Here is a 112,603-nt window from a genome sequence, read left to right on the forward strand (position 1 = left end):
TACTCTACCAACTTCTCTTTTAAATAAAGTTAACGATATTGGGATATCTCAGAGGTTTTGAGCAGCAACAGAAGAAGAGTTGGTTTTTATGCCCTGCTTTTCTCAAAATGGCTTACAACCAGTGGCGTACCTAGGCAAACTGGAGCCCTGGGCAAAACCTGAGTTTGGCGGCCACCCTCCCCCACCATGACCAAACAATGATTTTTTTTTTTGCACCAGGTCATCTCAAAGTCACCATCACATTATAGAACATGCCCCAACTCACAAAACTGAACACAGCAATGGGCCATGCCACACAGCAGAAATATTTTTTTTTGAAAACATTTTCTTCCTGGAGGGCCCAAATAAGGGAAAAAATTTCCAGCGCAACTCGTCTGTCCAATGGGCTACTCAGATTTTTCTTTGGTAAAGGAGGCCTACTGATTCCTCCAATTCTTAAAGTGTTTCCAGAGTAAAGTGCTGGCGCCAAGTACTGTACGGAGCAGAAATCTGGGGTTGGGACATGCACCATACAGTAGGAAAACTGGAAACAGTCCAAAATATCTTTCTGAGAAAGATTTTGGCCCTACCACACCCTCCACCCCCGCCCCGTTGCTTCGAATGGAAGTAGGACTACCCTCCATCAGGACTAGAATCCCGTAATAAGAATGCTTCTGTACTATAAAACCCTGGCAACTCTAAAGCCCAACCAATTAGTAAATCTGAGTTACAGACACATGATGAGAACAAATAGATTGGAAGGACCAAATTTCTCCCATACTAGCTCTCTATGAAATTCCTGACCTGGAAACTATTCATATATGGGACGTCAGCAAAAGAGTGGTGACTGGCTCTATAGTAAAGATGCTCTACAAGACAACCAACTTGCTGCCATCCAGAAATACTCCCCATGGTTCTCTAGGTGTTAAAAAGGAGCAAATGTTACATGCACAATATCTATCAAATCTCAAGGAAGCAAACCTAAGAAAATCATTCACTTCCCTGAGATATCAGACGTTTAAATCAGAACATTTACTGGGGAGATTTGCTAAAATACCAAGAGAGCTACAAGTATGTAGATGTAGCTTAAATCAGTGTGAGGACATAATACACTACACACTTCATTGTCCATTTTGTTATTCTGCTATCGGTAACAAATATATCAATGATATCGTGTCAGCCCTGACAGGCCAGGAGGAGGAGAAAGTTTGCTTTCTGAGGGCTGTTGTGTAGCGTGCGGTTACATCCAAAGTAGCAATATTTATGTTTCTAGCAGCAAAAATCAGAGAAAGTTCAACTGATGTTCAAACCACAAAAGTTAAGTTGTAATAAAGGTGGTTAAAGATTCCTAAAATTATAATCCTGTTTTAACTAAATTTATGATATTCCGTTTAATGTTATATAACTGCATTGCTTCTGTACTCTAATGCTTGAAAAACTCTCATAACATGTTTTATACTTTTGTAATCTGAGGGGAGGAGGGCTTTGGCTGATGTACCTTTGTATGTGTAAATGGCCTAAGGCTAATAAACACTGATTTGATTGATTGAAAACATTTTCAAAATGCTTTCAAAATGTTTTATTACTGCTATGAAAACATTTTATGGTGTTGTATCCAGTCCCCCCAATTAGGCTCCCTAGTTTAAACAAGTGATGCTGGAATCCACCCCCAAACAGCATCATTTTCAATGGTGTTTAAACTAGGGAGCCCAGGTTCTCCTTTTAAATCCACCTTAAAGGGAGAATCTGGGGTCCCCAGTTTAAACAAAATTGAAAGTGATGCTGTTTTGGGGTGGATTCTCCCCCACCCTGAAACATCATCACTTTCAATGTTTACACTGGGGACCTCAGATTCTCCCTTTAAATCCATGGCAAAGGGGGTGGATTTAATAATAATAATAATAATAATAATAATAATAATAACCTTTATTAGGCATTGAGCAGTGGCGTAGGAGGTTAAGAGCTCGTGTATCTAATCTGGAGGAACCGGGTTTGATTCCCAGCTCCGCCGCCTGAGCTGTAGAGGCTTATCTGGGGAATTCAGATAAGAGGTTAAGAGCTCGTGTATCTGGAGGAACTGGCTTTGCCGCCTGAGCTGTGGAGGCTTATCTGGGGAATTCAGATTAGTCTGTACACTCCCACACACGCCAGCTGGGTGACCTTGGGCTAGTCACAGCTTCTCAGAGCTCTCTCAGTCCCACCTACCTCACAGGGTGTTTGTTGTGAGGGGGGAAGGGCAAGGTGATTGTAAGCCCCTTTGAGTTGGAGAAAAGATACTGCCTACATGCATACCTGAGTGCTGAGCACCATCAAGTTCAAGAGACTTACAGCAACCCACAAGGGGCTTCTAAGAAGAGAGGCACAGAGGTGGTTTGTCATTGCCTTCCTCTGTAGACTCTTGTTTGGTGGACGCCCATCCAAGTACCCATTGTGATTCAGAGGTGTCAAGTTGCTTTGAAGTGCATCCTGGGATCCTGTCAGCCTTTTGTTTTCCCGGGGAAGCGAGCCATAAGAAGAGGTCAGAGAGAGCAGAGATACATTTTTGCAGAGAGATAACCATTTGCCTTCCTGTCAGGGAGGGGCCAGAGGGCAAGATGGATGGCAACTGTAAAACATGATCTGGATATTGATTGTGAATTAGCTCCTCCTTGGGAGCCTTAGATCACTTGCTCACACTAAATATGTGCAGGAGAAGGGCTGTAGTAATTGGGAAACTCTGTCCTTTGTACTTGCTCAGAAGCAGCCTTCATTGGTGTTCCCCAAGTCACTGTTAATGTGGGAGGCTGGATTTACAACTTGGAATGGTGACACAAAGAGATGGAACAAATTTTGCAGGGACACAAACATAAAACACGCATGTAAAGAACTCCTAGGCTGAGGGCAGGTTCATGACAACTTCCAAGATCTGATGAAATTGGGCTGTCCCCCACTGCTTTTGCTTCCCTCCTTCCTGCTTCACATATCAGCAGCACTGCACCTGTAGGGCTCTTCCGGTGGGGTCAAAGGACATGTATGCTCTGGAGACATTGGTATGGATGTGGGATCTCTTCAGGAAGGAGTACAACACTGAGAATAACCCTCCCCCTGCCACCTCTCAGGCCTCAGCGAAAGGAGCTGCCTGCTGAGCACACAGATTCTATACTTGACAAAAGTGGCTGTTCTGGGGACAGAGTTCCAACGCTCCTTTACAACCTTGTAAGGATTACTAAAAAACCAAACGGAATAAAAAGAGACATACAGATTATTGAGGGCAACATTGCAAATATCTGGAATTGAGAGCAAACATGCCTAACCCTGGCAGTACACAATTCTTTGGAGATTCAAGGAGAGGGGCCCAGTATTCCGGGCAGGGGCCACCTGCATGAGCTGTCCCTGTTCAGTGGCCCCTAGATGGCCCTTTCCAGCTGCATGGACTGGGGACAGGACAGAGTTGTAAATGCGAGGCACACACGGATGTGCCTTTTGGCAGTTGAGGCTGCATCCAAGCCGTTAAACCAGGCACTTGGGAATTCAGGAAGTCTCTTTTTGCCAGTTTGGGCCAAGGGCTGCATCCCAAATGCCTCCCTGCCAGTCTCTTCCTCCTATTAATCCAACCGACCCTAGGCAGACTGTCAGTATCTTCTGGGCATCCCAGTATGCACTGGCTAACTTCAGAGGGAACATATAGCAAAATGAATTAAAGCACTCCTTCTATTTATTTACACATTTCTCCCCAGTGGTGGCCGAAGGCTGCTTACCAGAGTGGTCTGTTGTAAGGGTCTGTTACTCCAGTCATCAAATGAGACTCAAGAAGGTTTCAAGAGCTTTATTGGAACTGTGTCAGCCCAAGGCTCAGACAGCCGAAACTAAAGTTTGGCTCTCTGGCCTCAGTATATACTCGTAAGTTACAGAAAGATTCAACCCATAATCGCATTCCCATAATATCAGCCAGAGGCGAATCTAGACAAACTGAAGCCTGGGGACAAAACCTGAGCTGGCGCCCCCCCACCCCCCGTATGGACGGCCACCCTCCCCCACCATGACCAAACAATGCTTTTTTGCACCAGCTTACAAAACACGTCCCACCCCCAGCAAAACATACATGGCTCTCGCCCCACCAACTCTCTTTCCTAATTTTGTTCTCACACCAACCCTATGAGGTAGGTTGTTAGCCTGAGAAACAACTCCAAGCCAGTGCAAGTGGGTATTAAGCATGTAAATCTCTCACAAAACACCCCCAGCAAAACATTTACCAAACAAAGGTCAGCATCAGCTCTCACAAATCACTCACCACCCCTAGCAAAACATACATGGTCAATGCCAAGATTGAGATTTGCCCGCGCAAACCCCTATAGTTAAAGCAGAGTGCACCCCCCCCCCCATCGTGGGAATGCATGCCCAAAAGAACTGCAAATGAGATAACAGTGAAGACAGCCAGGCATTGACCTTGAGCAGCACCTGGTACAATATAGCATCACACAGAAGACAGAGAAAAGTCAGTTAGAAATGCAATTAACCCATTCCACCACCCTCAGCATCCAGAAAGCAGCAAAAGCAAATCCCGAAATAAATGTAAAGATGCCGGTTGAGTTCGCCCTTCTGATTGCCGTCCGGCCTTGACAATTCCTTCGGCCGGGCGAGAAGCCAGATTCTGCTATAGTAACCTTGCTAGTGGCCTTATCGTAGATGTTTGAAACTAGCATTCCGTTCCCATGAGAATGAGACTGGGTGGTAAGGGGGGGGGGGGGAACGTTTATAACCTGTAGTTTAGGCGGGAGCAGGCAGTCTTGCCATCCCGTGTATGTGTGCTTTCTGAAGTGTCTGAATAAACGGACTTTGAACCAATGCCTTTTATTTCTGCTTCTTTCGGAATTCCTTACATTATGGCAAGACTCCTTTTTTTCATCTAAACCATTGTGTTGGATTATAGTGGATCCTTGGTGTTCCCCAACATGCAAGGATTGAATGCTCCAGACTATGTGGAAGGATCGATAGCCCCCAAAGAGGGTTTCGAGCCTTCCCTTCCAAGGAATCAGAAGGAACTGGGGGAAGAATAAGCTTTCATTGGTAACTCTCTCCAAACCCCGACTCGAAATGCAGGAGCTTGGCTTTCCTCCAATTGGATGAGCAGCGAGTGACTTACAGTCATGTGAGGTTTATGAAGGACAGGTGGCGCGTTGTCTATGGATCGGGCCCCTGTCGATACCAATTTAATCTCTACCCGGCATCGTATGGATTACAAACCACCCGATGCAACCTGTTCCTGAGGAGCTGCGGTTGTCAGCTATACATGGCGATACTCAGGAGTCCGCTCCGAAAAGTTCCTGGACGAATAGCGATGACATTCCCGTAGAACAACAGTGGCACAGTACTGGAAGCGTCCCAAGATATTACCCACAGCACCCACATCCGCACCTCCGTTAGATGTGGGATCCAAGATTAGTCGAGGCTATACAAGGCCCGACTTCACGTTCCCAAGGCCGGGAGCAGCTGATTTAGGTGTGGAGCTTCGCAGAGCGGAAGGTGGGGCCCCTCCTGATGTGGAACTCGACCCTTATCCCGATCCAGAACCGCAGCCAACGAGGGAGCGCTGGGAAGACCAGTTGGCAGCGAAGAAGATGCCAAAGAGGAGGGCTTAGAATGAAGCGGTAAGGCTTGGGAACAGGAGGCGGGAATGCTTGCAAAGAAGAGCGTGAACATAGCGTAAAGAGGTCCAGAGCTGAACTGGATGCGTGAGAAAGAAGTTTTACGTCAACAATTCATACAAGGATCTTACCTGTTCGCGGCAAAGTCCTGGAGCATTCCAAACTTGACACAGCGCCAGAGGCGACAGTGTTAAGGCTATCCCAAACACAAACCGAGCTGGCTCTAACCCTACAGCGCGCCGAGAGAGAAAAAGTTAGAGCGTGAGAGGGTGGCTTTACATAATCACCAAAGAGCGCGCAGCGCGCGCAAAGAAAGGGAACTGAAAGCTGAACTGGAGCGGGAATTGCGGAGGCAACAAGCTACATTGGCCAGGGCCCCCGTCCGGGTCAAAAATCTTCCCAAAGCGCGCAGCTGTTCTTCCTCCCCTCGATTGAAGCGTGGAGCCGAGGATAGCCAGTACCCGGTGGGCCAACAACCAGTACCGCCAGCCACCTCCGTTCCAACCACCCCCTCCATTGCCTCAAGGTCGAAAGCCTCAATATACCAGCCGCCCGAAACAGATGCCTAGAGCTGCAGGGAGGGGTTTCTACAGAATCCCCCCCTCTAGCCAGCTTTGATGGGACAGCATCGAAACTCCCTTATTTCATCTTGCAACTGGATGCCCATATGCAAGAGTTCATTGACTTATAAGCTCTGAGCGGGGAGAAAGTCACGGAATGTTAAGGTCAGTGCTAGATGGGGTAGCTGCTGAATGGTTCCATTGACTCTTTATGAACTTCAAGCTGGCGACGCACCGCCGCGGTGCCGTGACTTATACTTGCTAGCGCTAAACCTTCGTTTCCAAAGATCCGGATGCTGAAAATAGCGCCAATACAAATGGTAAAAACCATCCAACAAGGCAACTGTCGTTCTTTTCGCCGAATTTGCTCGAAAATTTCGATGCGGTGGCCAGTAAACTTCCTCCTGACTGGCCTGAAGCGCGCCGAAATGTGAATATTTCTTTGAGGCAATGGATGTAAAGCTTCGCGAAACAGTGCTCCTTTTTCGGATCCCACGGGCCGTTGCCGAGTGGATCGGGGTAGTTGCGCTGAGTAGCCGCCCGTCTTGCCCGTGCCAGCGCGGGTGGTAGCACTTCGCCCAAAAACTTCAACCACACCGGCGCCTTCCAGTAAAGTAAACCAAGCCCCTATTTTGCAACTGTTTCCCGCGTCGGAACGCCGCCGCCGCCTTGGATTATTAACCTTTACTGCGGCGGGAGGACCTGGTCACCTTGCTGCAAACTGCCCTAAGAAGCAAAAATCTCGGCGCTCCGGCTCCGCGCACCTCCACTGCCAAGCCCCGGCGCCGTCGGGGCAGCCGCCTGGTGGAACAACTAAAGCAGCTTTCGAAGAGGATTTAGAGGAGGGATGACAGCTGTCTGCCTTGCTCGCTAACTAGCGCCGGTGGGAGTTGGACCGGCTCCAGATGCGGTGAGTGAAGGCGAGTGCTCCCGTTACTGTTATTCTGACATCTTTGGCCAACCCCTCTAAGCGTCTTGGCGCATTTTAGCTTCCGCGCTCGTGGGCCTAGGGCTGTTCCCACTGCCTCATGAGGCCCTGGGTGGCTGAAGAGCTTGGTTTAGGCAGGGTTCCTTTACTTAAACCTATTCCCTTTACTCAAATGGATGGCGATCCGTTGGGAGCTGAAGGTCCGGCTGAGTTTAAGACCCAACCAGTGTTTCTCCGCTGCGCGTGAACATTAGGAAAAAATTAAGCTTTTATACTTGCTCCGGTAGCCAAGCACTCCATTGTGTTAGGCATGCCATGGTTGCTCACACATGAACCAACCATCGTAATATTGGAAGAAGCGCATCCTCCATTTCACTGACCCCCCTTGTGGGGACCATATGAACAGTGGGGAAAACCCGGTAATTGATGAAAAACCAATGAACAACGATGCCTTGAATGTGCTTTCAACTCCTAGCCCTACAGAAATACCACACGCATATCAGGACTTGTCCAAGAGTATTTGAGGAGCAGGAGTGTGATCGAATTACCCCATAGGGACACTGATTGCAAAATCCTCCTGCAGCCGGGGAGCCCAGCTGCCCAAGGGTAGAATCTACCGAATGAGCCCTGCTGTGAGGGGAGAAAGAGCTCCGTGCCTTCCTAGATAAGAACCTGGCTCCATGGGCGGGTTCATGCGGCGAAACTACTAAGCACTCTCATGCAGCCCCAGTCCTTTTTGTAAAGAAAAAAGAGCCCCGGCTCCTTGCGACTTTAATACGGACTATCGGTGGTTTTAAATGCTGTTTCAGTCTCTCAAACAAGTACCCTTTACCCTTAATAAAAGGGACCTTTTTAGATGCTTTTGGGTAAAGAGGCCGGATCTTCACCTAAACTGGATTTGAGGGAGGCTTATTATAGGGTCCGTATTGCAGAGGGTTATGAACATCTGACAGCATTCAATACAAGAAGTTTGGTCAATATGAATATTTAATAATGCCATTCAGGATTAGCTGGGGCCCCAGGGGCTTTCATGGCCCTTATCAATGAGGTTCTGCAAGACCCTACTGTATAAGGGAGCGGTGGTGTACTTGGATGGCCGATGTTAATCTACTCACAGAATATTGAAGAGCATGAAAAACTGGTTGAGGTATTGCCGCGTCTACTAGATAACTCCCTCTTTGTCAAATTATCAAAGTGCTTGTTTTCATCGCTCCTCCGCATAGAGCTATTTGGGCTATCGGATCTCAATCCGACGGCTTGGAGATGGATCCAGCCAAAGTTGCCGCGGTGGTTGATTGGCCAGCTCCCACCAACAGAAGGGAATTACAGTCATTTCTAGGTTTTGCTAATTTCTATTGTGATTTCATTCCTCAATTCGCTGAACTTGCCTTACCACTTACAGACCTATTACGCACCAAAGGCAAGGACTCCCAGGCGTCTAAGCCTGGAGCCCCCCTTCTATGGTCCCCCGCATGTCAGTCTTCATTTCAACAGCTCAAAACGGCTTTCACCACCGAGCCGATTTTGAAACACCCGGATCCTGACCTCCTTTCATCGTTCATGTGGATGCTTCGGACAAAGCGTTGGGCGCTGCCCTCTTGCAGAAAAATAAAAATGACAAACTGGTGCCGTGTGTGTAAGGAATTCCATAGACGCAGAAATAAAAGGCTTTGGGAGTAAAAGTCCATTTATTAAGACATCTTAGAAAGCTCAAGTACACGCAGTGGCAGGAATGACACTTCCCGCCAGAAGCACAGGTTATAATGCCATTCACCCCATCCCCCTTCCTGCGCTTCCCATATGGGAACCCGGGAGGACTTCATCTCCAGCGCAAGAAAGATAAAGTCTCCGCCCGATGCATCCTGGCTCCATCGCCCGGGCTGTAGGAATGCACTCAAAGGTTACTTCACCATCAACACCATTGAATCCTTTACACTCTGCCTCCCCTAAAGAAGACCCCTTCCCCCCCCAGGTTTATGCGGAAAGGCGGATTGGAAAGCAGAAATAAAGGGTGGGGAGGCTTCAATGTTTTCGGAATAAACCCATTGATTATACCCAGAGGAATATCCCACCTAAGAGACTAAATATTGCAAGCCGGTTCGCGATTAAAGCGAGAGTCCAGGATAAGCGTCAATTTCGTGAGTGCTTGTGGCCATCAATAATAGTCGGAGGGGCCCTCTCCACGTCGAATTAGGTGCCAGGCATCGTAAGCCGGGGAGGCCTCCTTGAGCAAGCTGGAAATGGAAGACAGGATGGATGTTACTAAGAGAGTTAGGCAAATCTAAAAGCGGGCAGTGACATCATTAATCACTTTAGTAATCTGGAAAAGGTCCCATGCAAATCTCTTGCCAAGTTTGGAAAATTTATGCACGTCTCACAGAGATTTTTTTTGTAGATAAATACACCCAGTGAGCCCACACGCCAGAGGGGAAATCTGGAGCGGTGTTTATCCGCTTGCAGCCGGTTTTTGGGAGTCCTTCTTTTGCTTGCTGTAAAGGCGGTCTGGACCGACTTCCATCCCTCGGCTAGGGATGAAATCCATTGTTGAAAATTCTGGGGGGGTCCAAAGCTGCTGCTGCGGGTAGTTGTGGCAACCTTGGCGGGAAGGAAGCGACCAGACACAATTTCAAAGGGGTTTTCTTTGTACTACTATGAACGCGTGATTGTTGTGGGCGTACTCCGCAAGCGGAATAAGCTTCGCACTCAATTGTCTTGGTGGTAGTTGGTGTAACAACGTAAATACTGCTCTAGGGTTCTGTTCGTTCTCTCCGTCTACCGCCGTCACTTTTGAGCGTGGTAGGGCGGCGGCGACGGCCGGAGCGGCTCCCAACAACCCCAAAAAGCGCTTTCCAGAACTTTGAAGGATGAATTGGGGGCCGCTGGGTCGGAGCACCACCTTAACGGGGCGGAATGGAGAGCCGGTAAACATGTTGAATAAACAGCCGTGCTTAACTTAGTGAGCCGGAGGGATGGAAGCACATGGAATAAAATGGGCTTGCTGTTAGGAGAATAAGTCTACCACCACCCATAAAACTGCGTGTTGCCATGACTTTTCGGGCAAATCTGTAGTAATGAAATCCATGGAGATGACTTCCCAAAGGCTGATGGAAGCTACGGAGAGGTTTCAACAGTCCATGGGGCTTTCCCGGGATGGTTTTGGCTTCTGCACAAACCGAGGCAGCGCTTTAATGTAAGCCTCAATGTCTTTGCGCATTAGCGGCGCCACCAGAAACTGCCGGGCGGGCTAAAGAATGCAGAGTTTTCAAAAGCCAAAATGTCCAGCCGAGCGAACGTGCATCGTGGCAAGCTTCAAGAACTTGCTATGGCGGAGGGGGGAGGCATCGTACCAACATTCCCCCCTCCGCCAAACTCCCATTCTCCAAACGCAATTGGGAGGTCCCCTTCAGCAGCTGGAGGCTCATGCAGCCCCGCCTCCTCCAATTCCGCGGGGAAAGGAGAGACGAGACTGAGGAACGGGGGGTGGAGGGAGGCGGACGTTGTTGAGGATCCGGGTGACAGCCAACCCCAACTGGGAGGGGGGGAAAAGAACAGTGCGTGGAATGTCTTTCCGCCAAGGCAGCTCCACCCTCCCCGGGTAGGCGCGAGAGCGCGTCAGCCAGTTTGTTGGTTTTCCCAGGGAAAAAAATGGACTGTAAAAGAGAAGCGAGAAAATGAAATCGGCTCCAACGAAGTTGTTTTCGGCGGACATCTTGAGGGGGTGGAAAAGAGCTGCCAGGTTTTTATGATCGACCAAACTTGAAAAGGGTGCTGTAGCTCCCTCTCTCCAGCCAGTGGCGCCAAGTGGAGAGTGCTGCTTTGATGGCCGCCCAGAGTCTCCCTTGTCTCCCACAGTCCAGTTGAGTTCGGCACCAGAGAATTTTTTAGACAAATAAAGCACACGGAGACCAGTCTACCATCTTTATTTTTTCTGCAACAGGGCTGCCCCGAGTGCTTTGTCCGAAGAGCGTCCACGTGAACCACAAAAGCGGGAGATCTCTGGGTCAGGGAGTGCTTTTAGGATAGGTTCGGTTAAGTAAACGCCAGATTTTAATAGTTTGAAAGGCCTTTGTTTGACATTCCTCAGACCAGAAAAGGGGGGCCCCGGGCTTGGCGGACAGTGAATCTTTACCCTTAGTGCGTGCAGAGGTCTGTGAGAGGGAGAGTCAGTTCAGCCAAATTGGGGTATAATAAAATCACGATAGAAATTAGCAAAACCAAGAAACGACTGGAGTTCTTTCGCGGTTGGTGAGGGGCAGGCCATTGGAGGACTCTCGCGTCCAATTTTATAGCAGGATCCATTTTAAGCCCTCGGGCGGCAGATCCCGGGTAGCCCAAATAGTCAATACCGGAGGTCTGATGAAAAGCAGCATTTTGGAGAGTTTGGCAAAGAGAGGAGTTGCTCAAGCAAAGCGTTTCAATACCTCTCGGACCAATATTTCATGCTCTTCTATAGTTTCGCGAGTAAATTAAAAGCGTCATCTAAATATAGCAACAACTCCCTTGTACGGTAAAATCATGGAGAACTTCGTTGATAAGGGCCGTGAAAGCTCCGGGGGGCCCCACTTAACCCGAATGGCATTATTAAATATTCAAACTGTCCAAACTTTGTATTAAACGCATGATCAGGTGTTCATATCCTTCAGCAATTCTGACTCTGTAGTAAGCTTCTCTCAGAGTCTAATAATTTAGTAAAAATGCGTCGCTTTGCCGAAAGTGCATCTAAAAAGGTCCTTGATCAAAGGCAAAAGAGATATTTATTGGACAGGGAGACCGCATTGAGACCTCGATAATCTGTTGCAAAGCCGTAGAAGACCCATCTTTCTTTTTTTGACAAAACAAAAGCGGGGGGGCAGCGTGTGTGTTTGGTAGCCACGCCAGTTATGAAACCGCTGAGCAAGGTTCTTGTCTAAGAAAAGCACGAAGTTCCTTCTCCTCCATTGCAGGACTCATGCGGTAAGATTCTACCCTTGGGCAGTTCAGCCCTGGTTGTATGGACAATTTTACAGTCGAAGTGTCTCTGTGGGGTGGCATAGCCTTTGATCGCATTCCTGCTCCTGAAGAACTCTGGCTAGATCCTGATATGCAGGTGGGATGTCAATAGAATAAAGGGAGCAATCACTGAGGAAGCCAGAGAGGGGTGTGTCAGGGAAGACGTTGGGTTTTCTTCCCAATTCATGTGTTCACCGCTTAGGGAGTGGGTCAGTGAATTCTAGGATCGCTTTCTAACTTTCCAAATGAATTTTTTGGTTCATGTAACAATAACCAAAGGCATGCCCAAAACTATGGAGTGTTTGGCCATTACTGGCAAGCCAAAATGAAATCCAATCTTTCTCCCAATGGTCGGCGCAACGTGAGGAGAAGCCGAGCTGTGTGTTTTGAATTGGGCGGTCCGCCGTTTCCGAGGGGGCTGCCGCGTCCATTTGGGTGAATGGTATGGAAGCTTAGCCAGGGAATTCGGTCCAGACCTAGCTCTCCCTCTGCCACCTGGGGCCGCATTAAGCAGTGGGAGGCAGCCGGAATCCACACAGGGCCGGAGGCTATAATCTTGCGAGAGTGTGTTTAAGCGGGGTTGGCCAGAAATGCTTGAACAGTAATGGGAGCGCTGCCTTCACTCACACCCGGCGTCAGGAGTCGGGCCCATGTCCATGTGGGGGGCTGAAGAAAGACAGACAGCTGCTTCCCCTCCTCTGGGTGCGCCTTAGGTCACCGCTTTTAGAGCGAAAGCCAGTGGGGAGGCGGCCGACTGACCTACCTGCGTGGGTGGTATTGGCAGACGGAGTATGCTGAATGCCAGACTGGAGCGGTTGGTTTTGCTTCTTGGGACAGTTGGCGGCTAGGATGACCCTGGCCCTCGCGGTAAAGACACAACCCAAGTCGGCGACGGCGTTCAGAAGGTGGTTTCGGTAGGAAGGCGGCTGGAAGCTTGACTTGGTGGACACAGTAGTGGTTTTCGGTGGGCGGCCTCCTTTGACGAAGCGTATTCCCAAGCGAGACGCCACTCTGAGACCCCAACTGGATCCAATCTGGGTAATGAATTACGAGGAGGAACCCGAGATTACAAAACACCGTGCTTCACGCATTAGCTTGCTATCCCACAGCATCCGGAGAAGTATTGGCATTTCATGCGTTCAGGCCACTCAGGAGGAAGTCGAGCAGCCGCCGCATCGCAAATTCACTGGGACAAATTCTGGCAAAACGGGCGGTTTGCCTTGCTGGATGGTTTTGATAGTGCGGATAGCTTCATTCTCGGCGCCCTGGATCTTGGAAAGCCGCCGGGCTCTCAAAGCTTGGAGGAATCGCGGGCACTGTCGCGAGAGTCCCTCATCCGCCGCAAATCCAAAACAGTCACGAACCAGTCGGCTGCCAGCCCCATCTAGGACTGAGCCCGATGTCCCGTATTTTTTCGCGTTCAGAACCGGTTATAGATCATCATAGTCTTCCAAGTGGGCATTGAGTTGCAAGATGAAGTAGGGAAGTTTGGAAGCGGTCCCATCAAAACGGGCTGGTATCGGGGGCCGAAAAGTAGCCCGTTCGACGGCTCTTGGCGCCTCGCTGGGGAAGGTGGACTTGCGCTTGGCTGAGCAAGGTTGGGCAGGCAGCTGTTGCACGAGGGCTGAGATCGGGCGCTGGCCGGTGCAGCTGGCGCTTTAGCGGAGTGGCAGGACCCAGATGCGGTGGCCCCTGGCACCGGCATGATCAGTAACAGCATAGGTTCCAACTTGCGGGCCCTGGTCTGCTGCCTCCTTAGTTCCCTCTCCAAAGCAGCCAGCTCCCTCTCCTTGCTGAGAGTCAATGCATCTTGAGATGCGCATGCAAAGCAGCTTTTCTCGCCCTAATTTAAGCAGTTAAGGGTCCGGTTTAAGGGCTTCAGTGAGTTCACTTTGCGTGCGCAGAAGCGCCTGAAGCGGCTTTAGGCGTTGCCGTTGTAAAATCCAGTCTGAGACTGTTCCAGGACTTTATCATGGACTGGACAGATTCTGGGCATATTATTGCCGTTGGAAGCGCTGCTCTTTGTAACGGGGTCCAACTTCTCGAGCCTGGACTTCTTTCGCGTTGCTGTTCCCGGTCCCTCTGCAGGGTTTTGGCGCTCTTGCTGCGTAACTGTGCCCGTTCCTTCCTCCCATAGCTACTTAAGCGCTTCACGAGGTTTCCATGCAGCTTGGGCATCTCGGTCGCCCTACTTCACATACATCCCAGTCTTCTCTCGATGGGAGAGGGAAACCCGGTCCGGCTGGGAATGCAGGCTTTCTTCAGACTCTTCGTCCATCCAGGAAGGCGAAAGCCCCTCGAAGGAGACTTACCGTGAGCCCGCCCGTAGGCCACCGGTGGCTCCTCGAGGAGGCACTCCTCAGGATCGCGATGCAGCCCGGACCCGGGGATGGGGGGGGGGAGTCCGATTGGGGAACGCGTGCACGGGATACCCCTCCCAATTCCAGGTTGAGTCCGGTGTCGCTTTGGGCCGGGCCCCGCAGTGCTGTTATTACCCACGGTGTGTAGTTCCTTGGGAGCATCACTCAAAATACTGAGAGTCCAGGAATCGATTCAATGGACTCCTGGGTTGCCGCAAGATGAAAGGTGGTCAAAGCCCAGTCTCCTCCCATGCGACAGGTTGCATCTGAGGGTTTGTAATCCACCTAAAACGGGTAGAAATCCGATCCACAGGCGCTCGATCCATGGACAGCGCCCCAAGCGCACTCATGGAAGTCCCCATCGTCGTCGTAAAATCCCGTCCCTCGTTCCAACTGTGGCGGAGTAAAAGGAAGACTTCTCGTAAGCTGATACGCAGGGACGCAGAAAGAGCCACCAGCGAGGCCCGTTCAAGCCCTGCTCGGTCTCCTCCAGATCCAGAAGGGAAAGGTCGAGACCCTCTTTGGGAGCTACCGCGACAGCTTCGCCAGTAACATTCAACCTCTCCATGCGCCAAGACAAGAGGTCCACTGCACAAGAATAACATAGATGAATTAGGTTTCCTGCCACAATGTAAAGGAATTCCTATAGACGGCATGAAATAAAAGGGCTTTGGGAGTAAAAAAGTCCAGCTTTATTAAGACATCTTTAGAAAGCTCAAGTACCGCGCGAGTGGCAGGAATGACACTTCCCCGCCATGAAGCGCACAGGTTATAATGCCATTCACCCCATCCCCTTCCTGCTTCCATGGGAGACGGAGACTTCATCTCCCGCGCAAAGATAAAGTCTCCGCCGATGCAATCTGGCCCATCGCCGGGCTGTGGGAGATGCACTCAAAGGTTACACTTCACCATCAACACCATTGAATCCTTTACAGTGTGCTTACTTATCAAAAAAGTTTTCAGGTCTCAAACTGAATTGGACAGTAGGGGATAAAGAGACTGCAGCCATCAAAGCAGCACTGAGCACTTGGCGCCATTGGTTGGAAGGTGCCAAACACCCATTTCAGGTCTGGTCCGATCACAAAAATCTGGCAGCCCTTCCACCCCCCTCAAAATGTCCGCGAAACAGTTACATTGGGCGGATTTCTTCTCCAGATTCTCCTTCACAGTTCATTTTTTCCCTGGTAAAAGCAACAAACTGGCTGATGCGCCTGTCACCGTCTCCCAGGGGAAGGGGAGGCTTCGCTACGGAGCTATCCCACGCACTCCATTCTCACCCCCCCTCCCAATTGGGGTTGGCTGTCACCCGCCTCCCAGGTCTCCGCTTCTCTGCCCTCCAGCCGTTCAGGACATCACATCTCCCCTTCCTGCAACAATTCATGGAGGCGGGGCTCCAAGATCTGCCAGCAGAGGAATTTGACTCACAGCTACGTTTAGAGGATGGTGTTTGGAAAAGGGGGGGTGTGCTGAATGCGTTCCGGCCTCAGCACTTCGCGGAAGCAGAGTTCCTCCGCTGACGTGTCATGATGCTCGTCAGGCAGGACACTTTGGGTTCCCTAAAGACTTTACATTTGTGCACGTCGTCAGTTTTGGTGGGGGCTCAATGCGCAAAGACATTGGTAGACTTATATCAAGGGGTGTTCGGGTCTGTTAGCTGGAAGCCAAATCAATACCCGGAAGAAGCCCCAAGGACTGTTGCAACCCCTCCCGTTGCTGTATCTCGACCCTGGCAGAGTCATCTCCCAATGGATTTCATCACAGACCTGCCGGAAAGCCATGGTAACACCATGTTTTATGGGTGGTGGTGGGATCTTTTTTCTCCAAGCGAGGCACATTTCATTCCTTGCACTACCATCCCATCCATCCCAAATTGGCCCGGTTGTTTATTCAACATATCTACGTCTGCATTCCTCTCCTGACAAGGTGGTATCCGACCGCGGGCCCCAATTCATTTCTAAGTTTTGGAAGGCGTTCCTGGAGTTGTTGGGGAGCAACCCGGTGCCGCCTCTACCACGTTCAAAGTGACGGTCAGTCGGAAAGGACCAACAGAACGCTAGAACAATATTTATGTTGTTACACCAACTATCATCAGGACAATTGGTGCGAGTTGCTCCCTTTTGCAGAGTATGCTTATAATAATGCAATTCATAGCAGCACCAAGAAAACCCCGTTCGAAATTGTCTCTGGTCGGTCCTTTCCCCCCCTGCCCCAACTACCTACGGAAGCATTGCAACCTCCGGAATTCAATCAATGGATTTCTTCCCTAGCGGAGGGCTGGAAAACGGTACAGTCTTCCCTAGTACAAGCCCAAGAATCGCAAAAAACGCAGGCGGACAAACATCGCTCAGAGTTTCCCTTACGTGTTGGGGCATGGGTTTATTTATCGACCAAAAATCTTAGAGATGTACACAAGTACTCCAAACTTGGCAAGAAATTCGTGGGGCCCTTTCGGATTACAAAAGTGATTAATGATGTTACTGCCCGTTTAGAACTGCCTAACTCTTTAAGTAACATTCATCCCGTCTTTCATTCCAGCTTGCTCAAGGAGGCTCCCGCTTCCGATGTCTGGCACGGCCCTCCGGAGACACCCCCACCGGTTATAATTGATGGCCATAAGCATTACGAAATCGACGCTATCCTGGACTCCCGTTTTTCCCACAAACGTCTGCAGTATTTGGTTTCTTGGGTTGGGTATTCATCCGGCCATAATCAATGGATTTATGCTGAGAACATCGACGCCCCGTCATTAATTGATGCTTTTCATAAAGCCTTCCCTCATAAGCCGGGAGGGAAAGGGGGGGGCATTCTTAGGGGAAGCAGAGTGTAAAGATGCCGGTTGAGTTCGCCCTTCTGATTGCCGTCCGGCCTTGACAGAATTCCTTCGGCCGGGCGAGAAGCCAGATTCTGCTATAGTAACCTTGCTAGTGGCCTTATCGTAGATGTTTGAAACTAGCATTCCGTTCCCATGAGAATGAGACTGGGTGGTAAGGGGGGGGGGACGTTTATAACCTGTAGTTTAGGCGGGAGCGGGCAGTCTTGCCATCCCATGTATGTGTGCTTTCTGAAGTGTCTGAATAAACGGATTTTGAACCAATGCCTTTTATTTCTGCTTCTTTCGGAATTCCTTACAATAAACAGGCCTCCCGACATTCCACTCCCTCTAGGGCCCTCCCCCCGGCTTGCTTGGGCAGCATCGATGAAAAGCTCTAACGAGGCGGGGGGCTTTAACATTTTCAGCAAAGATCCATTCATTCTGCCCAGGTAAACAACCTTTTCAAGAGACCAAATACTGCAAGCGGTTCCGATAGATGCGAGAATCAAGAATGTCAGAAAGTTCATAATGTCTAGTCCCATTAATCAGAACCGGAGGAGGAACCATCATATTGGGATGCGAGACACCGGGTGAGCTCATCTTCAGTAAGCTGCAATGAAACACAGGGTGTATTTTATGCAATGCATTAGGCAGATCCAGCTCAGCAGTCACCTTATTGATCACCCTGACAATCTTAAAGGGCCCTATATGCTTGGCACTTAGTTTTGAGGGCCTATGTATGCCCCGAAGGTTTTTTGTGGAGAGGTACACCATATCTACTACCACTAGAGGGAAGTCACGTCTGTGTTTATCAGCCTGTCGCTTGTAGGAGTCTCTAGCTTCTTGAAGTGCTTTTACAATCTGGGGCCATTGCTCAGCAACGGACTGCATCCAGTCCTTAAGTTCAGGTGCAGGAGCATCCCCCAAAGGAAGCATGGGCAAAGGAGGTGCTGAATGGCCATGAACCACCTCAAAAGGAGTCTTGCCTGTGCTGCTATGTACAGAGTTATTGTAGGCATATTCCGCATAGGGCAGGAGGTCAACCCAATCATCCTGCTGATAGTTCACATAACACCTTAGATACTGTTCCAAAGTCTGTTGAGATCTCTCACTATCTCCATCGGATGGGGGTGAAATGCTGAAGACACCCCATGTTCAATGCCCAACAACTTCATGAATGCCCTCCAAAAGCGGGAGACAAACTGGGCCCCCCTGTCCATGATTATTTTCTTGGGAGCAGAATGCAATCTATAAATATGCAGCATAAACAGTTCAGCCAGTTTCTGGGCAGTGGGAATGGAAGCACATGGAATAAAATGAGCCTGCTTAGAGAATAGATCAACCACAGTCCAAATCACCGTTTTGCCATGACTCAAAGGCAAGTCCGTAATAAAGTCCATTGAGATCACCTGCCAGGGCTCATTGGGCAAAGTAATATCCTGTAATGATCCATGGGGCTTTCCTGGAATTGTTTTCACCATAGCACAAACAGAGCATCCTTTAATATAAACCACAATGTCCCTACACATAGTCTTCCACCAAAACTGCCTGCGAAGCAAATGTAGTGTTTTCACAAAACCAAAATGACCGGCCGACTTGGAATCATGCCCCTGGTAGATTTGAGAACGCAACTGGAGCGGCACATACAGCAGCGAGCCACGGCACCAAACTCTGTCACGCAAGTTTAAATCATCACCGCCCTCAGGGACTGAGGATTTTCCAGCCTCCAAGAAGGCGGAGAGGAGGTGGCTGGGAGGAGCAACAGATGGCGGGGAATCTGCCTTTGCCTGCGATTGGGTAACAGCCAAGCTCAAGTGGGAGGGGGAGAGAATAGTGCAGGAGAATGAAGAATCCATCTTGCGCTCCTCCCCCTCTGGCAAGCAGGAAAGGGCGTCAGCCAAATGGTTGGTTTTGCCCGGGAAAAAATGCACTGTAAAACGAAAGCACGTGAAAAATTCTGCCCAATGCAGTTGTTTGGTGGAAAGCCGGCCTGGGGAGCAGAGAACAGCCAGATTTTTATGATCAGTCCAGACCTCGAAGGGGTGCTCCACTCCCTCTAAAAAATGCCTCCACACAGTAAGAGCAACTTTGATAGCACAGGTTTCCTTATCACCAACAGTCCAATTCAATGCCACACCCGAGAACTTGCGGGAGAGGTAAGCGCAGGGGTGAAGATGCCCATCCGCCCCCCACTGGAGCAAGGCAGCCCCCAGAGCTTTGTCCGAAGCATCAACATGGGCAACAAAAAGCAAAGAGGGGTTGGGGTGGGCAAGAACAGGTTCAGAGGTGAAAGCGGCCTTCAGGGAATCAAAAACAGCCTGGCAAGCGGGGCCCCAGGGTAGAGGAGCTCCAGGGTGGGAGGCCGCTGCGCCCCCCCCCCTTTCGTGCGCAGCAGGTCCGTCAGAGGGAGCGCCAGAGAGGAGAAGTGAGGAATGAAATCCCGGTAGAAATTAGCAAAACCTAGAAAGGACTGGAGTTGTTTGCAAGTTCTAGGAGGAGCCCAAGCCATAACATCAGCCACCTTGGCTGGGTCCATTTCCAAACCAGCAGCAGAGATGCGGTAGCCCAGAAAATCCAACTGAGGCTTATGAAAAGCACATTTAGAGAGCTTTACATACAGGGAATTTGCTAACAACTGGGACAAGACCTCATGAACAAGGGCAATGTGAGACTGTTCATCTTTGGAATAAATCAGGACATCATCCAAATAAACAACAACGCCTTTAAACAACAAATCATCCAAAATTCCATTCATTAGGCTTTGAAACACTGTGAGGCCAAACGGCATAATTAAATATTCATATTGTCCATAACGAGTATTAAAGGCAGTCAAATGTTCATGGCCCTCAGCCATCCGCACTCGGTAATAAGCCTCGCGTAAGTCCAACTTCATAAAAATGCGACCGGAACCAAGATTGGCAAGTAAATCCTTTATAAGGGGCAACGGGTACTTGTTAGAGGCAGAAACCACGTTGAGACCTCTGTAATCAGTGCAAAGCTGTAAAGAACCCTTCTTCTTCTTTACAAACGGTACCGGGGCTGCTAAACTGCTCCGCGCCCTCCAGATGAACCCACGCACCAAATTCTTATCCAAGAATGCCCGCAGTTCAGCATCCTCAGCAGGGCTCATGGGGTAAAGTCGTCCCTTCAGCAGCTTACAGAGCACAGAATCTGGGGAATTTTTTTGGGTGACTGTGAGGGGCGCAGTTTTAGAGTTATTGTCACCAAAATTTCAGGGTATCATACTAGTACTTTCCTTATGATACTCTCCAAATTTGGTGACGTTTGGTTCAGGGGTCCAAAGTTATGGACCTTCAAAAGTGTAGCCCCCATCTCCTGTTAGCTCCCATTGGAAATGATGGGGGATTGGGGCACCCCTTTTGAGGATCAATAACTTCCCCCCTGAACCAACCTTCATCAAACTTGGGGAGAATCATCAGGACAGTCTCCGGATGATATTCTGAAAGTTTGGTGCTGCTAGCTTTAAAAATGCACCCCCTGCAGGCCAAAACGTGTAAAAACATCAAAAAAATAAAAAATAAAACTGACCCGAATTTTTTGGATTTACCCAAATTTTCGGGCGTATCTGAATTGGCTATGATTTGGATTCGGGCATACAAATCATTTTATGCCCCAAAACATCCAAATCCGAATTTTACTGAATTTTTTTGATATCGACCAACTTTAGTAATGGGGGACTGCCATCCATTTGATCAAACTGAATAGTCTCCGTTAATAAAACAGGCCGCAGACCAAGGGCTTCCACTGAGCGGGGGTGTATTAAACAATGAGAGCAGCCGGTGTCAACTAGGGCTTGAACCATTAATTTTGGGCACCCAGGCCCGTTAGTCAGAACAAGGGGCAGAATGATGGCATCACTCACCTGTTCCGGTTTGGGAGGCTCCCAGGGGATCGGCTGCTCCCCTCCATCAGCATGGGGATCCGCTGCACGGGCACCCCCTTTCGGCGGCAGCTTTAACGACTTGGCTGGTTTGGCCACCGGGGTGGAAGTAGCTGGGGTTGAAGTGCTTTTGGCAGGGCAAGATGCAGCGATGTGGCCCTCCCCGCCGCAATGCAGGCAAAGATTTTAGGCAGCGGCGGTGGGGGGCGTTTTCTTCCAGTGAGATCCGGCGCTTGGAAGAAGCAGGGCGCACAGGCCTGGAACTCAGGGTGCCTCCCTGATGCGGCTGGGCAAGTGGGGATCGACCGGCTGGAGGCATTGCAAAACAAAGAATCTTGGGCAAATTTCTTGGGGTGCCAGTCAGGGGTGTATTTTTAAATCTAGTGACACCAAAATTTCAGGGTATCACCTGTTAACTATTGTTATGATACCACCCAAGTTTGGTGAAGTTACGTTCAGGGGGGCCAGAGTTATGGACCCTCAAATGGGTAGCCCCCATCTCCTGTTAGCTCCCTTTGGAACCATTGGGGGATGGGGCACCCCCTTTAGGGGTCCATAACTTTGGCCCCCCCTGAACAAAATCTCACCAAACCTGGTTCGTATCATCAGGACAGTCTTCGGATGACAGACTAATTTTGGTACTGCTAGCTTTAAAAATGCGCCCCGTGCAGGTCAAAAAACACCAAAAATACCCCAAAAGTAGGAATACCTTGCATTTGGATTTGTTCATATTTGGGCAGGACATATTCGGACAATTTTTGTCCGAATTTTTGTCCGAATATGCCCAATTTCGGACAATTTGGTGAAGTTAGGTTCTGGGGGGCCAGAGTTATGGACTCTCAAACGGGTAGTCCCCATCTCCTGTTAGCTCCCATTGGAAACATTGGGGGATGGGGCACCCCCTTTAGGGGTCCATAACTTTGGACCGCTTGAACCTAACCTCATCAAATTTGGGTGGTAAACAGGGGCTTTCTCTTTTTTCTCCTTGTCCTGGGGCTGCTGATTGGTGGAGGCTGCTGAGGCTGCTGATTGGTGGGGCTGCTGAGAGGTGGGGCTTCTCAAATTTTAAAATCTTTTCAGTTAGTCTCTGGAACCAGCAGAGAAGAGTAGCAGTGGAGAAAAAGAGTGGGCCAGAAAGGGCTGAGTGAACTCTGGTTTTTCTTTTCAGCGGGCTTTTCTCAAAGCCACATCTCTTAAACAGTGTATTTTAAACAGGGGTTTTCTCTTTTTTTCCTCCTTGTCCTGGGGCTGCTGATTGGTGGGGCTGCTGAGAGGTGGGGCTTCTCAAATTTTTAAATCTTTTCAGGTGTTTTACTAAATAAGAACGTATTTTAAGGGATAGTAGAAGGTACAGAAACCTTAAGGAGGCACTAATTAAAATCAGTATTTGAATATCTAAACAAAATTAGATATGAAGGCAGGAAGCCAACGGGGGGGGGGGCTTTCCAGTGTTTTGCACTGAGTGTCACATGTATGACTATCTGCCACTAGGACAGAAGTCGTGGTTGTGCCCTCTGCAATGAGCTCTTGGCACTCAAGGAACGTGTGCGTTCTCTTGAAGCCAAGGTGGCAGGCCTGGAGAAGCTGAGAGAGGCAGAGAGGGCAACAAACGAGGCTTTCAGGGACCTAACAGCCGGGTCCCACTCCCAAGGTGTGGAGAATGAGAGTCTGGGTGAATGGAGGTGTCTGGGTGAATGGAGAGTCTGGGTGAATGGAGAGTCTGGGTGAATGGAGAATGAGAGTCTGGGTGACGGAGGGTGCCAGTCTGAGGTGGTGGAAGATGCTCCCTTAGATGGGACCCCTTCCTTAGCTGGTGGTCAGATATCCTCTCGCACTGAGGATACCCCTCGGTGAGGTGGGGGGCTCCTTGTAGTGGGTGATTCGATCATTAGGAATATAGAGAGTTGGGTTTGTGAGAGGCGTGTTGACCACATGGTGACTTGCCTGCCTGGTGTGAAGGTTGTGGATGTCACGCTTTGTCTAGATAGGCTGTTAGACAGTGCTGGGGTGGAATCAGCAGTTGTGGTCCACTTTGGTACCAATGACATTGGGAAATATAGCCGGGAGGTTCTGGAAGCTAAATTTAGGCTGCTAGGAAACAGGTTAAAATCCAGGACCCCCAAGGTGGCATTCTCCGAAATGCTACCTGTTCCACGCGCAGGGCGAGCTAGGCAAGCGGAGATACAGGGTCTCAATGCATGGATGAGAAGGTGGTGTAAGGCAGAGGGTTTCAGATTTCTCAGAACCTTTTGGGACAAGGCAGGCCTGTACAAAAGAGACGGGCTTCATCTTAACCAAAGAGGAACCAGGCTGCTGGCGCTCAACATTAAAAAGGTGGCAGAACAGCTTTTAAACTGATCCTTGGGGGAAAGCCGACAGGAGCTGAGGTGACTTCGGTTCGGAATACAGTATCTATGGGGATGCAGACAGAGAGGGAGGTTTTTCTAAATGAACCACATACAAGCGAGGAACATAGCAATGTGATAAGTGATAGTGTCTACAAAAGGTTGGAGGGCAAAACACATAAATCCCAGGTTAGGGACAGAGACAGAGTATAAAGGTGTCTCTAAGCTAATAGTAGAAGCCTTCGACTTAAAATGGGGGAGCTGGAGTACAGAGTTTTGAAGGAGGACTTTGATATAGTGGGCATCACAGAGACATGGTGGAATGAGGAGAACTAGTGGGATGGTGTTATCCCAGGTTACAGGCTCTACAGGAAGGATAGGACAGGGCATATTGGGGGTGGGGTTGCCCTCTACGTCAAAGAGAGCATAGTGTCACATAAAATAGACAATGCAGGGGGAGCTGATTCCTCTACAGAAGCACTATGGATATCAATACCAGGGGTGAAGCATAGTTTAACATTAGGAGTATATTATCGTCCCCCTGACCAAAGCGCACAAGAGGATTCTGAGATGGAAAAAGAAATTAGAGAGGCCAACAAAAGCAAAAATGTAGTGGCAATGGGCAATTTTAACTATCCCCACATAAACTGGAAAAATGCATGTTCAGGTCATAGTAAGGAGAGAGCATTCCTGGATATGCTAAATGACTGTGGCTTAGAGCAGATGGTTGTGGAACCAACCAGGGGAGAGGTGATCCTAGATCTAATTCTATGTGGGATCCAGGACCTGGTGTGGGAAGTCAGTGTTGTTGAGCCGTAGGGAACAGCAACCACAATGCTGTCAGATTCAGTATCTCTGCATGCGAACAAGTGACAACTACTAATGTAGTTACATTTGCCTACAGAAAGGGAAATTTCTCAAAGATGAGGGGGATAGTGCGCCGGAAGCTAAAAGGGAAAATCAAGAGAGTCACAACTGTCCAAGATGCTTGGAGGTTATTTAAAAACACAGTAATAAAAGCTCAGCTGGAATGTGTTCCGCAGGTTAGGAAAAGCAGCACCCAGTCCAAAAGAGAGCCATTATGGTTAACAAGGGAGGTTGAGGAAATTATCAGAAAAAAGAAGATGTCTTTTAGAAAATGGAAGTCCAACTTGACTGATGAAGAATACCAGAGGGAACACAAATGGTGGCAAAAGAGAAGCAAGTTAGCTGTAAGGGAGGCAAAAAAGGGTTATGAGGAACGCATGGCTGCGAACATCAAGACCAGCAACAAACAGTTCTTCAAGTACATCAAAAGTAGGAAGCCAGCTAGGGAAGCAGTAGGCCCATTAGATGATAAAGGAACAAAAGGTGTGCTAAAAGATGATAGGGAGATTGCAGAGAAGCTAAATGAATTCTTTGCATCTGTCTTCACCCAAGAGGAGGTGAGTGGGCTAAGAAATGGCAAAAAATCCAAACTTCACATACATGCTACAGGGGTCAGCGCTATCAGTCACAGACCAGGAAAGGGATTTGGGTGTCTTAGTTGATAGTTCCATGGGAATGTCAACTCAATGCATGGCAGCTGTGAAAAAGGCAAACTCTATGCTGGGGATCATTAGGAAAGGAGTTGATAATCAAACTGCAAAGATTGTTATGCCCTTATATAAAGCAGTGGTGCGACCACACTTGGAGTACTGTGTTCAGTTCTGGTCGCCACATCTGAAAAAGGATATCGAAGAGATAGAAAAAGTGCAGAGAAGGGCAATAAGGATGATTGAGGGATTGGAGCACCTTCCTTATGAGGAGAGGCTGCAGCGTTTGGGACTCTTTAGTTTGGAGAGGAGACGTCTGAGGGGGGATATGATTAAAGTCTATAAAATTATGCATGAGGTAGAAAATGTTGACAGAGAGAAATTTTTCTCCCTTTCTCACAATACTAGAACCAGGGGGCATTCATTGAAAATGCTGGGGGGAAGAATTAGGACTAATAAAAGGAACCACTTCTTCACGCGACACGTGATTGGTGTTTGGAATATGCTGCCACAGGAGGTGGTGATGGCCACGAACCTGGATAGCTTTAAAAAGGGCTTGTACAGATTTATGGAGGAGAAGTTGATCTATGGCTACCAATCTTGATCCTCCTTGATCTCAGATTGCAATTGGGAGCAGCAGCAGCCGCAGAAGGCCATTGCTTTCACATCCTGCATGTGAGCTCCAAAGGCACCTGGTGGGGCACTGCGAATAGCAGAGTGCTGGACTAGATGCTCTGGTCTGATCCAGCAGGATGGACTCTTGTTCTTATGTTCTTATGTACTCTTCCATCTCCATGGGGCTTGTTCAGAGAAACTTCCCCCTGGACCATGCTGTGGCTGAACACTCTTTGGTTTCAGGTTACATCCAGGAATGTGCTGAGAGCTCTCCTGTGGATTATTTTTGGTACCGGCAGACATTGAACATTACCTCTTCCATTGACGATTCTGGAACAGTCCAGTGGTGGCTGCTCTTGTGCTTGCTGTGTGCCTGGGCAGTGCTGTACGTGTGCACAATCAGAGGCATTGAAACAACAGGAAAGGTACTCATTTTCGGGGGGGGGGATGGGGTAGGCCTGCTCCTCATGTTTTCTTTCTGGACTTTTGGAACAGCTCCTGCAAAGTGCTCAGCGCCAGTGTGGCTGGTGGGGTCTGGCTCTGTTTGCTCATGGTGGCACCAACTAGAGCTAGCAATTCTGAGTCAGGAAATTCCTATGGATTTGGGAGTTTGAGTAGGGGAGGATCTCAGTGGAATGTAATGTCCCTCTTCGTAGGTCATGGATTCCAGACCTTTTACCATTTTGGCTGCCCTCCTCTGGACATGTTCTGGCTGGTCCTTCTTAACTGTGGTGCCCAGAACTGAACAGAGTAGTCTAGGGGAGGTCCAGGGGCCGATTTGTCACATGTCCCCGGGCGCATTCTATCCTGTCACAGTCATAATACCAAAAAATCCCTTTTTATTGTTTTTAAAATCTTTCAAGTCTGAGCTCATTGTGAGCTTGGGCTTTTCTGACTTTCTCCTTACATGCCTTGGATATTTGTTTGAATTCCCCTTTTCCATTTCTTGTAAATGTCCATTTTATATCTCAGCTCACTTGAGTGTTCTTTAGAATTCCATCCTGGTTTCTTTAGACACCTCCCATTTTTCCTCCTCATTGGAACTGTTTGAAATTGTGCCTTCAAGGTCTCACTTTTTAGAAACTCCCATCCAACGTGTACTCCCTTCTCTTTTAGTATTTAGTGCCCCCCCCCCCCCCCATGGCCTTTACATCAGTGCCTTTGCCATCTGGGGTTTGCTGATCTTCCCCCTGAAAGAGGGTTTGGAAATGGATCTGTCGGACGCCATTGCGTGTTAGTTTTAATCTTTCTACTAGTTTTTATTTTACTGCTGCTTTTAATGGTTTTAGTTATTTTACTTGTATACGTGCATTTTTATCTGTATATGTGCATTGTATTGTACACCGCCCAGAGCCCTACGGGGATGGGGCGGTATAATAAATCGAAAATAAATAAATAAATAAATAAATATTCTTAACCATGGGACCACACCCAGTAGTTTCTTAAGCTTACTGAAATTAGCTATCTTAAAATCTACAATGTGTGTCCGACTAGACTTGGCATCCCCTTTCCATTGTATAACGAAGTCCAGGAGAACGTGGTCACTCCCACCTAAGGATCCTACCACTTCCACCCTGTTAATCAGGTTATCATTATTGGTTAGGAGCAGATCTAAAATAGCCAATCCCCTTGTAGCCTCATCCACCTACTGGACCATGAAATTGTGTGCAAGGCAAGTGAGGAAATTGTTGTCTTGGCAGAGTGACTCCCAGCAAATATCAGGATGACTGAATTACTACTACTTCTTTCCTTTCTGAAAGTTGGGTCATCTGCTCCAGGAAGGCATCATCCAACTCTTCAGTCTGGCTTGGGTGTCTGTAATAGACCCCCCACAATGAGAGCACTGGTTTTCCCCGCTCCCTTAATTTTTGCCCAGGTGCTCTCAACCTGGTTCCCAGGATTTAAGTCGTGGACCTGCTCACAGGATTAAGAGGAAGGGATAACAGTGGACTTGACAAGCCTTCCCAGACTCTCTGGGACATCATGGATTTTTGCCCCAGGGAGATAGCACACCTCTCGATACATCTTGTCAGGCCTGCAAATTGCTGCTTCTTAGCATGGAGTCCCCGACTACCACCACCACACCTCTCCTCTGGGGTTTGTAGGTGACATTTCATAGAATCATAGAGTTGGAAGAGACCACAAGGGCCATCAAGTCCAATCCCCTGCCATGCAGGAAAACACAATCAAAGCACTCCCAACACATGTTCATCCAGCCTCTGTTTAAAATCTCCAAAGAAGGAGAGTCCACCACACTCCGAGGCAGTGAATTCCACTGTCGAACAGCCCTGACAGCCACTGCTCTATCACCAGCCCCCCCGAACAGCCCTGACAGCCACTGTCGAACAGCCCTGACAGCCAGAGAAACACGCTTGCTCCCTCTTCGACATGGCTTGCACCCTCTGTCACTTGTGCATTCTCTGAGAGCTGAGTCTGTTCCTTATCCTCATGTGGAGTTTTGGGAAGCTGAGTAGTATAAAAGCAGGTCCTAACCCCTCCAGCAGTGCCCTAGTCTGCAATATGAGAATGACCTAGCTTAGGGGGGCATTTGTGAAAATTACTGGAGATATGTGAATACTCCAAAGCACTGGCCAAAAACTGACTCGTCCCATGCATTATGTGCTAATTGGTTTAAGAGAGCAGTCCTTTGGAAAGTTACTGCAATTTAGTTCCATTGGTGTGATTTGGGGTTAGACTAGGACTGCATAGAATGACAGAGACAAAAGAGGTGGGCCTCTTCCTTGAGGAGCTTGCAACCCAGGAGCGGAATTGCATCCCTTCTGAGCCCTCTGACTTCAGTGCATGCAGAAGACTGCTTGGGATGGCCCTGCAATGTCTACAAAGGGCGAGGGGGGAAAGGACAAGAGAAGTGAGGTTAAGAGGAGGTGACTATGCTGATTGTGGTTGTTCAGTTGCATACATTCTTCCTCCAGGCTGTCTACATAACATCCACCCTCCCGTACGTCGTGCTCACCATTTTCCTGATCCGTGGCCTGACACTGAAAGGATCAGTCAGTGGGATTGTGTACCTGTTTACACCTAATGTAAGCTGGATTCTTTTGTCTTTTACTGGAACCGTTAACAGAATGTTTGTGATATTCATAAACAGAGGAAAGTTTCTGGCAGTTTCTTTCTGTTCTAGGTATGATATTCAGAACCAGATCTACAGCTGGATTTGAGTCCAGTAGCACTTTGGAGGCCAACAAGAGATTTTGAGAGTCAAAGTTCTCTTCATCAGATACAGCAAAGGAAACGTCTCTTGAAAGCGCCGACCCCCAAAATCTATTAGTCTCTAAGGTGCTTCTGGACTCAGATCCAGCTGCTCTATGACAGACTGGCGGGGCTGCCTTTTGAAAGTGCAGCCAGATCTGTGATATTCATAACCAGAGGGAAGATTCCTGTCCTCTTTATGCTATTTCTCTTCTGGCAACCAGTAAGCCTTTGACAAAGAAAGTGTTTCTGGAAAGTGTTTCTGGAGCTGATTTTATGCCCACGTATCCCTTGGCCTTGACTGCCTGCCCAGACTGTGCCTGTCTTACCCCACTGGCTGTCTATGTGAGGCTTTCTTGACTATACAGATAGGACAGACCCAGGGGGATGCAATCCTATATTAGGCTGTTTCCCATTGTGATGGAAAGTTCTACAAAGTCACAGCTGACTTATGGCAATCCCTCATGGGGTTTTCAAGGCAAGAAGAGTTGGGTTTTATACCTTGCTTTTATATACCTTCAAGGAGCCTCAAAGTGGCTGACGATCGCCTTCCCTTCCCCTTCCCACAACAGACACCCTGTGAGATAGGAGGGGTTGAGAGAGATCTGGGAGAACTGTGACTAGCTCAAGAGTAGGCTCCACGTAGAACAGTGGAGGGAATGGAACCCGGTTCTCCAGATTGGAATCCACCACACTGCAGCACACGGGCTCAGAAGAGGTGCCTTGCCATCACTTGCCTTTTAGTAGCAGCCCTGGACTTCTTTGGCGGTCTCCCCTCCAAGCACTGACCAGGGCTGACTCTGCTTAGCTTGTGAGATCTGCCAAGGTCAGGCTAGCCTGACCCAGCTCGGCCCAGAGCACTTCCTCCTTCACTATAAATCAGGCATTAGGATGGTAATGCCTGTGGACTACCAAGTTTTCAGCATACCTGGCCAGGCACGATGGTTTCCACCCACTATAGCATTTCCTGTTTTTATTTATTTCTGCCAACCCTGCCCCCAAGCAGATTAGACAGAAATCAATAGAGTTCCCAAATCAAAATGGGAGACAAGAAGCTTGTCATACTCGGCTATTTTTGTCTACACACTCATTCCCATAAATTTGCAGGCAAACCTTGTCCTGGACTTCAGATCTGTCTCTTTGATAGCAGGCCCATTGTTCTTGGGAAGTAAATGCTGCTTTTTTTGGTTTGTTTTTGAACCTCTGTGTACAGAAAGCTTTCTGGTGCACCAGCAATTTAAGCAGTCACTGCATTCCAGTTGCTTAAGTGAACAGCTTGCATATTCAGAGTTGCAGTTTCCGTTATGATTTGTTTCTGGGCACTTTCACACATGCAGAATAATGCACTTTCAATCCACTTTGCAGTTACTGTGCAGCTATTCTGCATAGTAAAATCCACTTGCAAACAATTGTTAAAGTGCATTGAAAGTGGATTGAAATTGCATTATTCTGCATGTGCAAAAGTGCCCTCTGTTAACCTGTGAAGTTACCTAAGTTAACAATTCCATCCCTCCTTTTATTCAGGTTACTGAACTGGGTAACCCGGTCACTTGGCTAGATGCTGGCGCTCAAGTATTCTATTCATTCTCTCTCGCCTTTGGTGGCCTCATCTCATTCTCAAGTTATAATTCAATTCAGTAAGTTTCTGTAATGAATTCTATTTTAGTCCATCATTTTACATTTTGTGATATTAAATGTCTTGCACATGAGGGTCCATAAACAAAATTACATATCCAATTAGAGTGTCTTAATGGTTCTTCACCAAAAGAGATCTACAGGGGTCTAATGAAATTTCATTCCAGGTTAAGCTTTTGTGAACTAGAACCTGAAAGAAGGGAGTTTCTTTAAGGCAGCATAAGACCTTCTGTAAAAGATTAGCATGACCGCTTCCCTCTGGAATTACTATCTTGAGTAAAAGGAAATATGAAGAGCAAAACAAAGTAGCTAAAAGCAGAGGTCTTGAGGAGGAGGAGGAGTTGGTTTGTATGCCCCCCTTTTTGTGTACTGTAAGGAGTCTCAAAGCAGCTTACAATTGCCTTCCCTTCCCTTCCCCACAGCAGACTCCTTGTGAGGCAGGTGGGCCTGAGACAGTTCTGAAAGAACCAGGACTGGCCCAAGGTCACCCAGGAGACTTCATGAGGAGGGGTGGGGAAACAAACCCAGTTCACCATTTCACCCTACTGGTGTCAGAATCCCAAAAACTGAAACAAACTAATGTATAAGAACAGAAGTTTATTGAGTATTGAGGATCTTCTCTGGTCATGCCAGAACTGAGGTTGCACCCCCCCTCCTCATAAAGCGCGCCCAAAAGGAACTGTGAAAGAGATAACAGTTGAGACGGCCAGGCACTGACCTTGAGCAGCACCTGGTACAGTATAACATCATAAAGAAGACAGTTGAAAGTCAGTTAGAAATGCAATTAACCCATTCCTCTACCCCCAGCATGCAGAAAGCAGCAATAGCAAAATCCCCATAGTAACAGGCCTCCTGACACCTGGCCCTCTTGACTACCCATAAAGCTATTTTGTGGGGAGAGATGAGACCTTTAAGGATGAGAGCTTTTCCTGATCTTGGTCTTCAACACTGGGTGGCACATACTAGACACATTGCTCGTGCTAGCCAGAACTTTTCAAAACCTTGATGTACCACTGTACACATGTTCTCATGCAAATTTTGATTGGGAATAAAGTTTTAAGATATAAAAGTTGAAATCTTTGGAATTAACCTGTTTTGGTATTTCAATTTGCAGCAATAATTGTGAGAAGGATGCTGTGATTATCTCAATGATCAATGGCTTTACCTCCATCTATTCTGCCACTGTCATATACTCAATCATTGGGTTCAGAGCAACAGAGAGATACGACGACTGCTTTAGCCAGTAGGTTGCTTTTCTACTTTATACATTTGTGGTAATTGTTATTTTTTCATCACGAATGTAGTCCCCCCCCCCCCCCCCCCCACCTGCACCTCTCTGGATTCATGGAATCCTCTCTCTGCTCTAAGAGATGACCTCTGCTGTCTGAGTTGGCAATGGCAGCCGTTCCTTTTCTTATCTGGGGAAGCAGGGAGTGTCTTGTGGTGTCCAACCCCATTCAGACAATAACTCGCTTGATGGGTTCAAGGATGTTATTGAAGTCATGAGAGTAACAGTGAAAGACAGTTCTGGCAAAAGGGCGCCAAAACTGTTGATAATATGTTGTAGCAAATACCTCCCCCCCATGTGAACCAAGACAGTAGCAAGAGTCCAGTCTGAGAGCTCGTCCCAGCCACAGAGCTCCAAGGCCAGAGAAACAGATAAGCACCTGCAAAAGCAAAAGCTCTCCCCAATAGTTCCCCCACCCAGCAAATGGCATCCTGACATTTCTGCCTCCCCTAGGGCCCTCCCCACGGTTTGCTTGGACAGGCATGATGAAAAGCTTTGATGTCGGGGGGGGGGGGGGCCCTCTGATGTCATCGGCATTCACCCACTCATTATGTCCAGGTTAAATACCCTTTCCAGGACACCAGATATTGCAAGTGGTTACGATAGATTCAAAAGTCCAGTACATCCTGAAGCTCAAAATGCTTGGCACCATCAATCAGAACTGGAGGTGGTAGAGATGGTGCCGGATGCCAGGCATTGGGGGAGGCGGCTTTCTTGAGCAGGCTGCAATGGAAAACAGGATGGATTTTGCGCAAAGCTTTAAGCAGGTCAAGCTGAGCAGTCACCTCATTAATCATACGAGTGACCCTAAAAGGGCCAATGTATTTATGTCCCAACTTGGTGAACTTATGTATGTCTCTGAGATTTTTTGTAGACAGGTAGATCATAACTCCCACCGCTAGGGCGAGGGGGCAGCAATGCTTGCCAGTGTAAGGAATTCCATAGAAGCAGAAATAAAAGGCTTTTTGGTGTAAAAGACCGTTTATTCAGACATCCTAGAAAGCTCACGTACACGACGTGGCAGGAATAAAGTCTCCCGCCAGAAGCACAGGTTATAACTCTGTCCATCCCATCCCCCCTCTCGGTTTCTCATGGGAACGGAGTTCTCATCTCTCTCGAAGAGATAAGGCCTCCATCAGAGTCTCCGCCGCAGATGCTGGCCCATCGCCCGGGTTATGGAATTCAGTCAAGGCCAGGCGGCTGTTCTGAACATCAACACCATTGAATCCTTTACAGCCAGCCTGTTTCTTTTGAGAATCCTTAGTTTTCTAGAGTGCTCGAATAATGGGATCCCAGCCATCTATATGCTGGATCCACTCCTGCAGTTCAGGAGGGTTGACAGTGATCTCACTGTGGGGGTCTATTACAGACCCCCAAGCCAGACTGAAGAATTGGATGAAGCCTTCCTGGAACAGATGACCAAGATTTCAGAAAGGAAAGAAGTAGTAGTAATGGGAGATTTCAATTATCCTGATATTTGTTGGGACTCTGCCAAGACTATCAGGTCCTACACATTTCTCACTTGCCTTGGAGACAATTTCATGGTCCAGAAGGTGGAAGAAGCAACAAGGGGATCAGCTATTTTAGATCATCTTCTAACCAATAATGATGACCTGATTAGTGGAGTGGATCCTTAGGTGGGAGTGTGTAATATTATTTTATTACAGTCAAAGACCAAAACAAAAACGTATACAGTTATTAAAATGTTCAAAGGTGGGAGTGATCATGTTCTCCTGGAGTTTGTTATATAGTGGAACTAAGTGCAGTGAGACACACCTCCTAGACTTGAAGGAAGCAGACTTCAGTAAGCTTAAAAATCTACTGGGTGTGATCCCATGATTAAAAATACTAAAAGAGAAGGGAGCGCATGATGGCTGGGAATTTCTTAAAAGTGAGATCTTGAAGGCACAATTTCAAACAGTTCCAATGAGGAAGAAAAATGGGAGGTGTCTAAGGAAACCAGGATGAATGTTTAAAGAACTTTCAACTGAGCTAAGATTAACAGAAATATACGAGAAATGGAAAGGGGGGGGGGTCACCAAAGAGGAATTCAAACAAATAACCAGGAAGTGTAGGGAGAAAGTCAGAAAAGCTAAAGTTCACAATGAGCTCAGGCTTGCCAGAGAGGTTAAAAACAACAACAAAGGCTTTGGGGGGGGGGGGGGTATGTGTCATGATGGTTCCATGGGGGGGGGATTGCTTTCGCTTTTGCAGGTGCAGTATTATCACTTCTAGCTGTAGCCTTGGAGTTCTGCGGCTGGACAGAGACTCCAGGCTGGACAATGCAAACTGTCTGCTTCTCATGTGGGGGTGGGGAACTTACACTCATATTATCCAGAGTTTGGCGCGGTTTTCGCCAGAACTCTCTTCTTATGTTCCCGACATGTCTTCAATAAAAGCCTTGAACCAATCAAGTGAATTATTGTCTGAACGGGGAATCTGACATTAAGAGAGTTCTGCTTTATGCATGTTGCCAACTTTATACTTCAATCACTGGCTGACATTGTGAACATCTTATCGGTGATTATTTTTCATGGAAAGGGGCCCCAATCATTCCCTTCATTGGGGATGGAGCAAACTCGTCCCTTACAAGGGGGGATGTCCCTTGCGGTCTCTTCCAACTCTATGATTCTATGATAACGAATAAAACAGGAGGCCTGCATGTGAGCATTCTTGTGACTTGTCTCTTTCCCTTTTGCAGAAATATCCTCACTCTGACAAATGCATTTGATCTTCCAGAAGGAAACATAACTGAAGGAAATTTTGAAACCATGCAAGCTTTATATAACCGGACAGATCCAGAAACCTTTGCAACCCTTAAATTTCAGACTTGTGACCTGGACACATTTTTATCTGATGTAAGGCAATAATGCAGAAGAAACACCTAGCAGAATTATGTGGGTTGGATCCTATGGAGGCTGATCTCTCCACCAGCACACTCCTGGGGCCCTCTGGAAAAGACAGTGCTGGGGGCTGAGGGGACTCTTCCACACAACATGCTTCATGGCTTGTGGATCTGCAATAAGGAGTGGGAACTGGGCAAAACCACCCCTTGCTTCTGTGCTAGGAGAGAGTTTGCTCTGCTCACAATCTAAGACCAACGAAATAAATGAAATCAGTGATCCTAAACAGATGTAATTCTGCATATGGGTGTGCTGCAAGATTGTTCTGCTAATGCAATGGGGGGTTGACTGGTTGTCCCTTCTTACTGTGGCTCCCCCTTCAGCATTGCTTTGGGGGGATCACAGGGGGCTGCAGGGGGAAGAGAAGGACAGGAAAGATCCATTACTGAGTTGCTAGAGAGAAGAGCTGTGGGGATGATCAGGGGCCTGGAAACCAAGTTCGGTCTGCCAAAAGAGATCACGATTGCTCTCTTGGTGGATTGTATTTGATGGGCTGTCACTTAGAGGAGGAAAAGGAGCTGTTTCAGTTGGCAGCAGAGGACAGGACTCAATCATGGGTATCAATCATGGGTAGAAAGGGACCAGCTGGACATTAGGAAAACAGTTCACAGTTCAGCGGTAGAGTCGACTGCCGAGGGAATTGGCAAGCTTCAAGCCGCCGCGGCTGGACAAACGTTTGTCAGGGATGCTTTTGGCTGGTCCTGCATTGAGCAGGGGGTTCAACCAGACCGCTTGCGTGGCCCCGCCCAACTCCTTGATTCTGTGGTTCTATTAACTTCTTCTGCTCACTCATGTTGGAGCCACCACTGTAACATCCAGATGTCAAAGACAAGCCACCGTTCTGTTTGCAGTGAGAATGAGCCCAGCAGCTCTTGGGCCGGGTGCACTTCCTTCCTCGGTGGTTGATGTGCTTGCTTAGCAAATGTCCAGAATTCTGAACAAAAAATCAACAACTGAACTGAAAAATTAAATAACGAATAGCTATTAGTTGCCAGATTGGGAACTCCGTTGTCTTCTGCTATGAATAGGATTAACTAAAACCCAGAGGGAAATTCCACGTGAAAAAAGGGGTCTCACTACATTGCAGATCCTTGATGTTTGTTGGTGAACAACCCGGGGAAGTCCTGTCAGAGGTGTCAGGAGGTTTTGTGCCTCCCAGCTGCTTGCTGGCCCTTTCCTGCTCGTGACCACAGTGTGTGAGAAGAAATGGCTTCAGCCGCTCTGCCCTGTGTTGTTTGCAGGTCCTCAGATTGCCCCATGGAGTCACTATTGGCTCCTTTGCAAAATCACATTACTTGTGTGACTACACATAATTTTTGTATCGGAGCCTACAGAACAGGGGTGTCAAACGTGGCCCAGGGGCTGCATCTTGAGAAGGCTTATCAGGCCCGTGAGCCAGTTGCGGCAACACCCCTCCGGGCAAGCCTGTTGTGGGCTGGCCAATCCAGACACCCGCCCCACCCCACTCTCAATCTGTCCCAGCAAGCCACTCCTCCCCCATACCCCTCAGTGCTGGTCTGAGCTGGCAAGCCTGCTGAGGGCTCCCCAGCTGAGGCAGTTGCCCCTCCAACCGTGTGCCAACCATCTCCCGCGGGGCCAATCTGGGCTGACAAGTCTACTGGGGGCTCATGAGCTGCAGCTAGTGGTGTAGTGCTCACAGGGCGATGTGTGCATGTGCACACCCCGGGTACACCCTGGTGCAGAGGCATGGTGGGGGCGTTCTGGGGTGTTCTGGGGCAGGGGGGTGGGGCCATGATGGGGCACAGGGCGCTTGTGCACCCTGGCTGCAGTTTCCCCTTGCTCTCCCCCTGGCTGCAGCAGCCACTCCCCCACCCAGATACCAATCTGGACTAGCGAGCCTGCTGTGGACTTGGCAGCCAGTGCACCAACCACTGCCCTCAGTGGCCTTGCCATGTCAGACAGCCTCTTCCCCCAGACTCTCACCATGCTTACAAGTCTATTCAAGAGGCCGAGCATCTGACTAGGTAACTGATTCCTCGGCCTGAAGGCCACTATCTCATAGGTCCCATGGCAGAGACAGCCAGCCTAAAGGATGATGACATGACCTCAATTCTCTTGGGAGGAAGGAAATATATCTTTGAAGGCTTGTATTTCAGGTTCACACATGAAGTTGTTTTTCTTTTTTGCCATTTAAGAGATTCATGTATGTGATCTATGGTTAAGAGATGCAGCTTCGATTCCTCCCTCTCTCTCTCTCTCTTGTGCAAAGCTGAAAGCTTTCCCTCCCAGTCTTAACCAAATGTATGCGTTATATTGCCTCATTGACTGAAGAACTTGGCCATCTTTGGTCTAATTGGAGGTCCTACAGATCAGTGCCTGGGTGCGGTAGGGGAACGAGTACATTTCAAAATGATCAATACTTTGTACCTGTTATTATTACACCAGTTGTTGTCTTCTGCAGGGTGTCGAAGGAACTGGCTTGGCGTTTATTGTCTTCACGGAAGCCATCACCAAAATGCCTGTCTCGCCTCTGTGGTCCATCCTCTTCTTCATCATGCTGTTCTGCTTAGGTTTATCGTCCATGTTTGGAAACATGGAAGGTGTTCTTGTGCCCCTGCAAGATCTCGAAATAATACCTAAAAAATGGCCCAAGGAACTGATTACAGGTCAGTGAAATGGTGCCGTGAAGTTAGAATGTTTGGTCAGGATAGAAATAGAGCACCAAATTCTATTAACTAGTATTAAAATGATATTAATTTATGAGTTGGATCCAATCAACTTTTCCAACAGTAAAAGCAGGATTTTTAAAAAGGAATACAAAAATGGAATAATAATATACAAACACATGAAAGATGGGTCTGCATTAATTATCAATAATACTGAAGGTATTTAAAAGAACAATTTAGGATAAGAATAATATTTCGATATAAAAGTTAGCAGACTTTCCCTAGAGTCTCATAATTACTTGATTTAGCCAGTCTAGTAAGAAAAAAACTATTTTCCTTTTCTTTCTTTGAAAAAAGTGTAATAATCCTCCAGTGTATTAAAAAATCATGCTGCAGATCCAGTAAATAAAGGAAAAATACATAAAGCCCCCAAAAAGAGAGCATCCAGAAAAAGTGAAAGTAGAAGACTAGAGGACAGAGGGGTGAAAAAACAGAAAGGCAAAAAATAGCATGCAATGAGACTGGCGGGAAAGCCTCCGCTGAGCTGCTCTGTCTTGGACTTCTGCATGCCCGTCACGCCCAGAGAATGTGCGGTGTTTGGCCTGTTGCCAGCATTGCTGATCAGGTGGTTTCTGCTTTACATTTTATCGAAAATAACATAATCATAATGTGCTCTTTGTTTCTAGGTCTGATTTGTACAGGGTCTTTTTTGATTGCCATTATTTTTGTGCTGAGGTCAGGAAACTATTGGCTTGCTTTGTTTGATAATTTTGCTGGATCCATCCCTTTACTGATAATCGCTTTCTGTGAGATGTTTTCCGTTGTCTACATATATGGGATAGACAGGTAAGAAACTGAAATTGTGTACAAGTTGGAGGCATTTGTGTCTTAATTAATGCGTGTTGTGGTACACACAAGAAAAATCAGAGGTGGGCTGACAACAGCCAAGCTGCCCCTGGGGCTTACACAGAATGGCCGGGGCTTGGCTATGCTTGCTCTGAGTCACAAGGGGCCCCACGCAGCTGGTTCATGGAGCACAAACTGTCTTCTGATGATTCTTGATTTAGATATTTTTAATTTAGCTTACATATATGGTGGTGATGGAGCTAGTGTGCATTTTGCAATTGCAGAAAACCACTAGTTTGGTTAAGTACCAAAACAAGAAGGGTTTTTACACAGAAATGAATAAAGGGCTCTATTGGTAACTTAAGATGGAAGAGTGTGTACATTTGTGAAAAGTTTTACTTCCACTGTAAAAGGGATGGTGTAGTTTGCCCAGGGCAGATACAGCAGCCATTCCAAAATTCATTGAATTGGATCCGAAAGTGTTTTTCTGCTTCCAGAAGCAAGGGAACGTGCCTCTTCCACTGATGAAAATGCCTCTTCTGTTGAAAGAGCCTTCTGTCAGTGGAAGGTTGTGCTGTAAGAGCAACATAATCTTTGGTTCAAATCAAGTCTGAAAAATATTGTATGATTCTGCACAGCATGTGGTTATTGCAGATTGCCAGAAGCCGTGCCCTTTACAAAGTATTCCATTGTGTAATTTATTGTGTAAGTTTCTTCCATTGTGTAATTTACTGTATAAGAATTTAGTCCTATTTTGCATTTTTATGTATCTTGTTCAAGTTGCTCTTTGCAATGAACTGTTGTAATTAGGGCGCTGTATTTTAACGGGGATTAGTACTAAAATGTACAGAATTTATTTATTTAGTTAATTGTATCTATGTATTTGTGTTGTGCACCACCCTGAGCTCTCCGGGGGAGGGCGGTATACAAGTTTTAATAATAATAATAATAATAATAATAATAATAATAATAATAATAATAATAATAATAATAATAATAATAATAATAATAATAATAATAATAATAATAATAAAACTGCACAGCCAATTTCTGGAGAAAATCAAAGACAAGGTGGAACATGAAAAGACCTGGCTGTGGTTTACCACTGGAACTCTGAAAAAGGAAACTGAATCCCTAATTTTAGCCACCCAAGAGCAAGCCATTAGAACAAATTCGATCAAGGCCAAAATTGAAAAATCCTCAGATGATGCAAAATGCAGATTGTGCAAAGAAGCTGATGAAACTGTAGATCATGTCCTCAGCTGCTGCAAAAAGATTGCCCAGACTGAGTACAGAGACACAAGTCAGTGGCCAAGATGATGCATTGGAATTTATGCAAGAATTACAACAAAAGAACAGGTAAGAACTGGTGGGAACATTGTCCAGAGAAAGTAATGGAAAATGAGAAGGTCAAGATCCTGTGGGACTTGCGAATCCAAATGAACAAAGTGTTGAAACACAATACACCAGACATCACCATGATCGAGGACAAGAAAGTGAGCATCATTGACATAGCAGTCCCCGGTAACAGCAGGGTCATTGAAAAAGAACACGAGAAGGTCACTAGATACCGCGATTTGAAAATCGAGCTTCAGCGTCTATGGCACAAACCAGCTGAGGTCGCCCCAGTGGTAATCGGCAGCTGTGAAATCTACAACAACAACAACAACAACAACAACAACAACAACAACAATTGATTGACAATTGAAACAACATCCATCAAACAAAGTAATCAGCTCATGTACAATACGGCACTAGTGGTCAGGAGAGAACTGGGCATTGAAATACCCAAACCCAGGATAAATCAACCATCAAAACCAAAGTGAAAAATTAGACTGAAACAGAAGATCAGAAAACTAAGATCATATGCCAGTAACCTGAAAAATATGAAAGAACAAAGATTAAAGAATGGCAAGATCATGAAATAATTAATTAGAAGGTACTGGCTAGACACTAGAACAATTGAAGAAGCACTGGAGATCCCCAAACAACAAATAACAGCCACAGCGAGAAAAATTGAAAGATATGAAGCAAGAAACATCCAGTACAGACAAAATCAGCAATTTCGTTCAGACCAAAGGCATTTCTACCAAAGCCTCAACACAAAGATCAATGTTGGAAGCAAAAAACCAGAGAAAAATGCAACACTTCAGTTTTGGAAAGATCTGTGGGAAAACGAGAAAGATTACAACAGGAAGGTGCAGTGGATAAAAGATTTTGAGAAAGATGTTGGCCAAAAACAAATGCAAGACCTGGAAATAACAACTGATATGATAACAAATCGAAGCAAGAAAGTGAAAAACTGGACGGCACCAGGACATGATCAATTGCATGGCTTCTGGCTCAAAAGCTAACTAGTTTGTACCCGGCAATGGCCAAGCAGTTCAATGAAGCCATGCAAAATGGTGAAATCGATGAATGGCTAACAACTGGGAAGACATACTTGATTCAGAAAGATCCAGCCAAAGGAGCAACACCTGGAAACTACAGGCCAATAACATGTTTATCCACGATGCTCAAACTGCTCACTGGCATAATAGCAGATGACATCATGGACTACTTGGAAGCAAATAGCATCCTGCCAGTGGAGCAAAAAGGGAACAAAAGAAGGAGCAGGGGTACAAAAGATCAACTCCTGATAGATAAAATGATAATGGAGAACTGCAAGAATTGAAGAACGAATTTGCATATGGTCTGGATTGATTACAAGAAGGCATTTGACTCACTGCCCCATTGTTGGATCATGAAATGCTTGGAAACAATTGGCATCAGCAAAAACATTTGAGTATTCACTGAAAAAGCGATGAGACAGTGGACAACTGAACGGATAGTCGGAAATGAAAACTTTGGAACAGTCGACATTAATCGAGGAATTTCCCAAGGTGATTCATTATCACCTTTACTGTTTATCATTGCCATGATCCCACTAACAGTAATTTTAAAGAAAACAAAGTTGGGCTATCAAATGGCCAAAGACTCAGAAAAAATCTCACATTTGCTGTACATGGATGATTCGAAGCTGTATGGGAAATCAGACACAGAAATCCAGTCACTAGTAAACACAGTCCGAATATTCAGCACAGACATTTCGATGGAGTTTGGCCTGGAAAAGGGCGCTACTGCGGCAATAAAGAGGAGCAAGATCACCGAGAGTGATGGGATTGAAATGGCTGATGGCCAACTCATCAAGTGAAACCAAGAGGCAGCTTATAAATACCTAGAAGTTTTAAGGAGGTGCTGTAAATGGGATTCCCAGAATTGTCCTGGCAAATTCCAGAACCTTTTAGGGATGGGGACTGAGAAGGGAGAAGTTTAGGGGGGATGGAATGGCACTTCTGGGTGATGCTATAGCCTGCCTGGTTTCTGTGGGCCATAGAGACTTGTAGAAATTCCTAGAGTGTTGCTGTGAGGAAACCTTTTTTCTCCAGCTTCTAAATTCCATGGGAATGAGAAATTGGGGCTGAGAATGTATACTCCCCGCTCTGGTCATATAAATGGGAGGTTTAGCTGCAAGGCCTTTTTTAAAAAGGGGATTTTACTGGACTTTTAATGGCGGGGTTTATTGTAATTAGTAAGTTTTGAATTTGGGTTTGTAAGCCATCTTGAGCCATACAGTAAAGGCAGGATATGTATATGCACAAAACATAGCCATCAAAATGTGACACACACACACACACACACACACACACACACACACACACACACACACACACACACACACACACACACACACACACACACGCTTTGGGAGCTGAGTGCAGAATTATTTGTAGAACTGACTAATTGTGTTGGCTCGGATGTAGAATCATAGAGTCGTAAATCATCTCATCATAAAGTTGGAAGGGGCCACACAGGCCATCTAATCCATTTCCCTTCTCAATGTAGAATCAGCCTAGAGCATCCCAAACAAGTTTTTGTCCAGCTGCTGCTGAAAGACTGCCAGTGTGGGGGAGCTCACCACCTCCCTAGGCAGCCGATTCCACTACTGCACAACTGTTGCCGTAAAAAGTAAAATATTCAGTTGGAACCATAATTTAAACCCAATATTATGAGTCATTTCCTCTGTTGCCAACAGGAACAGCTCCTCACCCTCCTCTTAAGTGTCAGCCTTTCAAATACTTCAAGACAGCAATCTTGCCCCCTCCCCTCCTCTTCCCCAGCCTGAACATTCTTAGCCTTTCCAGGTCCCTGATCATCCTCGTCACTCTCCTTTGCACCTGTCCATATCGTTTTTGAAATGAGGCCTCCAGAACTGAACACAAGACTCCAGGTGAGGCTTGACCAATATAGAGTACAGCGGGACTATGACATCTTGCGTTTTGGATGTTATGCCTCTGTTGTTACACTCCAAGATCACATCAGCCTTTTATATCTCTGCATCACACTGCCTGCTCACATTTAACCCATACCCCAAGATCTTGTTCACACACACACTGTTACTCAGTTGTGTATCCCCCATTGAGTATGCATGTTCCTCATTTTTGTTATCCAGATGTAGAGGAGCTTAGTAGATGTAGAGGAGCTTAGCCACTTTTCCAATGTGTTCAGATCTTGTTGAATCCTATCTCTATCTTCTGATGAGTTTGCTACTCCTCCCAATTTGGTATCACCTGCAAATTTAATCACTAGTCCCTTTACACCCTCACCCAGATCATTTAAAAAATACTGAAAAGCACCGAGCCCAGAACCAAGTCCTGTAGTGCTCCACTGAACACCTCCCTCCATTCAGATGAAATGCCATCGACAACTACTCTTTGAGTGCGGTTCTATACCCAGTTCCCTGTCCACCGAACTATCCTAGAGTCCAGTCTACAGTCCTCTGGCTTACTCATACAGACATTATGGGGAACCCTGTCAAAGGCTTTACTAAAATTCAGGTAAACAATGTCAACAGCATTCCCTAAATCAATTTTAGAAGGAAAGGCCTGTTGGGGACAAATCCGTGCTAACTTCCCTGGATCACCAAGTTGTCCTTCAGATGCTCGCAGATTGATCCCTTTAAAATCTGCTGCACTATCTTCCTGGGTCAGACGGACTGGCCTGTAGTTTCCTGGGTGATAATGTGAGCCCTCCTCCAGTCTTGTGGCGCATCTCCCACCCGCCAAGAGGTCTGGGAGGGCTCAGTGAGCCCTCTGGATAGTTCTTTCAGCACTCTTGGGTGCGTACCATCTGGCCCGGGGATTTGTACTCATCCAATGCAGCCAAGTGCCTCTCAAGCAACTCTCTGTCCATGTCAACTAGCAGCTCAGGTGCCACGCCTTGCCTACCACCATCTCTAGAAGAGCCTGTACTCTTCTCCATGGGAAAAACTGAGGCAAAAGAGGCACTGAGCCTTTCTGCTTTCTCCCTGTCCTCTGTCAATGTTTTCCATTTTCACCCAACAAAGGGCCAGTTGCCTCCTGTAACCTGTGTTTGTTCCTCAGAAGAACGTAAGAAGATTCTCTTGTTGTAGCAAGCTTTCCTGGCCAGCATCAGCTCACTGTGAGCTCTGATGGCTGACCTACAGGGCCTGGCAACCTGCAGAAACTCATCTGTAGAGGAATGTCTGTCCCTCCATTTCTGGAACGTTTCCTTTCCTTTTCTTCTTCATAGAATTCTCTGTTCATCCACAGTGGCTTCTTGGATCCCCAACATGGTTCCATCTTGTTGGAATAGTAATGGCTTCAGCTTTGCAAGAGCTCTTGTTTTAGCAGAGCCCACCCTTCCCTTGCTCCTTTCCGCTCCAGCAGTCTTGCCCATAGAATGACCCTCATCCTACCTCTGTGTAAATCTGCCCTACTGAAATCTAACAGACAAGTGTAGCTTCAGACTTCCTTGGTCCCCCACAGCTAAACGAATTCTAGGAAGACATGGTCACTTCACCTGAGGTCCCCGCCACCATCACCATGTCTACAGTCTCTTGTCTGTTGGTCAGTGTTGAGTATGGCTGAGTCCCTTCATGAAGGAAGTTGTCAGCCAGGCAGGTCAGGAACTTGTGTGACTGTAGCAGACTCCACTGCAATACTGGTTTTATTTATTTATTTGGATTTATATCCCACCCTACCCCTGGATGGTATCATAAGAATAGTTGCTTGGTGATGCCCTGAAATTTTGGTGTCACTAGCTTTAAAAATGCACCCCTGACAGGCACCCCAAACAATTTACCCAAGATTCTTTGTTCCGCAGTGCCTTGGTTCCATTGTAGCCAATGGGGAATATTTGAGAGTGTAAGCAGACTGCACATTTTTGATGATAATGGCACCAGACTTTCAAAGTGGCTCCAGGAGGTCCTCCTAGTAATAGCATCCAGCCTTGGTGAACTTTCGTTCTGGGGGGTTCAATTTTGTGGGCCCCCAAAAGGCTTATTTTGTTTCCCCCACTCCTGCACATGAAGCCTGCTGGATGAGTTCTCTCAGAACTCTCTCAGCTCATGCCCCCCCCCCCCAGAAGCAAAGCTTCTGACATACATGACATACCTGGACTCTTTAAGAGTCTCTGTCCAGGTAATCAAAGACATGTCCCTGAGGCTTCAAGTCTCTGCTGACTGGATTAACCCTTTCAGTGATTTAATTTTGCTGACAGGCCTTTTTGCACGCTTGGCCTGTTTTTGGTTTGGACACTCTGCTACACACACACATATGGCTGCTGGCATTTGCCAGTACATCTTACATGAGCAAGAAAATTATATTAAATCCATTATTCAATAAAGCAGGGTAAAAAAGGTATGGCAACAACTCTCCCAGACCTGGTTCCCTTAATTCTGCCCATCAGCGAATCCTTAAAGGCACAGATTTCATTAGAGATCTCAAGATTGCTGGTTTAGCTATTTAAGCTGCACTTATATCGATATTACTGTTCCAAAAATTACCCCTCCCCCCAAAAAAATAAAAGAGGCAAAGCAGTTCCCTGGACCACAAGCTGCTAAAGAAAGGAACCATCCTTGAGCTGATATTCTCTTCCCCTCCCGTCACAAATATGCTTCCTGCTGCTGTTGCCACCACTGGAGAATAGAGAGGCTTGTTATTTCCAAGCACTCTCTGCTGTTGTTCTGTTGATACCTTGATGTATCAATCTGAGAATTAGAGTTTGGTGTGTTTTGGCTAAGCCCATGTGAGTGAGCTTCTTTTCTGTAACTTGAAGTAGCCGGCAACATGGAAGGAGGGGTGAGGGGGAAGGCATGAATCAAGGATGTAGGTAAGGGGGGGTTCTCGGGTTCACCCCCCCCATTACATGTCTGAAGCTCCGCCCCCCATTTGTGTTTTTTTTATATTTTAAAGTGTTTTTTATTTTTGGCCTGCACCAAACTTTCAGGATATCTTTAGAAGACTCTCCTGATGATACCACCCAGGTTTGGTGAAGTTTGGTTCAGGGGGTCCAAAGTTATGGACTCCCAAAGGACTCCCCATCCCCCATTGTTTCCAATGGAAGCTAATAGAAGATGGGGGCTACACATTTGAGGGTCCATAACTTTGGCCCCCATGGACCAAACTTCTCCAAACCTGGGTGATATCATCAGGAGAGTCTCCTACTGATACCACCCATGTTTTGTGAAGTTTGATATAGGGGGTCCAAAGCTATGGACTCCCAAAGGGGGTGCCCCCATCCCCCATGGGAGCTAATAGGAGATGGGGGCTACACATTTGAGGGTCCATAACTTTGGACCCCCTGAACCAAACTTCACCAAACTTGGATGGTATCATCAGGAGGGTCTCCTAAAGATACCCGAATTTTTTGGTGCTGCTAACTTAACAATTGCACCCCTGACAGCAGGCACCCCCCAAATTTCTCCAGATTCTCCTTTTAAATACACCCCCTTTGGCATGGATTTAAAGGGAGAATCTGAGGTCCCCAGTTTAAACATCGAAAATGATGCTGTTTAAGGGTGGGGGATAATCCACCCCAAAACAGCATCACTTTCAATGTAGTTTTAACTGGGGACCCCAGATTCTCCCTTTAAGGTGGATTTAAAAGGAGAATCTGGGCTCCCTAGTTTAAACACGATTGAAAGTGATGCTGTTTGGGGGTGGATTATCCGCCCATGCGGGGGGGGGGGGAGGTGATCATGGTGTCTCCCCTGCCAGGGGGGAGGTGTTTAGCAAAACTCAGGTTTTGCACCGGGCTCCATTTTCCCTAGCTACATCTCTACCCGGAGGAGAGGACAGAAGGGATTGCTGGCTGGGAGCCCAGCCGGTGGGGGGGGGGAGCAGGGCAGGGAAGTCTGCCACTGAACCTCCCAGGAGCCTCTCGGCCCATCTCTGACAGGGCAGTGGGGTATGGTGGGTAGAGTGTCGTGCTGTGATTCGGGAGCCCCGAGTTCGAATCTCCAGTCTGCTGCAGAAGCTAGCTGGATGACCTTGGCCTAGTCACGTATTCTCAGACTCTACTACCTTGGAAGGCTGTTGTAAGAATGACAGTGGAGAGCTCTGGGAAGAAGAATGGAGTTCCCAAATGTGTTAAGAGTGCTCCCTTCTCTTTCTTCTCTACTAAGCTCCTCCAAATGTTTATATTTCTGTTAATATATGTTTATACCCTCCAAATGTTTACATTTTTGTAATGTTTTATGTTTACACTTTGTAACTTTTTATATTATTGTATGTAAGCCGCCTTGAGTCCCTTTGGAAATTGGCAGGGTAGAAATGTAAAATATAAATAAAAAATTACTGAGGCCTGGGCAGGGTTTGGGGAAGCATGGCCACGCCCCCAGGGGCAGGTGGGGGCGTGGCCCCACCCTCAACCCCCCCATAAAAATCTATACCTATGTCCCTGGCATGAATGCCAGTGTGAGGGAATGGGAAGACTGGCCGTGGGTGGAGGAATGTCTGCGGCAAAGCTGTGCTCACTGGCAAATCTGTCCTGCTCTGGCAGTGAAGCAAATTAAAATCATGCTAGAAGGTGGTCTAGCTTGTCTCAGAGAGAATGAAAAGTCAATGCAGGGCTCAAGGAAATATGTCCATACGAGAAATCTTGCCGCAACAGACATTTGCCCCCATTGCATAGCAGACACCTTGTGCATACTCGAACATTATCTCATAAACGCAGTGCAAAGCTATCTATACTTAACATGTCTTCCTAGGAGGTATAGAACAATGTTACTTTTTAATGTTAATGAGGTATGTTTAAAAATAATAGTTACAGATTTCTCATATGTAAGAATATCTTCTGGCCCACAACCAATAATCTTCACTTCTTGTGACTCTGAGACGCTTCCACACTTTGGCCTCAACAAATTGATGATGGGTTAGACAGGTTCTTGATAATGGGTTAGACAGGTTCCAGACTAGACAAGAACATATAGCTGCTACCCTTTGTATCCTTGTTCTTAGTGGCCTGGCTCCCTTCTTGGCCTGCTTCCCTGAGAGGCCAGGGTTGTTCAGTGTATGTATGCCGCCATATACTCAGTGATCTTTTTGGTTAAGTCCAGCAACTGTTCCCATATATTCATGGCCATGTCCGTGGCAGCGCCTCTTCCCTATGGCTGCAACCCAATCCAGAGCAAGTCCCTCATGGATACTTCTTGGAGTCCCATTGTACACCTGGGGTTTCAGTCATACAACTGCAGCAGCGTGTGTAGTTTGGCCTTTGGCCACAATATTGCTTGATAACTAACCCCATCTACCCCTCCTCCCGTGGCTAAACAGAGTGGTCAACTGGTTGACTGAATGGCGATACAAGCATCTATCCCTTTTAAAATCTGGCTGGACAGAATTTTTAAATAACCTTGTTTATTATTTTATTTAACTGATATTTCCCTTAAACCTCAATTTAATTTGTGTGGGAGCTAATTTTAATTTATAGATATCTACATATCCCGTTTTAATAAAGATGGATGGATGGATGGATGGATGGATGGATGGATGGATGGATGGATGGATGGATGGATGGATGGATGGATGGATGGATGGTCTGGCTTGAAGCCAGATGATTCCCATTGATCTTGGCCTTAAAGAAATTCTTGAAACCACAGCAAAGGAACTGACTTGGCAAGCATATAGGGCTCATTGACATGTGTTTGTGTGTGACTTGGGTTCTCTTCGCTTGAATACTGGCAACTGCATGAGAGAACTGATTCCTTTGAAGAGCATTTGAGGCCATGTAAAGGGATATAAACATTCTGTATTTTGTGGCCATGAGGGCCCATTGACATAGGGCAGTTGTCTCTTGGTGCTCCAATCATCATGTGATGAATAATATGTCCTTGTGAACCAACCTCAAATCTGTTCTCAGCAAGAATCCGTTTTTTTCTTTCTCTTTATTACCAGATTTAATGATGATATCAAATTCATGATTGGACATAAGCCCAACATTTTCTGGCAGGCCACCTGGAGATTTATCAGTCCCATCATCATGTTGGTTATCTTCTTGTTTTATTTTGTGGTGAAAGTGAATCAAAAATTAGAATACATCACTTGGGACCCAACGTATGTAAGTATATGTGGTCAAAAAAGCACATTCCGGATTGTTTTGCTAATTTGTCGAGACTTCTCTTGTTCAATTTTCTACTGAAACTCTTTCAGGGGGCACGGAAGAGTACAGCTTGCCGAAGCCTTTGTTAGGGCTCTCAGTATTCAAACAGCCTGAAATGTTATCCACAGGAAAGCTGGAGAGTGGGACTAGGATCTGAGAGACCCATGTTCAATTCCCCCCTGCCCCCCCACTGCTGTGGAAGCATACTGGGTAATGGCTACTTGCTGGGGATACTCACTCTCTTTTAGGCTGACCTACACATGATAAAGACTTTGTGTTTTGGGGAAACACATTAACATTTCGCATCACATGTGCAATGGGAGTTTTATGCTTCTCAGAAGTTTAAGAAAATCACATTGCTTACATGGCTACCTGTAAGCTTTGCAACAGAGCCAATACCAGCTTCGTGGCATGGCTTGAGGATGCAAAAGAGCATCAGTGGCGTAGTGGCTAAGAGCAGGTGCACTCTGATCTGGAGGAACCGCATGTTTGTTGTGAGGGGGGAAGGGAAAGGAGATTGTGAGCCCCTTTGAGTCTCCTGCAGGAGAGAAAGGGAGGGATATAAATCCAAACTCCTCCTCCTCCTCCTCCTCCTCCTCCTCCTCCTCCTCCTCCTCCTCCTCCTCCTCCTCCTCCTCCTCTTCTTCTTCTTCTTCTTCTTCTTCTTCTTCTTCTTCTTCTTCTTCTTCTTCTTCTTCTTCTTCTTCTTCTTCTTCTTCTTCTTCTTCTTCTTCTTCTTCTTCAAAAGGTGCTTCTCTGTGTGTGCTGCAGTCACAAACAGAAAAGAGGTGAGGTGCATTTGGGAGGCACAAAACTCCCGTTGCGAATGTGGCAACCAGGTCCTCGTGTTATTCCCTGACCAGCACCAGGACTTCATCAAGTGTAGGTGGAGCCTTTGCCTAATTTACCTCGCAGAGTAGTTGTGAGGATAAAATGGGAGAGGAGAGAGTGTTGCAAAGCACTTTGGTCCCCACTGGGGAGAAAAGTGAGGTATAAATAAATCTAAATAAAATAAATCCAAATGCAGCTCCTATTTGAAAGGAACTCCCAAATGCTTATTCCCTTGTCCAGGCATGTCTGCCCTTGCCCTGTAGAATTTTTTTCAACTAAATGTTGGGACACTAAATTCTAGTGCGTTAAGTAAGTTAATGGATGTGAACTCTTGTGTTGAAATTCCAAGTTCATTGGGCACAGAAAGGCCATGCTTGCTATGTTCCAGTGAGTTACATTGGAAGGCATTTTGCAAAATGATTTGCTGGCAGATTTTGTCCTCTTGATAGCATCATTTTTCTAAGATTCCCCTTCCCTGTTCCATGAATCGAATATTCTTTGCTTTTAGGTTACCAATAATAAGCATCTCTCCTTCTGCTTGCCCTGACTTGGTGGCTCTGGCTAGCTCAGAAGCTAAGCAGGGGGTCGGCCCTGGCTAGCAGTTGGATGGGAGACCACCAAGGAAGGCAACCTCGGACTGCCTCTGAATGCCTCTTGCCTTGAAAACCACACAAGGGGTTGCCATAAGTCAGCTGTGATTTGGCAGGACTTCCCACAACTTTTGTTATGCTTCTTCCCTCACAAGGGCAGCCTGGACTTGAGATTTTCATTGACTGCTTTGAGAACATGGCTGCATTCTGATAAACATGGGAAGGACCCTCGGAAGTCCCAGGGTCTGGTTTGCAATTGTGATTTGTGGACTGTTGTTTGTCATTTTTCTGGGGAAAAATGGCAAGTTTACTATAAATGTAATTGTACAGTTCCTGATATTCAACACATTCAGTTTCCTGTAGAGGTAATGAGAATCTGCTCATCTACATCCCATGTGGTAAATGGTGGCATCATATCTTGCTTTGAGACAATAGGTCATTTCTTGGAAGGAAAACTTAAGTTTTTAGGTGCATTCCCTTCACTTAAATAACATTGCCTGGTGAGAATTGTATAGCTCTTTAGCTTTGCTGTATTCATTTCCCAATCCTCGCAATTGATGCATCCCTTTGTGAGGCTGGTCTTTGTCCTACCAGTGTGCTCAGCTAACTTGGAAACCTTCCTCCAGCTTCAGGAAGCTTCCTCCAGTGGGAAGACATCTCAGCTGTAGAAAAACTTTTTGGTTGGGGGAAGGCTTTCAGTTAGGTTGAACAGAGTGGCTAGATCAGTGATGGCGAACCTTTTCGAGACCGAGTGCCCAAATTGCAACCCAAAACCCGCTTTTTTATCTCAAAGTGCCAACATGGCAATTTAACCTAAATACTGAGGTTTTAGTTTAGAAAAAACGATTGGCTCTGAGGCGTGCGTTACTCGGGAGCAAGCTTGGTGGTAGTCGGTGGCTTTGCTTTGAAGCAACCGTGCAACTCTTCCAACCGGTGAATCAAGACCCTAGGAGGGTTTACTCAGAAGCAAGCCCCATTGCCAGCAACCGAGCTTACTCCCAGGTAAAGGATCATGCTTTAGTTCTTCGCATGAAAATCAGTGGGGTTTAACAGTGCTTAACATGGTTACCTACATTGCTTCCCCAACACTAGGTCTTAGGTTTAATGCTAATAATCGAGCCCAGAGGCACAGGCCAGCCTAGATGTGTGTGTGTGTGGAGGGGACTCTATTTGCATGTGCCCACAGAGAGGGCTCTGAGTGCCACCTCTGCCACCCGTGCCATAGGTTCGCCACCACTGGGCTAGATACAAGCCAGTGGTTTTAAACTTTCTACCTTCACGGAATACTTCCTACATCATATTGTTTATAAAGGAATCCTGAGGATTTGGGGATGGATTGCAACACACACTTCTGCTCATGAGAGTCACCAGACAGATTTCTTGGCCCATCTGATGCTTTACCTGAATTGGGAATACATGCATTCTACAAGAGAACACGTTTCCCTGTGCTTGTGCATTGTTTGAGAATGTCATACATGGACAGGCAAACTATCTTTAACCAAAACTTGCCTATCAGTGTAACCCTACGCAGAATTACTCCAGTCTGAGTGCATTGATTTCAATGGGTTTGGATTGGAGTTCCTCAGCACAGGATTGCGTTGGTGTGTCTGCCATCTTTGACAGAAGTCAGAAAGCAATCCAGTGCTGCTCCCTTCAAAAATGAGTGCTGCTTCATGTTCAGATTCCTTAGGCTCCCATCTTCTTTGCCACTCTTGTGTGCTGGAAATGTCCTTCTTCCTGCCTGCAGGCGCTGTTCCCCAAAGCGTGGCTAAAAACGTATCCTGGCTGGGTTTATGTCATCATCGTGATTGTGGCAGGCGTGCCCAGCTTGATGATCCCTGGATATGCTATCTACAAGGCCATAAAAACTTGTGTGAAAAGGCAAGATGACCGACAGGATCTGGTCAATGCTGTGTCAGAAGCATCCATAAATGGGGAGTTGAAGAGGAATTAGTTGTAACAAACCCTCCTGAGAAGAGCAAGGATGAAGATATGGGTAAACAGCCCCCGCTTTCTATCTGCTCTCTTGCCTGAGAGTGAGGGCCACTGGACATAATGGAACTTGCTTTGGCGTGAACATGCCTATGAAAACAGTGGCAGTTTCCTAGCACATGAAAGGCTACCATGTTTGATGGGACAGAAGCTTTTATGTACTAGAGTCTACTTGAAAGTTTGCAAGACAAGAAATCATGTTTTTAAGGTGTCACAAGACCCACCTTCTTATTGTTGTGGTTGTTGTTGTTGCTAACACCATCTATCTGCCCCTGTGGAATTTCTCTTTAGCAGTTACGTGGACAGTTCATGCTGTTGTTGATTCCCAGGGACACATTGGTTTTTACTGATGTGTGCCACTTAGCTGTACAAAAATATACCAAATTCTGTTTTCAAATAAAATATTATTAAAACAAATTATATATCTAGCAGACAAACATTCACTGTTTTTCTCCCCCTGCCCCCCCCCCCCCCCAACAGGTGTGGGAATTCTAGCTTGTCCTCTTAGCTTTTAAATGGCAGCCAACAAGCTTTACCTGTTGCAGTTGATTCAAGAACAGAATGATGGAGGGGGCTCAGGGGGCTCCGACAGGGGATTGATGCTGTTTTCTTGGAGATCAGGACCCGGCCATGTGGGTGTGCACGGTCTCTGCCTCCTTTCCTCGATCAGCATTAGAACGGCAGGTACTAACCATGAAATAATCTGGTTGGGGTTAGTCATAGTTGGTATAGTTACACATGTAACTAAGTTATGCTTGTTCCCACCTTGGAAAAGAGCCTTCATATCACCGATTTATTGATCCTTTCGAGTGGAGGGGCTGGGACCTATTTGAGATCTCCCAAAGGCCAAACAGATGCTCTTCCACTGAGCTGCTAACTCTGGAGTGCACCGAGTCAAAGTCAATAGGACAGTAAATGCAAGTTTGTGGAGAAAGATGGGAAACTCTGCGTTCAAAATTACTCTGCATTCAAAACCATGGGGGGAACCTTGGTCCACTCAGGGCTGTTCAGTCCATCCAACATTCATGCATCTGCCATGAGACTTAAGAGTAATAACCCCACGTATAGCACCAAGTGCCTGCTGGTGGAAGGGTGGGACATAAATTCAATTAACAATGATGAACAGGTGCCGTGCCCATAGAGCTCTTCCCAATAATCAGACTCAGGTTCACTGAAATCGATTTATTGCATCAGAGTACACACCAGAGATTTTTTTTGCTGAATCTTACATTCTCACACTCAGCAGCAGTCTATATCCTCCACTATGCACCACCTCCCACCCTCTAACAGTTTTCCCCAAAGGAAAAGCATTCACAGGCCAGGCAACTTCTCCAAGGTCAGGACCCTGATGAGGGCTGGGTGCCGCCTGGCTAGGGAAAGAAATGGCTATTACTAATTTCTGAACAAAGCAAGCACAAGCATAAGCAAGGATCATTTGGTTCCACAGTCTCCTGCACTGCTTGGGCAAGACGCGGGGGGGGGGGGGGGGGGTCTTCTCACCACTGGCAAAACTGGATGCAAGAGCACTCATGAAAGAAATGCATTCAGGCTGATAAAATGGGCAGTTTGAGCACCCGGCAGCTCTGACAGGATGCCTGGTTTAGAATCCTTGGCCTGGTGGGAATGTTACCAATCCAACCATTCTACACTTCAGAGAGTGCAGAAAATAGTCTCATTGGTACGTAATTAAGTTAAATTTAACTTCAAGCACTGCAGGAAAGTCAGGAAGCCATTTATTTCACACTTATTTCAGAACTGTTGATTTAGTGACAATTTATTAACATGTGAAGAGTGATGAATGACTTCTGCAAACTCTAGATTCATCTACCAAATCCCCTGGCCCAGATTGCATTTACCCAAGAGTTCTTAAAGAGCTCAAGCATGAAATTGCTGATCTTCTCATTTTAATATGCAACTTATCCCTGAAATCTGCCTCCATCCCTGAAGACTGGAAGATGGCCAATGTCACACCAATCTTTAAGAAAGGATCTAGGGGGGACCCAGGAAATTACAGGCCAGTCAGTTTGACATCTGTTCCTGGTAAATTAGTAGAATCTATCATTAAAGATAAAATTATAAAACATGTAGAAAAGCAAGACCTGCTGAGAAAGAGTCAGCATGGGAGCTCCCAAAGGCACCTGGTGGGGCACTGCGAGTAGCAGAGTGATGGACTAGATGGACTCTGGTCTGATCCAGCAGGCTCTTTCTTATGTTCTTATGTTCAGTGTTATTTTATTTTTGTCACTGCTTTGCACGGGACATTTTCCTTTCAAAATCTTTAGGTTCAGAAAACATAAAGGGTCACTTTGTGCTTTTACAACTAACCTTCCTTACCCCCCCGCCCCAACCCTCCAGATGATATAGGCAATTCTCCAGCGTCTTCTGCTGTGTCAATATATCACTTCAGTTAGCCTTAAATATGCTTTTTAAAGAAGCATTTTTCAAAACGAAGGCCAGTCTGCTGGCCCCCATGTGCTGATTAGATTTTGAAGTTGTCTTAGCATCCCATTTTTTCCAGGGTGACTGGGCTGATTTGTAAAGCTGCACACAAGGTTAGTGTGTTTCCAGAGGATGTGGAAGGTTATTGGTCATACACATAAAGATTAAACATTCATGATCCGTGACCCCAAAATCTCCAAAAGTTAGAAAGAAGCATTCGGTGAGCATCAGAAAGGAGCTTCTAGAAGGGAGTGACTTTGATGTACGGAACCCTGTTTGGGTGGGTTCTTCATGTGGCTTTGTGCTCTTGAATGTGACATCAGGGGTAAAAAGTTCCTCCCCTTGTTCAAATTCCCAAGGCAGCTCTATTACAGGTTGCCTGAGCTTCAGCTGTTCTAGTGGCTGGTAGTGAAAGAGAAGAGGTTGTGGCGATGTCGAAAGCAGCATCAGTAGATCCTCCCCAAATCCAGGAAGATGATCGCAGACCGAAGTGGGATAATAAGTTACAGTATATTTTAAGCTGCGTTGGATTTGCTGTAGGGCTTGGGAATGTCTGGCGTTTTCCATACTTGTGCCAAACTTATGGAGGAGGTAAGAGAAAATCAGGGCTATAACTGGATATTTGCTTTGTGTTTGATTATCTGTCTGTTGTTTTAAACACCACCACCCCTTTAAGCACACCATTGAATGCTCGCTATGGTTCTGCATCAAGGATTGGTCAACTAATTCTCACTTCTTGTAGAGAACTTATTTTATCAATGGCTATCCCCTAAATGATTTTGCTCCATGGAATGATATTCCTTAAATGTAATTGCTCAGTGGAAGAACACTTCCTGTCCTTCTGTAGAATTTAGTATTAATACCACTGAAAATTCCAGAGGTAAGAAGTAGTTGCCTTTTGGAACTTGGTGGTATGATGTAATTGCTTAGGATTTTAGTAAGGCAAGGTGCCCCATGATATTCTTGCAAGTTGGAAAGATATGGACTAGACAGTGCAACTGATTGGTTGACTGGCCAAACACAAAGAGTGCTCATCAATGGCTCATTTTCTTCCTGGAGAGAAGTGACTAGTGGGGTGCCACAGGGTTCTGTCCTGGGCCCAGTGCTATTCAACATTTTTATCAATGACTTGGATAATGAAATAGAGGGCATGCTAATCAAATTTGCAGATGATACCAAATTAGGAGGAGTAGCTAATACCCTGGAGGACGGGGGGCAGGATTCAAAATGGGGCAAAACTAACAAAATGAATTTCAGAGATAAATGTAAGATTCTACACAGGCAGAAAAAATGAAATGCACAGACATAGGATGGCTTGACAACACTACATGTGAAAGGGACCTGGGAGTCTTAGTAGACCACAAACTGAACATGAGTCAGCATATGGCAGTCAAAAAAGCCAATGCAATTCTGGGATGCATCAATAGATTGAGGGAAGTAATTGTACTACTCTACTCTGCATTGGTCAGACCTCACCTAGGGGCTTTCCCCACTTACCTTCTGCTGCGCGCTACTCCGGGAAAGTAGCACGAGGTCCAGCGGCGCTCCCCACTTGCAAGGGCGGCAACCACACAGCCGCCCCGATGCTGCCGCTCTTGCACCACCTCAGCGCGCGTCATTCCTGGGGCTGAAGAAACAGCACCTTTTGATGATGGGGAACCCCGAGAGCGCGCCAGGAATGACGCACGCTGAGGGGGCGCGAGAGCGGCGCGCAGCAGAAGGTGAGTGGGGAAAGCCCCCACAAGTACTGTGTTCAGTTCTGGGCACCGCAATTTAAGAAGGATATTGACAAGCTGGAACGTGTCCAGAGGAGGGCAACCAAAATGGTAAAAGGTCTCGAATCAATGCTCTATGAGACTTAGGGAACTGGGGATGTTTAGTCTGGCAAAGAGAAGGTTAAGAGGTGACATGATAGCCATGTTTAAATATTTGAAGGGATGTCATGTCAAAGAAGGAGCAAACCTGTTTTCTGCTGCCGCAGAGGACTAGGAAATGGAGTAATGGATTCAAGGTGCAGGAAAAGAGATTCCACCTAAAGAACTTTCTGGCTGTCAGGGCTGTTCAGCAGTGGAATTCACTGCCTCAGAGAGTGGTGGAGTCTCCTTCTTGGGATGTTTTTAAACAGAGGCTGGATGAACATATGTCGGGAGTGCTTTGATTGTGTGTTCCTGCATTGCAGGGGGTTGGACTTGATGGCCCTTGGGGTCCCTTCCAACTCTATGATTCTAAGATGCCTATAGACATCACTTCTCTCTCGCTGGCTGTTTGCTTGGGCTGGATGTGCACAGGGAGAAATAAGGCTGCCTTAAGACAAATCCCACATGATGCTTGTTGCTTTGGGAGTGGAAAGGAAATCCTTGATTCAAAAAGAAATCCATACTGTGGGCGTTTCCCCACTTCAGAATTAAAGTGGAGGCAGACCGGGCTCGTAAGAACTGGATGTTTTTGAGCGCGAGTTAATGTTCCCCACTGCAGTTTGTCTATTAGGGGAACTCACCTTTCTGCTGCGGTTTTTTAGAAGCAGCACTCCCCACGGCCCCGCTGTCTGCAGAGATCGGCCGGGTGGGTCTCTGCTACGATTGGCTGGAGTCCCATTTTGGAGGCTGAACCTTTCTTTATTTTTTTAAAATTTCTCCTTCCTGGAATCAATGTTGAACAGTCCCCACATGCACACGTCATCACAAAGCTGCCCAATCCAAGTTCCCTGCTTTTGGTGCTGGCTTTTGATTGGCCAGCACGTTGCAGTGCAAAAATTTGCTGAACTTCCTGGTTGTTCATTTGTGGCTTCATGATAACGCTGGGGACAGAAACTGTGGGGATTCATTGTGCTGTGTTTTGAGTGAACCTAAATAACAGTGGGACCGGTGCATCAGAATCCCGCTGCTTTCAGCCCAAACAGAAAAACCTTGTCCTTTAAAAAAATCAGCCCCAAGTCCTTCGTAGACTATTTTTTCCTTAAAAAAAAGAATTAGTCACCCCTGGTGGGACTAGAACTCACAAGCTTTCATGCTGTGGCACATGCAGACAAAGCACTGTATTAGCTAGGTAAGCCACAGTAACCCTAGTGGAAGATATGGGTAAATACTAGGCTTTCAGTGTGTGCTCCCTTTCATTGCTATGTAAATGTTGACTCTGTGTTGCAACATAGGGTCAAATACACGACGATCTCTTCTCCCCAAAATAAAAAAAAGGCTGTGCGCATTGCGCACAGCCCACTGCTTGCGTATTGGGCAAAAGGCTACATGTCACTAACAGGGGAGGGGAAACTCAAAACCCGAATTCACCACCCGGACTTCCCCACTGCCCTGCGCTCTGCCCGGGGTTTTCCTAAAAGTGTTCTTCCATCCAGGATTTTAAATGAGGGGGTAGGAGAGCAGCAGAATCGGGGTGGCTGCGTTGTTGCCGCTGGTATAGTGGGAGTGCAGCCAGACCCCGGGTTATTTGCCGCCAGTAACCCGCAACCAGGGGTGTCAAACATGTGGCCCCTTGGGGGAGCTTCTCAGGCCCGTGATCCAGCTGAAGCACCCCGCCCCCGCCCCGCCCCCCAAAAAACCTCCCAATCTGGAGCGAGGGGAGAGGACTCGTGGACCTGAGAAGCCCCCTCGAGGCAGCCACCCCACCCTCAGCCACTCCCCCCAGCCCAAGCACACACACCCTGCCGCCGTGCTGTTCTGGGATCAGCCCAGGCAGCTCCCCCACCCCCGTCCTGCACCTGCTCCGGGCGCCCCACCCTGGACTCTCGTTTTAATCGCAAACGCTTGCAATATTTAGTCTCTTGGGTGGGATATTCCTCTGGGTATAATCAATGGGTCTATTCAGAAAATATTGACGCCCCTTCCCTCATTTCTGCTTTCCACCGCACCTTTCCGCACAAACCTGGGGGGGAGAAGTTTTTCTTAAGGGAGGCAGAGTGTAAAGGATTCAATGGTGTTGATGTTCAGAACAGCCGCCTGGCCTTGACTGAATTCCATAACCCGGGCGATGGGCCAGCATCTGCGGCGGAGACTCTGATGGAGGCCTTATCTCTTCGAGAGAGATGAGAACTCCGTTCCCATGAGAAACCGGGAGGGGGGATGGGATGGACAGAGTTATAACCTGTGCTTCTGGCGGGAGACTTTATTCCTGCCACGTCGTGTACGTGAGCTTTCTAGGATGTCTGAATAAACGGTCTTTTACACCAAAAAGCCTTTTATTTCTGCTTCTATGGAATTCCTTACACCTGTCTAGCTCCATGCTTCCCACTCCTCACACTGTCGTCCATGCCTACCCCTTCACCCCCCCCTTCCATGTTGCCGGCTCCTTCCTGCTTCTCTAATGCTCATTTTGATATATCAATGTATCGACATAACAAAGTTGGCTTTTGCAGGGAACAGCACAAGCAGGGTGTGGTTCTGTCTCCAGCCCACCTTCCCACTCTGCTTCTGCCCTCCCTGATGATTTTCCAGACAAACCTCTTTTTGAAAAAAAGCCTCCCTCCCACAGCAGCAGTGAGAGAGAGCCTGGGAGAGAGAAAGAGCGTGGAGCGGAAGGGAGGGGGGAAGAATATCCGCTTTATAGTATTGCTACTCCTGAGTGTTATGAGATCTGTGCCTTTGAGATGGGTGAAGTTAAGAGAACCAGGAAACAGAGGCCCAGGGGAGCACTATAGACAAAGAAACGCGAGGAGACCACACTTCAGCCCCACTCAAGGCAAGTGTTCCATGAGTAGTGGGCCAAAGTTACAAAATCCTGGTAGCTGCCAGCATCCCCCTTTCACTACATAAAGCCAAAGCGTAAACTTCTAACCTTCCTGGGATTAATGTAAAGACAGTAACCCCTGTAAGGTAGACCACTTGCAGTATGATTTTCACAAAACAGTTAATCTGATAGGTATAGCCACATGAGTCTAGATACTGGAATTAGATTGAAGCCCATGGAACCAAAACACCACAAGATATAAAGTGATTTTTAAAAAAAATTATGCAAGAATATTTCAAGAAGAACAGTTAGGAGTGAGGTTCAAAATAATGAAAGCTAAACCAAAAGGACCAACCACACAGAAAACAACATTGGTTCAAAACATCAGCTGTACCCCTTCCTGCTGAAATCCTCCAGCATTCAATGCCCATCTCTTCCGAAGAGTCAGCATGTCTGAACAGCATGAAAAGACATGGTCCGAAGGTGTATCCAGGAGACCTGGAGAAGGCACCAAGGACCCACGGCACGAGGCTGACCGTTCTACACTGAGTCCCAGTTGGCTGGGGCCTAATGGACCAATCAGATCCATGGGTGGTGATGTCAATTAAACATGTAATCCTGTTGCAATCCAGGGGGAGATTTATCTGAAGGCGAAACGCTCCCATTTTTCACAGAGGGCTCATGAGGCCACCTGCTAATTGAATCGGAATGTGGCTCCGCTGTTTTTGACCTTGGAGACTTCGGATGGTTGTTGCCTCCACCCAACACCTGGCTCTGATCTCTGTTGCAAAAGGAACCACTTTGCTGAATCTCAAGGAACAGCGCAGTTATCTTGCATTTCCACAACTATTGTAGGCCTGGAGCCTGAAACAGTGTTGTAGAGAACAAGAAACTGCTTTAAGGGACCTGGTTTCTTAACCCATCCCATCTTGACTGGCTGGCAGTGAGTTGGATCAGGTAATCCCAGCTCAACTCACAACAGGCGTTTCATGTAATTAAAGCTGTTTACCTCCCCCCAAGAAATGGGCTAGTAGCTAATGACAGTGATTGGAGAAGACTGTCAAATTTTATAGGTGACTTAGAAGCCAAGCACCCCCAGTCAGAGTTAGTAGTGGCGGGGGATTTTAACGCCAGGGTAGGAAACGATCCCATCCAATTATGCTCCCAAGAAGATATAGATCAAGAACTCCTTCAGCTACATTTTACACCATATGCAAGGAGATCTAAGGATCTTAATTCCAACTCAAATGGGCTCCATTTAGCCAAATTGGCCCTTCTACACAACAAATTTTGGCTAAATGGATTAAATAAGTTTCCAAATTCAGGTGAATTCACTTTTATCTCTTCTCATGGGTGCAGCGTAATAGACTATATACTCGTGTCTCCACACTTGTTAGCCAGTCTCCAAGCCTTTAGGATAGGGGATTCTATGATCAGCGATCACCTCCCACTCATCCTCTCCCTCGCAGAGACCTCTACTGCCATAGTTTCAAACCATAAGGTAATTAGCACGACTCCCACAATAAGATGGTCAATCCAAACATGTAATAAAACCAAGGAAGCGCTAAGCAATACCACCTGCAAGTCTTTAGGCGCCTCAGTAGTTAATGCAGATAATGTTAGCAACAGTATAGGAAACTATGAAAATCTTGTCACATATTTGGTGTCCCTTTTAGGGGAACCAAGAAGGAAGGGGAATCTCAAAGGCAGAGATTGGTTTGACACTGAGTGTAAATATTTGAATCATCAGTTGGGGATCATATACAACAGATTTAGGGCCTCCAAGGCCAAATTCCCACCTCCTGAATTGTTCAGTCTCAAACAGACTTTACGCAACCTCATTAAAACAAAACGTCAAGAGTCAATAAAGCGCAACTGGGAGCAACTACTACATGCCACCCTATCCAATAACACAAAACAATTCTGGCAACTAACAAATAGGGGCATGTGTCAAAATCTCCCAATAGCAGCTGACATCACTCCTTCATTATGGCAAAAACACTACTCTGGAATTCTCTATACCGACCAAGAGATTGACCAAAGATCAAGCATTAGCCCAGGCGAGGATTTGCCTGAATGGGCCCCAGTTAACAGGCAAGAGGTTATTGAATTAATTTACCAACTAAAGTCTGGGAAAGCAGCTGGCCCTGATATCATTGTAGCAGAGATGTTAAAAACTGATCCAGACTGGTGGGCTCCAGTGCTGGCCTCATTATTTACATGCATCAACAAATCTTTAATGATTCCCAAGGACTGGCTAAAGGCGATCGTTGTACCCCTCTACAAAAAAAGGAGACCCCCAGTGTCCCTCTAATTATAGGCCGATCAGCCTTTTATCTATCGTAGGCAAATTGTATGCTAATTATTTACTGAAAAAAATTAAAGAGCTGGACAGACCAACACCAGCTACTCGGCCCAGAGCAAATCGGGTTTCGTGCAGGTAATTCCACTCTAGATCACTGTCTAATTCTCCAACATCTTGCAAGCAAATACGTAGGCACAAGGAAAAGCAAGCTTTATGCTGCTTTTCTAGATTTGAAGGGTGCCTTTGACTCGGTAGATAGGGAACTGTTATGGTATAAATTAAAATCCTTAAACATGGAACAGAGACTTTTAGCTCTAATTAAAGCGTTCCACACGAATACAACTTGCCAAATAAGAACTCCAAGAGATGGCACGTTAACAGAATCAATTAAGGTTAATAAAGGGGTTAAACAAGGTTGCCCACTGGCACCCAGTCTATTTTGTCTATTTCTTCATGACTTCCCTGCAACCTTAACCAAAATCGATGGCCATCCACCACGTTTAGGTTCCCTACATATATCTACCCTGCTCTATGCAGACGACGCTGTTCTTTTGTCATCTTCCCAAGTAGGCTTAAAACGCCTACTAAACTGCAGTGCAGATTATTGTCATGTAAATAAGCTGGCGGCTCAATTATGACAGTCAAAAGTTATGATCTTTGCAAAATCTAGGCGTAAATACAGCTGGAAAGTGAACAACCATGTCCTAGAGCAAGTAAGCCAGTTTAGATATCTAGGGCTCCTATTCAGCTACAACCTATCTTGGGTCCCCCACAACAAACAAGTAGAGAACAAAGCTAAGGTGAATGCTGCAGCGATTCTCTGATTTTTCTATTCTAAAGGACACCAATTTGTCCCCGCTGCACTGAAAATCTTCAATGCAAAGATAATCCCTCAGCTATTATACGGAGCCCCAATATGGATTACCCAAATTAAATCACCTTTTGAGTCAGTACAGGCATACTTTTTGCGAAGAATTTTAGGGTCACCAAGGTGTGTCCCCTATGACACCCTACGTAGAGAAACTGGACAAAATAGCATGGAATTGATGGCATGGACAAGAACATTTAAGTACTGGACCCAAATTCATTTTGAGCCCAAACCCAATAGCTTTATACATCAACTCTTATCAGAATCTGCTTCTGTGAAATGGTTGGCTGACATAGATAAGAAACTTAACAACATGGGCTTAACAGCTGACCAGTTCCAAACTATGTCTGCCATCAGAATTCAAAATGAAATCAAATCTGTTTTAGTCGAAAGAGAGAAACTGGGAATGGTGCAGGAGGGGGGGAAAAGCTGCTCTCCACAGGCCTTGGGAATTGTCGATCAGACCATTGTGCCAACTATTTGTACATTTTGTGCAACCCCAAACTTATCATAAGAGCATACACTTTGGCTCGCTTTTAGCAGCTCTGCCTAACGCTATGACTCTTGGCAGGTATAATAACACTCCATATGAGAACAGGTTATGCCAGTGTAATATGGCCGTTGTTGAGACTGTTCAACATGTACTATTGGAATGTCCAATGTACGAGTCGTTCACAGCTCTATATACATCTGTCCATTGATAGAGAGCTCAAACGATGTTAGGCTACCATCTGTTATGAATTTTCTACTCAACGGTTCCTGTGATCTTGTATGTGAGAATGTTGCAAGTTTTTTGAGGAACTATTTGGTAAGGCGCAATCATTGCCTACATAGTAGCAATGGCTAAATTATTTTATGTGTGCATGAATGTTGTGAATGTTCAACGCTGTTTTAATGTATTTTAATATTTGAATGTCTCAGTTAGTAGATAAATGCACCTTTTTACTAACTCTGTAATTTATAATGCCAATAAAGGCTTTGGAATTGGTAATTAAAGCCTAAGAAAGACCGAGAGAACGTGTCTCCCACTTGGAGGGTGGGGGGAGGTAGACCAGCCAGACTCAAGGGAACCCCTGAGATTATTAGTTTAGGCCCGTGGTGGCGAACCTTTGGCACTCCAGATGTTATGGACTACAATTCCCATCAGCCCCTGCCAGCATGGCCAATTGGCCATGCTGGGAGGGGCTGATGGGAATTGTAGTCCATAACATCTGGAATGCCAAAGGTTCGCCACCACTGGTCTAGGCAATCGCGGGACAGCAGCCACGCTGGCAAGAGGAAAGCAGAAAGAAGGATCTGCCTGCTTTTTGCAGATAATACTGCCCCCCCCCCCCGCCCAGCTCTCAGGCGTTTACTGGACAGAGATGGTTAAATAGGTTTTGTATGCTTCGAAGTATTTTGAAAACCTCCCTCGGTAATCTCCCTCCCTTGCTAAATAGGTGGAAGACTATAATATCATTTATTTTTAAAAACTTGGCTTGATGAAGGCATCGTTGCTTATGATATGCACAGACATTTATTTTTCTCCCACTACTGTGTGCGTATAAAGTGCTGTCAAGTCACAGCTGACCCCTGGTGACTCCAGCAAGGGGCAAATCATTAGGCAGTGGTGGTGCACCATCATCTTCCTCGGAGGCCTCTGTACTGACCCTGCTTAACTTCTGAGATCTGATAAGACTGGGCTACATGAGGCACGCTCCCTTCCCACCCCCTCCTGCTCCACAGCCTGGTCAAATGGGTCTTGCATGGTTTGAAGTGTTATGAAAATGTTTGGATACATGAATACAGAGATACGGAGAGGAATGCAGGCTGCAGATGGAAGAGATTAAATGAGGGATCTTCTGCTTCACCTGTTCCGCCATTTCCCCCGTGTAACATCCGCTCTCCATTCCTGTTTGCCCTGGTAGGGAAATATTTTGTCTTCTTTGGACCCAAGTTGCACAAATGTGGCAGAGTGTGAGTTCAAATTTCTGTTCACCCAAATGAACAAACTCCATGGCCTAGCACAATTTGCAAGGGTCTTATGAAAGGGGAAAGGGTGGGTTTGGGTCTTAGACAAAGAGAAGGGGACAATGGCCGTTTCCCCACTCACCTTTTGTTGTGCGCTACTCGCTCCAAGTAACGCGGGGTCCAGTGGCACTCCCCACTACACGAGTGGCGACAATGCAGCCGCCCTGATTCTACCGCTCTCGTGACCCCTCAGCGCGTGTAATTTCTGTTCCTGTTTGGAACAGCACCTTTTGGAAAACCCTGCGCAGAGTGTGGGGCAGTGGGGAAGTCCAGGGGGGTGAATCTGGGTTTGAGTTTCCCGCCCCTGGTAGTGATGTGGAGCCTTTTGCCCAATAAGGAAGCAGTGGCTATATAAATTTGTGCACAGCCTTTTTTATTTCGGGGAACAGAGATCGACGTGTATTTGACCCTACATTGCAATGTTGCATTTATATAGCAATGCAAGGGAGCACTCAGTGAAAGCCTAGTATTTATCCCTATCTGCTATTAGAGTCTCTGTGGCTTAACTAGCTAATGCAGCCTTCTGTCTGCTTGTGCAGCAATGTGAAAGTTCACCAGTTCTAATCCCACTAGGCACGACTAATTTTTTTAAAAGAAAAAAATTGTCTATGAAGGAATTGGGGCTGATTTTTGACCGGACAAGTTTTTTCTGATTGGGCTGAAAGCAGCGGGATTCTGATACACTGGTCCCACTGTTATTTAGGTTTACTCAAAACGCACCACAATGAATCCCCACAGTTTCTGACCCCAGCATGATCATGAAGCCACAAGCGAACAACCAGGAAGTTCAGCAAATTTTCGTGCCGCAATTTGCTGGCCAATCAAAAGCCAGCACCAAAAGCAGGGAACTTGGATTGGGCAGCTTTGTGATGATGTGTGCATGTGGGGAAGTTTCAACGTTGATCCCAGGAAGGAAACACAAAACTTTTTTTAAAAGGTTCAGCCTCCAAAACGGGACTCTGACCAATCGTAACAGTTTCCCCCCCTGCCGATTGCTGCAGAAAGCGGGGCTGTGGGGAGTGCTGCATCTAAAAAAACGCAGCAGAAAGGTGAGTTCCCCTAATTGACAAACTGCAGTGGGGAGCATTAACCTGAACTCAACAATGCCTGGTTCTTACCAGCCCGGTCTGCCTCCACTTTCACTTCTGGAGTGGGGAAACGGCCAATGTGCTCAGCAGAACCTTGGGACTGGGACGAGAAGCTCTTGCACATCGGGAAAGTTGTGGGACCAACCAAGGGGCAACCCTTTGTGCTGCTTCCAGAAAGTGAAATGTAGAGACATATTTTTTGCTGTAACCCCAGCCTCACTTCTATTTTCTAATTTTCATTCAGAGCTAGTTAGCATTTTGGAGTAACTGACATTGAACCTGCTTTCCTTGCCACGGCCTGGCATCTCTTGTACACAATTTCATATTAGATCTTGGGATTGTTATTATCCTCTGTAGTTACTGATTGATCAGTTTTACTACCAGGATTTATTGCCTGAGTGAATCCAGTCATTTACTGACTCTGCTTAATGGAGATGGAATTTTTTTGTGCCCCAAAAGATGAGAGTCCAACAAACAGCTTCCAGGCAACCAGGGTGGTAAAAGTGTTCTTTAAAAAGAGTCTGTCTGGTTTATCATTGATTCTGACAAATGAGTCAGGGTGGAACAGTGCTTAGGTTGGAAGGAAAAGTGAGCGTCTCACTTTGGTCCTGATTATTATACAGCGTAATCACTTCTGCTTGTAGCACCTCCGTAGGTTACAGGAATAAAGATCCCTGTCCTTGACGCTTGCTAACTGTTTTCAGAGGATGAATGTAAAATGATTAACATGTCATCAGCAAAGCTGGTAAATGGAAGTGACAGAGCTATTTTATTCAGCAAATTAGGTACTCTTAACAAAGATGCAAGAGATAAGTGACTGGTAGAAAAGGCCCCGCTGTTTTATCCTTTCCCAACTGTTTTAATCTTTCCCTGCCAGATTTTTCATTTTACCAGCAAGTAAATATTGCATATCCCATCTTGTCAAACAAAACAATCTTGTGATGTTTACAGATTTTATTTGCAATAAAATAGGTGTTGGTTTATAGGACATCCACATCTGTACCACTATCTGACTACAGTGACAGTAAAAGTACGCTGTTTTAAATTAATTTTAAAAATTAATTCACTTCAATTAATTCAATTCAAAACAGCCCCCCAGTACTCATGTACTAAATCTATGGTAAAGGTTAAAAAGGCAAGTTGCAGTCCAAATCCTGGAAATGAAAAACTCTAGCAAGCATCTACAAGTGAATTTGCACACATGTTGCTCATTTCAAGTGAAATAATTATTTCATGCCATCCCAAATTCTTAAAAGGTAAGTTTTGTTTTGTAGTGTTTTGTTTTTGGTAGTCTTGGCCATCTTGACCATATTTTGACAGTTATTTGCTCCCCCGATTTTTCTATTCATCGTCAGACAACATATTATCATCTTGCTATGTAAATTATGAAAATTCCAAGCAATTCCAGAGTGGGATCTTTGGGAAGGAATATAACCTGCCATCGGTACTTTTAATTTTGTTTTAGCAGAAAACTAACAAGTGTGCACTGAAAATAATCTGAAAAGTGTGAAAAAATAGTTTGAAGTATACAGAACCATTGTGACTTCCCCATGATTGATGTTGCTACTAGTTCTTGGTTTGTTCCCTTCACTGCTAACTGGGAACCTTAACAGTTAATAAAGCACCTCATAATGGTGTCCCTAATCCTGCACGGTACATATGAAGAACCCCAGGTAAGCCGGCTTCTTCTTTTGCTTCATCAGGTCACACCAGTCTTAGGATGTTGGATGCCAATGGACCAAAGGCATGAGTTGACTATTCTTGCGTATTCTTGTTCTAGGGGCATTCCTAATCCCATACTTCATTGCACTCGTGTTTGAAGGAATCCCGTTGTTTCATCTTGAGCTGGCCGTAGGGCAGTGTTTGAGGAAAGGGAGTGTTGGAGCCTGGACAACCATATCACCTTACCTGGGAGGAGTTGGTAGGTTTCTGGAGCTGCCTGGAGCGGCAACCATGGAAGCGGCTGTGGTGGGTTTGCTGGGCTGTGTGGCCACAGCCGGTTAGTTGTTGCTTCCAACATTTTGCCCCCTTCCAGGCTGCATCCTGTGGCGTTCCAGAGTGTTCCATCATGACCATCAAGAGGGGCTCTGAGGCGGGATGCAAGAAGAGGAGCAAGTGGGAAACCCTTCAAAGAACTCTGCCCCTAATTGTTACTTCACTTAACATGTCCATGCCACCTTCCCACCCAAATGGGGACCCAAGATGGCAAGCACCAAAACATTTCAACATTAAAACATCAACATATTAAAATAGCATTTAAAACACAGGTGTAAAAAATATGTAAACAGTTCAATGAAAACATTGGAAGTACACTAGCACACGTAGCTCAATAAGGGAGGCGGGCTGATAATAGTTTGTAGGAGAACACCAAACCAACCCAACCCAAAAAGTCTTCACCCATTGGCCGAAGACAACAATAGAGGAAGACCAACAACTCTCCCTGGAAAAGGATTTCCAAAGTTCTGGATCATGATTGAAAAGGCCATTTCTCGGAGAGGTGGGCTTTCCTCCCCGTTCATGTGATCTCCACAGGGGGGATCCGAGAATTGGAGGATCCGCTCTTTCCATATGATGGTTGGTTCGTGTAAGAGCAACCAAGGCATGCCTAACACAATAGTGTGTTTAGCAACAGGAGCAAGGATGAAACTTATTTTCTCCCAATGGTCGGCACAACGGAGAAATACTGGCTGGGTTTTAAAACGTGCCGGACCTTCACCGCCTAGAGGGCTACCATCCATTTGGGTGAAGGGAATGGGTTTCACCAAGGGGACTCGGTCTAAACCAAGTTCGTCGGCCACTTGTGGTCTCATGAGACAGTGGGAACAGCCCGAGTCCACAAGTGCGGAGGCCAGAATGCGCGTATGTTTACTTGGGTTGGCTAGCGTGGTTAAAATGGTAATGGGAGCACTGCCTTCACTCACCGCATCTGGAGTAGGGTTAATGTCCTCGGGTGCTGCTGACAGGCAGAGCGCTACATCTCCGTCCTCGAAATCTTCCTCGATAGCGGCTTTAGACGATCCCTGAGGCGGCGGACCTGATTTACGTGGAGGCTTGGCTGCCACGGGATGTGCAGCGTGAGTCCGGAACTTGGGGTTTTTGTTTCTTCGGGCAGTTGGCAGCCAGGTGGCCAGGTCCCCGCAGTAAAGGCACAATCCTGCGGCGACGGCGTTCTGAAGTGGTTTCAGTTCGCGGCGGCAGGAGTTGACTTGAGAGTACTTGGTGCTGGTGTTGTGGCAGGTTTTGAAGCGCTGATCGACCACCATCTCTTGTGGCGGCCGCGCAAGATGGGCAGCGACTTGTGATCCCAGTTCGATCCATTCGGCTACTGTCCGCGGGATTCGGATGAGGATAACCGTTTCGCGCAGTTTGATGTCCATGCCTTCGAAAAAGTACTCACATTTCATGCGTTCCGGCCAGTCTGGAGGAAGTTTACTGGCCGCTGCACGAAATTCCCGGGCATATTCAGCGAAAGAACGGTTACCTTGCTGGATGGTTTTTACTGTACGTATAGCAATGTTTTCTGCATCAGGGTCTTGGAAACGAAGGCGTAACGCCTGGAGGAACCCCCTCCACTGTGCGAGTGTCGTCAGCCTGTAATTCGTAGAGGGTAACGAACCATTCAGCTGCTATGCCATCCAGTACTGATCCAATGTCTCGAACTTTCTCACGTTCAGAACGATATAAATCATCATACTCTTGCATATGGGCATCGAGTTGTAAGATGAAGTAGGGGAGTTTCGATGCAGTCCCGTCAAAACGAGCTGGGATGGGGGGTCTGTAAAATCCTCTCTCAACAGCTCGAGGTGCGTGTTGAGGTTGTTGCTGTAGGTGGCCTGGTGGCTGTAAGGGGTAAAGTGGCGGGGCTGGAGGAACCGGGAGTGGCTGAGGCGCCCTGGGTTGGGGGGCCGCTGGAATCGGGCCTCGAAGTATCGTGCCTCCGGCGGGGAGAGGGGCTGTAGGCGCCCGGTAGAAGGTGTGGGCGTTATCTGGAGCCCTTGCCAGCGTAGCCCGCTGTCTTCGCAAATCCTGTTCTAGGTCGGCCAACTCTCTTTCCTTACGTGTTAAGGCGTCCTGGTGCACAAGAATATGCCCTTTCACGATCCAATTTAGCTCGTTCATCTCGTTGTATGGCTGTAGTCAGTTCATTCTGTGTTTGGATGGCCCTGATGCTCTCGCGCTGGCGTTGTAAATCCATTTTTGATTGATCCAGTACCTTGTCATGAACTGTCAGATTCTGCTGGAACTGTTGACGCAACGCTTCTCTTTCGCGATCCAACTCCATTTGGATTTCTTTGCGTTGCTTCTCACGGTCCCGTTGCAGATTTTCGCGCTCCTCTTCCCAGAGTTCGCGCTCGCGCTCCCAGGCAAGTTTGGCTTCTCACAGCAGGGCCACTTCATCGTCCCAACTTTCCTTCGAGGGCATTGGGAACGGGTCAGGGTCGGGATTAAGTTCCATCTCAGACGGATTTCTTTCGATTCCTCCGACCGCTCCACGAAGCTCTTCCATCCGCTCACTTGCTCCCGGCTCTGGAGCCGCAGTTTTAGTATGGAACCCTCTACCGATCATTGACCCGACCCGCGTCATTGTTCCAGCCTCAGCCATAGTCTTGGGACGCGCCCCGGTACTATGCCGCTGCTGCTCCTTGGGGATATCATCAAAGTACTTGTCGAGGAATCTTTCGATGGATTCCTGGGTGTCAGCATGGATGGTCGTTAGTCCCAGTTCCTCAGGGACTGGTTGCATTTGGGGTTTGTAATCCACTCGTTGTCGGAGGGAAACGAACTGGTCGACAGGCGCCCGATCCATGGACAATGCACCAAACGTTTCATGCATCTCCACGCGATCGGACCCACCTTGTTCATCCCAATGAAACAAGGGCAAACTTGTACTGTCTCTAGGTCTGGAGAGAGTCACCAGAGAAACCGGGCCATCTCCATCTCCTAGATCCTCGGAATCTGGAAGGGAAGGCTCGAAGCCCTCTATGGGGGCTATCGTGCCTTCCACATGGTCAAGCACACTCAATCTCTGCATGTCGAAACACCAGAGATCCACTTCAATGTAACAGTGAAGGTTAAAAAGGGTTTCCTGTCATAATGTAAGGAATTCCAAAGAGCAGAAATAAAAGGCTTTTGGATGTAAGACCGTTTATTCAGACATCTTAGAAAGCACACACACACGACATGACAGGAATGAGACCTCCCGCCCAAACTTCAGGTTATAACGTACTCAATCCCTTCCCCCTCCCTGGGCCATCCAGGCCCATCTCATGGGAACGGAATGCTCATCCTGGACAGCAAGATAAGCCGTCCACCAAGGTTGTTGCCGCCGATTCTGGCCCGCCGCCCGGCTGGAGGCATTCCGTCAAGGCCAGCTGGCTGGGAGAGAACCAAGCAGAACTGCCATCCTTACAGTTGCCAGACATCTTGCCTCAGATGGCAGGGGCCACCCAAAGCAGTCTCTCTGTAGATGACTGTACTGGTTGAGGGAGTCCATGTGGGAATAGGTGCCCTGACCCTCCCGCTGGGTAATTCTTACAACAGTCAGGTGGTGGCAGCAGACAAGTCCTGCCCTTGGAAGAACCCTTGCAGTGCAGGGCAGGCCCTTCCCGCCACAGCTCACTCACTTATGCAAACAACCACTTCTGGGGCTTGGTTGTGGCGCATCCTTTCCACACTCTCAGTGATGCCAAAGTGTCCGGAGTAAAGTGAAAACAATCTTATTGTGGCCAGTTTTTTTTTTTAAAGGCCAACATTTTCCACACAGGCCCCTTTTGCCATTTTGGAGATGTTTGTGATCCCACCGTTTGTGGTGAAGTTTGTCTGCACTCCCCTTCTCAAAACTGTCTCCTGGCCACCAGCCCCCCCCCCCCACTTGTGCTGCAGTGATGTTTTATAGAATCGCTGATTTGTTGGTACCAAAAATGCGGGGGGGGGGGACACCAGAAATAGTACATTTTAAGAGGAGAGGGGCAAAGCTATGAGGTGAGGAACCAAAAAAATAACACAGCAAGTGCCAAAATTGAGGTTTGGCGACCACACAAGAGATGTGAAAAACAACCCATGGGTTAGCAGGAAAAATAAAACTTTTTAGTATGATCGCCCTGTGGAGGCTCAGAAACATTTCAGTGAAAAGAAATGCTGTAAATGTGTTTTCAGCTACAACTGAGAAAAAGCGTTTTGGAAACATTTCCAAGACAAAGGGGGGGGGGGGGGCTATGTGAAACTCCATGGGAGAAATGTTTTGTTTCCAGCCTGAAAACATAGTAAATTGCATATGTGGAAAAGGCCATAGATTGCCACACATTTGTGAACATTGTTTGAGTGAGAATTTATTTATACTGGTGGTACTCAGTTCATGGGGTTGGGATCCTCAGTTAGATTATGGAGACCCACCTGCTGGATTGTAAGACCCTGAACAGCTGCCATTTTTTCTTACCCTGTGGAAGGACAAGTTGCCAGTGTACATGTGCAGAGAGCAATCACATAATAATTCCTGGTCGAATCCCCACTTGAAATTTGCACGCAGATCCAAACCTGTTTGTTGTGAAACTGTGTCCTCTTCATCGGAGTTTCTCCCTCCCCACCGCAGCGAGCACACAGCAGACACACCCGGTTGCAGAACTCTTAGCAATCCCCACTATCAGGCGAGCTCACTTCGCCGGTCTCCCCTGATTGGCTCTCCTTACCCACCCATACCCACCCACATGTGCGTGCACACACACACACACGAAGAGGAGCAGCAGGATGATGAAGTGTGTGATGACTCAGTGTTTGGAGAGGATTCTTCCACACGACCTTGACTTGTCTTCATTGTGGAATATCTCCGGGTGTTGGTTTTTGTGTCCTGTCCTTGGCTGTCTCAGTTCTTGACCCCACTCTAGCTCCCCTTCTTTCCACTGCATGGCTCTGATGCCACAGGGATGTTCATAGCTCAGTGGAATCCCAGGTCTGGAAAGGCTGAAGACCCTAATTATGCAAAGGCTCATATATATGACTACATTACTCAGAAGACAATAATCATTTTTCATGTAAACCTCTGATTATTTGGTGTGTCTCAGATTCTTGCCCTCTGTGCATCATGCTATATCCTTGTGTCACTCTTCATGCCAATGCTGTCCGTTATTTTGTATTTAACAGGTTTTGCTTCTCTGATCGTGTCATTCTTAGTCAGTCTCTATTATAATACTATTTTGGCCTGGGTATTGTGGTATTTCATGAATTCTTTCCAAGACCCCTTACCTTGGAGTAGCTGCCCACTCAATGGCAACAGAACAGGTGTGTTCAATCCTTCTAACTGCTGCAATTTGTTACTCTTCATGTGAAATATATTGTACAGATTGAAATAAAGGCTCATATTCGGGTTGCAGAGGAAATGGACATCTCTATGTTCCTCCACTCAAGAGGTGGTTTAGCTGGTATAAATTGGTGATCAGAGCTAAGTTCTGCCAGAAGGTGGCAGACTGTCTGCCAAATTGGGTGCGTTACCCTAGAAAAGCAGGTCTAAGGAGCAACTTTAAGGCACAGTGCAGATGACTGGGAGGGTGAGCTGAAGTCCCCAGATGCACCCCCCACCCACCCACACACAAACACACACTTCTCACTCTGCCTTTTTCTCTGGCCCCAGTTCCTACCTTCCGTTTCCACGGGGGTTACACCCTTGCACCCTACGGTTGTCAGAATTTTTCCTTCATGGAGCAAACAGAAGATCCAAAAGGCTGATTGAATTGTTTGCTTTTATAAGTTCCCTCATGACATAAGAAAACAAGACAAAGACAACTCTCTGCATGTACAAATGTAGGGAGAAAGTTTCTAGTTCAGTCATGCTGTGTTATTCTGTAAACATGTGACCTGTCACCTGCAGGCAGAAGGGATGCAGTCCAGGAAGGCCCAACCTGGGTGACTTTGTTGCAGTGATGAACTTTCTCTTTGAACCAGGCACATAACATGATGTACTGGAAGGAACTTTTAAAAATCTGTCTCTCACTAGCTTGGTAATAATGTGGCTGTGCTTGTTTCAGGATTCATTGAAGAATGTCATAAAAGCACTGCTGTAAATTATTTCTGGTACCGACAAACATTGAATGTAACCTCAGATATCACAGAGAGCGGCACCATGCAGTGGTGGCTGCTTTTGTGCTCTGCGTCTTCCTGGATTATTGTGTTTATCTGCACCATTCGTGGGATTGAATCTACTGGAAAGGTAAGGGGCCTGGCATTACTCCCGGGCAGGTATATTCCACTCCTGGGTCAATTCTCACTCACAAGATAAACCTGTGTCTGAACTATACCACTTCAGAGCACAGTGGGGACCCACAGGACTGAATGAACCACCAGAGCAAAAACTTATGTTCTTATGTTCTTAACTTGGTTCATGTCGGACCCCGGGTCTGAAAATAATAGAAACTGTAGATTTGCTCTAACGTCTTTATTTCTAATCGAAAGGTAAAAATCAGCAAAGACGATTCTGAAGAATCCCGCTAAAACCCTTGCCTATATTCCCCACAGCACCCCTCCCCCCCCCCCCCCCCCCCCCCCGCTCTTCCTGGCTTATAAACATAAACAGTGAGAGCCTGATAACCGGACACCTGCAGAGAAGGAAGCCTCGCAGTGCTCTTGCAGAAGCCTTCCCCCCATTCAACCGTCATGCTCAGGCCTGACAGTTCAACACACAGAAAACTCTGGAGATTCGGCTCAAACGCTTCTATCTAAAATCCAGTTGTTGTTTTTTAACATGCAAGGAATCTGCTACTTTTTGTCACAGCAACACTCGCTTGCAGTCTGTCGTGGTGCTTATTGGTCTGTGCAGTTACAGTTGGCTGTAAGCTGCCTGGATTCCTATATGATAGATGGTGACAAATAAATAGTTTCAAGAATAGCACATGATGGCTCTGTTTCCACACTAGATGTACTCTATTGCATACTGTGAGTTGCTCTGGTTGTCAGTGTTCAGTTGGGAGACTGCTTTGCTATGCGTCTTCACTGAAGGCATCTGAACACATTTGCCTTCTGGATTGAGGCAAGTGTGTTAGTTTAAGCATCAGAATCACAATTCCCAATACTTAAAGTCAAGGACAACCAACAATAAAGAATAGTTTGCTGAAAGCTACACTTATATATAGGACACTTCATTAGGATTCACACTACTGCAAACTATACAGCACTTATACATCAGCCAATGAATTGAGAATGCTTGAAACCCTCTGGGATCCTCACCTTCAGTGAACAACAATCATTTTTTATGTAGAAGGTTCCAGGTTTGAGCTTGGTTAAAAGGATCTTAAATAGCAGAACTGGGAAACTTTGTGAGTTTTACATATTTGCCTTCACCAAGTCAGACTATTGGTCTTCCATGGTCAGTATTTTCTACTTTGAAGAACAGCTTGGATTTATACCCCACCATTCTCTCCTTTAAGGAGTCTCAAGATGCCTTACAAACTCCTTCCCTTCCTCTCCCCACAATAGACACCTTGTGAGGTAACTGGGACTGAGAGAGTTCTGAGATAACTGTGACTAGCCCAGTGGCGTATATACAGAAAAAGGAGCATGAGGCAAGAACTCATTTTGTCACCCCCCCTCAGGGGTGTATCTGCCATGGGGACATAGGGAGTCAAATGTCCCTGGGTGCCCCCACTTGGTCACGTGGGGGGGCGTGGAAAAATTAGGTTCGTTTGTGGTTTTTGTATTTTTAGTTTTTTTCCAGTTTTTGGCCTGCAGGGGGTGCAGGTTTTAGGCTAGCAGCACCCACATCTCAGAGATTTTTTGGGAGACTCTCCTGATGATACCACCCAGGTTTGGTGAGGTTTGGTTCAGGGGATCAAAAGTTATGGACTCCCGAAGGGGGTGCCCCATCCCCCATTGTTTCCAATGGGAGCTAATAGGAGATGGGGGCTACACCTTTGAGGGGTAACAATTGCACCCCTGACAGCAGGCACCCCCCAAATTTCCCCAGATTCTCCTTTTAAATTCACCCCCTTCTGCATGGATTTAAAGGGAGAACCTGAGGCTCCCAGTTTAAACATTGAAAGTGATGCTGTTTCATGGTGGGGGAGAATCCACCCCAAAATAGCATCACTTTCAATGTTGTTTAAACTGGGGACCCCAGATTCTCCCTTTAAGGTGGATTTAAAAGGAGAATTTGGGCTCCTAGTTTAAACACCATTGAAAATGATGCTGTTTGGGGGTGGATTCCTCCATTCTATGCAAAATGAGAAGGTACACAACCAAGGTGAAAAGGAGAAAACTTGTACCAACCAGGCTACAAAAACTATACTTCAAAAATTGTGTCTCCCACTGGAGATTCTAGATAGGTAATACTTCAAGGCTGTTAAAAGCAGTTTAGGGTTTTTCAAAAGATACCATAGTGCTTATAATCAAGGAGGACGGCGCTCTGCAATTAGTCTTTTCTTATGTTCTCGCATTACTCCAGTGGGAGAGATGTAATAATTTTTCCAAAACATCTGATTATTGTGTTGCAAAATTATTTTGGTTACTTATAAGTAAATTTTTGAAGTATAGTTTATGTACCCTGGTTGGTACAAGTTTTCTCCTTTTCCCCTGGGGGTGGATTCCAGCATCACTTTCAATGGTGTTTAAACTAGGGACCCCAGATTCTCCCTTTAAGGTGGGCGCCACAGGCTGAGGGAGGGCACTGACACTCCGGAGCCAGAGCCCGTGCCAGCACGCCGGCTCAACCCCTTCCAGCCTGCCCAAGCAGTAAACCTGGGCCTGTTGCTGGTCCCTTTTCCCTATATCTGCCCTTGCTCCCTCCTCCCAGGGTCCGTGCAGGCAGGCTTCTGCCCTCCCCAGACCCTGGGGAGAGCAGGAGCCGTCAGCAGGGACGTGCAGGGGGTGGGGTTACACAAAGCATGGGGTGGGGCTACGTGACCCACGGGGGGCGCTCAGAGGACATTTTGTCCCCGGGCTCCACTTCCCCCACTGAGCCCTCCAGGGGAGGGCGGTATATAAACTCAATTAACAACAGCAACAGCAGCAGCAGCAGCAGCAGCAACAACAACAACAACAATAATAACAACAACAACAGTGTGGCCAAAATGGTCCACTGGAACATTTGCAAAAATTATGACTTGCCCACCTCTAACAACTGGTGGGAACATCAAACTGAAAAAGTCCTCAAAAATCAGCAAGCCAAGATACCGTGGGACTTTCGTATACAAACAAAGTCCTGCAGCACAACACACCCGACATTGTCATCGTCGAACCAGAAAAGGTGTGGATCATTGATATCATGATACCCAACGACAGTAGGGTCAACAAAAAACAACATAAAAAGATTGCAAAATACCTGGATCTAAAGATCGAGATCCAGCGTCTTTGGCACAAACCAGCAGCAGTGGTGCCAGTGGTCATCGGCACGCTGGGCGCTGTCCCAAAAGACCTGGGGAAGCACTTGAAACGAATTAACATCAACAAAATCAACATCTGAACATCAAAAAGCCGCACTGCTGGGCTCTGCAAACATCCTTCGCCGATATACCTTGACAAATGTGTCCTCAAACACATAATACTTTTAAATGCAGTCAGTTCAATAGTTCAACTGTCAGTCATTGATTCAACCCACCCAGCACTGCTCCTCTTAGGAAATCAGGCCTTCATATGCCCCCGGGTCAGTCGGATGAGGATGCTTGTTCCATCAAAACAATGGAAGGCTCCACAAAGCGTGCTAGATTTTTCTGTATATCTTCTGTTAATCTGCATAAACCTGGCTAAAATGTGAACAATATAGCTGACAGAAACAGTAGCCATTTTATTTATTCAGAAATTTATACCCTACTTTTCTTCCTAATGGGGCCCCAAAGCTTACATCCATTTTATTCTTATGACTACTCTGTGAAGCCAGGAGACAGTGACAGGTATATTAGCGTCCAGGGTAGAAGGAGGATTCAACTGAGCATCCAGGGCAGAAGGAAGATTTAAACCTGGGTCTCCCACAGGGACGTAGATATAGATTTTTTATGGGGGGGGGGGTTCGAGGGTGGAGCCACACCCCCACCCGCCCCTAGGACATGGCCAGGCCTCCCCAAGCCCCGCCCCAAGCCTAGCGCTTATAAAAGCAGCTCTCCAAGGCCAGGGACGGCAGACTGCCCTGCCCTGCCCTGCCCCCCACCAGCTGGGCTCCCAGCCAGCAGTCGGCAGTTCCTTCTGCCCTCCCCTCTGGGCAGAGGCAGAGAGGGAAAATGAAGCCCGGTGCAAAATCTGAGTTCCCCCCCACCCCAGGCAGCCTCTGTGATGCTGGAATCCACCCCCAAACAGCATCACTTTCAATGGTGTTTAAACTAGAGAGCCCAAATTCTCCTTTTAAATCCACCTTAAAGGGAGAATCTGGGGTCCCCAGTTAAACAACATTGAAAGTGATACTGTTTTGGGGTGGATTCTCCCCCACCCTGAAACAGCATCACTTTCAATGTGGCGTAGTGGTTAAGAGCAGGTGCATTCTAATCTGGAGGAACCGGGTTTGATTCCCTGGTCTGCCGCTTGAGCTGTGGAGGCTTATCTGGGGAATTCAGATTAGCCTGTGCAGTCCCACACATGCCAGCTGGGTGACCTTGGGCTAGTCACAGCTTTTGGGAGCTCTCTCGGCCCCACCCACCTCACAGGGTGTTTGTTGTGAGGGGGGAAGGGGAAGGAAATTGTAAGCTCCTTTGAGTCTCCAACAGGAGAGAAAGGGGGGATATAAATCCAAACTCTTCTTCTTCTAAACTGAGGACCTCAGATTCTCCCTTTAAATCCATGCCGAAGGGGGTGGATTTAAAAGGAAAATCTGGGGAGATTTGGGGGGGTGCCTGCTGTCAGGGTGCAATTGTTAAGCTAGCAGCACCAAACTTTCAGGGTATCTTTAGGAGACTCTCCTAATGATACCACCCAGGTTTGGTGAAGTTTGGTTCAGGGGGTCCAAAGTTATGGACCCTCAAAGGTGTAGCCCCATCTCTTATTAGCTCCCATTGGAAACAATTTAGAAGAAGCAAGCCTTTATTGGCATAAACAACAGTACAACAGTAATAAAAAACAGATTCAACTGAGCCATCGTTACATGGGCACAATCTTTTAGCCTTTTCTTGCTTATTAAATCTGCCATGTAACAAGGCAGAAGGCATAACATTAAACCTGGCAAGCATTATGGCTCTCCTTTGAACAGGGTTTATTAAGCAATACAGGTATTGTGCCCCGTTCAAATGGGAGAGAAAAATACAGGGGGGAGCACGTTTTCTTGGCTGCAGTGATTAGGGTAGAGAACTCTCTATCCAATAGTTGACCTTTTAATTTCCTATAAGCTTCTGAATAGGACAAGGGGCAAAGTGAATCCACTGACAGTCCAATAGAGGCCATTTTTTCTTCAATTATGGAAAAGCAGGGGTTGGAATGGGTGTCAGAGAGCAGACGGTGGACCAGGGAATTACAGTCTGAGAGAAAGTGAATTCGCAGCCAGAATCTAAAAGTCCTCAGCCAAGCGGCTGATTCTAAGGAATTTTGACCTAACTTCAGACAAAGAGCTGCATAGGGCACGCAATTTGGGAGTCCAGTTATCTTGTGAAAAAATTTGGATTGAAGAGAATTCAAGGAGTGGTTAATAGCTTGAATCCAGATTGGGACTCCGTAAAGCAATCTCAAGGCGACTTTGGCATTGAAAAACTTGAGGAAAGGAGGGATAAAGGAGTGGCCACTGCTGTAAAAGAAACGTAGTAATGCTGACATACTATTAGATGTAGCTAGGAGAGCGGCCTTCCTCTGGGTTGCCCATGAAAGGTTAAAGAAGAATGAGAGGCCAAGGTATTTATAGCACTTAGCCTGTTCAATTTGGGTGCTTTTCATTGCCCACGTGAGCTTCTTAAAGCGCCTAGAGAAGACCAATACCTTGTTTTTTTCATAAATAATTGTCAGTCTGTTGGATTCACAGTAGTCCACACAGCGCTTCATTAAGCGTCTGAGGCCAACTCTGGATCGAGAGAGAAGGACAGCGTCATCTGCATAGAGCAGAATTGATACATGGGATGTACCCAGTTTTGGGGCATGGCTGTTCACTGCTGAGAGAGTAGAGGGGAGGTCACTTAAGAAAAGGTTGAAAAGAGTGGGGGCCAGAACGCAGCCCTGTTTGACCCCTTTGGAAATTGGAATACTGTCTGTCAAAAGGCCTTCATGGGAACACTTGATCCGGCAACTGGTATTTGTGTGCAGTTGCCTAATTAAGAACAAGAGTCTGGCGTCAATGTTGAGGGCAGCCAGTTTTGCCCAGAGAAGTTCTCTCGACACAGAGTCAAAGGCAGCCTTTAAATCAATAAAGGCAGCGTAGAGTTTGTTAACAATGCAGCGTAGAGTTTGGAAACAATGCAGAATGGGGGCACCCCCTTTGGGAGTCCATAACTTTGGACCCCCTGAATCAAACCTCACCAAACCTGGGTAGTATCATCAGGAGAGTCCCCCAAACAATTCCTGAAAGTTTGGTGGTGCTAGCCTAAACAATGCGCCCCCTGCAGGCCAAGAATCGAAAAAATGTTTTAAAAACCCACAAATGGGGGGGCGGAGCTTCGGACATTGAACCCGAGGAACCCCCCCCCCCCGTTACCTACGTCCTTGGTCTCCCAGATCCTAGTCAAACACTCCAGCCACTACACAATACTGGCTTTCTAATTTCGTGTTACTGTTTTCCATCTCCCCAGGCGATATATATCACAACCACATTTCCTTACATCGTTCTAACGATATTCCTTATTTATGGACTGACTCTGCCAGGAGCCACTGAAGGGCTGAGCTATCTCTTCACTCCGAAGGCAAGTATTTTTACAAATATTCAACAAGCAACAATTTTCTTAGTATTCCAACGTTGACTTACGAGGGACTGGGCCTTTATGAGGAGGATGGGGTGGGGGTGGGGGGTGGACAGTGATTTTGACTTGTGAGGTTTCTCCATGTGCTTGTGTTTGTGCCTTGGCTTTTAAAATGGGTTCCAAGGAAAGAACTGCACTCCTGGGACACAGGGGCAGAGCCTCTGGTCTTCCCCATAATATTTGCTGGGTCTGGCTTGGCCAGGCTCTAGGGAAGCCAACCTTGAGGTGGGACCTGGGGATCTGGCAGAATGCTCTCCCAGAGTACCTAGAGTGATCTTCAGAGCGGGAGTACAGGGCAGGGAAATCTTCTTCTATGAGCCATGGAAATTTGCAGCTGTGGATTGAATTTTGCTTGACAAGGTAGAGCTACTTATTGTGAAGCAAACCCAATCCAAGTGTCCCTCGTGATTCTACTGCACAGACAGGCAGCAGTCACGAGGACCAAACATAGGCTGGCAGGAGGGAGTGTGTCATCCTTCGGTGTCCTATCAGTGCTCCACTCCCTCCGAATTCTCCCTCTGCCTGTTTCTTTTGTAACAGTCTAATAATAACCCTGCCTTCAATTTGTGGGGTTTTTTTTGTTTTCAACAGCTGAGCATCCTCAACAATCCACATGTGTGGCTTGATGCAGCCACCCAGATTTTCTTCTCTCTCTCTCTGGCATTTGGGGGCCACATAGCGTTCTCAAGCTACAACTCAGCAAAGTAGGTGGAATTCAGCTTCAAGTTGCAGATCATATTGTTAGATTTCGTTTAGAGTCATGGATGTGCCCAGTAATGTGTGTGAATGCAGTTTGTAGAAACTTCTCCAGAGACATAAATGTAAAAGGTAAAACTTACATTTATTCAATCATCTTCAGTTCACAACTTTGTTCCAAGAAAAGGTAGACAGAAAGAACCCTAGACTAAAGAGATTACTTTCCCTATGACAAGTGGGCACAACTAACGCGCCATCACGTGTGTGGAAGTGAGTGGATGCTGCAGTGGCAAAGGCCCCACTGAGCAGGCTGCCATTGACCATGCGCTCGGTTCAAAGGCTAGAGCAGAAGTTGAAGCCAGCATGGGAAAGGATTAGTGGGCGGTCTCCTACGACGAGGAGGCAAACAAGAGAGGCAACATCACAGAAGTGAGAGACACAGCACCCCAAGTGTCCAGGCATGCGCAGAAGTCGAAACTATTCCAACTCCCTCGACACTGCATGCTTTCCAGGCATACAATGTTCAGTTTGTCACGCAGGCTTTGGAACTTGTCTCTTGGCAGTGGTTTGGTCAAGATGTCTGCTGTCATCATATCAGTAGGACAGTAGCAAAGTTTCACAGTTCCTTCTGCCTGTAAGAGTCTTACATATTGATCCTTAATTCCAATGTGTTTAGTATTGCCTATTCTTTTCTGAAGAAGGAAGAGCTATACCACTCTGGTTACCTTCTAGCATTTGTACAGGTAAAGGTTCATCAATACCAAAATCTTCTAACAACATTAAAAGCCATTTGTAATTCTCTACATGCCTCAGAAACTGATACTAATTCTGATTCAGTAGATGAGTGAGCAAATAACACTTTGTTTCACGGCTGTAGCTTACAGCACTTCCTCCATAGAAAACACATAGCCACTGGTAGATCTTAGATCTGTTCTTTTCTCCAGCCCAATCTGCATCAGCATATCCCAATAGTGTGGAATCTTTAGTTGCTGGCAGTTTCAGTTTAAAGTCTAAAGTACCTCTTAAATTACCTCACCACTCGTTTAACAGCAGTCCAGTCTCTTGTGGTGGGTGTGCTAACCCTTCTGGACAATATACTCACAGCTGTAGCAATGTCAGGTCTGGTTGTCATTGCTAAGTACAAAGCTGTCATTAGGTCCTGTAATCATTGTTGTCAGGTAGCAAGTCATCAGGTAGTACTTGTCTGTAGAAATCGAACTCATTGGGGTAGGCATTGGATTGACACCTTCCAGGTTCAGACTCTGTAGCAGTTCCAATATTTTCTGTTTCTGGCTAAGAAGATAGCTTCCATCTGGTTCACTTTTCGTTGGATTCCCAAGTAGAAGCTGGCAATCTCCCAGGTGCTTGACTTCTACTTCCTTGTTGAGTTGGGATATAATCTCAGCACAGTCAGTTTCATTTTCATGGCAAATAATCAAGTCATCAACATATGTCAGGATAAATGTCCATCTCCCATTTCTGTGCCTGCTATAAAGACAGGGGTCTGCATTGCCTTGTTTGAAGTCCTGACTTAGTAGCATCTTGGCTAGCTTATCTGACCAAGCTTTAGCTGCTTGTTTCAATCCATAAAGTCCTTTCTGAAGTTTACAGACTAAATGTTTATTCTTTTCATCTATGAACCCTGGTGGTTGCTTCATATAAAGCTCCTGTTCAATTTAAGCCATGCAAAGGAAATCTTGGTTTTAACGATCCAAATGCTCAGTTTTCATGTTTCTAGATGCAGCAATGCTTAAAGAGCATTCTAATTGTAGAATATTTTACAACAGGTGCAAAAGTCTGATCATAATCTGTTCCATAGGATCTGAGAGAATCCTTTAGCAACAAGTCTGTATATATCTCAATCTGACCTTCCGTGATCTTGTTTAGCTTTAAAACCCATTTACAACCGATAACGCTCTTACCCTTAGGTAGTTCAGTGAGAGTCCATGTTTTGGTTTTATGTAGTGCAGCGCATTTCTTCTTGTGCTGCCTCTTTCCACTTCTTTGCTTCTGGTTCAGGCATTCGCTGTAACTCAGACCATGAAGCTGGTTCATGCAGTGGCGGGTGCCCTTGCAAGGTAGTTAAGTTTCTCAGCTGGAATTCCCTTGTTAGGCGCAATGAAGCCTCTTGAGGGCCAAAAAGGTCTGTCTGCCTCCGCGCAGTAGTCTGTGACTCCTCTGCCTCACCTGTCAGGTCTGGGATTTCCACCGCTGCTCCCTCTTCAGGTTGAGCATTTCCTGGCATCTGCACGGTGATGTCATCCTGGGACTCCTGGGCGATGTAGGATCAGCTGGTCGCTATCGCCATCTCCCTCTGAATGGTCATCCCATCACGGCAGGCTTGCCATCTCTGGGTCGTCAAACTGCACAACTCTGCATATAGTAATTTGGTTAGTTTCTGGATCAAAAATCCTGTATCCTTTACTTCTGGAGAATAGCCCAAAAAATATACCTGCTTCCGTAGTAGGGTCTAGCTTGGGTCTCTTTTCTTTTGGTATGTGAGTAAGCTTTTACATCCAAAGACTCTGATGTGTTCTACATTTGGTTTCCTGCCATACCATAACTCATATGGAGTTGCTTCTGTGGCTTTGGTTGGCAATCTATTTTGTAGAGTAAACTGCAGTCATTGCTGCCTCTCCCCAGTGCTTCATGGGAAGGCCTGAATCAATGAGCATGCACCGAATCATGTCCATTATATAACGATTTCTTCTTTCAGAAATTCCATTTTGTTCTGGCGAATGGGCTACAGTAAGTCTGTGTTGGATCCCATGTTCCCTCAAGAAATTGTTTATAGATATGGAATTGTATTCACCTCCCATGTCCGCTTTGAAAACACTTGGGTTTCCTATTAAACTTATTAGATACCATAGCAACATAGTCTCTTAATTTTTGTTCAGTCTGAGACTTTTCTTTTATTAAATAACACACAGTGTATCTCGAAAGTAGTCATCAATAAAAGACAACAGATAGGTGTTATTACCAGTTGATGCTGGTTTGATTTTGGTCCACATAGATCAGAGTGAATTAAGTCAAGGCGCTGCTTAGAGCATCTTTGGCTTTGCTTTGGGAATGAAGGCCTAGTTCCCTTTCCTCTTAAACAACAATCACACAATTGGTTATCATTGGGACAGTCTTTATAGAAATACCTGTTACCAAGTCCTTGCTTTTCAGCTTCAGGATGGCCTCTTTATCGCGATGTGGGCAAACCTCCTATGCCAGAGCTCCCAAAGACTGCTGGGTAGAAGTTACCTTGGCTGTGCAGGCTTGGGTTCCTCACAGTCCAGTTCAAAGACTCCATTTCTTAGGGTACCTGTGGAATATAGCTCCACCACCAGCGAGATAGTGCACACATTATTCTCAAAGTGAACAGCAAATCCTTTTTCTGATAGTGTAGGGACGCTGATCAGATTAGCTGCGAGGTCTGGAATATATACAGGACATTTTCTCGCCACAATCTCAGTTCCATTATCATCCACTTGGCAATGTAAAGTAACTTTGCCCTTTCCATTCACTGGAATCTGTTTTCCATTGGCTAAATACACATTGCATCCAGCATCTCTATCTAATTCATTGAACAAAGCAACATCTGAAGCCATGTGCCTAGAAGCACCGCTATCAATAATCCAAGGCTTATATTTTTCATTAGTTTGTATCATGTGGGTTGTGCAAAAGTTGAACGAATTTTTAGGAGTAAAATCCCTTTGTCTGTGTGAATAAGCAGTGTGAGGTGGCTTGCTGCCAGTCTCAGCATTCTTATTGCATCGACACTCCCTCTGGAGGTGACCAGGTTTATTACACTTAAAACAGATGGGTGGGCTCCTCCTTTCCCCTGTGGGATTGTATTTTCTGTATCCAAATGATTTAGTTCCACGCCCCTTGCCTCTGGCTTCTTGGGCAATGTAACTTGAGCCATTCTTCCCTCTGCTCTCAGAGAGATACTCTTGCTGCTTGCGAAATTCAGACCTAGTTAGTCCTAGAATTTCCTCAAATGTGCAGTCTTTGCCATTTACAGTAGAGACAAAAGCTGAATATTTCTCAGGCAATGAGCTTAAAAGCAGTCCAATTTTCAGTTCTTCCTCCAGAACTGTGCCAGTGGTTGCTAACTTATCAATCAGATTCAGCAATTTCTCTATATGGCAATCAGCATCTCCATTTTCTTGTAATTTGATTGAAAATAGTTGTTTGAATAAACTCACTTTGCTATTTCTGTCTTGCTCTCCAAAGACCCTTTTTTAATGCTTCTAGCATGTCTTTGGCAGAATCTTGTCCTTTAACATACACCAGTTGTGAGTTTTGTGAGGGTACTAACAATTAAATTCATGGCCTTTTCATCTGCTCTTTGCCATCTAGTCTCTTCATTTCCACTGTTTGGTTTTGGTGTAGTTAAAACAAAACCTATGCCCTCTTCCTTTACTTGGGATTGAATCCTGTAGAGCCATGAGTTAAAATTCAGGCTTGTAAGCTTCTCAAGAATTGCCTTACGCTGAGCCATTTTAATGCAAAAGGCTTTTTTCTGCAATCTCAATGAGTCACACACACAAGAAAGAGGAAGCAAGCTTTCAGGCTATGCAACCTTTTGTTACTCGCTGGCCTGTTAGAGCCAGGTGAGCAAGAAAAACACAAGAACCAAGGCAATGGCTGCTAAGCCATGCAAGGGGGAAAAAAATCTGCTCCAACTTTAAAATATCTGGGCTTCAAAAATAACCATCAATCTCTGCTACCATGTTAGATTTCGTTTAGAGTCATGGATGTGCCCAGTAATGTGTGTGAATGCAGTTTGTAGAAACTTCTCCAGAGACATAAATGTAAAAGGTAAAACTTACATTTATTCAATCATCTTCAGTTCACAACTTTGTTCCAAGAAAAGGTAGATAGAAAGAACCCTAGACTAAAGAGATTACTTTCCCTATGACAAGTGGGCACAACTAACGCGCCATCACGTGTGTGGAAGTGAGTGGATGCTGCAGTGGCAAAGGCCCCACTGAGCAGGCTGCCATTGACCATGCGCTCGGTTCAAAGGCTAGAGCAGAAGTGAAGCTAGCATGGGGAAGAAAGGAAGTTAGTGGGCGGTCTCCTGGCCCAGACAAGGAGGGCAAACAAGAGAGGCAACATCACAGAGTGAGATACACAGCACCCCCCAGTGTCCAGGCATGCAGAAGTCGCTTATTCCAACACATATAACCCCGCAATGGGACAGTGGGCCTTTCCCCACTTTTCCCTCTACCACCGTCGCTGCGCGCTACTCACTGCGCACGTCATTTCTGGTGCGCGCCCGGGCTTCCCCACGACCCCACACTCTGCGTGGGGTCATCAAAAGGCGATGTTTTCTCCAGCGCCAGGAATGATGCGTGCTGAGGGGGCATGATACCGGCAGCGTTGGGGCAGCTGCGTTGTCGCTGGCCTGTAGTGGGGAGTGCTGCGGGACCCCACGCTACTTGGCCCGAGTAGTGCACAGCAGAAGGTAAGTGGGGAAAGGCCCAGTGAGACAGAACCTACCGTGCTCCCTACCTGTTTGTAGGGATGCGATCCAACCTGTCCATCCCATCTTGGAGATCCCAGTTTGTTGGTTTTCGAGGGCAGGGCTCTTCTTAGGGGGAGGCCCTGACTGTCTAACTTCCTCACCTTTTGTGGTGACCTCTCTTAGCAAGCTGTGAGGTTCATGGGTAAGAGACTTCAGAACTGCAGAAAAAGAAGATGGTTGGTGATGTATTGGGGTGGGGGGTGGGGTAAATATTTAGCTTATCAGAATCAGAATCCTATTTAGCTTATCAGAATCAAAATAGGACCTTTAAAAGCTGTGTAGAAAAGGAATTTTTAGTAGATGCAGTTTGACAGGCCAGGACAAGAAAGGATGAAGTCCTTAATTCTATCTTTTACAGAAAGGGAATAGAGATTTATCTTATTTACATTTTGCATCAGCACTCTACACTCTGCCCTGTGAACGGTCCTCTCCAAACCTCTGTCTAGAGCGTTTTATCCCCTGCCTTCCTCCAGGTAGTTTGGAACGATGTGCACGATTCTTCCTCTCCCAACTTCATCCCAGTTTAACCTGGGGAGGCAGACGAGGCTGCGAGAAGAGCATGCCTGGCCTAAGGCCATCCAGCAAACATTATGACAAACTGGAGATGGGAGCCTCAGTCTCTGAGGGCAGCCATCTAACCACTATACCATACTGCTTCTTTATGTTTATTGAGATGAATTGCCATGTTTTGTAGAACAATGTTTATGTGGGTTTTCCCCTTCTAGAAATGACTGTGAAAAGGATGCTGTCATCATAGCAGCTGTGAATAGTATGACTTCTCTGTACGCTTCAATCCCAGTTTTTTCAGTTTTGGGGTTTAAGGCCACAGTTGGCTACTGGGACTGTTTGGATAGGTGAGTAATTTTTTTTAAAAAAATCATTTTATTTCAAACATTTTTAGCTGGGTGCCATTTCACCCATTGGGTGCCATTCCACCCAACTTAGGGTTTCCTAGACAATGAAAAATAAAAATGTTAAAACAAAATTTAAAACACATAAAACAATTGAAAAACAGTTAAAACAAATCACATGAGACAGAAGGGGCAGTGAGAATCAGTGAGGGAAGGAATGTCAGACAAAACAAAATGGTAGACAATGATGGAGGGGAGCAGATGGCGAGGACATTCCACGATTTGGTGCAATGACTAAGAAAGCCTTTCCCAGGTTGTCATCTATCTTGCCTCAGAGGAAGTATGGCCTCTCTGGGTGACTGTCATTGTCAGGTAGGTTCATGTGAGGGCAGGTGGTCCTTAAGGCCAGGGGTGTGGCTTTAAAAAACAGCCATGCCCCGCCCCTGCTGCACCCCAGCTGAACTCCCCCCCCCACCTGTCCCCTGCCATCCCTGCAAAAAAAGCCCCGTGGTGCCTTTAAAATGCAGCTAGGATTCCTTCTATCCAGGCCCACGGAGCAAGGCCAAAGGCCACTGGGGGTGGAGACATGGCCTGGGAAGGAGTGTGCCCTCCCTGGCCTGTCCCCTCCCCCAGTGTCTTGCCAGCCTCGCCTTGGTGCAGTCAGGTAGAAGGAATCATAGCTTCATTTTAAAGGCACCAAAGGGTTTTTTGTGGGAGCCGCAGCCAGGGCACCCCCAGGCACCAGGCGCCCAGGGCAAGGCCTCTCCCCCCCCCCCCCAATGCCCACACCATACCCCTGCTTAAGGCACCTTGAATTGGGCTTGGAAGCAAACTGGGAATTAGCGCAGGCAAAACAACATTGGCATGACGGGGTCCCTCAGACCCAGAAATCTGGCTGCCGCTTTCCACACCAGTTGCAGCTTCTGGGCACTTCAAGGGCCGCCCCACACAGGGAACGCGCTCATTTTTCCATATTAATCTTAGGAAACTATTGAAAATAGTGCTGTGTTCATTGTTTTATAGGTAACTAGTAGCAATTATGCTTGACTGGTTGAAAACTAGTATTACTGCAACTATTTTGCACTGATGAAGACCTGCGAAAACGTACTTTAGCGCATAGGCGTTTTGCTGTACTGCTTTGCACGTCGCATTAAGAGTCGGCTGCTTGCTGCTTTGCACGTCGCGTTAAGAGACTTTCCTCACCGCTCCGCATCTTCAACCTGCTCAGCTGTTTTTCCGGCTATTTGCACAATTTGGTAGCGTGGTGAGTGGACCGAGGTCCCATCACGCTTTGACTTGTTCTTTCAATGGACTATGAATGAGTAGAAACGGACTATGTGTTAATAGTATTTATTGGACATTTCACATGATTTCTGTTCATTGATTGCTGACTAGTACATGAGTAATAGTTATTACAGTTCATCAATTGATTATGCTTCCTTGTGTTGTGGCAAGTTATTGTTGGGGTTTGGCTAACCCGGTTCCTGTTTCCCTTCCATTTTATGATTTAAACCACTTTCAGTGGAATTAGAGAATTTGAAAAATTGCAACACTAGAAATGGTGCAAAAGCCTTAATTCCTATAATTTAGGGTGGATCAGGAATGTTCATATGTATGTTTATGTGTAGATCAACAAGATAATGGATGAATGAACAAACCCCCCTTACCAAATGTACATGCAATATGCATGCAGCCACTTACGTGAAGCCATTTATATGGTGCAAGTAACTGTCTGCTTCAACCTTATCAGAAATCTGGAGAGCAGCAGCTAAACTTGGTCGGGCAATACGGAGAGTCAGTACAGATGATCAAGTTAGACTTGCCAAGCTCCAGATGGGGCCTAGAGATCTCCTAGAATTAAAACTGATCTCAAAGAGACAAAGATCAGCTTCTTTGGAGAAAAATGCGTGTTTTCGAGTGTAGACTCTATGGTATTATGCCCTGCTGAAGTCCCTTTCTTCTCCAAATTCTATCCCCAAATTTCCAGAGTTGGCCACCCCGGACCAAATTACCAATAGGTGTGATCTTGAGGTATGCTGCTCATCTACTTTCTCCAGTAGTAGGAAGTGTCTTACCAGGCACCAGAGACTGGCAAACTTCCCAAATGGTTTATACCTACAGTAGTATTGGCCCCGATTAGTGAATCACATGGATTCATTCAGTTTGCTTGAAGAGCAAAGTGGACCAAATGCTGTTAGCCAAGAGTTGTTGATTGTCTTTTCTAGGGAATGTCATTGCTTAAATACATGGTTTCTCTATTTGTGCAAATAACTCAGTGTCATTTTTGGCTTCCCTGTCAGGAATATTATAGACCTCATCAATGGATTTGATCTGGAGGAACAAAGTATCACAAGAGACAACTATACAATTTGGCTTGAGGCATTAAACACAACATCTCCACACAAAATTTCTGCCCTTGCGCTGACAAAGTGTGACCTTCAAGAATTCCTTGATCAGGTATTATACTCAAGCTATCCTTTCTTGAAGGAACAGTATATATGGACTTGGTAGCTCTCAAGTGTTTTCCACACTACCTTGTTCACTGAGGAGACGCCCATCAAATGGTTACTTGCCATGGTGACTAAAGGTAACTTCCACAGCTAGAATACTGAGAACTAATTCTTGGAAGCAATATCATGGGAAGGCCTTGGTCTATATACCCCATTTGTTGGACATTTAGGACAATTGGTTGACCACTATGTGTTAGGCCTCGAACCTTAAGCCAATAAACGGACTCTGTATACTGGTTGTTGTGGGTTTTCTGGGCTGTGTGGCCGTGGTCTGGTAGATCTTGTTCCTAATGTTTCACCTGCATCTGTGGCTGGCATCTTCAAAGGTGTATCCCAGAGTCTGTTACACACTGTGTCCAGTGTCCACTAAGTAACAGACTTCTCTCTGGGATACACCTCTGAAGATGCCAGCCACAGATGCAGGCAAAATATTAGGAACAAGATCTACCAGACCACGGCCACACAGCTCGAAAAACCCACAACAACCAGTTGAATCTGGCCATGAAAGCCTTCGACAATACATTGGACTCTGTATAGTTGATCAGAAGGGTTTATTGAGAAGAGTCAGAGCACCAAAGCTTGGCAAAGCCAGTTCTAGAAAACCAGGCTTTTGCCACCCCCTTTATTCCCAGCAAGTACCCCTTCCTGAATTCCCAAGAAATTGTGAAAAACAGTCTCCAGGACAGAGGCAACCCAAGGTAGGCAGAGAAAGCTTCCTGCCCCCTCGAGATAACGAATACAACTCCCTTTCTCATAGGATCAGGGTGTTAGGGGAAAGCCTAGTTATCTACAAAGCGTGTGAAGCCATAAAGTAAAGATCAAGGAAAGAATAACCCAGATTGCAATGGTAACATATAGCAGGCTGGTTACATATATCTTTTATCAACATTAGGTTTGTAGCATTTAAGCAGTTACAATGAGGTAGGAATACATCTCAATCACCTAGATATAATCCCCTTGACACTATATAACCAGGATTCTGGATTGGGTGGACCATTGGTCTGATCCAGCATGGCTCCTCCTATGTTCTTAAATCCCCAATTGAGAGGGCTCTCTATATGCTTAGTTTTTTATTGGAAATGCACATTTAAGAACTCTTGAAGGTTTTAGCTTTAGGAACACTCAAGGCCTTGGATATGCCCCAAGGTTTTATTGACAGACCTCCCAGCTGCCTCTCAAAAAGAGGAAATAGTTTCTGTGCAGGCATGCTTTGAGAGCCAACAAAATTCTACAGAAGTAGCACAAGGTAGGACACTCCACTTGGACTGCACCATTTTTTCCCCTGTTAAAAATATTGTGGACATATTGATGTGAAGAGCTATTTTAGTGCTAACTTTTCATATATTCTTTTAATAGCAAGTACAGTAGAGCCATTAAAGTACCATACTAGGATCTGGGAGACCCAGGTTTGAATCCCCTCTGCCACGAAAGCTTGTCAAATGACCTTGGGCCAGTCACAAACACTTAGCCTCACCTACCATGCAGGGTTGTTGTAAGGATAAAATGGAAGAGAGGAGAAAGATGTAAGCCATTTTGGGTCTCCATTGGGGAGAACGGCATAGTTAAAATGAAGTGCATGAATAATCAAAGTTATAATCCCTTTCTTCTCTAACATTCCCCAAAATCTTCCTCGACAGTATTCTTTTCTTCTCTACCTCATACTGCTTCCAATTAGTTTTAACCACATTACTAAAATATTAAAAAATTAGATCACATCTGAACCACTGTGACTCCCCCAACGCCAGGTGAGCAGGGTGTTGCTGGCAGGGATGCATCCATTGGTCTGGGCGTGGAGGAGCTGAGCGGAGCTGCCTGTTTTAGGAACTGTGAGGGAGGCAGTGGTACCCCCTGCCTTGGCTCTTCTGGGCGCAGAGGCCCTCCGGTCTGCCCGTCATGGCAGGTCAGGGGAGCAGCAAATTTGGAGCCTCCCTAGGCTTCTGGTGCCGCAGGCTGCCTGTCCTCTGCTCAGGGTGGGCTTCTGGCACCTAAGAAGGGGTGGGAGGGGCTAGAAGGTAGGCAGGCCGGCCGGCAGGCCCTGTGCTGGGGGTGGGTGGGTGGGCGGGGACTGCAGTAACCTGGGATGCTGCTGGGCTTCTTGGGTCAGGAATGGCTCCAACGAGTGGAGGGACTGGGATGTGCAGGCAGGACAGAGGAGAGGAGGCACCTGCCTCTCACACTCCCTCCACTGTCCCCACCTGATGTGAGGGGGCACAGCTGGGGGGTGGGAATTTCACTGCTTGCCCCAGATGCTATTTACTGTAGATACGCCCTGCCCCTGAGTAATTAAAACAGGGGACCTTCTCAATATCTTTACCATAAATTTGCCATTGATGTGGTGTATCTGAGATTTTTTGCCAAAAACCACAACTTTGGATTTTTAGTAGTTAAGTATCAGGCATTCTTCTAGACAGTAAGAGACAAAAGCCTTCATCAGCAAGGACAGTCCAATCCTGTTCAATAATAGAAAAAGCCAAGAGAAGAGTAGGAACTTCAGTGTTAGCAATAGATGCCGAATAAGAGTCCTGGATAGAGACAGCAGAAACCATCTCTATGCTATATAATTTTTTTTTTAATTGAGGGGCAGCGCACCCCTGGCATATCCCCTGCTTCAGGGAAATTATGTTGGGAAGTTGTCTGTCTAACCGATAGCAGACTTATACAGGGGGGTTAGAATACAGAATCTCAACAGTCTCTTGTCAAATATATGCTAATTTTAACTTTTGTCACTTTTGGGCACAGGGTACGATATCATAAGCATAAGCACTGTATTGTCATTGTGCACGCACAACGAAAATTTACAGCAGCATTCCTCGATGCACACAATTTCAGACTCATACCCCATCCTCACTTTCCCCTTCCTCCACCCATCCCTACACAGCCCCAAACACATCAACACGAAGCCCCGGAGTTCAGCATCGCCACAGTTCTAGAGTAGAAGCTGTCTCTAAGCCTCTTTGTCCTAGTTTTTATAGACCTGTATCGTCTGCCAGATGGTAACAGTTCAAAAAGAGAGTGTGCTGGATGAGACGGATCTCTCAGAATATTTTGGGCTTTCTTTAGTCTTCGGGAATTATAGAGTTCTTCCAAGGAGGGAAGAGGGCAGCCGATAATCCTCTGTGCGGTAGTGATCACCCTTTGGAGCGCCTTCCTATCCGCCACTGTGCAACTGGAGAACCATACGCAGATGCAGTAGGTTAAGACACTCTCTATAGCACAGCGGTAAAAGGACACCAGGAGTTTTCCATTCAGTTGTTGTTTCCTTAACAGTCTCAGATAGTACAGTCTTTGCTGGGCCTTCTTAACCACCGAGGCAGTCTGTACGCCCCAGGTCAAGTCCTCTTTAATCATAACACCCAGAAATTTAACACCCAGAAAGATGCCTTCAAATTCAGGAAAGTGGCAGAATCTGACTCTTTGTTGATTAAGGACTATAATGTCAAAAGACAACCATCCCTTCACCTGAAGCAGGCCTGTCCTTCCCCAAGATTTTACTAGTTGCCAACCCAGGCCACAAATGGCAATAAAGAGACAAAGCATCGCACTTGCAGGCAACTGATAAAAGTATTGTGGGGCCAGGACCGCGTCTCTGGTCCTACACAGCTGAATTAGTTTAAGACTAAGTTAGAACAACACCCAAGAAGCAGTTTTGAAACAGAAGATAAGTTTACTGGACAGCATAAGTATCTGACCAGGGTGTCCTCTTAAGGGTAAGAGGCACACCCTTGATACAAAGGGACCAATTTTTATAGACGCAAAAATACAGACGTCACACAATCATCATAGTCCATAACTCTTTCACGTGCTACAAGCATGTATGTTCAAACCTCATTGGATAGAATCTGTCTCCTGGTCACATGAAGACAGCCTCTTATTCTACGTGTTACTCAAACACTGCGTGGTCTCTCTCTGTGCATATACAAAGGGCAGCAATAAAGCTAGCCTCTGCATCCAAGAATAACTTGTTCTTCTTGGTTTGCTAGGTTTGTTCCCAGAGAGAGAGATGTCCTTAGGCTATGCAGCATTCCGACATACTTGTAGATCATAAAACTTCCTTCGATTCTAATACAATGATTTTACCTGTTAACAAATATTGATTCTAACAACAATTATACTTTCGATTCTAAGACAATAGAATTATGATCAAATACAAGTAAATGTGAATCACTCATTATCATTTCTGTGTTCATTCAACATAAATAGAAAAACACTTTTTCCTTATTTAATTAATCACATTGATTTAGCTATCCCCTATTGCTGGTCCTAACCCACAAAAACAAGGTAATAAAATTTATATGGCTTCTGTCATATAGTAACCTGTAGTTACAAGACCCTAAAGATGTTATCTGTACTAGCCTGCATCTTCACTGAGAAACTGCTAACATGCAGGCCTGCTGGTCTCTTACACAGAGAAGCTTCCATTTTGATTCTTTAAATCTTTGGTTCATGTGAATTAATCTTCCTTGATTAAATACAAATTTCACACATTCTGGTCCATCTCCACAGTATTGTTGTCCTTACATCTAGAACATTTTCCTCCCACCCTCCCACCAAAGAACTCAGGGCAACAATCAGGGTTCTCTCTTCCTCATTTTATCCTCACAACAACCCTGTGAGGTAGGTGAGGCTGAGAGAATGTGATTGGCCTGTGGTCTACCTAGGAAGTTTCATAGCAGAGTGGGGAACTGAACTCGGATGTCTCAGCTCTTCACCAACATTCTAGCTCCCCCACTGCAGTGTTTCTGTACAGTCCTATGGGGAAAACATAGTTTACATTTAGAGTAAGGTTCTTGCTTGGAAGCAAGACTGGCTCTGCCCCATGAGGTGGTGGTTACACTGCTTTCGTTGGCTAGCAAGGAAAAACACTTGGGTCTATACAGTTGCTCTTGAAAAATGGCTTCCAGGCTTTTCAAGTGTATGTTTTGTTAGAATTTGCAAGTGTCTATCACAATCCTGACAAGAAGGGGTTAACTATGTGCATGCTAATTAGTTACTGAGGTCATAGTTACAGGACCAGTTCATTGATTAAGCCATTGGCTAGTTAGCCGACATTGCTTATGTGAGACTAGGCACGTAGGTCAGAGGTTATAAGGTGATCTATGTTCCTTTGTCTCACTCAGTCATGAGATTTTCTTTGTTGGAGATTCACCTTAAGAGGTGAATCTATGCCTTGTCTATAGGCACCATGTGGAAGCACGTGGTCCTATGCAATGTAACCAAGTTAGAACTAGACTAGAAAGTTATCCTTTGTTTTATTCCATGTAACCCTGTTTTTTCCCCTTTTGTTAGTAAGTAAACTCTTTTTATATAACTCTGGTAACTGTCTCAAGGTCTCTTTTATTCCGCACCCTGCTAATTCACAAGTTAAGGGATCTAAATTTCCCAACATGTTTCCATTCAATCTGCTTCATCAGACATCCCGGTCAATTTTTAACTGAACTTCTTTTATGTCTCTGCCATCCTTTACTAATGGAAGAATGTCTGTTTTCTTCTCCAGACAACTGCTTGTTAGAAACGTGGGTCCAAGGACCCTCAAAATAATCTGGACAAAGTTGGTGAAGCAGATAACAAAGCTTTTATTGGTTTACGGTCTTGCAAGATCGGGTGTCTACCCAGTAGTAGGCACCCCCTTCCTTTGTTCTACAGCAGTTTATATTACTTTTTCAGGACTACCTAATCCCTCCCTCACTTCTCCATTGGCTAGGAGATGAGGGCCATGGCCTATTACAGTTCATCTAGTCCAGGGGTAGGGAACCTGTGGCTCTCCAGATGTTCAGGAACTACAATTCCCATCAGCCCCTACCAGCATGGCCAATTGGCCATGCTGACAGAGGCTGATGGGAATTGTAGTTCCTGAACATCTGGAGAGCCGCAGGTTCCCTACCCCTGATCTAGTCATACTATGTCATATACCAGGTGGTATCTCCTCCAATTAATACATCTCTATATGGTCATTTCCTGTAATTAATATTGGGTTCTTCTGAACTGTCAACCCTTCGTTAGTGTCTTCATGATATATATATCCATGCCTAAGTGCTTTTTATAAGGCAGGTTCGCCTTGTGTGGCAATTGGCAATTTTGAAACATTAATCAAGTATATCACAGACTATCTTGTAAAGTCCGTTAAGCAGAAACCTCCATACAGCACTAGAGGTGCCCCCTGGTTTGACAAAGAGTGCCATGAATTAAACAAACTAATTCGTGCATCTTACCAACAATTCAAGAGATTTAGAAATCCTGTGTCGCGCAATCAGCTAGTTCAATATAAAACTACTCTTCATTCTTTAATGAAAGAGAAACAGGTTCAGTATGCGCAGAATCAGTGGGATCGCTTATATCAAGCTGTAATCTCCAATGACTCAAGACAGTTTTGGGCCTTGACAAACAGACTTGACTCCAATAAAATGAGGGCGTTTTCTTCCATTCTCCCTGAGGTTTGGATAGATCATTTTGCGAAGCTGTTCCAAAAGGAAGAGACCAGTAACATTTATCATCCATCTCCATCATTAGATGATTCCAAATGGCCTCCTGTTACAACTCAGGAAATCATGGATCTAATAACTGAATTGAAACCCCGTGAGAAAGCTTCCTCTGGCCCAGATATAATTTCCCCAGAGATACTGAAGTCGCATATAGAGTGGTGGGCACCCCTTTTGGCCAATCTATTCACCCAAATCAATGACTCAGGCCTCATTCCTAAGCCTTGGCTATCTGCAGTCATTGTACCTATTTATAAAAAAGGTGACCCATCGGATCCTGCCAACTTCCGCCCAATTAGTTTGACATCAGTCATTGGGAAAATATATGCTAAGACACTTCTATCCAAACTACAGGCCTGGACGATTCATCAGAACATCATTGGCCCAGAGCAAATAGGCTTCCACGAGGGGAAATCCACGTTAGACCATGCTATGCTTCTTACGCATTTGGTTAATAAATACTCCAAAAGTCCAAGAAGCAACTTTATGCTGCCTTCATTGATTTGAAGGCAGCTTTGACACAGTCTCTAGAGAACGTCTTTGGAATAAATTGGCTATACAAGGAATAGACAATAAACTTCTTTTCTAATCAGGCAACTTTATACCAACACAAACTGCAGAGTTAAGTGCTCACGTGAAGGTCTCATGACTGATTCTATTTCTACCTTTAAAGGTGTGAGGCAAGGCTGTGTGTTAGCACCAACCCTTTTCAATTTATTTTTGAGTGACCTTCCATCAGCCTTATTGGAAATTAATAACCATGCCCCTAAATTAGGCTCAAGGCATATTCCAATACTTCTATATGCTGATGATACCATCCTTCTATCTCGCTCAAAAGTTGGACTTAGTCGACTGCTGAATAGATGTGGGCAGTACTGTACAGATAACGGACTAGTCATCAATTATCAAAAGACCAAGATTTTGATCTTTGCCAAACAATACAAAAAAACATAACTGGGCGATTAATAAAGTGCCAGTGGAGCAGGTTAACCAATACAAATATCTTGGAATTACATTTTCTTATAACCTCTCCTGGTTACCCCACAAAAAAGCTGCTATTGCAGGTGCTACCATCAGTTATTCTGCCATTGCACGCTTCTTTTATGGAAAGGGCCACTCCCTTGTCCCAGCAGCATTAAAAAATCTTTAACTCTAAGATAGAAGCGCAGTTACTTTATGGAGTACCTATCTGGCTCCAAGCAGTTGACGACTCCTTGAATACTGTCCAATCCAAATTTTTCCGTAAAATTATGGGCCTGCCAAATTGTGTACCGTATGCGGCCCTCTGTTTAGAACTGGGCCAAAATTCATTAGTTTATAGGGCTTGGTTGAGAGCTTTTAAATTTTGGCTTCGCCTGCATTTCTCGCATGATGAGCACTCGCTGATTCACCTACTTTTGTCTGATACTCAGGCTAATCCATGGTTCTCTCTGATCGAAAGAAAGATTGAATCTATTGGTATATCTCTCGCTTCGCTTTTGCCGATATCTAGTTCAGCATCCTACAACTTGTTAAAACAAAAATTGTTGGGAAGCTTATGGATTAATTTATTTAGGGCTGCTATGAAAACTTGTTCACCCTTACATCTTTCAATACCCCTATATCAAAACAGGATGGCTCCCTATTTGTATTTTTTGACTAATCCAATGCAGAGAAGAGCCCTCACACTTGCTCGCTTCAATGTTTTCCCCTCCGCTTTATTGCGTGGTAGATTTAACAACTTGGAAATGAGCGAAAGGGTATGCTCTTGTGGTGAACAACAAATTGAAACATTGGCACATCAACTGCTTTGCTGCCCTAAATCTGCTAATATCAGATCAAAATATTCCAACATTCTTTCTAGGATACCTAGTGAAATGGAAGAATCAAGTAGACTTCCTTTTCTTCTGGACAATTCTGACAATGAAACTTGTGAATTGGTTGCACAATTTTTACTGGAGGTGATGCACAATCAATAATTTATATTTTATCTTAAACCTTTGTATTTGTATACCTTTTATCTTAAACCTTTGTATTTGTATACCTTTTATCTCAGGTTTTTTATTGTGTTATGATTATTGTTATGCCAAATAAAGGCTTATTATTATTATATCCATGCCATGATATATATCTTCATGATATATATCCTTCCTCTGGATGCCCTCTTGATGCACCTGCCACGTCTTTGGTTCCCTTATCTTACTGTGAAGACACCATCATATTTTACCCCTTCATCAAAAGGCCTTCTATCTTGGCACAGGATCTTAGCCTCCTATAAGCGGGTACTTCTTGGCACAAGAACCGAGGTTTTCTTGACCCACTCCCCTGCTTTGAAGACACTATCCCAAGCTTGCTAGGGGCCCTCTTATCAGCAGGTGTCTGTTTGGCACAAGAACTCATGTTCCCTTATTATTTATGACTATTGAAACCAAGCTTCAGAAGCATCTTAGAAAAAGACTTTAGCTAGAGGCCTTAAGAAGCTTCTGAATGGAGTTTCTGCTTAATAGGACCTACTGATTAGGATCTAGAGAAGCAAGCTGTTTTAGCTATTTTACACTTTAAACTGAGAGAATAATATTTATAGCAGGATTCATTACACATAAAACATTAGGATACATATATTGAACATGAGTGATTAACATATTATTTAAGTTTCATTATTTAGTTACAATATAGAAGCATTTTAAACGTAAAAATGTATTATGAACTTTCCCCTACTAAACTCTTAAACCCTTTTTCCTGCCAGCTCATTAGAGCAAGTATACTGGCAAGCACACGTTATCATTTCACTCCCTTTTTCTACTAACGGACTTCAAAAGAGGAGACATAATAACCTTGGAGTCAACTGGACTTCTAACATCTTTAAAGTGAACTTTATATGAACTCTACATACACTTTTATAAAGCTAATTTATACTTAGTGTTCAACAACCTTTGTATTTTCTGTGAAGGCTATATTCTTTGTGACTTCTAAATAATGCCTATATTTGTGCACTAAAATATGTTTATCTGTGAAAATACTTACTATAGGCTTACATTTTAGGAAAACACTTAATAATACCTTCTTTGTGTAAAAGCAACATTTTGCCATCTCTCACACTGCTTAAGCTATTATTTTGACCCATCAAGCATATGTCATCTCAGAGAATCTTAGCAGACATAAAATTTACCGTTCTCTTCTTTGCATATCCCTACGCAGGAGGACTTTTGATTTGTTAAGGAAGTATGATCCAAGGGTATATCTACAAAACTGGTGCCTAGGGCAAGGACTAAAATTGAACCCCCCTCCAACTCCAGCCTAAGGCCTTCAGACATGCAAGGAATAGCCTCTGAGCCTTCCCCGCCCCAGCTCAGGCTTCTACTTGCCTGCTAGCCTTTTCAGTGAGTTTGGCACAGGTAGTGGCTGTTCCTACTGCCCTTATCCTACATCCATCTCTATGGGGCTCCTACCTCCTCAACTCTACACATCCCTACATTCCTTTCCCCACCCCTACACTTCACTAGCACACCTCTAGCACACCACACCTCCTCTGTGAGACCTTCAGAAGTTGGCAGGTGAGCGAGGGGACCAAGTGCAGTCAAGCAGCGCAGGAGGCTCAGGCAGGGGCCGCTCACCCACCCCCTTTCTTTCTGGGCTCAATGCCTGCTCGTGTGTGTTCTGGGGCAGTGGTGCCCTCCCATCAGGGGCCTGAGTCTCCGCCTTGCACCAGGACTCTTCCACTGGAAAGAGGTGCTCCAGAGCACAGAGGCTGCTGCCACCCTACCTAGGATGCAGCCTGAGAAGCAGCCAGGGGCCCTGTGTGGACTCTGGGGGGTTCTGCAGGTCAGGGCCCTCTGCCACTGCCAATGTTCTCATGGCTGCCAGGCTTGGCGTACCTGTTAGCATCCTCCTCCTTGCTCAGGTTGGGCGGTGAGCGGAGTCGGTAGACACAAGCTGGCAGGGTTGAAGACTTGCCGGTCATGCCCAGGAGAGCCTGGCACCCCCTCCTCCCTGGCTCCTACCCCAGCCAGCTCAGCTGAGACAGTGTCAGGAGCCCCAATGCTGATGCCTGTGTCGGCTGAGGGGCAGCAGGCACAGGCTGCCAGGGCCGCAGACTCAGCGTGTCCCCAGGAGAGGCCCGCCCACTCCACCACTTTAACCCTTGAGCCCGCCCAGGCGAGCGGTGGCAGCAGCGGGAAAGGGACTCTGAAGGGCAGGCAGGACAAGTGCGTGGTGGTGGTGGGCGAATTACGGCGGCGAGTGGGTGGGTGGCAGGAAAGGGACTCCGGAGGATGGACAAATGGTAGCAGCTCGGGAACCGCCAAATATGTCCCACATGGGACCTGAGACTCAAGCCCCCTCATGCCCCCCCAGGTATGCAACTGGTCTGATCAGGACAGAATTAACCAAGATGCTAAACATTTGTCCTGTACTTTATTGGGGCTTTTCAAACCCTTTATTTCCTGTCCAGCAACAATATTTTAACATTCTGACAGTCCCAGGACATTGTCAGCTCTTCTTTCCAGCCCTGGCGAATGCAGGGGGCCGTTGTGCTGCAGCCCCTTAAACTCATGCAGATGAGCAGAAATTGAATCATTAACTTGCTTTTTTGTTAAAGTTGTGGTTTGTCTCCCACTCACAATGCTAAGTTCCCTGTCTGTTAGCATGATTTTCTCCTTTTACTTCTCTTGACTGATGATAAGGGCTTTATTCTCTCTGCAGTTAAATGTATTCTTTATTCTTAGGAGTTTGCCTGTGTGCTTTCTAAATCCAGGGATTGATTTTTAAAAAATGGGGATTGGTTTTCATTTTTTAATTTGCCCAGGTGCTTTGGCAAATAGGCACTTGAATTTCTGAATACGAACTGGACCGAGCTATGAGGAGATGTTCCGCAGCCAACTCGGCGGATTTTTCAAAAACCACGTTCTGTTCTGTATGTGAATTTTTCAGAGTGCTTCTGGAACCGGTTTGGCCTTTATTATGTTCACGGAAGCCGTTGTCCAGATGCCCGGGTCTCAGGTGTGGGCAGTCCTGTTTTTCATCATGCTGTTCAGCCTGGGTCTGTCTTCCATGTTTGGAAATGTTGAAAGCATCATGACTCCTCTCTTAGAACTTCCCCTTGTGACAAAATATGTATCCAAGGAGGCTCTGTCTGGTAAGTGGACTCTCCCAGACCTGTCCGTCGGAAGGGAAGGAAAACCAAAAGCAGAAGATTTAAAATATTTCTGCACAGATAGCACCATTATGCAAAATAAGAGAAACTGTACAAATGTGCTCTGCTTCCATAATTTGAATGAGTCACAGAAATCAGTTTTTCTTGTAACCTATTTTAGATTGTCTGGGTACTAAGTAATTTTTACTATTACTACTATTAGCATTAATACAGTGTGTCAAAATGCCCCCAGGGATGTAGGAAAGGGTTCAAACCCCTCCCATTACATGTCCGGCTTGGTTGGAATGGAACAGCTGGAAATCCCTCAGTGACCGAACCCACCCCATAAAAAATCTATACCTACGTCACTGCCCCAAATATTTAATTTATTTTCTATATATTTTCACCCCACTTCTCTCCCCAATGGGGACCCCAATGGGACTTACAAAATCATACGGGTAAGCTGAGATAGGATGGCCAGCCACTGGCAGATACACATGATATCACTTAGTTGGCGTAGTGGTTAAGAGCAATGTAGTTAAGAGCAGGTGGACTCTGAACCGGAGAACTGGGTTTGATTCCCCATTCCTTTGTCAGACTCTCGAACGTGGAAATAACGGAGACCGTAGGAAAGTCCAAAAGCAGTTTATTCCATGCGAAGAGTAACAATGTATAGCAGGATCTGAGCTAGAGAGCTCAGATCCAGGGCTTATGTCTTTCAATCCCCCCCGTTTTGCCCCACACCAAATGTCCATTACAGTTTCTACTACTACAAAGCTACAAAGGACCTGGGAACCTTTCACACCTCTTTGAAGATGGGCTGGCGCCAGGAGATTGCTAACAGGAGATTGCTAGGAAGGGAAGAGGGAAACAGGAAAACAATTGCAAATCACACACAGCAAGACATCAAGATACTGACAGGCATGGTCCTGTCATCCTTCACATGAGCAGCAGAATCTTATCTGATAAACCAGATTTGCTTCCACACTCCCAATTCCTGCTGGGTGACCTTGGGCTAATCACAGTTCTTTCCAGACTCTCTCAGCCCCACCTACCTCACAAGGTGACTGTTGTGGGGAGAGGAAAAATAAGAAGTTTGCAATCCACCTTGACTTTCCTTACAGGAGAGCAAGGTGGGGTATAAATCCAAACACTTCTTCTTCTTGGTGTGACATTCTAGGAGTTCCTTAAACCCTGTGTTCCTAGAGCATCCCACTATCCCTTCCAGATTTATGTCAAGAGCATTCTGATATGCACCCTTGCAAAGGGTTTTATCTTGCAGCGTTACCTTCCATTTTACCATCCTGCAAGAAGAAATGCAGTCTATATGTAGAAGACCACAAAGGATCTTTTAAGTAGTTTTAACTAAATATTTATAAACATTTAGTGATACCTTTGCATATTATATGTTACAGATTCCCCCCAAGAAGTGGAACACATAGGGAGTTTCTAGAAATTTTAACTGAGTAAGATCTCAGTTACTCAGCAGGGTCAGTCCTGGTCAGTCCTTGTATGATAGGCTGCCAAGGAAGTCCAAGGTAGAGGCAGAGGCAGACAATGGTAAACTACCTCTGAATGTCTCTTGTATTGCAAACCACATAGTTCAGCTGTGACTTGACAGCACTCTCCACCACCAACTAATAAAAACAGAGAAGCGGCGGAGCCCAGCTAAATGAATGTGGTCCTGCACAGTGTAGGTGACAGAAAATTAAAGATAGAGGAGAAGTGTAGTAGGGATTATACATAAGTACACATAGAAATATTCATTGCTTTGTTTGTTTCCTTGTAGTGAACAGGAACTTTGCTCCCTCTAGGTCTCATCTGCCTGGCCTGCTTTTTGACAGCGTTGTGCTTTACTCTGAGATCAGGGAGCTACTGGCTGGAGGCCTTTGACCGCTACGCAGGATCCATCCCACTCTTAGTCATCGCATTCTTCGAAGTGGTTGCAGTTGCATATGTCTATGGGATTGAAAGGTAACTTGGGCTCTTGCATACTTATCTGGATCTCTAACAGTACAATCCTGAGGGGGGACCAAACCCCCCGAGGAGGTGGGGTAACCCCGGCATGAGCAAAAATGCAGGTCCTGCAAGATGGAGCAGTTCTGCCAGACTTATGGTTGAGGGAGCAACATTTGTCATTAATGTTTCCCACCAATTTTGGCCGTCCTCTTTATTCCCGCCCCCTCTACCATTACCATTATACCAAAGTTTTAATCACCATTTGTTTTAGTTTTAGGAGCTATTGGTTTTAAATTTTGCAGTGATGGGAGTTTTGAATTTATTGTATGATATATGACTGTATTTACTATATTTATTGCATTTTATATGATGGAAACCATCCTGAACCTGTAAGGGGAAGGTTGGCATACTACTACTACTGCTGCTGCTGCTGCTGCTGCTAAGCACTTGAAACATCTTCAAATTGACAAAATCAATATCTGTCAGATTCAGAAAGCAGCCCTGCTGGGATCTGCACAAATACTACGCTGATACATTACACTTTCCTAGGCCTCCGGCTGAGGCTCAAATTGTAATGAAAGGCCAACAAGCAGCTAAAGAACTGGCAGCTGTGATGTCAAACATAATAGTAATAATTTACAGGCACTTATGCTGGTGCTGGAGTGCAAGGCTTGGGCACCAGCACCACTGTGATGCTAGTGCTTCAGTGGCATAGGAACTGCGGTGGGATTCAAATAATTTAACAACCGGTTCTGGTGATGGGATTCAAATAATTTAACAATTGGTTGTTTACAAGCACTATTTTAACAACCGGTTCTGCTGAAGTGGTGTGAACCTGCTGAATCCCAACACTACATAGGAACCCCTGCTGGCATTGAATATTTTTAAAGTAACTATGAGGAATAACTCAGCTTAGCAGTGCGAGAGGCAGGCTAGGTGGGATCTTTTAGACAACTATACCAGAATTGGCTTTTGAAACGTTCTACAGAGACTACAAAACAGACCAAATTGAAGCTAAAATATTTTTATATAAGTTTTTGGTTGCAAACATTCATACAGTGAGATGTTGAGAAGCATACACACAGTTCCTATTAGATATAAACAGGGAGGAAAAGATAGGTTTGGATGACAGAGTAGGAGGGGGAGCGGGGGACTTATACATTACCTAAGTTCAGCTGAAGAAGTCTGGAAGAAGGCAAGGATTCCTATGCCAGCATGGGAACCCAAGCGAAGGACGATATATCGTGTCTCCAACCAACTATACCAAAAGAGGTTTAGCCAGTAAAGAGCGCTGAGTCTAGGGTAGACAGTATTTTTATACCCCTTTGCGCAGGTAGGGGTGGGAGCTAGTAAGTTTCAGTTTCGTTTTCCTGGATCCTTTGGGATTTCCATGCTGGGATCGCTGGGCTTGAGCTAATCAATGGCTCATCTATTATTTCTAAGGGCTGGGATAATAGAACCAATTGTTTCTTGATTGTATCAGGAAAGCCTTGAATGGTTTTGAGCAAAGTGTCTTCTAAAAGATTCTGCCCAGGTATTCAAATTTGGCTGAGGCGTTTGTCATTAGGAAGGGTTCTATTGTCAAGGAGATTGTATCTACGGGTAGAGAAAATGTAAAGTCTGGTATCAGGGAGTTCTCCAGGTTCTTTTGTGTTAGCGAACTTCTTTGGCAGGGTGTGGTAATCAAGATACAGTCCATGAGACTTCCAGCCTTAGTTATCTGGAATAACTCAATCAGTGTTTTAATTCTGCCAGCAGGCATTTCTGTACTTGGTCTGTTTTTGGTTTGGACCACACACACACACACACACACACACACACACACACACACACACACACACACACACACACACACACACACACACACACACACACACACACACACACACACACACGAGAGTTGGCATCTACCAGTACATATTGCAGAAATAATGATATGAAATCCATATTTCAATAGAGCGAGGTATGAAGGGTAGGGTAACAGAGGTGTTGCTGGGGCGGGGCCAGCTTTAGTTGGCTTCCTGGGCGCTTTAGGCCTGGGAACTCCCCCATTTGCCATCACAGACTTAAGCCAGCAAAAAAGTAGGAGCAGCCCATGGAGCTGCAGGGAGCAGTTCCACGGGGGGCTGTTGGCTTGCTAGGTGTGCAGTAGCAAGCCTTTTTTTTTTTTTTTAGCAGCAAGCCTTTATTGGCATAGACAACAATAGTAAAGAACTGATTTAAAAAACCCCATAAATATACAATACTGGAAATAAATGTTAAGTGAAAGGAAATCTACTGGCATTTAATAATTTCCAGGAGAAAGTCTGCCACTATCATACAGAGAGAAGGATCAGGATTGTCCAGCAAGTAGTGTAATCTAAATGAATTGGGGAGATCGGGTAAAGGAGTAAGATTCACATACTTGGATCTGATTTCCTTAAACCTGGGACAGTGTAATAATTGGTGGGCCAGAGATTCAGCTGAGCCAGCATTACACGGGCACAATCTTTTAGACTTTTCTTGCTTGTTAAATCTGCCATGTAACAAGGCGGAAGGCATGACATTAAACCTGGCGAGCGTCATGGCTCTCCGTTGAACGGGGTTTATTAAGCAGTACAGGTAGTGTGCCAAATGGCCCTGTTCAAATGGGATAGAAAAATACAGGGGGGAGCAAGTTTTCTTGGCAGCAGTGATTTGGGTAGAGAACTCTCTATCTAGTAGTTGGCCTTTTAATTTTGTATAAGCTTCTGAATAGAACAAAAGGCAGAGTGAATCCACTGACAGTCCAATAGAAGCCATTTTTACTTCGATTATGGAAAACCAGGTGTCAGAGAGCAGGCGGTTGACCAGGGAATTACAGTCCGAGAGAAAATGAATTTGCAGCCAGAATCTAAAAGCCCTCAGCCAAGCGGCTGATTCCAAGGAGTTTTGACCTACCTCCAGGCAAAGGGCTGTGCAGGGCACGCAATTCGGGAGTCTGGTTATCTTATGAAAAAATGGGATTGAAGGGAATTCAAAGAGTGGTTAACAGCTTGAATCCAGATTGGGACTCCGTAAAGCAATCTTGAGGAGACTTTGGCATTGAAAAACTTGAGGGCAGGAGGAATAAAGGAATGGCCACAGCTATAGAAGAAGCATAGTAACGTTGGATGTGGCTAGGAGGGCGGCCTTCCTATGGGCTGCCCATGAAAGGTTATGGGAGAATGAAAGGCCGAGGTACTTATAGCATGTAACCTGTTCAATTTGGGTGCTATTCATTGCCCATGTGAGCTTCTTAAAGCACCTAGAGAAGACCAAAACCTTGTTTTTTTCGTAATTAATTGTCAGTCTATTGGATTCACAGTAGTCCACACAGCGCTCATTAAGCGTCTGAGGCCAACTCTGGATCAAGAGAGAAGGACAGCATCATCTGCATAGAGCAGAATTGATACATGGGATGTTCCCAGTTTTGGGGCATGGCTGTTCACTGCTGAAAGAGCAGAGGGGAAGTCACTTTTAAAAAGATTGTTAAGAGTGGGGGACAGGATGCAGCCCTGTTTGACACCTTTGGAAATTGGAATACTGTCTGTCAAAAGGCCTTCATGGTAGCACTTGATCCAACAATTGGTATTTGTGTGCAAGTTGCCTAATGAAGAAAAGGAGTCTGAGCAAGCCTTTTTGAAGATGATGTGGCCGGGCCATCTCCCGTCACACTACAGCTCCCCCTCCCCCCAGGATTGCACTGCTGTGAGAAAACCAATACTTTCATTTACTTGTTTTGTGAAAAGCCACTCCAAGCAATAAAATCTTTTCATTATTGGCTTTAGTGAGTAGAACACAGGGCCAGTTTACACAGGTGTACAGGCCACATCCCTTAATGATGTGCTTTCTGAATATGCAGTACTATATACCACTCTCAGATCCCCAGTGCAAGTCACAGGCTTTCTGTAACAATCAGCAACCACACTTGGATTTTCTAATTCACGAATGAACCAAACCAAGTTGATCTGTTTTTGAACTGAATAAAGCTCTATTTTTCCATGGCTTTGTTAGTAACAGTAACTAACAGTAACTAACTTGAATCACAGGTTCAGTGCCAACGTGAAGTGGATGACTGGACGGCAACCCAATTTTTACTGGCGAATCACATGGCGAGTCATCAGCCCTCTATTAATGCTAACTGTCTTTGTGGCCTACGTAGCTTTTCAGAGTCAGAGGCAACCAGGCTACGGCGCATGGAACCCAAACTATGTATGTTGCTTTTATAGAATAACTTTGCTCGATTCCTGTTTTTAAAAGAAACCTGTCATTCCATTCTTCTCTGAAGCCTTAAACTTACCCAAGCACTGTTTGGAATGGACTTGGAAATATTGGTTGAATTTGGAGAATGCTCCAAGTCAAGTCCTATCCCAAACCCCCAACTCTTGGTAGCAGCAACTTCTGCTCTGTCAGTGGAGAGACGGCTTTGATAGCAGCCCCACTGGCCAGGACCTCTGGGACCCTGGGACGTTTTATTTATTTATTTATTTATTTCTCCACCCACCCTGGACACTCCAACAGATATATACTCCACTTGCTTTCCCAACATCAAATCCTCTGAAGATGCCAGCCACAGATGCAGGCGAAATGAGGAGAGAATGCTGCTAGAACACAGCCATACAGCCTGGAAACCACACAGTACCCAAGTGATTCCGGCTGTGAAAGCCTTCGACAATACATATTTATTTATACTTTACATTTATACCCCACCAATCTCCTGGAGGACTCAAGGTGGTTTTACACATCAACATAAATATAACACAATAAAAACAATACAACATTGTAAAAATACAAGATATAAATACTATCCTTTGGGGATAGGGTAGGATATAAATCCAAAAATAAATAAAATAACCCAGTTAAAACCAGTAAGTTCAAAATGGCGTAAAATCCTAACAATATAATATAAGGGAGCAGGCTAGGATCAAGAAGGCGAGGTTAAACGAGGTGCCTGGCTGGCCCAGCAGAGAAAGCCCGGTGGAATAACTCCGTTTTACAGGCCTCGTGGAACTGAGACCAATTCCACAAGGCCCGGATGTCACTGGGGGGTGCATTCCACCAGATTGGGGCCAGGGCTGTAAAAGCCTTGGCCCATGTTGATGCCCGCTGAACATCGTTGGTGCCCAGGACCACTAACAGATTCCCCTCTGCAGACTGGAGGGGTCTAGAGGTGACCACTGCATGAATTACTGTGGCCAAATCAGCCCAAAAGAGGTAAGGAGCCAGCTGCTGTGCTGTTGCAGATGGGAAAAAGCTGTCTGGGCTGTCTTTGTGGCCTGGTCCTCCAATGTCAGAGTGGAGGCCAAGGTCACACCCAGGCTCCTGACCAATGAGGCAAGATGAAGGGCCTCACCATGCAGGACTGGCACCTGGGAATTCCCTGGTCGATCTCTCGGGCCGAGCCACAAAATGTCTCTCTTCGATGGATTTAATTTCAGTCTGCTTATTCTCAACCAACCAGCCATGGCTTCCAAACAGTGCTGGAGAGCCTCAGAGGCAGACGTTTGTCAAGAAGGCAGGTGGTTGCTTGAACTGCAGTCAACATCTTGTCAACTTCAGTGGAATCGAGCGGGTTGAAATGGTCCAAACAAGTACCGGAACACGAGCCTCTAGTTCACTTACTGTATCAACCCATGGCAGGCAGGTCATGGCAGAGACATGAGATTTTATCTGTGAAAAAGCTCGCAAAAGCTTCACCGCTAAAAGCCAATTTCTGTATTTTAGGACCTATACAAGAGGTTTTAAGCATTCAGATTACTCTAAACAATTGTGCCGGGCATAAGTTTACAGAAGCAATGGAGGCGGCATAGAATTTCTTCTTAGCCTCCTTCACTGCTATCCCACAGGCCTTCATAAAAGACCTCTACGCGAGTGTCTCACCTGCCACGCTCGCTCAAGCCATCCCAATTCGCACTTCATCCTCCTCAGCTCCTCCAAAGGGCTGATTTGGAGCAAGAATACAGAGAGCATCTTGGTGCGATAGTCTCAACTGCTTCAGGAAGCCTGGTCTCCCAGCTTTCTGCCAGTTCCTCGCCAGCAAGTGGTGACTTCCGCAGGATATTCTGACACCATAAGCCTCTGCGGGTAGGTCCAAATCCACTCGTCGCCTAAGCAGGGGGGTGCAGTCATATTGATCCAGGCCTTAAGGAGGAAGAAGTCAGACTATGGCACTCTAATTACAGAGGATATGACCACATTTACATCTTCCCCAAAGATCAAATCCAGGGTGTGGCCACCTTGATGTGTGGGACTCCTGCTGTTCATAAGGAAGAGGCCTCGTGTCACCATGGATAACACTAGCTCCACGGCCACAAAAGATGAAGCCAACTTGGCATGGACATTGAAATCCCCCAAAACTAACAGTTTGGAGAACCTCAAGGCTCACTCTGAGATGACCTCCAGAAGCCACAGCAGGCTGGCTGCCGGCACGCTAGGTGACCGGTACACCAACAGCACAGCCAGCTTCTCCAAAGAATCCCAACAGATGGCCACACATGCCATCCCAGTGATCGATGGGACAGGGGTCATTCGAAAAGGAAATGGAATCCTGAACCAACATAGCTACACCACCACCCTGGCCCTGAGTCCGAGGCTGATGGATAATCACAGACCCTGATGGAGTAAGTTCATTGAGGGCTACTGTTTTCCCCTCCCTTACCCAGGTCTCTGTGATACATGCCAGGTCCATCCGTTGTTCCTTGAGAAAATCCCCCTTACTATTGATGGACCTGGCATTAATCAACATCAGTGATGGAGCAGGATCAACAAGTCCCACTCCGCCACCTGCATGTCGTGAGATTATAGGTTATAGGTTCGACAGAGAGCTAGCATTCCTGCCTCTCGTCCTCTGTCCATAATACCACACATGTACTGCCATATCTGCCCATATCTGGACCCCACCCCAGACCATGCCTGGGCAACAACACACATTGATATTTCTGCCTGCTCCACATATCAGTCCTGGTTTGATCAACAAAATAACACCTCCCAACTACCCAACAATCAAGACCTCAACCAATCAAAACAGAAAAAGAAAAACCAAGGCTGACCTTTCATTGGCTGCCACCCAGCTCCAGGTGCCCTCCCAGTAGTTGCAAGATCTAAAAAAAGCGCCACTCCGTGCTTGGCCGACGGCCACCCAGCCAAGTGACAGTGGACAAAAAGCAGACTGGGGGTTGAATGACTGCCACTCAGCCGCTCAGTCCGCCAGCACCCGACAAACCGTCAATCGTACCCACAGCCCCGTCAGTTGTAAAAACCAAGTAGCTCACTACCCTGAGCCCGATGGGGAATGGGTGGGGTAGAAATATGAGAATAAATAAATAAATAAGTTCCCAACATTGAAGCTGCCTGGAGAACCCCGCCAGGCAACGCAGCACAGCCGGAACTCAAACCGGCCAAAACAGCACTGGGGTGTGGTTGTGGCCAAACGAGGACGGCAGAACCGGTAGGCACCTCTGCTTCTCTGTTGTTGTACTTAATTTCTAGGAGTCCTCTGTCGCAACTCAGCAACTCAAGCTGATATGCAGTATCTATCTTTAGCTTGAGGATTTTTTGAAGAGAGGTTTCAACAGCTTTGCCTTTCTTTGAAGAGAGGTCTGCTGCTGTCACAGCGCCATCTTGTTTTCTTTGTATATGTGATAGCTTGTTTTTCCCCCAGAAATTCTGTTTGTGTTGCCTGGAGATCTTCTTCACACAAATTAATTGCAGACACTTTTCTGTCAAGGATATCTTGAAGATCTTTCACATGGATCTTCAGTTTTCTGTTTTCTCTGACACAAAATGTCCAGGGAAAACCACATGTCCTGTGCAGGGAGAGACATCATTTCCTTCCCAACTTTTGCAGCAGCTCCCATAGCAGGATACGTGAGTGGATTGGAATGGATGAATTAAGATTGCCAACTGCATGTTGGGAAATTCCTGGTGACTGGGAGGGACGTGAGTGGGGTCCAATGCCACAGAGGCCTCCTCCCAAGCAGCCATTTTCTCCAGTGGAAGTGACGTCTGTTGTTTGGATATCTGTTGTAATTCCAGGATATCTCTCTACCCACTGGGAGGTTGGCAGCTCTTGGAGAAATGCAAGGTACGCAGGAATGCAAAGGATTTTGATGGTCATGAGTGGCGTAGGACACGAGAGATCATGAGCTTCAGCTATAGGATGACTTGCATCCAAAATCATACAAGAAATTCCAGTCATTCCATAAAGATAACCACGGGAATCTTGAGCAACTGGCAACTCATGCTAATTTCTGCTCAGTATCTATGCACTATGGCCTGTCAGATTCTTCACACCTCATCCCTGTGGTCTGTTCTGAAAATTTTTTTTTTTGGGGGGGGGGGGCGGCATCTGTGCTTGTCTGCTCTATTACAAGGCAACATGACTGGTGTGTGTGTCTATTGTGACATATTCCTGGAGCCTTGTGAGTTGCAACGTGACAGTGAACAGCAAAAGCATAATCTAGACAATGTGTGTGAATTTATGTGTGATTTTGTGTAAAAAGAGTATATTTGCAACAATGAAAACAGTATCCAGAGCTCTCCTTATTTCCTTTTGGAAAAATCATCACTTTTACCTTGCTGCGTGGGTAGAATATTAATGGAGTGGCTTCCCTTCATTTTTCTCCAGGAAGGTTTTCCTGCAAAAGAACAGAAAGTATATCCAAACTGGGTCTTGGCCATCTGTGTTCTGCTATCAAGCCTTCCGTGTGTGTCCATCCCTGGGGTAGCCCTGTACCACTTTGGGAGAAACAAGTTAAAGCGACAGCTGTCCACACGCACTGCTCGAGACTGATCTTGCTGCACTTAGACCGCTGCATCTTTCTCTCCCCTGTATGTTCTGACCATTTTCAGGAAATGCATCCCTCATTGCAAGGTGCAACCCTAGTTAGCGTTCACAGAACGCTTCACCTGCATTATCTAGTTCAGATCTTTTCATGAGTCCTGCAAGTCACATTCAACTTCTGGCAACCCTAGCAAAGGGCTTTCAGGGCAAGCGAGAAGCACAGGTGTTTTGCTACCGCCATCCACTGCAGAGCCTTCCTTGGTGGCCTCTCCTTCAAGTTATTTCTATTTGACAAAACAAGCTTTGAATTACAAAATGGTAAATTTTGTTGGTCTTCTAAGGAGTATTGGATTTTAGTGGATAATGGTTCTTGTCACCTGAAGTACATCACAAACCGCTTTTGCTCAGTTGGATGTTTCTGGGGCTTTGCTAGGTGCAACTCCACTTTGTCCCTGTAAACCCTAACCATTATCCTTGCA

At 46.1% G+C, this 112,603-nt stretch overlaps 2 protein-coding genes across 2 annotated transcripts; both read left to right on the plus strand.

Moving 5' to 3' along the window:
• The first annotated feature begins 14,788 nt into the window (after positions 1-14,788).
• Positions 14,789-52,400, plus strand: LOC125443354 (sodium-dependent neutral amino acid transporter B(0)AT1-like). Its single transcript, XM_048515378.1, has 12 exons — positions 14,789-14,948; positions 18,958-19,156; positions 19,330-19,538; positions 25,871-26,052; positions 28,561-28,671; positions 30,362-30,474; positions 31,587-31,715; positions 34,462-34,618; positions 37,086-37,290; positions 37,977-38,136; positions 48,375-48,537; positions 51,748-52,400. The coding sequence occupies exons 1-12, from the start codon at positions 14,789-14,791 to the stop codon at positions 51,952-51,954; spliced, it is 1,995 nt and encodes a 664-aa protein (XP_048371335.1). The 3' UTR covers positions 51,955-52,400.
• A 2,462-nt stretch (positions 52,401-54,862) lies between these two features.
• Positions 54,863-112,133, plus strand: LOC125443355 (sodium-dependent neutral amino acid transporter B(0)AT3-like). Its single transcript, XM_048515379.1, has 12 exons — positions 54,863-55,022; positions 67,160-67,300; positions 72,517-72,654; positions 73,398-73,579; positions 80,052-80,162; positions 80,811-80,923; positions 87,162-87,290; positions 89,588-89,744; positions 101,182-101,386; positions 103,198-103,357; positions 107,392-107,554; positions 111,969-112,133. The coding sequence occupies exons 1-12, from the start codon at positions 54,863-54,865 to the stop codon at positions 112,131-112,133; spliced, it is 1,824 nt and encodes a 607-aa protein (XP_048371336.1).
• Positions 112,134-112,603: the final 470 nt, after the last annotated feature.

The sequence above is a fragment of the Sphaerodactylus townsendi genome, linkage group LG14 (assembly GCF_021028975.2).
Source record: "Sphaerodactylus townsendi isolate TG3544 linkage group LG14, MPM_Stown_v2.3, whole genome shotgun sequence".
NCBI lineage: Eukaryota > Metazoa > Chordata > Lepidosauria > Squamata > Sphaerodactylidae > Sphaerodactylus > Sphaerodactylus townsendi.

Bases quoted from the DNA above. Each gene is read 5' to 3' on its own strand.
- LOC125443354 (XM_048515378.1), top strand. From the start codon at position 14,789: ATGGAAGTCCCCATCGTCGTCGTAAAATCCCGTCCCTCGTTCCAACTG. The intron at 19,157-19,329 runs GTTGGTTTTGCC...GCCTCCACACAG, and splicing joins GAAAGGGCGTCAGCCAAATG to TAAGAGCAACTTTGATAGCA. The intron at 48,538-51,747 runs GTAAGTATATGT...TCCTGCCTGCAG, and splicing joins TCACTTGGGACCCAACGTAT to GCGCTGTTCCCCAAAGCGTG.
- LOC125443355 (XM_048515379.1), top strand. From the start codon at position 54,863: ATGTCGAAAGCAGCATCAGTAGATCCTCCCCAAATCCAGGAAGATGAT. The intron at 80,924-87,161 runs GTAGGTGGAATT...TTCCCCTTCTAG, and splicing joins TCAAGCTACAACTCAGCAAA to AAATGACTGTGAAAAGGATG. The intron at 89,745-101,181 runs GTATTATACTCA...TGAATTTTTCAG, and splicing joins TTCAAGAATTCCTTGATCAG to AGTGCTTCTGGAACCGGTTT.